The sequence below is a fragment of the Nothobranchius furzeri genome, chromosome 11, assembly GCF_043380555.1.
Source record: "Nothobranchius furzeri strain GRZ-AD chromosome 11, NfurGRZ-RIMD1, whole genome shotgun sequence".
NCBI lineage: Eukaryota > Metazoa > Chordata > Actinopteri > Cyprinodontiformes > Nothobranchiidae > Nothobranchius > Nothobranchius furzeri.
In genome coordinates this window covers 30,144,893-30,289,071 of record NC_091751.1, presented here as the reverse complement: position 1 = coordinate 30,289,071, position 144,179 = coordinate 30,144,893, and the positions used below count along the sequence as shown (strand labels likewise).

The following is a 144,179-nucleotide window of genomic DNA, read 5'->3' as shown; positions in this document are numbered from 1 at the left end:
CCAATGATGTAAGACAGGAAATAAAAGAGCTGTGCTTAATTCAGGAAATAGTGAAGTTGTGCACAAAGCTCAGAAAGCACAAGTTTGTTTAAAAATTAAAAATAGCACAGCCCCACCAAAAATATTTTTCACCAGCCGCCACTGTCACTAAACTAAGGGAACCATCACAATTAGTTTTACTTCTGACCTTTGTTGGACTCCATATGAAAGTTTTACAGGAGGAAGGTGGAACAGGAAGCAGCAGATGTAACTAAAGGAGGGTGATGGACAAACAAATGGCTAAAGAGAGGAAGAAAATAATTAAATTAGACTTTGTGGCCAGCAGAATGGGGTGAGGACTTGGTGAAGGAAAGATGGATGGAAGAGTGGTGTGATTCCGGGGGGGGGGGGGGGGGATATGACACTCATCTTTCCCACAGAGAGTGAAGGAGACGGGGACAGACAGCCCTGCTGATTGACGGGCAGCATCTTCGCCTGTCATTCACCATCTACTCATCCTCATCAGCGTTGGCTCAGTGCCCTGCAATGAAGCCAAGGGCACAATGAGATTCACCCTCATGGAGCTGTTCTTTGCCAAACTGCACCGTATAAAATATGCTTTTAAACATAAACCTCGTCTTTTTTTAAAGCAACTGTCCCTTTCTGTTATTTTGGCACGACACCCAAGATCCATGTCAAGCATTTCTGTTAGAAACAACATGAGAGTCAGCTGAGGCGTATGAAAAGAATAAAACAGTGAAGGAACACATCCACGTGCCGCCAGCTTCTGTCAGTGAGGTTAACCCCCCTCTGCTTGTTTCACAAACAAACACAAATATGTGGTTATTAATTACGGCGTGGCCTCTGCAGCTGAATCCACATGTCCTGAATACAGTGGCAGAGTGACTCACCAGAGCGGGGCTGTCCGAGTGGCTGCCAGTGAGAATACATCACAGTTTACCCACAATGCAGCCCACAAGTGGCACAGGAGCCGTTGGTGTGTTTCCACTGCCCCCTGGTGGCCGCTTAGTGGATTACAGTCCTGCTCAGACAGGTTTATACTGTCATCTGGTGGAGAACAGGCAGAATACACCTTCTTTAGTAGGTAAGAGAACCAAAGGAGGTTCCTTTGACTATGATGTCGGGCTTAGATGTTGCTCAGGTAAAGAGGTAAAGAGGAAGGAATGTTCATGAGTCAAATGAGAATATTTCTGTACACCAGCAGACATTAACACTCTTAATTCAAAGACACAAATGTAAGGGAGGCAAAGAAACTATTCTTCAAAAGTCATTGTCTAAACTAAAACATTCACTATTTTATTAAATTGTATGTTTTGAACAAAAATGTTATAATCTGCAAAAATGTGAACTCCTGCGTAACTACCCAAACGTGCACTCACTGGTGATGAGAGGCCATACACTCACACACCTACTGTGCGTTTACAACCACCTAAATCCCAAAACATGCACTTTTTTTCAGTATAGGGAAAACTAAGTGAAAATGAGTAACTTCACTCAGAAAGCTCTGACCTGGATGTCAGACTTTGCTGCAAGGCTAGAAACTGCATCACTGTGCAGCCACTCATCAAAAATTACCCCAACTACCAACAACTTTCACTCCAAGCCTCAGACTTTTGTCCTTAGCCACCGCTCACAAAGTACCAGAAGGACATTTCTAAAGAAATGGTGGTGTTTGCCGAGTTTAAGAAGGGACAGCTAAGTCTTTCTGCGTGATGAGGATTACAACAGACTATATGCTCGTCTGTAATGGTGATATGTTTGCACAAGTCTTCACCATCCAGCATGGTTAGGCCACTGGGTGAAAGGTGGGTATGAACTGGTCACCAGTCCACCACAAGACCAGATAGAGGTCACAACAATCCCAACATGCGCGTGTTTGGTCTGTAGGAGGAAACCAAAGTACCACAAAGAAAACAAGCAGACTTCACACCGAAAGGCCCCAGCTCTAAACCAGGAGCTTACTGCTGAAAGGCAGCATGCAGCCCTAACACATTACAGACGGTGTTTAAATAGCTACAAAGTACAAAAACTCTCAAACGTTTCGTAATAGGAAGAGCTCTGATGATTGTTGCTTGGCCCTGTGCTGCTTTAGGTGGCTATAGGAAATGTTTCCGATACAGATAATCACCAGAAAAATCAACCCACAAACATCCTATTGTGTCTAAAACACACAAAGAAGGAACGCCTGAGATCAGCTGTCATAGAGTATTAAATAAACATGAACGTAGCGCCTCAGGAGGCTGATGGATGGAGGTCGGAGGATGAGGCGTTCAAATCAAAACATCATTAAAACTAAAACGTCCACGTGAGAGCGTTACGATGCTGGGAATTTAATAACGTCTAAATATACAGCACAGCCGAGCTCTTAGCTGAGATTCTTTATTTTTCTAAATTGTTAATCGGAAAAGTGAAAAAGCAGAGACAAAATCATCTAAAATGTAGAAGAAAAGCCAGGAGTCACCTCTAACCTGGAACGCTGCAGCATGGCCGGCTTTAGAGTGAATTCTGCTCTCTACGTGCAAAAGATGAGCAAACTTGAACACGCTGTGGCAGTTATTTAACAAATCTGCCTCACCGCTGGCTGAACAGATCATTTTGTTGCGTGAGCACGAGCTTAGGAAACGTTAAGTCCCACTTTGAAAGTTAAATGCTTTTGTTCTGCAGCGACGGCGCTGCAGCAGCGTAGCCTGTGGGGAGTCGCGGTGCGGAAACACAGCGCTCTGCGTTTGACAGAGACAATTGATCAAAACAGACTAATTAATGTATGTGTTTTACATATATTCATTTCCGTATCAAATATTAATGGAAATAAATGTATTTGTTTTTCAAATGAGTGCAAGGCTATCAAATATTTCAGACACACCTCATTAAAGATACAAAGCCAGGAGCGAACATGCATTTTTAAAGGGACCATATTTCACTGGAGGCTGACGGCTCAGTGGAGCGGCCTGGATGGGCTCTGCAGGAACGCGATGCTGCCAGAGATCAAGGCCTTCCTGTGGAGGAATCGGAGCCTTTTGGCCTACATCTCGTCGCTCATTTAAAGTAAATATGGAAGTTGAGTTTGGGCTCTGATCTGAAGACGTTGGCTTGGTGTTTTAATGAGATGAACTTCAGACCCATCTTCAGTGACCTCTTGAGACCGATTCACTCAGCAGGATAATCACGGCGTCTTTAGACCAGCTCCTCCCCATCCAACAAGCTCAAGGCAGTGTCCCATCACCGTAACGGCTCTAAAGATAATCTTATTGGATAATCCTACCTTTTGTGGTGTGTTAAGAGTGCTCTGGTCTGCACGGAACGTCAGGAATGTCTGTTTGAAAATTGCCATCTCTCAAACCTCTGGCAAACATGGAGGGCAGTTGAAAGCAGAAGTGGGAAGTCATTTACCTGGAAAAGCCTTTCTTCTGCTTAAAATTTATCATGTTATTTATTTCTAGAATTTATTATTTTACTCTTTAAAATAACATCATTTGTCCACGACTGTATGTGTTTTTGTCGGAAATATGACATGGTTAGAAAAATTACGAGTTTCTGACAAAGGTCGATATCCTCGCTCTTTGCAATATTTTAGAAAACACGGTCTGCACCATCACTTCTACGCTGATGATGTCTGATTGACCTCGCCTTAGATCACACTGGCTCCATTATTCTGCTTCTCAACTGTCTGTGAAATTAAGGCCTGGCTTCCTTCCAATCTTCTGCGGTTTAATAAATAATAAGACTGAGACATTTTCTTTAGTCTAAATGAATAACCTGCGTGCATCTGCTACTCTTCTTCTGAACCTCCTGTGTGACCAGCTTCGGGGTCAGTGACTCTGACACTCTGAGGTCCTTTGCCAACTGCAACATTGGACCCCACCCTTAAGAGACCACATGGAGAATCTTCATGCATTTATCACCTCAAGACTTGACTATGCAAAGTCAGTCCTTATTAGTATAAATGCATCCTCTGTTAACCGCTGACAGAAAGTCCAAAATGCAGCTGCACGATTCCTTACAAATACAGACGATGCCGTTCCAATCCCACCTTGGCTGATCCACACTGGCTCCTTGTGTCCTACTGAGTGCAGATCATCACTTGCTCTGGACTCCTAAAATGAAATGCACATCCGGTGATGAGTGGGCATTCACCTTTGCCACTCCTAAGCTGGATGTGCACCTGGCTTTGACATTTGTACATTTCAAATAAAAGCTGAAGTCACGTCTCTTCAAATCGGTTTTCAGCCGTGCTACTGGGTGTGTCCTTGGCTTTGTTTATTTTAATCATCTGTTGCTTTTGCCTTACCCCTACTGCAACTGTTTGGCTCACCTGTGCTATGTACGTCATGCTGCCTTGCTCTATGCTCGGGTTTTAGGCGTTTTGTTCTGACTCATTATTGGGGGGGGGTTTAACCTTGTAGTATTCTTGCTAGTTCTGCTGCCCCTTCTTTGCCTTTGGTCAGCTGACCCTGTGGTTAAATGTGCTTTACAAGTAAATATGGTATAGCACTCAGACGTAGGTCCCTGATGGTGTGACAGGTGTTCTGCAGCACAACCACCACCAGCCTGAGGCAGAACCACAATCCCAGGAGCTCAGCGCACCGCCACGTGTCAGCATCATGATCTTGACTCACGAATGCACACTGACTCATATCCATTATAGCTTATGATGGAGATTGTGACTCACAAAGAAAGATATTAATCTTCATGAGTTGTAAGAAAAAGAGCTCAACTCTCCTGCTTCGTTGATTATCAACAATCCGTTCTGGCAACACCTAAAAATAGAGCCGTTCTATGGCTTTGACGCGTCACAGGGGAAGGTTTTTGGAGTCTGGATGAAGTCACTCCTCCCAGAAGTCTCACACACCCAGTTCCAACTCTGCTAGGCTACAACTCACTTGTTACTTTACAACAGAACTTGTTAAACAACAACTGAAACAATGAAAAACAAGTTGAATGCAAATCTGGTGTGACTTGGCAAGTGGTGTTTATTTTATTCAAAGCAGGCTCTGATCTGATAACTCATGTGAGCCCATTTGTGGCTCCGCTGCAGCGAGGACTTCCTGGCAGAGCCGGATCTGTCACAGTTCGCTCCTCGTTTCAGTCTTCCTTTAATGAACTTTTATTATCGGATTAGAAAAACTTCACTGCTTCTGTGATGATTGAACAGGAAGTTTCCTACAGCTGTGGCACGAACCGACCAGCAGGGGGTGCACCTGGGGCTGGTTCCTGTGCTGCAGGAGTCGTGATCTACAGTTGAGGGGTGTGAGTCATTTCTCAGTACCACAGAGTCCTGTGCTTTCCACGTGGTGCTGAGTCACGGGTACATGAAGGGCAGCTTGACGTGATGAGCAACTACTATCTGAGATATGTGCTGCTGGGAGGACAAGAACTACTAAAATGTTGGTGTAGTGAACAGAGAAACATCCCAAAAGTCTGAACACATGCTACTTGAGGAGGGGAACCAGCACCTCCAAATAGATGTTTAACCTTCTTATTATGTTACGGGTCAATTTGACCCGTTCCAGTTTTTGTGTTGACCATAGCGCTGATCATCTTCTATTTTTCTTAATGAAACTTTATGACTTTTTCTTATCTGGGGTCATGAACTGGTATGAGAAATATGGACACTTTGATGTGTCCTGGGAAGTCTTAGCAGTTTTTGTATACAAAAATGATGTTGCGGGTCATTTTGACCCACACACTTTAATGTGAGTAAAAAGCTGTTCAGAACAAAAATAAACATGACTCTTTGATGTGCTATGTTGTGATTGCTTCTGAATATACATTCACACCCAGAGGCCCAGGTGTGTGCGCGAGAAACTTTTTCTGCCCTGTTCTTGTAACTGATGTCATGTGATTTCAACACACCAAAAATGAGCTCTAGAAGGTTGACAGCTGAAGAAGCTTTATCTCAGCTTTTTAACTGGGATAGCAATGACGAAGAAGATGTTTCAGAGACAGAGGATTTTTCAGAGGCTGAGGACAATGTTACTGATGATCCAGACTACCAATTTTCCGATGAGGATTCTAAAGAGGAGTCTTCTGTCATCGCTTCATCAAGTGAAAACCAAGGAATGCAGCAATCATCATCTACAGAGGGGGCATGGACATCTAAAGATGGTAAAATAAAATGGTCAACATCACCACACCGAAGTCGAGGCAGACTGTCATCTGCTAATGTCATCAAAATGACACCTGGTCCTACAAGATTTGCAGTCACACGAGTTGATAATATCCATTCAGCATTTCATCTCTTCATACCCTCTCCAATAGAAAAGATTATACTGGACATGACTAACTTGGAGGGGAGGCGTGTATTTCAACAGAAATGGAAGCCCATGGATCTGACTGACTTGCATGCTTATATTGGAATCCTGGTATTAGCTGGAGTATACAGGTCAAAGGGAGAAGCAAATGCAAGTCTATGGAATGAAGAGAATGGAAGGCCGATCTTTCGTGCAACAATGTCTCTTGAGACATTTCACAAGATATCTCGTGTGATCCGATTTGACAACCGTGAAACCAGAGCCAGTCACTGTGAAAGAGACAAACTTGCTGCAATCAGAGATGTATGGGATAAATGGGTGGAGATTCTACCTTTGTTGTACAACCCTGGTCCCCATGTGACTGTAGATGAGCGCCTTGTTCCATTCAGGGGCCGCTGTCCTTTCCGACAGTATATGCCCAACAAGCCGGCCAAGTATGGCATCAAAATATGGGCAGCTTGTGATGCTAAATCTAGCTATGCATGGAATATGCAGGTGTACACCGGAAAGCTACCTGGAGAGGCATCTGAGAAGAATCAGGGGATGCGTGTGGTGCTGCAGATGAGTGAAGGGCTGCAAGGGCATAACATCACCTGTGACAACTTCTTTACATCCTACTGGCTTGGAGATGAACTTCAGAAAAGAAAGCTCACTATGTTGGGAACAATCAGGAAAAATAAACCAGAACTTCCCAGTGAAATTCTGAAGATGCAGGGAAGACCTCCACATTCCTCAAAATTTGTTTTCACCGAGAAAGCAACAGTTGTTTCATACTGCCCAAAGAAAAACAAAAATGTTCTTGTCATGAGCACAATGCACACAGATGCATCTCTGAGCACAAGAGAAGACAAAAAACCACAAATGATCCTGGACTACAACTCCACCAAAGGAGGAGTAGACAATCTTGACAAAGTCACAGCAACATACAGCTGCCAGCGCAAAACAGCTCGTTGGCCCTTGGTGATTTTCTACAACATTGTGGATGTGTCAGCTTACAGTGCCTTTGTCCTGTGGACTGAAATCAACCAACATTGGAATGTCGGCAAACTGTACCGACGTCGGCTTTTCCTGGAAGAACTGGGAAAAAGTCTTGTCACCCCCGAGATCCAGAGGCGAGCCAGACCAGCTCGATCCCCAGCAGCAGCAGCTCTCATTGAAAACGTCAGGTCTGCATCATCTGACCAATGTACAATGAATCCAGTGGATACAGGTGCAAAGAAACGAAAAAGATGCCAGGTCTGTCCCTCACGATAAGACATTAAAACAAGCACCGTTTGTGAGAAGTGCAAGAAGTGCATTTGCAGAAAGCACACAGTTACACTCTGTCCATCATGTGGACAACACTGAAAATGTTGAACATTGAAAATCTGAGAAAAATAAGTGTTTGTAAAGAAGGAAAACTTTTACTAACTAGTTCTTACAAATAGTTCTGGATATTCAAACTTTATTGTGTGTCTGTGTTTTAAATGTTTTTTCTAATGGAAAATAAAGTTCCTGTTTTATTGCAGTTTTTTTTACAGTTCTAAGTGAATTTAGACAGGGTGGGTCAAAATGACCCGCAACATAACCAATGTGATTTTTTTTCAACATAATACAAGGGTTAAATCTGAAGCACCCCCACTAGGCTGGCATTAGGCCTTTCAGCCAGCCCAGCCCAGCTGGGGGTGTCCTGAACAGCCTCTGTTCAGAGAAATGGCTAGTGTCCTTTCGGACTGATGAGCTAAAGACAACTCTGAACTCAGCCAGCATACAAGTAGCTATGCCACCTTCAGAGGTCGGACCAAGTCAAGACAGGCAAGTTGCAAGTCAAGTCCCAAGTCTGAAATTTCAAATTTCAAAATAAACAACGCTGCATGTGCATCTCCCCAGTCTTTCAGCATTTTCTTCCTCTGGCTGGCGCGACTATGGCCAATGATTCATGTCTCGCACTCGACCAGCACGTGCTGGACATCTGTGAATAAACTTTAATGCTCCACGTTCTAAACAAGTAAACAGTACCGAGTTTATTTTCAGATGTCGTATAAAAAGGCTGTTTGCTCGATTGTTGTACCGTGCCAAAAGTTCTGTCGGCTGGAAGCAATAATAATTAACTCGCTTCCTGAGCTAAACAGACAATCCTGAGCTCGTTACTCTTGGATGTGCTTGGTAAGAGGATTTAAAATATGACAAAAACCGCATAGATATAAAGCCAAACTGCCGTAAACATGTGTGTGTGTGTGTGTAACCAGTTTGCCCCACTTGCTGACAACGGAAACTGTGCTGATCCTGCTGCTGTTTGTTTGTATTCACTTCTATTAAATACATCTCTTGCTGTAAAAACTGCCTGTTGGGTTTGTTCATTTTCATCTCTCTAGTCTGTTTAGATACACAAAAATGATCACATTTATCTATCGCAGTTTTATTTTGGAAATGTTCTTTTATTTTCTGCTTTGGCTTGACTTCCTTCCAGAATTGACAGCTCACGAAAAAATTTGAGCTGATCGAAACGATCGCTGCATGGCGCGAGCCTATGAGGCGCTTCGTAGCCGATGTGACCGAGCGTAGGTTAACAAGGGTGGCGATTAGAAACGCACTCCGTTCAACGGCGCCTCGTCGTGCTTACCGCGTCTGGCGTGTTTGTGCATTAGGCTAACTTTTTCCTTCTAAATCTGAATTTTTGGGCTTTATTGCAGCTCTCACACACAAGCCTACAGAGACGTGTCGGTTATGTGATGCCTGAAAAGACTTTGAACAACTTTGAAATAATAAATGTTTAAAGCTCAATATCGGTTAGTATAAGGTCTGTTCAAGTAAACAGGTTCAAGTCCAAGCCAAGTCCCGAGTCTCTGCTGAAAAAGTCCAATTTTTCAAGCTTAAAGTCCTAAACTTAATGACTCAAGTCTGACTTGAGTCTAAGTCATGTAACTCAAGTCCCCACCGCTAGCCATTTTAAATCAGCACACGCTTCAACCATAAATGCTGTCGAGTTTTAAGATGGCAGGAAATTATGATGTTGGAAGTGCTAGGACTAGCCGTTAGCTCGTCTAATTAAGATGTAAACACCATTTCTCCAAATGGAGGCTGTTCAGAATGCTGTTTGAGGACAGGTTCAGTTGGATGAGTCATTCTTTTAGCTAGTCAGACCCCCGTTGCAGCCAATAAACACACATTTACACACATTCTCCCACCTCAACACCGACTGCACACAGCAGGGCCGTCTTAGCCGGACACAACATGCAGTGGTGAAAACTGGGATGAAACACAGAACTAAAGTTACCACCGTCCATTTACCATTAACAGATACAAGTTAAACATTCCTGCAAGACCCTGAAACCACATTTTAGTTTTTGCTATAAAAAATAACTGCATAAAAATCCATGAAACTAGTTTTCAATCAACTTTTTTAGTCTGGAGATGGAGTCATTTAAAGGTGGCAGAAATGAACTCTAGCCTTAGTTCATCAGTTAGACTAACTCTCCAAACAGAGGCTGTTCAAGAAGGCATCTACACAGAATTGGTCCCTTTTACATTTCTAAATCTACATTTTAACAAACAGAACACACACAGACAGAAAATGCTTTTTTTATTTCAATTTATTTATCTTTAAAGAACCAATACGAATTGGGGAGGTTTTCAAAATGGGAACAATGATAAAAAACTGACCAGTTTAATTCTTCTTCGCCCTGTGTGTGTGTGTGTGTGTGTGAGTGAGTGTGTGTGAGTGAGAGGTTCAGCAGGGTCTGATGAGCAGATCTGAGGTGGACTGATTATTGCACTCTGACAAGATTAAAATGGCTCTGAAACAATAAAAAAAACTATTGGATAACAAAGTGTCCTTGCCCCTGCCCAACTCCTACCTGCCACACGTTTCCTGTGAATAAATATCGACATTCACACTCAGTGAACCCCTAAACTCAAAGTGACTTTAAGCAAGCGAGGAGTATAAGGAAAACATTACTGCATTTTCAGGTGAATCTTCAGAGTTCTGTGCAAAAAATAAAATTAAAAAAAAGACACAATGTGTGTTTAAAGTTTTTAAATGTTTAAAAAAAATGGCCGATTGCTTGAGTTATTAGTGGAAATAAAAACATGCTTCTTATGTTCTTGTCACATCTGTGTAAAAATAAAAATTCACATAATGGAAGGTTTTATCCCATGATTACAACTGAAATGAAGAACAGAGAGAAGAAGAAAAAATAGAAACAGGATGGACTCAAGTGGAAAAACTCTGGCCCGTGGTTGGACAGTAGAACCGGGCCCGTCTGTGTGCTTTGACCTTCCATTCGTTGTTTCGGCTGGTGGTTCCCCAGATCTAGTTTCGCATGTTTGATCATCAGATCGCTCTCTGACCAATTAACCATGACTCAGTGTTACAAATCATCACAATAATTACTGATAGCACGCTTTTATGTTGTTTTTCATGACCTCCTGTCGGAAGTTTCCAGACTAGATGCGCATTACAAACAGATGCACTGATGGCGGCCTACTGCACACAGCAGTTGTGGCCGTTGGTATCTTTGAACCGCAGACGCATTTTGGGCCTGTATTTCTCGAGGTACAGAAGCTGTTTGGAGTTGAAGGCTCCACGTCTCTTCCTGCAAACAGACAGAAGGAGGTTTTAGTGATCCCACATGGACGAGAGCCCTTTAATCAGCTTTAGACCGGTTCCTCTCAAGTTTGATTTTTAAAGGAACAGCTCACATCTTTAAAAGTATGGGTCTGTGGAAAGATTACAGCCTCATCCACACTAGGGCAGGCTCCACTCACTGCAGTCAGCCCCAGCCTGGCCGGGTTGATCACACACATACTTGTGAATGCGGATGTGACTGAGCATAAAGGCGGCCTCCATATGGCACGAAAAATTAGCATGAAGATGGCAGTGATGTCATGAGCGCATCTCCAAGCACATGCAGGGTAAAAGACACGGAGAAGTCTGTGGTGTGTCCCTTAAATTAAACAAAGGTAGTGAGCAGTGTTGCTTTTGGAGACTGGTACTGCTCTGCTGCGTCTGTCCTGGTGCAGCTCAAGCCTAGCAGTGCTCCGTGTGTGTGTGTGTGTGTGTGTGTGTGTGTGTGTGCGTGCGTGCGTGCGTGTGTGTGTGTCTCAGAGAGACAGATATTAAGAGACAGCTACAGTCAGAGGCATTGATTATCTAGGCAGTGTGGAGCCAGTTAGCACCTTGTAGGGAAACAGACTCTCTCTGATTGATGAGCCAACTACTAGTCACAATGGGACCAGTTGCAGTTATAAATCTAAAAAACTTCATGACTGATCTTCTAGAACCCTTACACTGCCATAAAACGTTCCTCATCCTTCCAAAAAAGTAATGAAGATTGGTGCTGCTGTAGCTAGCTCTGTGGCTTATCTCCACAACATGTTCTAGCTCAAGCTTCTCAACCACAATAACTGATTTTACATTTGAGATTAATTTAAAGATGGCAGAAACACTAGCCATTAGCTCATCAGTCTAGTCAGGAGGCCATTCACAGAGCTCACTTCCAAAGATCTGAACCCTGCCGCAAAATTCAAATGTTCCTCCCATAACTCATAGGCCTTCTTCAAATTACTAAAGATCACTTTACTCTGAAAACAATTCCCAACAAGCATCTGGAACACCTCTGTTTGGTTAGCATATGTTAGAAATCATCAATTTCCCTCTGGGATTAATGAAGTATTTTTGAATTTAAATTGAATTGAAAGGAGGAACACCACAATAAATGTCACAGTGAGACGAACGTGACGAGAAAAGTGGATGACAGCTACATGACTCGTGCCTCTAACATGAAAACAGTGAGTTTCTGTAGTTTGGAGTCTGATTCTTTCAGCTGCAGCCACATTCTGGCTTCAGTGTGAAAACAAACAAGAGTAAAAACTTACAGTCTCTGTGTTTAAAGTCACATCCAGTTCAGCTCTACAGTACACATAATAGCAGATCTGTGCACCTGTGTCTTCAGTCTCATTTAGCTGGTGTCCTGTTCCCTCTTCCTCACCAGCTTCTCTTCATGCTGCTGCTGCTTCTACCAGATCTGACTGACCTCACCTTTTCTTATTCAACTATGACTTCCTTCACATTTTTTAAGCAAAAATTTTCTAAATTCCCAAATTGTCTCATTTTATTTGTTGTTCTGGTGATGCTCCTCGCTATGTAAAATCGTTTCTTCTTCAGTGAGGTGCTCCTAAAGACCTAAGGAGAGAACTTACTGCCTTATGAACTGCACGGCGTCCTCGTACTTCATTCCTCCCTCGATGAGGGCTAAGGCCACCAGAACTGGAGCTCTGAGAGGGTGAAGGATCCAACGAGCCGGTTCCAGTAGACCGAGGGAGAGAGGGAGAAATGTAGATTAGATACCAACGTTCATGAGACTCCATAGTAATACGGTGTGTTTGGGGGGAGGGGGGTGGTTAAACCTGGGAAAAAGGCCTGGGAACTCAACAGGGATCCACAAGCTCACAGGTGTCCTGCTGACACACACACACACACACACACACACACACACACACACACACACACACACACACACACACACACACACACACACACACACACACACACACACACACACACACACACGCACACACACACACACACACACACGCACACGCACACAGCTGTGGTGAGCTACAGTAAAGCTTCTCGTTTCTCACCAGAGGGACGATAGTGAGAACAAGTAAACAGAGAAGCTTCCAGAACCACGGGCTCCTTCTGAGCTCCAACGTTTTATTAAGCTGCTCTTTTAAGTCAAAAGGTAAAGTGCAGCTGCTGTTTGCTACCTTTAGTCACACAGATCAGATGGGTTCAGAGATCACCTGCTTAACCAATACCAGGAATTATCCAGCCTCTGGAATGTCGCAGCAACGCGGAAAGCTGGAAGCTGCAGAGCAGCGATGGGCTCCCTGAGCACTTGTGGTCAGGACAGACATTTTCACACTGCTTCACCCACATCACGTGCTTCTGCTTGTATTGTTTGCACATTGGTGCAATAGAACATAACTTCTCCTCACTCTGCTCTGGGAGCTCAGTTGTCACCTTTATTCTGGTGAGAGAAGTTCCAACATGGATCCACTGATAGTCAAACTGATTAGATAAAGTATTTCAAAAGAAGCAGGAAGAGAACCCAGCGTGTGATAAGCTCAGCGTGGGAGATGCCGGGTAATCACTTGTGGTGAGGCTGGCCAGACGACAGGAAGATAGGACGACACTCTGAAGCTTCCTGTGAGCCGGAGTGAACTCACTGACCACATCCAGCTGGAGTCAGCCATACGAACACACACAAACCTGACCTGCGTCTGTCCAACAGAAGCTCCGCATGAAGCAGACACACGAGGATCGACGAAAGGGGCCGAGGTGGATTCTCCTGCACGATGCTGAGATGACCAGATGTGGACTCAAACCGGTATGAAATTAAACATCTTCGCTACTAGGATCTGCCATGGACAGTTACCCTGTCCCGGGTGTACCCCGCCACCCCCCCCCCCCACGACCGACGGACAAGCGGGTTCAGATAATGGATGGATGCTACTAGGGGTGACACGATCTTGGGTCATCATTTAATCACTGCGTTTTCTAAATAACTCAAAATATTGTGTTGATCAAACTTAAAGCAGCTCTTCAATACCAAAGTGTCTGAATGTGGTTTCATGTTAGAACCAACCCACTGTTACCCCTGGAACCATTAAGGCCCGTTCCTCCTGCATGCTGTTGGGGACAGTGGGGACAGATGAGGACTACTGGATGATGTCGTCACAACGTACCGGCCCAGGCCCGCCACACAGTGCACGGCGATGCAGCAGCCGGGGTGCTCTCGAAACTTGGTGTTCAGCAGCTTCAGCCAGTCGTCCACGATCTGCGTGGGAGGGGGGGCGCCATCATCGAAAGGCCAGTCCTGGAGGAGGGAACGTTAAAAATCAGTTTGGTGCAAAGGTAGAAAGCCGTCCCCATGCACCCGAGCAGCTCTCACCAGGACTTGGATCCCCTCCTTCTCTACAGGAGCCTTGTCGTAGGTGGCTTCACAAACTCGGACCAGAGTGTTCACCTCAAACTTCTTCAGCTCCTGGCAGGAGGACCAAAGCCTCTTAGCCAACACAGCAGTAGGTGAATATGCAGGAAGACGCGCAGGTACATACCTCGGTGAACTTGTTGAGTGTGGCGTTGGTGGGGTTGTGGGTGATAAGGAACCTCATGCACTCGTGGGCAATCTCGACTGCAGCGGGGCGGTTCATGTTGGCAAGACGGCTTTAAGAAAACAATTACAATACAATACTCTTACAAAACAAACAGCAACTGTTGGCTCAGAAGACTGCTAGGAGAGGGGTAGAATAAATAAAAGGGACAACAGGATGGGTCAGAAGGACACGTCTTCACGATGGGATGATGCACACAGACAGGAGCAACAAAAACAAACTTGTCCACAGCACACTGGGATGTGGGGAAAAGAAGTAAAAAAAAAAAAATAAAAAATAAAAATAAAGATGACACTATCCAGGAGTCATCCAATGAGTTTACCCCATTCAGGAGAGCTGTGTGTGATTGGTTGTTCAAGGAGAAAGCAGAAAGCAAATATGTTTTGGTATTGGTCGGGACAGGACCGGGCTGTCGGGCCAAAGACTACGCTGTATCCTAGAGGCAAAGTCAGCCACAGTCAGGGGGGTTTCTGGGTAGCGTAGTCTCTCAGGGGGCGGCCGATTCACTTCTCCACGGAGGTGAGGTGCTGTGCCTGGCAGAATTCTCTGGTCACACCCGCCATATAGGTACGGCTGAAGTCCACACAGAAATCCTGTGGAGGAGCAGAGGGAGACTTAAAGCCAGTAATGAAGAATGAACACGGTAAAACTTCTGGTTCAGATGAAGCACAGCTGCCTGAGCTCCATGCTGACCAAACAAGAGTTTCTCATTTTCTCAGTGATACTTTGAAAGATTCCAAGAGTTTTTGCGTAAATACTCCTTCAGAGTTTAACTTGTACTGAGAAAGTGCTGAAGGAGCAGTGTGAATGGTCTCCAATGACGACCAGGTGTAAAACCGATGCAGTCACACTGAACAGAAGGTCTAGCTCAGCCTGAAAGAACCCGACAGAACCACGTTCAGAGAGAATCTGGTACAAACACGCTTACACTGGTCATCCAGGCCCATTAGATGGCAAACTTGTTTACCATAACAAAATAAAACCTCATTAGAAAAGCTCAAATGAGAACTGTCTCAAACCCTCACATGGCTTATTTAAAACAAAAATGTCTGAAATATGGATTTATGTCACTTATTAACTGAACTCTGGTCTGTATCAGCATTTGAAATCAGTAAGTGTTTACTTTTCAGCCTTCCTTAATGCGGCTGTAAAATTCCTACACCTTTGGATTACAACGCTGTAAATCACCAGCTCTCACCCAACTGGAAACTAATAATATGCACAGCAGGAAGTGTGTGAAGGCTCCGTGAGACAGTATAAACCCGGCCGCCACAAACCGGCTGGAACCGTCTCAGAGCGCCCAAAGAGGGAGGTGCGTGAGGGGCGAGGTGGAGGAAACATGGATGACGAGGGCAGGCCATCACCTCACGGGCTACATGCACACTAGTAGTGGGTGGTGAAAGGCTCGGACTTTAGCACCGTGTCACAGGCAGCAGTCACAAGGTGAGGATTAAAGGGTGGGCAATGATTCAATAAGCTCCAGCATTTCAGTCCCACGCTCCCTTTTTACCTCCCAGAGCAGACTTTCAACTCTCTGACACACACACACACACACACACACACACACACACACACACACACACACACACACGAAAAGTATCAGAGGTGGTTCCATGCTCAAGAGCACGTCGGCTTCCTGCAGAGATGGGGTCCACCCCGTTCCCATGATCCTGTAGCTGGAGGAGGGAGGCTCTACCGGGCTAAATCAGGCTACAGCCATCCTAATGATTAAAAAACCCAAAAGAGCCGTACCGCGCTTCTATGGTCTACACATCTAGACCGACTGAAGCAGCAGTAAAACGTTTTGCTCTGCAGGTCAGTCTAGCTACGCTCCACTGCAGCCTCAGCAGGTCTACCAATGGCATCGTTTCATTTAGCCCGGACCAATCACAGCGCTCTGCCTGTTTTGGTGGCAGACTGAGACATCCCAGATTGAAAGCAGAACGCTACCGCAGGTCATTCATCCTCTCTGCAGTAAGAGTGTAGAACTCCTCAGTTAAACTGGTACTGGCATTATCCTAGTACACAATAACACCAATGCAATACTCAGTATGTGTTTAATACTTGTGCAATACCTGATGTACATTAGCATGTCTGAGTCCTTTATGCTGCATTGTTGTGGAAGCACAAGTTTCCTCTAGTAGGGCTGGGCAATAAATTGAAAATTTATCGTTATCGAAATTTCTGACTCTTATGATAATTTTTCCCACGTCAATAAATCTGATAATCAAAAAATGAAAAAACGTGAGTAGGTTGGCAGCGTTCATTTCCCTTTAAGAAGCTGTACTACCTTGAATCACATAAAGGCGTGACTCAACGCGATACACGTGGCAGCCCCATCTAGTGGACAACTTTTGTTTCTGCGCATTAGGGCTGCAACAAACGATTATTTGGATAATCGATTAATCGGACGGGGTCTCGACACGATTAATCGATTAATCGGATTACATGGGGAAATTTTTAAAAACTGCTAGGGAAAAGTTATTTCTCTCATTCCTTCACTTTATTTAACACAACATTATTAGAAAACAGTTCAATAGCAGAAAAACAACATGCCATCACCTAAATTGTCTTATAAGGTGTATAGACAGAGACCCTAAGCTACATCTATCTGTGACCTAAAATGCTTGGTCCAAGTTAAACAGCTTAAGGGCAATTCTCATCTGTTTTGTTTGATCTCATCTGTTGACATTTATTTTAAATGTAATTAAACATAGGCTGTGAATTAATCAAAATTGATGACCATTTCCAAAAATGACTGAAAAAATACCAAATAAAACAAAAGTAAATGAATGCCATCCTCCTTGCAATGATGCCCTGGGCAACTGCCATAAAGTCACATCAAGAAATGCTGCTGATCATTCCAATGATCCCAAATAGACTCACATTAGGCCACATGAAAGCAACTGAACCCAAAAATATATTAACCAGTATATAACTGCACTCTCACACAACACGCCTGCAGCAACAGTTAGGACTCCTCCCTCCCTTTTAAAAGCGTTTTTGCTTCCGAGGACATTGTGGTTGTAAAACCACATGCTAGTAGTCTGGCCCCGGTGTGATCAACCAGTTTCTGCGGGAATGTGACGGCGGAACCAGGGCCAGATTAACACTTTGTTGTACCCTGGGCAACAATATTCAAGGGCTCCATCATCACGACCCAAGGATCACCATAATGTGGTCACATACAGAATATTTTACTGTAATATGCAGTAAATATACTCAATACTTGAATGCCTGACAACACGTAACCCGCCCAGAGTAACCTTTGACCCACCTCGTGTGGACTGACCAATGAGGAGAGGGTCTTAACTTGAGGCCCTCTCTTCATTGGTCAGTCTGCATGAGACTGACTCTCAACTGACGTTCAAAGTCATTGGCAGCGAAACGTCTCTGTGCAGCGCGAAAGCCCGGGTGGACAGTTTGTTTAATATAGGGTGATCATTTTTTCCATTTCCAAACAAGAGGACAGGGGATCTGTGCCTATGACGTCACACTATGGCAACGCCACACAAACCATGTTGGGACCCATTTTTTGTAAGAACTAAAATAATATCAGATTCTGCCAATAAAAGGGCTCTAAAACAATTCATATGGTAATATTTTGCATATTAATGCAAAATCTCATTTTTATGCTTTAGTGCTGCAACAAGGTTTTATTAATAAGAAACTACCTTTTGTTTTACTACAGCATCGGTAAGCTTCCTGTGCACAGATTATTAATGATGCTTGTTTCAGCTGTGAGATTAGACGATAGGATCAATGATAAAATAAGTTGTCACACACTCCATGGAAACTTTCAGAGAATCCACAAATAGTGGCTTTCAAATGGTTTTGTTACTTTTTGCAAGTTTAGAAAAGAAGCAGATGAGACAGCATGTCTGATAATTTAGTTTTTCATCTGATAATATTAGAACATGTCAGTAATGTTTGAGGGGCTTTTATAAACACCGTATAACTAACACTACTGGAGAGGGTATGAATTACACAGAGGCTTCTGGGGAGCCCAGTTATGGAGGGGGGTGGGGGGGTGGGGGGTGGGGGGGGGGCATTTTGCCTTGGCCCCCAAAATGTCTTGAAACGGCCCTGGGTGTGTGACTAAGTTTTGAAGGTGATCTGAATTGTATCAGATGTATAAATATGACGTGTATAACTTATTGTTTTTTACTGGTAAAAACGTGTAGTGGAGATAAATCTACCTACATTTTACTTTGTTTTCTTGTTTTTATTTAACTATTTTCCTGTCCTGTTTGTCTCATCTTCCTGCATCTCCTCATAATTCTCCAGAAAATCTGTTGCCTGGATTCTTACCTTTTCACCTCATCAGTTACTTTTGAGCAGATCAAAGGGATCTCCTGACCGCAAAGCGCAGAGCACGTTTTCGATGCTGCGTGAGGTGACATCACCACAGCACAGGTGATGAGCTCCGCAGTAGCGCGCTTCAGGCACAAATAAGACAGAAAATAGAGAACATGTGCAGACATGAACGATCGTGTGCTAATTATAGTTTTTTGGTTGCGCCACTTTGAGAATGGACCGTGCGCTCGAAGCAGCTGCCTGGATCGCTGTGCAACAATGCGGAACCGGTTCGCAGCAGCGCAAGTCTGCAGGCTCTCCCTCGCGCTGATCTGCCGGTACCGGCTCTCTCTCGCGCTGATCTGCCGGTACCGGCTCTCTCTCGCGCTGATCTGCGGCTCTCCCTCGCGCTGATCTGCCGGTACCGGCTCTCCCTTGCGCTGATCTGCCGGTACCGGCTCTCTCTCGCGCTGATCTGCGGCTCTCCCTCGCGCTGATCTGCCGGTACCGGCTCTCCCTTGCGCTGATCTGACTTGCTCTGGTCTGTGCTCAACGGCGGGCGGGAAGGTGGTGGTGGGGGGGGGGGGGGCGCTTTTGGAAGAGTTGTGCGACACATCGAATCGATGACGCAATTCGTTGCCAACGCTTTTAGTAATCGATTTTCATCGAATTTATCGATTCGTTGTTGCAGCCCTACTGCGCATACCTGTAGTTATCGTCCATCTATCGTTATCGAGGTGAAATTCTCAGTGTTTCATGATATTGATTTTAGGCCACATCGCTCAAGTCCTACTCTTTAGTCATCGTTTTTAGTGGTTGAAGGTCACACAATAATGGCGTATTGCCTTTGAGTGATATTTCTCATCTTCCTTTTCGCTAAGTGTTTGTGCTGCTGTGTGTGTAGTGATGAATACATCACCTTCATTGCTCTGATTGGTCCCAGCGCTGTCCAACTGTGTTGGGCTGAGACAACTGTATACTATTGATGAGCTCTGTCTATGGGTCGTGACTACATATAGGATGGGTTGGCAGGCAAAAATAAATAAATAAAAATTTACTTGTTTTCCTCATTGACCAAATTATGTTGTCTAAGAAATCCATATTATATAAATCAAATGAGAAGTTTTTAGTCTACTTTTGTATTTACTGGAAACCACTACATAAATAACTAAAACGTGCGTATCAAAGTTACACCGATTGCTCAACACTGAAGCAGACGATAGATTTGAGCTTGAATAAAGTCGACAAATAACTGAAACATAAAGAAAAGTTTACAGAGAATGGCTAAAGTCTTGAAAAGTCCTGTTTGCATTGACTAAAAATATTGGACTAATTACCAAAGTTGACGTCACTGACCAACCACTCAGGCAGCTCTACTCCCACCACTCCAGCATGCTGTCACTTATACTCAGTCACTTGCCAAGCACAGACTGTCAAAAGGATGAATCAACCCACTCCCAATGCTAAATCTTTTCCCTTCCATCTTCAGCACAAGGGCACTCAAAAACAGCCTTGATTTTTTTCCTGCCTTCTGTGACGCCTGTAATTACCACCTCTGAGCTGCAGAGAACAGAGGCTGCACGCAGACGGCTGAAGACGACGAGACGTCGGAATTGTTTTCATCAACGTCTGATCCTCCAGATGAGGGAACAAACAGTAACCATGGGTAAATTCACAAAGAGACAGTTAGTGGGTGCTTTGCACCTGTGACACATTACAGCTGACTGAACACAAAACCCACAGGAGAACCAGACACAACAACGACTCCACAATGATACCTTATGCTAAAAGATAAAACCAGAAGATTGTCTAGACTCAGTCGAATTCATCCAGTAAAAGTTACAAACTGGCTGAAACACAGTCAAACAACATCAAATCTACACTTGGTATGAATAAACCCGAGCAATGAGAAATGCGTGAACCAAGACACTGCACTTCCCATTTAGCCTACCATGTCTTTAGCATGTTAAAACAAGCACAAATAGATACGGGAACTAGACAAGCTGGCCAAGAAATACCATTAATGGAATCCAGCGGCTGTTCTGATCATCGCTTTAGCATTTTAAAGCAGAATGAAACAGTCTGTGGACTAAAGTATACGAGTTCAACACATATTGCTGTGGTCACATCACATCTTACTAGTGTCTGACATCTTATTACACAATTATCAAGGAAAACTACAAGTTCAATTATATACAAATAAAAACTAAAGGCATTCCATGCAGATGAACACTCAGAACCTATGTCTTGAACGAGGCTTCTCAAGAGAAGTGAGGAACATGTGGTGACATCAGCTGGGTCCAGATGCCTGCAGGATGCCATCACAACACTGTCAGGAAGTCATGCAAATTACACTGCAAACTGGTTCTGCAGTTATGCACTACAAAGATGTAGGGAGAACACACACACACACGTTTAACCACACAGGAAACACGCTGTGGCTAAATAATTAGCATTGAATGCTGTAAAGTGAAAACAAGCTTTGGCTGCGCTTCACTGGAATGGGAGATCCGTTCCATCTACATGATACAAAAACAGTGTTTTAATCTTTAGTTAGACCCAATGGCTCAGAGCTAAGTCAAGAGCAAACTAAAAAAGCAGTTAGTGTTACAAGGCTAAACAAAAACAATAGTGTCAACAAATGAAACCGAACATTTCATCTCCCCCCAGAAACAGGCCACACTCCAGGATCACGTTCACTAGAGATGAGCAGCTCTATTCTGTGCATGCTTGTGTTTGTACAAAAATCTATTCTAAACTGGGCAAAAGGTTGCAGCGTACACGCAAAGGCCCACACAGTGGGTTTCCTTGTGCCCTGCTCCACATCACGTGTTCTACTGATGAAGCAGCGCTGCAAACAGTGTGGGGAGGAAGAGTAGGTGAAAGAACAGAGTTCAAGGGAAGAAAAAAAGTGTTGATTTTCCTAGAAATCTACTACAGTGACTAAGGTGACAGAACAGAAGGAAAAAAGGATGGCAAGCGCAGGAGAGCAGAACTAACTGATAAGAACGACAGTATCTCGGAACAGAAAGGAACAGACAACTCTAAACATCTGATTGTACAGCAGAGTAACGGGAACAGGGTCACAAGTATTCACAACTGCTAACTCATCACTTCAGACGCATCAATGAGAAGTGAATTCCAATCAGGTGGGAAGAGGCAGAATAAAACTAAACTGTAGTGTGATGCATCAGAACACTGTGTGTAAGCTGTCAAGTCCTCAGGACTTCCAGAGCGTGCACAAAGTGAAACGACACGGTGAACATGCCTTTCACCGGGTTGACAAACTTATTACAACAAGACTCCATCATTGTAACAGCAGAGTGGAGAGTGCACTTGTTGAAACCTGATCTCTGTCAGGCGGTCCAGATTCGTGATCCACATCAACATAAACACGCTGGTTCAGGTGATGCATTAGAAACACAGGAGGGGGCTTCTAAAATTAGAAAGGACACACACACACACACACGCACACACACAAAATACTCCCTCCTTGTGAACGATGTTCTAAGCATCCGTCTGGTGGGTTGAGGTTGTGTGTCTCACTGATGTTTTGTCTGAAGCCAGTGTGGCTAGAACCAGCCTGCACTGCCTTGAAGCAGCTGGAGGCCTCGTTTTCTGTGTGAGATCCATGTCAAGTAGCAGGGGACGACAGCCTGTCATCTATGGGAGGAAGGACACTTGGCAGACATCGCACCATTTTCCCCTGCTCACTATAAACTGGCATGAATATGAATACCAATAGCATTTCTGATAGAAAACCCTTAGAATTCCAGGGCTCAAAGACAGCTGTACACGGCCTTAAAGAAATAAGACTGTAACCAATTGTCGAAATAAAAGATAACCAATACTCTTGGAAATGTCAAAGAGTACAGGGCAGGAGGAACCGCGATAAGAAGAAAGCCAAAAAGTGGCTACACTCAAGGAAACTCCTAAAAGAGGACATAACAAAATATCTGAAGACAAAAAGAAAACCTATGGAAATATCTAGACAGACTATAGCCCAACGCATGATCACAACTGCCTGGCAAGTTTGGTGAGTTCTAAAGACGAAGATGAAACATAAAACCCAAAAACCAACCACTCACCGGTAGGGATGCTCCCATCCGATCACGTGATCGGAAATCGGGCCAGATCACATGTTTTTTAAAGAGCAAGTCACCCCCTACCAGAGTATTATGCCACTCCCATTTCCTGTTTGAAAAATGCAACAAATGCCCTGCAGACCGAGAGGGCAGAGCCGCTCACACACACATACACACACACACACACACGTCATTGTGAAATCATATGGTACCGCTTAGCCAATAGCGGTGGCAGATTTAAATTCAAATGCAGTGCAGAGTTTTTACATGACAACGGCACAACACTGACAGTTTTAGGCAGAAAATTTAAATTTTAACTAAAATGCACTAAAGTGCTAAGCCATTGACTAAACGTGTCAGCAGCACAATTAGACACGCATTTATATAGTTTATCAGAAAAATACTTGATTTGGGGGTGACTTGCTCTTTAAAGGATCGGAATCGGGAGAAACAAATCGGAATTAACCTTTTAAAACAACAAAAATGACTTAAAATTAACCCTGAAATAGAGATTTTCAAATTGAATAAAATGGCTTGGTTTTAATTTCAGTAAGTTCCTCTACATCAATAATATTAGTTTCTTGTACAAAACAACACAGTGACTAGAGCTGTAGCGAGCGAAGCGTCGATGACGTCGACGGCTCGATTGTAAAAATTCGTCAACGTCAGATCCGGTAGTCAACGCACCACGCCCATTTGTTGCACCTATTTGTAAATAGGAGTAATCTGCCCGTTTTGCCCTCTAGTTTGCCCTCTTCGCCGCCTTCATTAACATCTCCGCCAAATACCAAAGACCCGGAATAAAGTCTGTCCGCTACTAGATTCCTTTCCTGTTTTTCCCGCCTTCATCTCTCGATAACAGACAACAACTTCCGGGGTCAGATGTGCTGCTTAGACTCTACCGCAGATGTAGAAAATCACCGGGAGCATTTCTCCCTTCATTAAGAAGCTTCTTTCAGACATTAGGAGAGCGGTTTTTGTGGTAGCAGTCTCTCCTTCGTGCTGGTCTGTTTGCTGGGTACTTTTGGTTTATTTAAAGGGACTTTATGGAGTTTTGAATTTTTATGCTCACGAAAGCCCCCTCAGGCCAAAAGCGTAACGGCAGCTTCAATAGTAGGCTCGTGCACGAGGCGTGCATGCTGTACGTGCACACTCCTTACCGAAAATAACAGCTGAAACAGTCCTGTGTGTGTGTGTGTTTGTGTGTGTGTGTGTGTGTGTGGGGGGGGGGGGCAGAGGACAGGAGAACGTGCAGCTAATTAATTAAATAATTTGATTCTGCACCTTTCTCTTCAGCACAGCCGACAAAGGTTTATGATGGGTCAGTCTTCCTGCATGCTCAGATCATTCCCTTCCCTTGCTTGAAAATTGTTCCAAAATAAAAGTTGAACCCACATCTTTTTTATCTGTGAATTCAATGCCGTTCGGCAAGTCTCAAATAAAAATTTGGGCATCTTACTGTACAAAAATATACCATTAATGTCAAATAGAAACTCTAAATAAACTATGATCACATCCAGAATCGAACCCGGGTCTTCAGCATGAGAGTCGGATGTCTTACCAAATGTGCTTAAGTGCCGGTGATGTATTTTGTATCCGTAATATTTATATTCTTGATGACAGCTGAAACAACATTCAAAGAACGGTTCAGAGCGAAAATGGCTATTTTGTTGCTAATTTGCAGGAAATATCTAGAAGAAAGTAGCTCAGGTGCTCAGAAATGTAGCTAGGTTCATCACTAGGCGTTAGGAAGAGCGACAAAGTCGCTGAGTTGGCACTACCTCACTCTCTGCTGCTAAAGCTACGGATTGCAAATGCTACGGGCGATGCCTGGGCGTGAACGCGCATGAAGCAGCCTGCTCGACCCGAGCAGCTCTCTTTTTCTGTGATTTTACAGAAAAACAGGCAATCACAGTAAAAACGCCAGGGCTCATTCTACAGGACCAGGACATTGCAGGAGAATGTATGAAGACATTTATTATTTCTATAAATGTTTTGGCTGTCAAACTTCAATAATGCCCCTTTAAACTAGGTAACTTGAACTTAACATTGGTAATGCTACTGATAGCGTTTTCGCTAACAGCTTTTTGCCTTTGGATTAACTGTTATGTTTTAGTTTAGAGTTCATCTTTTTTCGTGGTGTAGATCTCCCTTTTATTACATTTAGAGGATTGTGGGTTTTCGGCTTAGTTTAAAATATCACCTTGAGTTTGGTTTAACCACCCAGTTTAGAGTTTGGACCTTTGGAGATCCTTATTTTGGTCTAGAACCCAGGAATCTTTGCCCAGTGGGACATGCCTAGGTATTTCTACTTTTGTTTCAATTCCCCACAGGCAGAATTAATTTTATTATTCCCAACCTGTGGATGGAAGGATTTATGTTTTTTTGTTATTGTAAATAAACCTGATCATTATTTTAAATATTAAATCCCATGTTTTTGTCCCTGCCTTTTTGCACACAAGCCAAACTCCCCAGGAAGGGTCGTAACACCACTCGCCTCTAAACAAAGCAGCATTGAGACACTCTGTCTCCAACCACCTCTCAGGCAGCAGCCTGCACTCCCAAGTTTTACATGTCACCAGAACATAACCAACCACAACACAATAAAAGCAGTGTTATATAAAATTGAAGGCCTGTAGTGTTTATTCTCTTACAGTACCAATTTATCAGTTTTTTGAGGAATTTATTTGAGATTTTCTAGTTTTTATTAATTGTGCAATAGAAAAATAACCGTTAGATTAATCGTCTAAATAGTCATTAGAATAGTCGACAATTCGATAAAATAATAGTCAGAATAATAGTTTAAAAATAATCATTTTGCCCCAGCCCTAACAGTAACGTAAAACAGTTTATGGCAGGCAAGGACTCTGACACCAAGTGCTGCTGTCAGGAGACCCAAAATACCTGCAGCTTGATGGTATTTTAAACCGGACAGCAAAGGCAGAGCTACAGACACCTGTAATGCATGCATAATGAGCATTCAACACGCTGGACACAGCTCCAACATTTGTTAAAATTTGTTCAACTAGTATCTACAAGTACTGGTCTAACGTATGACCAGTACATGCATTTCCATGGCAACACCTTGACTTTCATACCGATAAAGAAATACTGATGTTTTAATACAACGTGATGTGAAAATTTTGCCAAACCGCCCAGCCCTGCTAGACATCAGCAGCATGCTGAAGAGATCAAATTAATCCGTTTAGAAAAGCATCTGGGGCAAACACATAAATCACCGTGCACAAAAAAGTCCCAAAGAACTCCCAAGGACACGCTCCAACCCTGAAGGTAGATGCCAATGTAGGGTGTTGATGACAGCATTCAGAAAACTATTCGCAAATCAGAAAGGAATTACTTTACACTCAACTCTCCTGTGATCAAATCATGCATGGAAGCACACTAATTCAATGATGAAAGTTAAGACCAAACTATAATAAGCATCTTTAGTTAAGCTTCTATCCCATTTTTTAGATCCACGCAAGTTTATCTAGTGGAACAAGCAAGACACCCAAATCCCCAGACACGCCCGGACAAGCCGGCTTTAAAACAGGGATGCACGTATGCAGAATTCAGCGTCTGAGATCCCACACGGCTTCTGTGACTCTCAAACTACACTCTCCTGGGAACTGGCAAAGTGCTGGCTCAGCACAAAGTGATGCAACAAGTTGGTCGATCCTGAGTGACTTCATGTTTTGTTGACTGTATTCTGCCACATTTCCAAGAACATGTAATGTGGGAAGGAGCAGCGCATGTCCTTTCAGAATGTTTCTGAGAACTGCACCTTCAGTTCTGCTTACATCGAAGGGAAAGATAAACACTGTGTAAAGTCTTGTGTGTTTGCAGATGCACCCAGTTTATAGAATTATTCACGATTTCCATGAACCTGCTTATTAATTTGTTTCCAAGTACCGTCACAAAAGCATAAAACATTTTCAGCACAAGTCTGAAAATGTCTAGTAAGATGCCAGTGGACCACACCACCCCCACAGTGGGGGCTGGTGCCCATCTCCAGCGGTCAACGGGCAATCAGGCGGGGTACACCCTGGACAGAGAGCTAGTCCATCGCAGGGCAACACAGAGACACACAGGACAAACGATCATGCACACACACACCTAAGGACAATTTAGACAGACCAATCAACCTAACAGTCATGTTTTTGGACTGTGGGAGGAAGCTGGAGTACCCGGAGAGAACCCACACATGCACAGGGAGAACATGCTAACTCCATGCAGAAAGATCCCAGGCCGGGAAGCGAACCCAGGACCTTCTTGCTGCGAGGCAACAGCTCTAAAGACTGCGCAGCCCTCAAACTTTAACCTTAGTGCCTATTCTCTGGTACAGCTGTCTGTTAACACACACACACAGTTGAGAGCTAGAGGTGTATCAAATGCCCCACAGGCACTTTTTAATTATATACTTATAATTAATGTAGAATTATTTAAACTTCATCTAACGGTGGCCCATATCGTATATTTCTTGTCCAGAGAAAAAAAAATCTATCATGTTAAACTAAATTTATGATGATGTAATTGCATCTACTGAAGGTCACATGGGTCACGCACCATAGAGTTATTAGTTATCAGGGCAAACATGGCTGGAATCTAAAAGTGTTGGCTCATATAAGCGATTATAGTGTAATGACTCAAGTCTCTGGTTGCTCTTTTATGAGTATTATTTTCGGGGTTCTGTCGCCGTAACCCATGCCTTACACTCTCCTAACTTTTTCAACAATTGCTCGTAACGGAGTATTTACTAGCATAGAAAACCACAGCGGAAAACCCAGAACAAAATTTCTCACCCATTGAGCTGGCCTTCAAAATAAAACGTTGTCGCTATAGTTTACCATTCAAACCCTTACAATATGTTTGAGGTAATTTGGCCACTCCAGCTATCCATAGATCTTTCCTGATTACACAGGGGAGGGAGGGTTTTGGCTCGTCTCTCTGCACAAGCAGGATGGAAAACAGAACTCCGTTGGCGTTGAACGTTCCCAAATAATTAAAAACCAGAACGCTAAGTGCAAAGTTAAGAGCTGCACATTTACGCAGAGTCTCTCAGATTGAACAAGATTGTGAGAATACTAGGGTTGCACGATATTAGGAAAACCTGTGATATTCGATAACAGTGCTTAATATTGCGATATCGATATTACTCACGATAAATGAACAAATACTAAAGTATGCAGTGTTGATGTCGTCTGGCGTTTGATGTCTGCTCTGGGTTCAAAGCAAACAAAACTAATGCATGAATTCCATTACAACATAACATTTTCATTGCATAAACATGCAGCTGCACCTGCTACTGTATTAGCAGCAAAACAACAAACTGCATGCATGCAGTTTCTCAGTGACTTTAAAACATCACCACCACCATAAAACTTTTTCTGATGCTCCAAATACAGAAAAACATCCCTTACCAGGGTTTTTTTGAATGAATAAAAAAAATCTGAAAATAAGTTTAAATGTTAAATAATAGTTAACATCACTTAAATGCAACAGCAAATTCTCTCATTGCTACTGAACATGTCCTATAGGTTTTCTGTATTCTTTAAGATTTTGCAGAGCAGGTTTTTCCTACAGCCAGAGATGTTGAATGAGGAAACAGATCTTTTTAACTTTGTTAATTCTTCTTAAATGTTTAAAATAATTAGCATTTTACATTGTCCTAAGGACTGTTGTGACTTTAGAGGGATGGCATGTTGTGTTCGACATGTTTTTGATTTTAAAAAAAGCAAATATCTAGCATCTTCTTTTTGCCAATGAAAACAAATCCAAACGAAATAAGTGTGATGCACTGAGATATTGGATCGAATCGTTGACCCAATAATCATAATCGAACCGTGAGACTAGTGAAGATTCACCCTTTTATCTTTCGCCTTCCTGCCAGGTTGTGGTATGCAGCGTTCTGAAATGGACTTGTTAGATCTTAAGGAGTGCTAATCCACCAAGAGCCCCATGACCTCAAACACCACATTAATCAGCTCAGTCTATAAGTTATATTAATCTGATAATAGTTTTATTTCGTTTACTTACTTTAAAGCATAATGCTTCTATAAAACAATATAACTGAGTGGCCCTTTATTGGGGATGTGAGCCATAGCCACTCATGAATGCATTTACCTGTGTTGGTGTGAAACCAGACAGACAGTGAGACAGACAGGTGGTTTGGGGCTACAAGATGAAATAGAGCTGGGTTATTCATAGGACTATTACTCTTTGAGAAATACTGCCCCCCCCTCCCCCCCCTCCCAGTCCCACAGAAAAGACAGAAAAACAAGACATACTCCCCACACAGACTAAAGCTACTACTTTATAGGGTTATAAAACTCTCTAAAAACTATCATTTTCTAAATAAAAATAATCTTCAACCATCAGCAAAGGAAACCAAAGAAGAACAAGCTGAAACAGGAAGTTCATTTTAACACTTGCATGTATCTAAACAAAAATAAACATGTATTCCTGTTAGAGTTCTTTTGTGGGTGGCTTGTGCATGACAAATACAGAAATAGACCGAGTTGCAGAATGATCCACTGTAGCTGCAACACTTCTACCAAGACACAAATATCCTAGGGGCTGCCCACAAGCTGGAATCCTCCAGCCACAGGAAAACATCTGAAATACATACATTTACCATGACGTCGCACCTGAATTCAACAGCAAAACTCCTCTAAGAGCCTTTAATGAAGCAGAAAAGGTCACAGAAAAATGGCTAAAATACTGTAAACAAAAAATACCCAAGGCTCTAGAGCACATCTAGACTTTAATACAACGGATGCTTTTGGGCCAGACAAGCCAAGCCTGGTGTGAGGTATGGTTGTGAGACCCTCTAGCACTCACATAGTTAAGAGTAAGGGCTAGGGTAGAGCCAGTGTTGGGAGCGTTTAAAAAGTAATTTATTACTAATTTCTGTCAAAAACAGCAAATGAGTTACAAGATTATGAAAGTAACCAATTACCAGGAAAAGTAACTAGTTACTTTTTTCATACAAAATATGCAAGAGAAATGGGATCCCCTCTTAACAGAACTAACTTCATTTACTATAAATTACTACAATCCTAAAATATAAATGAATAAACAGACTGGAGTCTAATGTTTTATTATAAACTGAATAACAGGAACAAATGGGCACCTAACAGGAGGAACTACTAACAGGAAACATGACACTAATCTAAACTGTTCAAATTTCACTGTGGTATGAAAGAAAGACTCCAGTCTAATAAACTGTAAATAGAAAACATCTGCAAATAGTTCCTGAGCCTTTAAATAGTCTCTCAGTCTAATTACTGAAATAAACAGACTTTTGCACCATATTCAGATTCTTCTCAGTTCTACTTGAATGTATGTAGGGTGTTTTATTAGCATTTCTATTACTCATAATCTAGTAAAATAAATACAAATCCTTCAAAAAATGACACTAGAACAGATAGAATCTGATGAAGGACTTACATTTTATAACTTTGGTCAGACCCAGATGCGGAAGTGCTGATACAATCAGTGTTACAGCGGGACCAAAGAAATGATCAGGAACACAAACTGGTTCCAGCTGAATGACTGGTGGATGAACTAGCAAGACCAGAGATCTGGACGAGGAATGAATGAACTGACGTCTGAACGGTGAACAGGTGAGTGGACCTTCATTACGTGGAAAGTCCCACTGTCACGTCAAGAAGGGGATGGCTGCAGCTCTGCGGAGCAGATTCACACCTGCAGCAGCGAATCTGCGGGTCTCTAGGCCTGCAGCCTGATCTAGTCTTCCTTGATGCTCACTGGCCCTGATGGACTTGGATGTAAACATCTGTCCCTTTAGCTCCACATCAGCTGATGACAGCTTAAACACACCTCATTGCTGAACTATAGTAATGGCCCAACTTCCTGCCTCTACTCTGCATCTGTGCTAAAGTGTGAGAGATTAATAGTGTCCGCCAAAATAAAACACTTCATCTAACCTATGACCGTGCAAGTCTGTGCAAATACACAGATATAAACCTCATGAGCCATTAATGATAAAAACATAAAAATGATTGTCAGCACTGTTTAGCTGCACAGTGGTGTTGTTGACATGATGAATGAGCATCTTTCCTCTGTCCCCTGTTCAACACAACAGGTGCCTGGCTGTTGTCCCTGAGGACAGGTGCTAATCTTCCCGCAGGGTGCTTGTTGTTCTGGCTCTGGGTGTAAAGTGGCAACAGGAGGTGAGGGAACACGCAACCTCCTGCTTTTTTATGTACAGACCCACACCCGCTACACATGCACCAGGACATGGTTAAACCCACTTACATAGCTTTGCAGCCTCTGAGTGAACATTGATAAACAACTGGGTGATAGGCCTTAAAGGGACAGCAACAGTAAAGGTGTGAGGACAAAGGGCTGGGAACCTTACTAATGGGAATGAATAAGGGTAAACACCTGATCTGTACCTGATAGGCTAGCTTAGCAGCATTTTCATTCACAAAACCAATTACCAACACCTGAACAACAAGAGGATCATTTCTCAGAAGGAGAAAAGATCAGACATAAAGGGTCCAATCCGTCGACGAGACAGCCAAGATGCAACAACCAACCAGGACCAAACTTGGCCCAACATGACTGATAACAGCATGTAGAACTGTATATGTACCTACCGATGGTTAGTCATTAACGTAAATCTGCATTAAAACTGTTATTTATTCTCCAATAACACTGAAACTCCTGTGGCCTGACGGGACACAAACAGTGTCTGCTCCGATCTGAAATATGGGTCAGGCACCTATATTTGTCCGCCTGAGCTTCTTCAATAAATCATAATCTCATGTCACAATCCTAAATCCGCTCTTAGACAGCATGAATGCAGGCCACACCGCTAACGGTAAGGGCAGAATATAACAGGAGCACGAGTAATTATTACATTACAGTTCTAATATTAATCACCATATCAACATTTCTCCAACAATTCTACAGATTTCCCTCTGTCCCTGGCATGTTTTAATCTAATCTGTATTTTTCCCTTACACGCTTGTTTTGACATGCAGAAAGACCCGAGGCAGTTTAAAAGCCTGTTCCCGTTTCCGAGCAGGCTTTTGTTTCTGATGCTGCAACAGGTTGGTCATGTTGCTACTTTTAGTTTCAGCGGAGTGGTAGACTTGACGGTCGTGTGTTTCACTTGTGACCTTGCAAACGGAGCATTCTGCGTGGCAACAAAACGCAGGATGACCAAATGACTATTCCAAGCTATGAAGTCGCCATTTGAGGTGACAGCCATCACTCCAGCTGGGCTCCTGATGGGTGAGGACACACTAATCTGAATTTACAGAATGTGGACCACACCCCCCACTGGCTTTTGGGGTCGTAAAGCTGCAATCGGGAGTTTTCCACTTTTCACAAATAGTCTTACCCTGTACTGTGACATAATGTAGGCAATGCATCCTTTTTACCATGAGAAACTTTCCATGAGCAGATAGAAAGGTTTTACAGGGTCAAGTAGTCCACTCACATTTTACACCTAGTTAGTTTACTTTACATTTGTAGCTTTTTCCTGTAGGGATGGGTACCGAATTCGGTACTTTTTAAGGTACCGACCGATTCACTTCATTTGAAACGGTGCCTCGTTTCGGTACCCGTCCTTCACAACGAGAACTTGCCTAGACAGCTGCGCATGCGCAAGAGCGTTAAGTCATGGTCGCTGCGAGCGAGTTGTAAACAGAGCAGCTCCGGTAGGAAAATAAAATGTTTAAGATAACGTTAGCTTGATATGTTAGCTTCCATTTCACTAATGGTGCGTTCGCGTTCTCCTCGGAACTCCGAAATTCCGACTAGAAGAACATGAACGCGCTCTAAAGTTTGGCTTCACTTTACTAAATGCGACAGGTGATTGGGTGAAGATGAAACCAGCGACAACAATTTAAGTGTGAGGCATCATTGTTTAAATCTGCTCCAGCAGTTAAATAAACCATTTAAGATAACGTTAGCTTGATATGTTAGCTTCCATTGCCACCGTTGTTATCAGCTAATGGTGCGTTCGCTTTCTCCTCGGAAATTCTAACTTCCCAGTAGGAAAAATCAAATGAAAAAGGACGGCAAAAGGAATGAAGATGCACAGTAAATTTAGTTCACAGTAAAGATGTTTGCTTCAGTTTAATTATCAGCTTATAAAACTACAAGGACGATGTTAAAATACAAACAGTTGTATGTTATTTATTGTGATATTTATCAAATATGGTTATATATTGAGAAAAATATATATTTAATTATAAAAGAGAATTAAAAATATTAAACACTCAAAAGTATCGGAAATTGGTACCGTTAAGTACCGGTATCGATTCGTAGGTACCGGGAATTAGTACCGGATCGATTCAAATGTCAAAGGTACCCATCCCTGTGGTTTGCTTCATTTCCACAGAGGAAAAGCAAGTGAACCTAAACGTGTCACAACAGAGCATGTGAGATCATCTGATTGTTGTTTGGATGGGTCTGGATAACCAGAAATAAATACAGGAGGAAGCCGTGTTCCGAGCCTGAGCTAGCCCACGTGGTTGACCCCGGTTTTAACAGGAGCTGATGTTTCTAATCATCTGCCCAAACATCAATTAAGCTACATACCCAGATGCTCATTCACTTTGTCAGAAGGAAAATGATCAATAAATTAAGTGATAGAATAAATGTCTTTGAAATAGTTGTTAAAAGCTGTCCCAGTCCCAAAGTCCTTCTCATCCTTCTTGAAGAGGATGGAGTGTGAGTGTGAAATGAGCAGATGTTACAGACAGACTAGTGCCAGATTTGTAGAATGAACAGATTGGTGTGTTCATCTACAATCAGCGCTTAAAGGCCAAATTGTTGCATACAAGCATGTGTGCAACCATTAACTGGGTTTAACTGGTTTGCTGTTCAAAGAGAAACGGTTTCTGTGTAAATAATTCATTTGTCTCTAATATTACCGATACGAAGCAAGCAGAACCCAGACACGCCCGATATAAAACCAATGTGAATAAATGTGCCAGTCTAAACATATTTCACCGCAGAGAGACTGAGACAAGAAAAGGTCCGTCTGCGTATTTGCTAGGAGGATCGTTCCTACTGCAGCACCAATTCTTCTGACATTTAGAACAAACTTTGCCTTCTGACAGCAGCATCAGGAGGTGTCTGTTGCTATGTCAACAACCATCTCTGTGGTAGCAACAAGTACTTCTGTAGGGAATTTCCATGTCTCTTGTGAAGAAATCAGAGCAAACACTCCTCAAACTTTGAAAATGAGGATGCTGAACTGGATACTAAACATTACAGATCAAAGTTTTCATTCAGTGGCTGCACAAACATTTTAACCTCAAAACGCGGAGGACTCAGACCAGATCATCTTCATGCTGCAGAGACATTTTCCATGATTATGACAAAGCTTTTTACTTATGTGAAGTGTTACAAGCTGCTTAAGTAGAATACGTGTGCGAGAACGCAAATTAGTGCCAAGTTATTAAGAACTCCAGAAAGATTGATGCATGACACAGACTTCTAGATTACAACTGTGAAATACTGTCTGAATCAGGAGCCAGACACTCAGTTAATGAGTACATAAAAGGAGGAAACGCTTTACTACTTATAAGTGTTTACCATAATAACAACAACAACTACTCTAGCAGCGGCAGTGAGACATAAAGGGTGTAAACACAAAGCATGGTGCTAATCTTACCTGTTGCTATAGTTTCAGCCGTGCATCTGCTAGAGGTGCTAGTCTGTCAGACACTGCTGGTGCCGCTGAGCCTGTGCCTTCCCTTTATCCCAACGCTGTGGCAACAACTGTAAACGAATCCAGTGCCGACCAGGGCATGATTCATTAACCAACACACTGCCCAAAGAAACACAAAAGGCATGCACAAAGAGGACCCATGGCTACTATTGAATCAAAACAAAGTTTTTTACTTAATGGATTTAAGAGCAGACAAAACAATGAGCATTTATTCATAGTTTCACCCTGACCTGGTTTAAGAGCAAGCTAAACCATAATCAAACCTGAACTTGTGACCACAGCCAGGTACCCAGGGGAACCAGTCAGATCGGTTAGAACCTGGAACAGACCTCTGCTGCTCGAGCTTTCAGCACCGACAGGAACCCTGTGGCTAGACGGGCGCAACGCCAGCACACAACAACATAGGTGTTCTTCATTCCAGTAACACCCCCCCGATAAGTGTGTATCGTCTTGCTGTATGAAGATCTCCTTTCACAGTTACAGTAACCAAGGCTGAGAACTTCCCTCCTGTCAGTGTTTCAATCATTCTACTATCCAACAAATATCACTTTAACAAACAATTAGAAGAGCACTTCAAATTTGCATCCAACTAATGAAATCAGCAAAGAACAAGAATCATGCCCTCTGTGTGAGGTTGCTGTACAAGGAGGCAGGGGGTTGAAACTGTGAGGACATGGATCCAAAGCATAAATGGGATGGCTGCTCGACTAGTTGAACTACCCAATACTTGCATGCTGGTTTCAAACATGACTTTAATAAATGGGATCAAAGCCAATCAAAGCAAAAAAAAAAAAAAAAACAACCTTACTCATGACGTCCCTGTGATTAGCAATGTGGTACGAATCTTGTGAACGACTGCCTTTGGCCACAAGTTGTGTAAAGGCTGAGAGATCTGATAGATGCTATTTCTAGACTGGCCCGTTTTAGTTAGGCAGGGCCTTATGATCTTATGGTGACGACGGTGGCAGACAAGTTACGTGTCCGTCTCATAACCAGAAGGTTGGGGGAATCACGTCGCACTGAACCTGTCAGTTCTTTTGTCCTTGAGCAAGACACTTCACCCACCTTGTCTGCGGGTGGTGGACCGGTGGCGCCTGTGCTCAACAGCCTCAGCACTGTCAGTGAGATCCAGGGAAGCTGTGGCTACACTGTAGCTTATCACCACCAGTGTGTCAAAATATGTGTGCACTGGTAGGCAAATGACTGCTGTGAAGCACCTTGAGGGGTTGTATAACCCTAGAAGGTGGTGTACAAGTGCTGGTCATAAAATTTGATTATTGTGACAAAGTTTATTTATTTCAATAATTCCATTAAAAAGTGAGACTTGTATATTAGATTTGTTCTTTAAACACAGACTGCTATATTTCAAATGTTCATTTCTTTAATGTTGATCATTATAACTGACATCTAATGAAAATCCCAAATTCAGTATCTCAGAATTTTAGAATATTGTGAAAAGGTTCAATATTGAAGACCCCTGGTGCCACACTTTAATCAGCCAATTAACTCAAAACACTGCAAACGCCTTTAAATGGTCTCCCAGTCTAGTTCTGTAGGTTACACAATCATGGGGAAGACTGCTGACTTGACAGTTGTCCCAAAGACGACCACTGATGCCTTGCACAAGGAGGGCATGACAAAAAATGTCACTGCTAAAGAAGCTGGCTGTTCACAGAGCTCTGTGTCCAAAACCACAAATAAAAAAGGCGAAGAAAAGGACAAGATATGGTAGAAAAGTCTACAACAATAGGTATAACCGTACCCTGGAGAGGATTGTGAAACAAAACCCATTAAAAAATGTGGTGGAGATTCACAAAGAGTGGACTGCAGCTAGAGTCAGTGCTTCAAGAACCACTATGCACAATGGTACAAGACATGGTTTCAGCTGTCACATTCCTTGTATCAAGCCACTCAGCATCAGAAGTATCACCTGGGGTAAATACAATAAGGACTGGACTGCTGCTGAATGGTCTAAAGTTATGTCCTCTGATGAAAGTAAAATTTGCATTTCCTTTTGAAATTAAGGTCCCAAAGTCTGGAGGAAGAGAGGAGAGGCAAAGAATCCACGTTGCTTGAGGTCCAGTTTAAAGTTTCCACAGTCAGTGATGGTTTGGGGTGCCATGTCATCTGCTGGTGTTGGTCCATTGTGTTTTCTGAGGTCTAAGGTCAACACAGCCGTCTACCAGCAAGTTTTGAAGCACTATATGCTTTGTGCTGCTGACCAACTTTATGGAGATGAAGATTTAATTTTCCAACATGACTTGGCACCTGCACACAGTGCCAAAGCTACCAGTACCTGGTTTAAGGACCATGGTATCCCTGTTCTTGATTGGCCAGCAAACTCACCTGACCTTAACCCCATAGAACATCTATGGGGTATTGTGAAGAGGAAGATGCAACACGCCAGACCCAACAATTCTGAAGAGCTCAAGACCACTATCAGAGCAACTATTTCTTTTTTTGCATTAGTCTTAATCGATTTTCTAATATTCTGAGAAACTGAATTTGGGATTTTCATTAGTTGTTATAATTAGAGCTGCTATGATTAGTCGACTCACAAACAAAATAGCCGACCATTAATTTAATGGGCGATTGCTTCCTGCCTTTCCGCTCAATGCACATGCGCAGTAGTCGCCATCCGGATCAGTTACCACACTAAGCTTTGGCGCGCATGCGCAGCAGTGGCCATTCAGATCAATCTGTGTTTGGAGAAAAAAAAGACATGGTGAGTCAGCAGCATAGCTTAAAAGATTGGGAGCAATATAAACAGACAAAAGAAAGGCATGTAGAATGCAGCAAACTGCTAAGTGAAACTCTGCTTTCACAGGATCACAATGGCGATGCACGAGCACCTTAGAAGGAAGCACGTCACGGCAGAGAACAAAGAGTTGCCTCTGTAAATTTCAGGGCTGCCATGAATAGTCGACGCGCCGTTTATTTTTTTTAATCACCTGCTGCGGCACATTCTGCAGTTGCTTCCCGCCTTTCTGCTCAACCGCCACTTTAACTCCAAGGTGCATGCACAGTGGTGGACATCCAGATCAGCCTTCGTCACCGGACAAAGAAATAATGGCAAGTTGGCAAAGTAGCTCAAAGGTTTGGGAGCATTATACAAAGACAAAAGAAAGGCCCAAAGAGTGCAAACTTTACAAAGTGAAACTCTTTCACTGGAGCACATCGGCAATGCACGAGCACCTGTTGTTAGCCTATTGTTAGCTGATAACATAGGTGTAGCAACACCAGTAGCGGTGGCGATTTTATTACCTTTAGAACACGTTTATCACGTATTTTCGCTCTAAATACAAACGCTACTGATTTATTTCATCCTGCTACCTTATAGAGTTAATAAAAGTGCTCTTCTTCAATGGACGAGTTTGTTACGTGCACACCTCAGCAAGCTAAAGTCCTGACCGAGGCCACTGTGAGCAAGTTGGTCACGAGACTCCTGTCCATACTGAGCAACCAAGGTTTCAGAGATGATGAATCAGTTCAACCTGGATACCACGACAACTACCTACCAGGCGGATCCCATTTCACCACCATGATGGAAAAGAAATATGAAACAACCTTAAAGGTGTGAGAGAGAGAGAGAGAGAGAGAGAGAGAGAGAGAGAGAGAGAGAGAGAGAGAGAGAGAGAGAGAGAGAGAGAGAGAGAGAGAGAGAGAGAGAGAGAGAGAGAGAGAGAGAGAGAGAGAGAGAGAGAGAGAGAGAGAGAGAGAGAGAGAGAGAGAGAGAGAGAGAGAGAGAGAGAGAGAGAGAGAGAGAGAGAGAGAGAGAGAGAGAGAGAGAGAGAGAGAGAGAGAGAGAGAGAGAGAGAGAGAGAGAGAGAGAGAGAGAGAGAGAGAGAGAGAGAGAGAGAGAGAGAGAGAGAGAGAGAGAGAGAGAGAGAGAGAGAGACTTTGTTTCTGTTTCTCTCTGGACACGAATAACTTTATAAAACATTAGAATAAAATGCATTTTATGATAAAACTGAGGCCCTGTCCACACGTAGCCGGGGATCTGCCAAAACGTAGATATTTTTCTACGTTTTGGCCTGTCATCCACACGAAAACTGAGTTTTTTCACACGAAAACGGATCTTTTTAAAAACTCCGGCCAAAGTGAAGATCTGCGTTTTCTCCGTTTTGGGTGTCTGCGTGTGGACGGACAAAACCGGAGTTTTAAGGTCCGCAACGTCACTTTCCGCGACAAAGCAATGCTGACATCACGTGTGCGACCTGTGTTTACACTAGCCGGCATCATGGAAGCCTTCAGAGCTAAGCTCTGTCACTACCCGATCCATCAATTGTCCAAGCGCTTTCTGCTTGTTTGTTTTTGCAAGCGGAATTACTGCTCCTTGCGGAAGACCACAGACGAAGGACGAAGTTAAGAACGGGGGAAGTACTGCCGCCTACAGGTCTGGCATGTCCTTAACAACGTATTTATCCGGGTACGTGTGGACAGAGTTTGTTTTTAAAACGCGGTGGTGTGGATGCAAGTTTTTGGAGGGGCGGGTATTCGTTTTCAAAAAAAACCGGCTACGTGTGGACTAGGCCTAAAAGGTTGCTGACTGAGCAATTAAGAAACTAATATTTTTAAAGCACAATACATTTTCTTAACCCACTTTATTGGATAACAGAATTATTAATTTGGTAAATAAACTAACTTTAATAAATTTTACCTTTACAATAAAGCAGACCCTCAGAACTGTTGATGATCCCTGACTGCTGATGTGAGGACCAGCTGTGGTACAGAGGCGTACCTTGGTAGGTCCTGCTATTTCCTGAGTTAAGATAGGAGGATGAAGCGCTTCAACTTTGCCACCATGCCTCTTGTGAACACAATTAATTTTTGGTTTTAGGTGCCTACCTCCATCTGACTGTAGCATTTGTATTAACAGGTTACAAAGTTAATCAAATGTTGTTTGATAATAGGGCTGCAACGATTCGTCAATGTTGTCGACAAATATTGACAATAGAAATAGTCGACAATGAATTTCATTGTCAACGTTGTCGCCAGATGTGTTTTTTCCGACCGAGTGAGGCATCTCACTTCATTACAATCTCTGCCGAGAGTCACACATAGGCAATAGCTTCTCAGCTGAGCGCCAACTAACAGAAGTGGCAGCGTACACCACAGCAGCTACGCGAACCAAAACATCTAAAGACTGTGAGCATTCTAGCCTGGATTCTGCGAATAAAGTTTACCTAAATTATTTCCAAAGCAGTCCTTGCATATTACGGCAGCACCTCGAAGATGCATGAACACTTGATGAGAAAGCACGTCGGACAGTTGAATGAAACAGAGTCTGACTCACCTCAGTAAGATTTTAATAACACGAAAGCCAATACGTTTTGTTTTGGATGTACATTGTACATTTTTTAAACGTATTTTCACTTTAAAAAGAGAGATTTAAGGTTATGCCTGACTGTGCCTGACAAAAGTATTTTAATTTTATTTATACATTTATGTCTATACTGACAGGGCACTGTGCCTAATTGGTGTTAGACAGGGTATTTTTATTTTAGTATGAATTGGCCTAGCAGCAGCAAAGTTCAATAAAATATGCATTTTCCATTGAAGTACTCATCTTTTTTGTGTTTATTATCATTTTTCACATAGCTAAAGCAATCTCATGCTAAATTTAAGAAAATTGAATAATTATCCGGTTAGTCGACTAATCGTTTCAACAGTCGGTGACTAGTCGACTATTAAAATAGTCGTTAGTTGCAGCTCTATTTGATAAGCCATCATCTTGTCTTTATTATTAGATGGCACAGACTAGACTAGAAGCTAATGATGGGTATATTAGAGCATCCTGGCACAATAAGCTAAATGTTTATGAATGACATGAATACTCGACTAATCGTCAACAAAACTGGTGACTAGTCGACTATTAAAATAGTCGTTTGTGGCAGATAAAGAAAGAAACTAGGGATGTGAATCTTAGAGCAACTCATGATTTGATTTGATTCCGATTCTTGGGGTGCCGATTCGATTCAGAATCGATTCTCAATTTAAATCGATTCACAATCAGTCTTAACAAAGAGTGTCAGCTCCAGGATTAACTACTTCGTTGTACAAGTTAGTTAAAGCTATGGGACATTTTTATTTTACTTTAAACTGGTCATGGACCAAAAATGCAAATTTACAATGTAAAATAAAGTGATTCTAAAACTGTAATCAGAAGCAATCTTTAGACCAAAAGGCAACATTTATTGTTGCTTACCTTGTAAAATATAACTAATCTGTAGTTACCTAACAGTAGCTTTGAAAGTAATGCGGTCAAATACTTTTCAAGTATGTGTAGAAATACGTTACATGAGTAATCCTGAGTACTCATTTATCAACTTAGAAAATAAATATGAGAATATCTCAAATTTCAGAGTATGGAAAAAATTACATTCAAGTGCCCTCTTATCAGCAGATTCAAACATAAATCATCTCAATTTATGGGACCGGAGTACTGACTCTCCTAACAAAGATCAAAAAAGTGCATCTCAAACCTGTAACATGCCACATATTTGAGTTCTTGGAATCGATTCTGAACCTTTGTGAATCGAAGCTGAATCTTTATAAATAAGAATCCTGATTCAGACTTGAATTGATTTTTTTCATTTGTGAATCGAAGCTGAATCTTTATAAATAAGAATCCTGATTCAGACTTGAATTGATTTTTTTCAGTACCTCTAAAATAAACATTTGTATATATTCTAATTTTATACCGGGTCATTTATATTTCTATGCCGTGTGGAAGAGGACAATTGCAAAACTGGATACTAAAACACAGAAAGTCATGTTTTTTTTTTAAATGTGGATGTGATCTAACAAACTACTTTAACACTTTATAATGACTATGACAATAAATGAGACTTTGGCCCCTGCAGCCTCTGTCTGCTTGTGTGATGCGATTGGGTAAGGGTGGGGGAACTAGAGTGAGCTGAGGTGAAGAGGTTTGTTGTAGGAAAATGACACACTTGACACCAAGTTCACAGGAAAACATATCCAAACAATAGTTATGATTTGGGTGGAGAATTATTTTGCTGAAGCACGGTTGACCATACCCCTGAGAAAACATGCAACAACCTAAACAAACAATAAGTCTGATCAGAACAGAGGGGAGATGCATTAGCTTAACTTTCAGTCTTTCACACAAAAACACACCAACAGATAAAGAGATCATTAAAGACTTTGCAGCTGTGGAATGAACTAGCCCAGGCTTGTTTAGGCAAAGTGCTGCCTCTCACGATTATCATCCTTTTAGTCAAACTCAAGTCAGCTGACTCCTGGTTAAGCATCCCGAACATCATCATCAGTGACAGTCAAATAATCCTTATGTGAAAGTGAAACACTATATTTCATGTGACTAATACCACATTTAGTGTGGATTTTTAACTTTATAAGTGAAGTGAATTCATTTCACAATTATTTCTCATTTTGTATGAAGAAGTTTTCAAAATAATGACAATACTAGAATGACTTTGGCTTCATTAATTAAGCACAATTTGCTGTAGTTTAATTAATAAAGTCAATTTGATCTGTTTATTTTATTAATCCACTTTAAGAACGCATTATTACGTAAAATAACGTTTAATCATAAAACCCAACATATAATTCAATATGGAAAAATAGAACGTATTCACCTTCATATACATCAAATGTAAATCACCTATAAACCACAAGAAGTCAGGTTATGCAAGTCTGGTTATCCCAGGGCAACAGTTCTCATCACGCTCTACACTCATGAAAAGTAAGGTGGTACCTTGCAGGTGAGAGCTTACCTGTTCCATCAGTTACTTACTGGCTCATCCGCCCAGGTTGGCAGGCCTGGCTAAAACAACCCTTACATTATATACTACCAGCACGGAGACCGCGGTCTTTAGATTCTCAGCTGCTCAAGTCAACTTCCTCCCCGGGAGCGTTTCCTCGTTCCTCCCCAGCCCACATGGCTACATGGTGGGGTGCTTTCCGTTAAGGAAACGACAACAAAAAGGGATTCATTACAGACACGCCTAACCTCAAAGTTGGCAACGTTTTTACACGCACAAGCTACTTGTAAGTGAAATCTGACAGTCGATCGTAAGAAAAGTGGTACACCGGTACTAAAAATAACCACTCAAAACCAAACGAATCACCACCGGCTCGGTCCTTTCTGGCTGAAAGGTTAGCCTGAGCCTGGCCATGCCGCGGGTTAAGATCGGTCACACGCCGGGGCGGAAGGGCGCTACTAAACCAGCTCAGTCGCCATCTGGTTACTCCAAATCTGTCTCCCTCCTAACTAGCCCCGTTTAAAAACACCAAACCGAATCTCAATCCGAACCGATAAGAACTAGTTCTGTGTTCTACAACATGGTGCCGCTGCGCTGAGTGTTGCTAAAGAGAGAAGAACGTTATCCCACGCATTAGTTAACGTTAAAGCTAACCTTACCTGTGCTAGAACAGCTCCATCAAGGAGTGATTCTAAACGTCGATTACAACCCGCGTTAGTTGGGGATTTTTCCTCTTCTGTTAGGAAATAGTAATAACAGCCACGGTAGCTGAGGGGTTAGCGCCGCTGCTAAGCGGCTTTACTAGCAACTACTAGCCAGACCTGCCCGGATACGTCAACTCTCGATAGGTTAACAGCTAACAACCGTCACATTGGATAACATCGACTGAAGAAATAAGCGAAAGATTAAAAGTCAATACTTTTATCACAAATTCCTGACAGTTTTACCGCCCAAAGCTTTTTTTCCCTGCAAGCTAGGCTATTCGCCTTCTCAGACAAACCCCTATGGAACTTGGGCTGCCTGTACTTCAGATTACCAAGATATGTTCTGAAACTTTTACACACAAAGCAACAACCATCTCACAAAAACACAATACCGGGATTGTGTTCGTTAGTGGTCTCGTTACTTACGAAGAGCAGACTGAACATTGAAATCCCGTGACTATTTCGGAGAAAAGTGGAGGGAGTGCAAACACCGCTGTCAGGTCGCCTTTTTGTTCCCCTTCAATGTGGCATCTTGAATTCTCGTTGGAGGTCGGTGTGCATTGTTAGTGAGGAATGTATGCCAGACCGTTATGTCATAAAATCAAAAAGCCTATACTTTTAGTCTTTACAAGTCAATAACACTTCTTATTATTATCCAAGCAGCTTTTCAGTTTGCCTAACGCATTGGCCATGACAGAGGCTGCTTTTATGCAGCCAACAACCGTCACTTTTTTCCTATTCACTTAAAATGACATGATAAATACTTGGAATTGATTTGATAACGAATTTCAAAGATTAAAATGAATAATTAAGGTTCTCGATAAAGGAATATTATTATGTAAAATTAAAGTGTCTCCTAATGAAAATTCTAATTCAGATACTCACGTTTATCGTTTAAATATTATGTGATAAAACGGCTTGCTAACCTGGTGCCGCCTTCATTTTTGAGACGTTCGTGGAGTGTGGGAAATATCTCGAATAAGCTAATCATCAGTTTCCTGCAATTTCACATGGAGCATAAGCTTGAAGCTGCGTTGTTTTAACAAAACAAATTACATGTAGTTGTTTTTTGTATTTGGCTCAATTTTTAATTGGGGTAAAGCATAAATTGAGTAGCCTTCAGAAGATGCTGATTATTACATGTTCTTCTTTATTATGAAACAATTCAATCAAATCAAATTAAGTTAAACTTTATTTATATAGCACTTAATCATACAATGCATGTAACTCAAAGTGCTTAACGAATTCAAAAGGGCCCGCATACCCATATTCCCTCCCATCCCCAGAGTTTAAAAACAGTCTGAGAATAAAAAACCCTTCACAACACTCATCCTCTGGCACAAACACACACACACACACACACACACGCACGCACGCACGCACGCACACACACACACACACACACCATGGAAAAAACACAATGGACTGAGTTTAGATGAAGCAGACCAGCTAAGGAAACGCCAACACGGGAGCCATCCGCACCGACTGCAGCAGATCCACAGCAGCAGCCGAGGCACCGACACAGGGCGCCCAGGGCAGGGAGGGCGAGGACCGCCGCCTCCACCCAGGCACACCTGGAAAGCACCCAGGCCGCCACAGCTGACCCGGGGCAGAGGGCTCCCACAGAGGAAACACTGGGAAAAGGTTCAGTTAAGGTTAAAATATAAAATAATAAATAAATAAATAACCTAATTAATTTAGTTATTTATTTAAAAAGTGATAGTTCTAGCTTTTCTACAATAATATCACGTCCCTTTTGTGTATTAAATGCAACACGTGTGACAGAAACACTTGTGAAATGTAAAATATATATATATATACCACACAATCTAAACTGGTGTCCCAGTTTACCGGGAGTTCCTGAACGCAACATATAGTCTTGCGTCAGTTCGACGTAAGAAGAATCCGGGTGAATGATGACAGCTCACTTGGTGACGACGGTTCCAGAAAGTTAGAACAACATTTCATCCCTTTGGTCGTGAGTGGCTTCATACGTGGATCATGTTCTCAACCAATCAGCTTCCGAGCAGCGTAAGGTGCGCTTATGTAAGATTAGGACGGGGCTATGGCTCTAGCTCAGAGCTGATCCACTTGTCAAAGAAAATCGTTTGAAAAGTATCTAAAACATAAAAGCTTTTTATATGTATATGTTTTATATCACGTGTGTCCAAATAATTTACGTTTTGTACGCCAAAAAACGAATTTCTCATTCCACATACTTAAATTTAAACAACATTAGAAAGTTTAGTGGATCAGACGGACCTTCCAAAGCCATCAGAGGGAGGAAAACACTTTTTAATAAAACTCCACGTCTCCATCTACTGACCATTTTTTTATCTGCAATGGGATAAAACATGCTGCACAAAACTACCTCTAGTGGCTGCCCCTGAGAAGTGTTGGAATTGTTTTAAGTGGAAATAATCAGCACCGTCCTTGAGAAATCTATTTAAATAACAATGTCATTCATTCCACCCAACTCATGTACATTTGAAACATGTCTATGTAGATCTCGTGCTGACATTATTGGTGGTGATTTTTTATGTGAAATTTAAAGTTGCTTGTAGTTCATGGCAAAAAAAAGTTATTAAAAAACTGGAATAATATTTTAAAAGATTTAAAGATCTTATTTCAGCACATTTGCCAACTTTTTATGAAGAAATTAACTCACATGCTGAAACAAGCAACAGTTTTTTCTTTTTTACTTGATTTTTCTATTCAGGGTTAAATGTGTTTATACAGCATATCCCCCACATTGACCTGCTTTGCTTATTGATATTAGGTTTCTTAGCTCAAATATTAATGTCATCCTTCAGTATTTGATACTACTGTTAGTATGTGTTCTTAAATATTAGGTGATATCCACTCAGTTGTTTTTATTTATTTTTTTTGTTCTGTTTTTAAAAGTGAAGGCTACATTCTTGGACTTGTCTGATGAAACCTAGTGTCCTCATCGTGTTTGGATGTTAATCATGTTAATACATTGCAGGCATCGTTTGACTCAACCCCACTTACCTTCAGCTTAAAATTGGAAGTGGGCACCAGCACTCACGGGTGAGGCTGGAAGATCCCACCGCCAGGTGTCGTTGGGTGTGCTCACTGCCAAGGCCCTAAGTGTGCATTTGCGTGGAATATTGTTGGTGGACGTGTTTAATGTGCAAATTAAAATTGGGGTGCAAGCCGCCATGGGACTGTGGAAATGGGAACCATACACGCACCCCCTGACTTACTCACACCCCAAGGTCCTATGTGCATGTTTGTGTGGTGATGTGAATGAGCAGGAGACGGAAAATGTCTGAAGATGGGGAGGGATGGCTGGGGGTCCTAGACACTCCAGGGAGCCAGTTCACTCCAGGGAGCCAGTTCCCCCACTGGCCCCAATAGGCAACCCCATTCCCAAAATCCACTTGGGGCATAGAGACCCCAGCCTATCTAGCCAGGGTCCTAAGCAACAGCATCACAGAACCCCATGGAGTCCAACTCAGCTCCACCCCAGCAGAATATCTACTCCCATCCCAGCATTTGATCAACTTCCAGACTACGTAAGACATAGAGACCACACACCTGGTTTGAATTGCACCTCACAGGATGATCATTCAGTGTATCTTGGCTTGGACAATCCTCTACCGTGCACCATATTGCCACAGGAGTCCCCCAGGGCTCTGTACTAGGACCTCTTCTCTTTGCCATATACACCACCTCACTGGGTGAGATCATGCGATCACATGGCTTCTCCTACCACTGCTATGCAGACAACACCCAGCTCTATCTGTCATTTCCACCAGACAACCACACAGTCTCAGCACGAATATCAAACTGTCTCTCTGACAAATCAAAATGGATGAAATCCCACCATCTCCAACCAACCTCTCTAAAACTGAACTACTTGTCATCCCAGCAAAAACATCCATACAGCACAATATCTCAATCCAAAATGACTTCCTTTCTCTGGCTCCTTCAAAGGCAGTTCATAATCTGGGTGTTGTGATTGATGAACACCTGACCTTTAGAGATCATGTTGCCTCTGTTGCTCATTCATGCCACTTTGCGCTGTATAACATACGAAAGATCAGACCATACCTAACACAACATGCCACCCAGCTCCTGGTGCAATCTACTGTCATCTCCCTCCTCCATTACCGCAATGCCCTTCTAACTGGTCTTCCAGGCTGTACTGTGAGACCTCTTCAAATGGTCCAGAACGCAGCAGTGCGTCTGGTCTTCAATCAGCCAAAAAGAGCACACGTCACCCCTCTGTTCATTGAGCTCCACTGGCTACCGCTAGCAGCACGCATCAAATTCAAATTGCTAACACTAGCATACAAAGTCCGAGATGGTACGGCTCCCATCTACCTGAATCCTCTTGCAAAGGCTTACGTCTCGACCTGGCCGCTCCGGTCATCACAGGATCGTCGGCTAGCAGTGCCTACACCACGCTCAGGACAATCCAGACTCTTCTCATGCATTGTTCCACAAATGTGGAATGACCTTCCAAGCACTACCAGAACAGGGGCTTCCTTTTCAATTTTCAAGAAACTCCTGAAGACCCTGCTCTTCAGAGAGCATTTTCTAAACTAGCACCCTCCCTGCACCCATCCCCCCTCTCTACCATCCACTCCTTTGTTCCCTCCTCTCCATGATTGATGTCAAGTTGTTGTTATTGTTGTTGATAGCCTCAAGGTCAACATGCCGATTATCACTTGTAAGTCACTTTGGACAAAAGTGTCTGCTAAATACTTAACCATAAACATAGACTTCAAGGTAAAGTTGGGTCTTCCCCCTCCCGGACATCCCCCTTCTGACTGAACAGAAGTGTTCTTGCCAGTAAAACAGGAACCAAGGTCCACCCTAGGCCCTCGAGCCAGGGCTAGGCACCGCCGCATGCTCCCACCCTCTTCCCGGCAACATTCAAAGCAGGAATCAATCCCCAGCCCAGCTTAAATCCACATCCGAGGATGGCCGCCCCCACACCCTTAGCCACCATGCCCTCACCCAGACCCTCCCAGGGGTGATACAGCTATCATGCAGCAACCTGTGGCCATCGTCAAGACCTCCCAAGGTCCCACACACAGTACCATAAGTCCACCCACAAGGCCACTTGAGACATTTATTTGAAGTGGAGGCAGAGGCTGTCTCAAGTGTAATATGACCCAGCAAAACATTTCTAGACTGGTTAATGCAAAGATGATCTTTATTTTTTCAGTTTATGAGGATAGTTTTCTTTGTGATGCATAAGGCAGTCAGAACCACGTTAACCAAATTGGTTTCTATCTGGACATCATCCAGGTTTCCTAGCCAACAAAATCAGGGGGAGGTTGGGATATCACATTGACAGGTCTTCATATACTCTACACCAGAATCCCTCAACAGGTGGACAGGACCACAGTGTGTGGATATAATTGTTAGGAATGTTGTCTGTGCAATGTGTGCAGGTGTCAGACGACACACACCCCATCCTGGATATCTGATGACCTGTATGTGCAGAACTTTGTATTGAATTAATTTTAAATTGGGGTTCCTGGTCATTTTTAAGTTGTTAAACAAGTTTGAGACCAGAAATTCTGGTCAAAGCTGACTGATAGATCCACCTCCCATTTGTCTATAGAAATTGCTATTGAATCGTCTTTTTTGGACAGTGTCTTATAACTTTAGATAGTAGTTTTGGGCAACTGAGATTAAAGAAGTCTAATACCCTTGATGGTGTTTGTGACTCTACTTTATTAAGCTTAAATTGTTGTTTAACTACAGATTTAATTTGGTGATATTCTATATTCTTATCTATCCCATATTGGGAGACTATTCTGCTAAATTTCATGAAATCCAATCCTTCAAATATATGTTCCAGGTATAGGATTCCTTTACACTTCCAGTCAAGAAGGTTCATCGTTTTATTGTTTTGCAAAATGTCAGGGTTATTCCAGATGGGTGTGCGTCTGCATGGTATTAGAGAAAACTCCATCATTTTTAGATCTTCCCACCATGCTGTCAGAGAGGTGCTGACATTAAAATTTTTAAAGCTTGTCTTCTTATGCTTCAGCTAATGAATGGTAAGTCCAAAAGCTCTATGTCATTGCAAAGTGTCTGTTATATAACCAGGACTCATCTAGTGGGTTATGTTGCAACCATTTTACCCCTTCTTTCCACCGGAGCCGTCAGCAGCACGTTACTGCAGCAGCACGTCTTGCTCGCGTAAGCTGCTGCTTGGCCCTTCCCACGAGACGTGAAGCAGCAGGGGAGCAGCTGTCACCGACAGAGCACGAAGTCACACGAGTGACTTCGTCAGTAAACACAACAACAAGCAGGAGAAAACTACAACATGGTTTGTGTTTTATGTTCTGTCCGTTTTATAATCGCCAATACGGACCTGAAAAACAAAGGATACCGCTAGCTAGGTGATAACTTCTCACGGGGACGCACAGTTAGTAACTTTTTTAAAAAGTAAAGCAGTACGTTTCTTTATTCTGAAAATCTCGGAAGCTTCGCTCCGTTTCCGCGTCCGATTTCCTGTCTTTCCTTCCCCAAAAATGTCGAACTTGACCCGTTTCAGAGGCGTCGCGTGTAGAAAATAGAACCAGCCGCGACATGCTGCTCCTGAGACGTGGCCGACTCGCGCTGCTGACGGCTCCGGTGGAAAAGGTTCTGTTGACCACAGTGGTTCCTATCAGCAGCTATGACGTGCTGCTGCAGTAACGTGCTGCTGACGGCTCCCGTGGAAAGAAGGGGTTGGTATATATTGCAGCCTGTTGGCTAAGAAATAATGATAAAAGTTGGGTAGATCCAGCCCTCCTCTATCCTTGGTATTCAGAAGCGTTTTTTAAGCTAATTCGTGAAGGTTTATCCCGCCAAAGAAATTTTTTGATGGAGGAGTCCAGAGATCTAAATCAGTCAGGAGGTGGCTTGCTTGGGATCATTGAAAATAAGTACCGGGCAATTGATTCTTGGTAAAACCATCATTTTAATTGTGGCAACCCTCCCCATGAGTGACATTGGTAGGGACTTCTATCTGGCAAGATCATCTTCCACTTTCTTTAAAAGTGGGATGTAGTTAAGTTTTGTCAAAGCTGCCAGCCTGGAAGAGACACGAATGCCCAAGTATGTAATATTCCTCAACTCCAGTTGTGCATTATTAGGGGAATTGAGTGTTGATTGATTACATAAGCTGATTGGGATAAAGGTGGATTTTAACCAGGTGCATACACTATGGAGTTGCTCTACCGAGTTTTTCTTGGTAAAAACGCCCAGAATAAATATTAGTTGTGGGTTAGCATGTCGCTAATGCCCCGCTGACCTCCCAACATAGAACATGAGCTGAAGTAAAAGGCCACAGCGCCCAGCTATGATCGCAGCAGTCTGAGTCTCTGCTCATAACTTAACAGTCCCAGTCCGTATTAGATCTCCCATGGGCGTAGCAAGCTTTTGTGAAGTGTGGGTGTTGAAATTTCTCATATAAAAATGTATATTTATATATATATATGAATGTATGTAAGTATGTATACAGCTCTTATTCCACCACAAGGTGTGAACCAGCACCAAAGGGCAGATATGAAAAAGATGAGTATTAAACTACTCTGGAAGTCCATTGCATGCCCCCACCCCCTCCTCGCTAGAAATTTTTGGACATTTTATATTTAAAAGCATCAGACTCGGGTGCATTTTGAGAAAAAAAAAAGTTACAGGCTGGTGAGAATATATGTATTATATTTGATTGACTGTATATCCTGTCCTGTCTTTAATCCATTATGAACACCAACTACAGCGAAATCCTCTGATGCATCCATGCTGCTCAGTACCAGAACTGCACAGATGTCACTTGTTACTAAAAGAACCAATCAGCTGGCAGAACTCGATGTTGAACGTGTGAGCGTGCAGAACTTACAAAACTATGTGACTCAATTTAAGGAACAAGGTGGAATCCAGCTGCTGATATTTATTTGTTGTTGTTGTTTATAGAAACTAAATCCATCTGCAGAGTTTTAGACCTCAGACCAAACCACATCCAGACTTGTTATTAATAATATTGTGTATTATTTACACCAATCAGAATATTCTGTAATATTAACAGACATCCAAAACTTAGAAATGAAATAAAATCAACATTAAAATTAAAAATCATTGACATTGTATCTTCATCAAAAGATCAGTTATCTGTGCACACCTTTATACTTGATATTGTCCAGTTGAAGCAGACATCTGCTTATTTCTAACAGAGCTGAGCTGTGGGAGAAAATATTCAGGCTTTTTTTTATCTTTTCCATCACCTGTGTGTTCAGTGCATACACTTAATATTAATTATAAAATTATAAATAACAGGTCGCTACAGTCTGGGCACAGGACGTGTTTCTAGGAGCTAAAGCTTGTTGGGTTAGGGTTGGCAGCAGCTCACCTGTTCCTAACAGGAGAAAGCCTCTCATCAGCAGCAGGTGATCAACAGAGTAACATCGGCCTGAAAAAAAAAAAACCAAAACAAAAACAAAAAACACCGAACTCAAATAGGGCCACCGGGAATTTCCCCGGCTGGGTCCTGGTAGGGCTACTCAATTAATTGAATTTTAATCCCAATTACGATCTGAGTTTTGAACGATTATAAAAACAAAACAAGCCGATTGTTTTGCTCCTCCCACTTGCGCTGCCCTGAGTTGCAAATGAAGCGCTCCTCCCTGGTGTTGCCAGCTTAGCGACTTTGACGCTATTTCTAACAGCTTTTCAGACCCCCTTCTGACTTTTTAAATTCTAGCTGTGGTTGGGACAATTATTACATTAACTTATGGACTTGTAAATAAATAGTTTATAAATAAGGTAGAAATAGATAGAAATAAGTTCTGATAACTACTCCCTCTGAGGACACGGTGCTAGTGCACGCTCCTACAGCACCTTGATAATGTTATGCAAAATTTTGTGAACATCAATTTATTTGCATTTATTTGTTTTAAATGCCACTGTATAATTCTTGCTGTCATTATTTGCAAGATATTGGTATTTGGGTCTGTACTGGTTAGACTTAAATGAGTTAAACCAAGGTCTATAGCCCTTGGGTCATAGACTATGAGCTAAAAGTATATCGGTCTTTTTATACTGGGAATCAGGGGTTATTTTAGGTATCATATTGTTTCTTATTTATTTTTGTCCTGATTGTGCCCTGAGCAATTTTATGACAGAATAAAAACAAATAAAATCAACATTATTTGAAAAATCTTCTTAAATAATCGAGATCTCAATTTCAGTCACAATAATCGTGATTATTATTTTTGCCATAATCGAGCAGCCCTAGGTCCTGGTTTCGCCCGCCGTCCCCGTGAAGCTGTTCATCACGTTAACTCTCACTGTGACGCCAAATCTTGGCTCCGTTGGAGCTCATTAGAGCAACACTTTTAATAAAAAAAAAAAACACAACTTAGATCTGTGACTCGTATTAAACCAAAACCAGATCGCACCGTGGGAGCAAGCTTGCATTGAGCGCGCACGTTTGTATTATGTGGGCGGTGCGGAAAGGTGGAGAAATGCATTTCAACCAAGCCCCCACAATGCGGGTGAAAATTTGAAGCAAACGCGGAAATGAAATAAATTGCAGTTCCACCCTCATCCGCTGGGGGCTGGTGTCAGAAGCGAGCAAATCCTCATTGACTCCCATGTTAAAAATACCAATTTCACAGCAGAAATAAACATGTTTACAGCCTGGTACCACAACATGTTTTTTGTTTAAATGATCTAGTTTACACCCATTTCAACTCTGAGGGGGGTGAATTTTTTCTCACTCTTCTGTTTAAGTGTAGTAAAAGCCTAAAATTCTGTATAATTAATGAGCATCAGACCCACGTGACCACAGAGCTAGATCCATGGAAAGGCCTCCGTAGAGCCTCCGTCTGGCCTGGAAACTGTTCCGGGATTTTGAGTCTCTGTGTTTGTGTATCCTGTTTTGGATATTATTTGTGCAATTGTTGGACAAAATGACTTGCTGTGGCATTAATTGCACTAATAGAGCGTCCAAGGAGTCTCCACTTCATTTTTTTCGGTAAGTAAAATTATATTTATGTATTTTAGGTAACTGCCGAGCTGAGCTTATATTTTAACATGTACTGTTTAACCATGAATTGTAAATGTAATAGGGTAAAACCCAGTGCATTTAACATGATTCTGCACTTTAGAAAATGGGTTGAAATATAACATGTTGGTGGAGCTGGGTTCTGACTATCGGCTTGTGGAGCTCTCGGGAGACCGATGTTTTCCACCCGTTTCTCCCCTGGCTTCGCGGCTTCTGTTTGCTGCGCAGAATGCCGGCTGTTTCTCCCTGCAGCTCGGCTCATTTCTGTCTGATCGCAGCTTCTGTTTGATGCGCCGGGCTGCCGGCTGGGTCTCCCTGCAGCTCGGCGCATCTCTGTCTGATCGCGGCTTCTGTTTGATGCGCCGGGCTGCCGGCTTGTGGAGATCTGGGATGGAAACCTTTCCACCCGGTTCTCCCCAGCGGCAGCCCTGCACATCTCAGATCGCAGCAACGCTTGTCTGCTGTGCGGCTGCCAGCTTGTGGAGCTCTCGGGAGACCTCTGTGTTCCACCCGGTTTTACCCAGCAGTCAGCTCGGCGTATCTCTGACTCAGAAGCTCTGGTGTTGTGCACAGTTAACTCCGGTTGTAGCTAGGTTGCTACCTCCGTTAGCTTAGCTCCCACCTCCACGTTAGCTTTGGGTTAGCTTCAGGTTAGCTTGTAGTTAGTTTGACCGGGTGTCTTACAGCCCCACCCTCAGCTCCACCTCTTTCCCCTTTTGCGGAATTGTCTGGGCTTGACGGAACCTGTGACACGGTCAAAATGGCGGTGGTGGCCACCTCCCATTTTTCTTCAAAAACGTGTTATTGTAGTCTATGGAAACCCATTGTCCAATATTTATATGTCGATGGTTTCAACAGCGGAACCGACTGAAATACTGACGTAACAACCGGCGCGCAATGGTGTGGGTTTCAATTAGCAACAGCAGAGGGAGGGGGAGAGGGAGAGGGAAAACACTGTGAGAGAAACAGAGGGACCGGGCTGATATTAACGCTTGTGAGCTAAACTGTGGGAAAGGTGTGGGTGTTGAAACACCCACGTCCCCCACAGGAGCGATGCCCATGTCCACAGGCGACCAGCATGACCACAGCCTTGCAAGGAAGTCAGCCAGCTGTGTGGGTGGGTTTCCAACAGTGCGCCCCAGGACAGCTGTGGCTGCAGTGTAGCTCGTCACCACCAGCGTGTGAATGTGTGTGCACTGGGTGGTTGACTGGATGTTTTGTGAAGTGCCTTGGGGGGTAGTAGGGCCATAGAAGGTGCTACATAGATACAGGCCAATTACCATTTTTCTCCTCTTCCTGTGGTGTCCCACAGGGATGTTGTTGCTTTATGCTGCATTTGCTTCATTTGGGTCTGCTTTACTTTGGGTTTATCACTTTTTGTTTAAATTAGTGTTTGTACAGCGAGATCGGTGTTCTTTACACGTTACTCTGATGGTTGCTTGTCTTTAGTTCTGTGATGACTATCTTCAAGTTCTTTATAATGAAGAAGGTTGAATTGGATCACATGAATGGTAATTGCAGCTATTCAAAATTGTTGTTTTTCATAGCATTTGCTCTTTTGTGAATAATGGTTGCCTTCAATATGAAGCCAAACAAACAGAAAATGAGGCCTGGGACCAATTTACGAGAAAGTTTTATTGATGTGTTATCAATACAATCAAGTACTGCAGATTTTGTTTAAGCAGACAAACATTTTCAATCAAGGGAAGTGCATTTATACCAAATTTCTATTGCAGAGAGTGCAAGCAATAGTATGACAAAAATACATTATAATATAGTACTGAACATGACACAAATCGGTTCACAAACAATCCCTCACAAACAAATCTAGAATGCTAAGTGTTAAATGCTAATAACTCGTCAATGCTATTAAATACCATTTATATATTCTAGGCTTCGGTGGTCAGTTTTGGCATCCTATTAAATTATCAATAATGTATAAATACATCTTTCATTATTTCATGTGCAAATGGGAATGACCGTTTGTGTTTACTGAAGTTATAACAAACAAATATCCCTTAAGAACCGAAGCAAGACAGTTGGGATTTATTTTTCTTTTTTGTACTTTTCTATTTTAATAGAGAAAAAAATAACAGGTTGAATAAATGTTCTGTGACTGAGACGGATTTTACTGACACTCGTTGAATGATTTGTACACAAATCAGCAAGCAAGCATTGTCTATGAAAAATAAGAACAGATAGTAATAATGACACGTGTTCCATTAGAAAAATAAAATCGACCAACAAAAGTCAAGAAAAACCTACAGTACATAACAAGTCTTGGTCTGGATTACAGAATCACATAATGGTACATTGGTGTGGTGTGTTTGTGGTATGACAAGTGAATGGTAGGAATAAGTGCATTACATAGATTAAAAAATACAGATTAGGCACAACGCTTGCCGTGTTTATCTAGATCAACTTTGAAAATAATGGGCCTGTTGGCACAAGACTGGGGATGGTTAACAGAAACGGTCAGAAGAATCAGCACCAAACATTGTACATTCTTGCAAAAATCAACATTTGGCACTATCCTGCAGCATGCTGACATGCCTGCATCTTAGCATAAGGTGGGTGTATTTCAGTGTATTGAGTGTTTGGGTTTATAACAGAGAAAATCTGTTGGAGTTGAGACAAGTACAAATACAGAAAGTCACAGAAACAGGAATTTCTTCCTATTAAATATCAACAGTTTTGTCTTCTAACTTTCACTACCGCTCATTAGTTTGGGATCCCTTGGAAATTCTTTCTAACTAAAGAATGAGCAACATTTCAAATGAAACTGAATGAAGTCCTTTAATTAACAACTGCCTGTCCTCTGGATTGGAGGAAGACTTCATCAGACCAACCCTTGTAGCAGAAAATGCTCCAGGATGATCTGATGAGGTGACATCTCATCAGATTAATTAAAGTTTGAAGGAAACATTCGGCATTTCACCTAAAATCTCGATTTAGCACTCTGGTGATGTCTGCATGAGCAGTTCGTTTGCTAATCAGACTAATTTCATGATAGTTTCCATGGTTTCCAATGTAATCCCAGACTTTTGTGTGGTAGTGTGATGGATAACATCATCCTATTTATTCCATCATTACAAAAAAACATCAGTGTTGACCAGAAAAGCATTGTTTAAATTATGATCAGATTTTTGTTTCCTATGTCACAATCATCACGTTTCAGTAGATATTTCTCTTGTGTTTTAAGCTTTTTAAAAATCATTTAATTGTTACTCGTGTGAGATTTGCCTTGAGACCCGAAGGGGGCCGAGATATTTAAACGTCCAGGTCCTCGGGTTTTTGTAAAGAACATTGACAGGATCATACGCCTTTCAAAGCAGTTCCATTCAAGTTTATGATGATCTTTGCTGGTATATTCATGACCTGACTTGTGAGGGGACAACATGACCGTAAAAGCAAAACAAACACTCGTACATTTATTGACAGGGAAACAGTTAGACGGGTACTAGAACATACACACGAGTCTTTAATGCTTCATCCAACAGATACGAGTAAACACCAGCCTCCTCCGTTTGACCTTCTACCTGTTCCGGATGGTCCGACAGTTTGTTAAATGTTACACAACCAGTATGTCACAACCAGCGAGTCCCTTCGCTTACTCGTAAACTGATTCTCATTTACGGTTGTGTGTGCTCAGATATTATACGGTCCTGAAACACCTGTTTCTCCTAGGCTAAAGACATTATTCAGCTTTTTTTTCACAGATGAGTTTGGACATAATCTAAGTTGTTTCCACTTTCCCAGCGACCCTCTAAAGAACGAGAAATCAAATGAAAGAAATAGATGAAATTGGGTTGATCCATTTATATTAAATTGTCTTCACAGATTTGGTTCTTTATGATTACTAAGAGCAGTTTTTATTCTGGTTGTTTGGATTGGACCATAATCCAGATGTATTAATGGGTAGATTACATTAACTATGTCCATGGTTGGGGCAGGTGGAGAGGAGGCATGGGGGATGTGACGTGCTGTACACATGGAAAAAGTAAGGTCAGTAGGAAACAGGAAATTGGCTGTTGATCCAACAGAAAACAGACCTCACTTTTCCACTTACTTCTGCTTTCAAAATTTATTCTATGGTCTGTAAACACAGACACTATTTCTGCATTACTCTTTTATATTAGAGTCATGTTTCATTTGGGGTTATATTTAATGGACTATGATAGAGCACAGTGAATTTTCCTTGTTTTTAATGGATGGGTTGAAAATTAAATGAAAAGATAAACACTCAATGGTGCAAATCTCATTTTGTGCAAAAATGTAAATCTTTCTGTGAGATTGCCCAATCAAAACCCCAAATTTACCAAACGGTGGTGCTTTAAGTGAATCAAAATAAAGGATGAGATGAAATAAATGATATTAATAGTATTACATGACCAAAGAGCCTTGTTGTTATCAAATCATTTGTATGAAGTGTTGGTCTTCATGCAAGTATCACTGTTAAAGGTTTAAATAACACATAGAGATGTGACTGCAGCCAGGGAACCAACACTCTTTGAGGTTTGGTGTTGTCAACCTCCCTGTCTGAGCATGTGGACAGGCTTTGCAGTCACACGGGAAGCTCTTTACAAAGTAAAGCACTTAAAAGTCAGAATCAGCAAAAACAACAGCAATGACATGGATCAAAAAATAACAACAACATGTGACAATAAAATATTCTAATATTATAAGCTAAAAAACAACAAAAACATTACCCCGAAACACATTTGAAGGACATTAAAATAAGAAACACAGCATAACAAACCATACCCTGCCTTTTAAACCTTCCATCTCTTATTGACCAAGTACTAGCATTGTTGAGTTTGAGACAGATATGATGTTGGCAGTGATAACAACATATTATCAGTTTTGTGTTGCTGTTATTGCTGTAGCTATCTTACGTTTAGGGCTGTTTTGAGGCACTATTACAGGAATATTTTAAAGAAAAGGACAAGGTTATGTGGGACAGAGGAGGAAACCTGAAAATGAGGAGTGGATGTATTCGGTAGAATAAAGGCCATTTGCTTGATCTGAGGGCATCTGGACAAATACCTCATCACCTTCCTTGAGCTCAAGCACAGCACTACCAGATGCTTGGTCCATATAACCTTTCTTGTATTCATCGTAGGTATAAGTGGCTGGAACATTGTTCCTATACAGAGCCACCCACAAGCTTGTTCCCTTTACATGCATGTGGTACGAGAAGTAGTAGACACCAGACAGAGGAGCTGTAAAGATGCCTGTAGATGTACTGTAGGCATTTTGTCCATTATACAGGGTCCTGTCAAATTTGACTGGCATGCCGGAGGGGGGGAATGGTGTTGTAAGAATGGCTGTAAAGGCTGGTGCTAGAGATGCAGACAATGCAACTTGTGTGAATGCCGGTTTTATACCTGGGATTTCCTCTCCACCCAACCCTGTATCGGTTGGCCCAGCAACAACAGTCTGACCATTTCCTGGAGGGCCAGGAGGTCCTGGAGGACCAGGTAGGCCAGGATGACCATTAAGCCCAGCAGGACCTGGTTTACCCGGTGGACCCTGGGGACCCATTCCACCCTTGTCACCCAACTTGCCTTGTCCTGGAGGCCCCGGGAGTCCGGGTTCACCCCTTTGTCCAGGGACACCCTGTGGGCCCATGGGACCCATAGGCCCCTGGAGACCAGGAATGCCTGACTGACCCCTAGGACCTGGTGTCCCCATAAAGCCTGCCTCTCCTTTAGGACCTGGAGCCCCCATCAGTCCTGGATTCCCAGTCTGGCCAATTTGTCCTGACTCACCTTTGGGTCCAGGTTTTCCAATGGGGCCAATTGGTCCTGGCATGCCTTTTTCACCTGAGATCCCAGGATTTCCAGGGATACCACCAAGGCCTTGATCACCTTTAAGTCCAGGTATTCCTGGGGGGCCCTGGGGTCCTAGTTCTCCCTTCTGGCCAGGCATTCCATGGTTACCTGGAAGCCCCTTTGGACCTTGAATGCCTGGTGGTCCTGGAAGTCCGTCAAGACCTTGCTGCCCACTTGGGCCAGTGATTCCAATCTCCCCTTTGTCCCCAGGGAGACCAGGAAATCCATTTTGACCTTTTTCACCTTTCGGCCCACTCAGACCAGGTTTTCCATAGCCGGCTGGCCCAGGGTTTCCAGGATTTCCCCGGGATCCTGGTTCACCTTTTGGACCTACTGGACCTTGTTCCCCTGGAAGTCCATCCAGACCAGGTTTCCCTAATCCAACAGCCCCTGGCAAACCTTGAAGACCTGTTGGACCAGGAGCTCCTGGTTCTCCATGATCCCCTGGAAGTCCTTGATCACCTTTAGTTCCAGGTAGCCCAGGCAAACCTTTAGGTCCTGGTTTGCCAATCCCTGGTAAACCAGCTGGCCCTGTACTACCTTTCAGACCTGGAGGGCCCCTTATACCTGGAGGTCCTGGTTTTCCATTTCCACTCTCACCCTTAATTCCACGTTCTCCTGGATTTCCAGGAATACCTGTTATTCCTGGTTCCCCGCGAGACCCAGCAGGACCTCTGATACCTGGGAGTCCAGGCTTTCCATTCAGAGACAAACCAGCTGGTCCAGGAACCCCAGGCTGCCCAGGAGGTCCACGTGGACCTGGTTCACCACGTGGCCCACCCTCACCATTAAGTCCTGGATTCCCTTTTGGTCCAATCTTTCCTGGGAGACCTGGAAGTCCAGGCTTGCCAATGCCTGTTAGACCAGGAGGACCCTGAGGGCCGGGCTGTCCATTAAGACCCGGCTTGCCCATTCCAGGTTTCCCCGGAAGTCCTGACGGTCCTGGGGGACCTCTTGGTCCAGGTTTGCCTTGAGGGCCTGGTTCCCCCTTCATCATGGGCGGCATATCTGGAAAAAGGACCAAGAACAAAAAAAAGAAGAAAATGTAAATATTTTACTTTCAATGATTGATGGTTGAAAATAAAACGTACATTTATAAATATCCTGCAGTAACTCCACAACATTTTCTCTGAATTGCTGTCATACATGTGTAAGGAAATTTGAAATTAGCTTTTGTCTCCAAAAACAGTACTCTCAACACTTTTGTTTATTTGGGGCAACGGTGGCATAGGAGTTAAGGTTCGAGCCCCGCTCAATCTGTTGCTGTTGTTGTGACCTTGAGCAAGACACTTAACCCACCTTGCCTGCTGGTGGTGTTTGGAGGGACTGGTGGCGCCTGAGTACGGCAGACTCGCCTATGCCAGCGTGCCCCAAGGCAGCTGTAGCTACAAAGTAGCTCACCAGGGTGTAAATTTGCGTGTGAATGGGTAAATGACTGATTGCGTTGTTGAGCACCTTGGGGGGTTCCAGGAAACTAGAAGGCAATATATCAAATACAGGCCATTTACCTTTTTTCTGTTCATTTTGACTTGTAGTCACTTAAGAGGACATTTGAAACACAACATACAATCAAAATGTAAAACGCTGTAAAAGTCCTGAACATATGACAACACAGAAGGGCCTTGCCATTTGAAATCTAAAAGTGACAACAACAGCAAAGGCATATATAAAGTGTCAAAACATTTCCTTAGTAAATTTGTAGACACCTCTATCTGCAGAATCTCTGCCGGAAAAATGTGTGTCTCTAGGACACACTATTTTGGAACAAGATGCCTGGAAAATACCATAGGTTGCATTGTAGAGGCTGAAAAGAATAAATATACCAATGTGAGAAGAAATACCTTAAGATTTGTGAAAAATAAAGCTTAAAGGTGGGGTTCACTTGTGTAATTAATACATTTGCAGCGGCCTCTAGTAGGAATGAATTTCTTGTAAGTCATACTCTCGGTACATAAAACCCTGATGCACCTGTTTCAGGATCTAAAAGATTGCCCGATGAAAGGAGAGCTTCAGACGACAGCATTTGGACTCTTACTTCCTGATATTTGAAGCATCTCTCCTCTGATTGGCTAACAGCAGCACGACTACCACTGACTCTGTTTGCTTTGCAACATTGATGTTTTATCTCCACAAGTAACACAAACCTGAGGAGTTCTGCTGTGTGGTGGAGTTGCTAATGCTAACAGTTAGCTTCTATTAGCTGAGACATTTTCTGCTGTTTCCTGGATGCTAAACCAACAACATCCTTCCCCGTCGTGAGTCATGATGGGTGAGTCCATGAACGTTAAGTGCAGGAGATTGGTGTAGGAGACTGTTTTCATGTTCAGCCTGCATAAAAACTCAGAGTGACCCATTAGAATCTGAATAAATTTTTTAAAATGTTTTTGGTGAACTACACCTTTAAAGGGACTTTACGGAGTTTTGAATTTTTATGTTCGCGATTGCCCCCTCAGGCCAAAAGCGTAACGGCAGCTTCAATAGTAGGCTCGTGCACAAGGCACGCATGCTGTACGTGCACACTCCTTAATGAAAATAACAGCTGAGACAGTCCCGTGTGTGTGTGTGTGTGTGTGTGTGTGTGTGTGTGTGTGTGTGTGTGTGTGTGTGTGTGTGTGTGTGTGTGTGTGTGTGTGTGTGTGTGGCCCGGAGGACAGAGGACAGGAGAATGCGCAGCCAGTGCAGCAGTTGAACCCACATCTTTTTTATCTGTGAATTCAATGCCGTTCGGCGAGACTCAAATAAAAATTTGGGCATCTTACTGTAAAAAAATATACCATTAATGTAATAAAGAAACTCTAAATAAACTGTGATCACATCCAGAATCGAACTCAGGTCTCCTGCACAAGAGTCCAATATCTAACAAGGTGAGCTAAAGCCCAGTGACACCTTTGATATCTGTAATATTTATATTCTTGATTACAGCTAAAACAACATTCAAAGAATGGTTCGGAGTGAAAATGGCTATTTTGTTTCTAATTTGCAGGAAATATCTAGAAGAAAGTAGCTAAGGGTCCTCAGAAATGTAGCTAGGTTCATCACTAGGCGTTAGGAACAGCGACAAAGTCGCTGAGTTGGCACTACCTCACTCTCTGCTGCTAAAGCTACTGATAGCAAATGCTACAGGCTAAGCCTGAGCGTGAACGCACATGAAGCAGCCTGCTCGACCCGAGCAGCTCTCTTTTTCTGTGATTTTACAGAAAAACAGGCAATCACAGTAAAAATGCCAGGGCTCATTCTACAGGACCAGGGCATTGCAGGAGAATGTATGAAGAAGACATTTATTATTTCTATACATGTTTTGGCTGTCAAACTTCCATAATGCCCCTTTAAATACTTCAGTCACTATTTGACATCATAAGATTTGGTTTAAATTGGAAGGGAAATCCAAGCTGGTTTGTAAATTTAGTTTTGTAATAATTTCACCTAAATCCAAAACACAAACAAATGATTTGATGCTCGACATTCAAATTGAGTGATCTGTCAATCTCTTTGACTACAATTCCTGCAAAGGCTCTCGTTTAGCCATAGCCCATTACTGCCATCTAGTGGTCCCTCATGAAAATGTAGTTTTCTGAGGTCTATTGATTACCATTAAACATTTAGCACACAACTGTCAGTGTTATGGAAAAGCGTGTGGTGCGACAAGGATGTTTGCTTCCTGCTTTAGTTTTTTTTTTGTCTCTGATCCGTTTACACCTAACCTTAGTGTACAAGAAGATGCTTTTCAGATGTTTTATTCATCTAATTATTTTTCAGAATGAGCTAATTGTTGCAAACATTATTTTTTATGTTTATGAAGTTTTCTTTAGATTCTCAATTTATAAGTGAAATAAAAAATGTATTCGTATTGCATGTGTTATTTATCATTATGTGACATCGTTCAGAAGAGAAATTGACTTCAACAATAGGAGTTTCATTGTGAGTATCACAGCTTTTCAGATGTTTATATATTAAGACCTATTTATTTTCCAATGGGTGGGTTATTTTGTAATGTGGAGCTGTCACCACCGGGTGGCAGTAAAATCCTTGTATCCAATGAGCTGCTTCAGTTATCTGAACAACTTCAGCCTCCTTTGAGTGTCCATAAAGTAAAAATGAAAAATTCTCCAGACATTATATTTCTACAGCAGAATAAGTATCAGAATTACCTTCACTGAGCTTTTGTGTGTAAAACATTTGTCACCTGATCATGAGCTTATTTTGACAGTGATGACCGTCATCACACACATTTTGTTAAAACAATGCCCCTCTGCTTCTACCTGTTTGCCTGAATCTTTATTTTTTTTTAAATAAATGTAATTTTTTATTCCAAACACTCTCTCTTGGAAAATAAGTGATAAAACAGTGAGGTAACAGCATCCAGATGGTGTGAGGAGCATCTAGCCTTCAGCTGCCCTATCAGGCTTCTTTCAGCCCCGGCTGTGGATGTCAGATGTTGGATTTCAAGAGACATGGGTTCAAAATGTAGGTGTTTAGGTGTAAGAAGACAATGTTTTCACAAAGGAGTCTGTGAATCTATTAACTTAAAGAATGGCTAATTTATGAATTTTCCCTTTTCACTCACCAACATAATGTCCCTTGCCCTCTCTGAAGGGTGGTCCAACAGGTCCTTTCATCATTGGCTGCATGTACTTCATGTGGGTTATGGGAGGATAGCCTCCCCCAAGAGCTCGCCCTCCAAGCATCAGCAGCACACAGACAGGAGCCAACAGCATGGTCACCAGCATCCCAGACTTCTCACACAAAGAACTGCAAGTGAGAGAAGAGGAAGTTGTGATATAATTATTATTTAGTTTTTATTATGGAGGAAGGCTTCAGCCATGTATCATTATGAACAATCACTATTTTACTATTTCACAGCTTTCTGAATGACCTTCGTTTGGAAAACAGAGTTTTTGTTAACCTGATTGATAAGTTAATGATAATAGTTGCCATCATAAAGTAGCTCCGTTGCACAGTGGTTAATGCAAAAGTATGAACCTTTACCTCGCTATCACCTTCACTTTACATGCTCAATTTGACAGATGCTTTACTAAATGGCTCCCTGACTTGACCTCTGGATGCACCGGAAGTGAGTCAGCACTGGTTTAAGCTGAGATCGTTCTGAATGAACTCTGACTTACTCAACAGAAGCTGCTGTTTACATTGCATGGATATTAGCTGCAGAGCTTGCTACTACTAGCTGCAATTCCATAACCATTTTGCGAGAAAAACAATGAAATGTGAAATTTGCAGCTATGTAACTAAAAAAAAACTACAATGACTTTTTGCTTGTTAAATGGTTTTATGTGACTTTGTAATCAGCCTCATTATAATGACCAGTTTGTTGCTGGCCAGTTGATAAAATCCCATTAGTCATCACACACTGGGGAAATGACATCTCCACATGTGACCCATCCTCGTGAGGAGACCCCACCCCCAGTGCCAGGGTGGACACTCTACCACTAGGCCACTGAGGTGATATTTTTGTTCAGCAGAACCCAACTTATCAGAATATAAACTATAACTTTGTGTTGCAGCGGATAATGAGAAGAAATAGAAACCATTTTAAATTGGTCAAAACCATTCAATCATGGTAAATGGCCTGTATTGATATAGCGCCTTCTAGAGTCCTGGAACCCCTCAAGGAGCTTTACAACACAATCAGTCATTCACCCATTCACACACTGGTGAGGATGAGTTACAATGTAGCCACAGCTGCCCTGGGGCGCACTGACAGAGGCGAGGCTGCCGAGCACTGGCACCACCGGTCCCTCTGACCACCACCAGCAGGCAACGTGGGTTAAGTGTCTTGCCCAAGGACACAACGACAGTGACAGACTGAGTGGGGCTGGAACCTGCAACCTTCCGATTATGGGGCGAGCACTTAACTCCTGTGCCACCGTCGCCCCATGGAACGACTGTCCTCTAAAATGCCTTTAATGAAACATTATTGAGAACCTACTGAGTTTTTATAATAATGGTGTTCAGTTTCTTCCTGTGACCAGTCCCATCTTCACTACAAAATTACATTTACCCCGGGTTTCCACGGGAGCCGTCAGCAGCACGCTACTGCAGCAGCACGTCTAGCTGCTGCTTGGCCCTTCCCACGAGACGCGACGCAGCAGAGGAGCAGCTGTCACCGACAGGGCACGAAGTCACACGAGTGACTTCGTCAGTAAACACAACAACAAGCAGGAGAAAACTACAACATGGCTCCAAAATGTTTGTGTTTTTATATTCTGTCCGTTTTATAATCGCCAATACGGACCTGAAAAACAAAGGAGACCGCTAGCTAGGTGATAACTTCTCACGGGGCCGCACAGTTAGTAACCTTTTTTAAAGTAAAGCAACCGAAAGGCAGTACGTTCTTTATTCTGAAAATCTCGGGAGCTTCTCTCCATTTCCGCGTCCGATTTCCTGTCTTTCCTTCCCCAAAAATGTCGAACTTGACCCGTTTCAGAGGCGTCGCGCGTAGAAAATAGAACCGGCGCGTAAAGGCCGCGACATGCTGCTCCTGAGACGCGGCCGACTCGCGCTGCTGACGGCTGCTGACGGCTCCTGTGGAAAAGGTTCTGTTGACCACAGCCGTTCCTATCAGCAGCTATGACGTGCTGCTGCAGTAACGTGCTGCTGACGGCTGCTGTGGAAAGCCGGGGTGAGATGACTCAAAATGTTTTTTTTTTGGTATTTTCACAAATGCAAAAGAAAAAAAACCATCTGTATATATTGTTTTCTAACAGTCTGCGTGGAATCAAAGTAAGTTACCAATGTGTACATGTTGCATACAAACATACTCTCAGTGGAGCCCACCTCTGACTGGCCATCTTAGGAATTCTCTGCTCCCATCGCATCTTTTGACAAACTGTCAAAACCTGTTGCACGCTACAGCTGATACCGCAAACGGTTCCTTCAGAACAAAGCTGACACAGCTCCGACTCCCTAAGAGTCCTTCCATAGATGCAAAACAAGTCCACCTGTTTGTCGTGACCTGGAGACGACTCTGGACTGACCTGGTCATACTGCGGTTTCTCTACGGACTTCGGTACCGTGGGGTCCACGGACTCCCCGAAATCTCGGATCCAAAAGAGAGTCTCCAATAAGGGTACATAGACTCGACAGATTGCGTCTGATGTGGTTTTATAAACCTTCAACTATAGTTTATATCAGACCAAATTCACTCCCACTCAGAACTCAGTTTCTCCAGATACGAAGGTTCTGATAACATCACACTCACACATCATCACACCTCACATTCCATCCACTTTTTCATTCATCACAAAGTGTTTCCTAGTTGTCATGTTTTTAATTGTTTAGAAAATAAATTTCTTACTTTTTATAAACTTGACTCTGTCTGAATTAATACGAAGTGTGTTACGATCCCTGAATAAACAAATAATTCTAAATCTTCTGGTTAAACATTCAAAGACCAATCAGACTGGATTTCCATGTTTATGTTGAAATTCACATCCTATTGTTCATAAGTGTAGTGTAGTATATCCATCCATCCATTTTCTGAACCCGCTTGTCCAAACAATTATGCACACACACACACACACGCACCTAGGGACAATTTAGACAGACCAATTAACCTAACAGTCAGGTTTGGATAATAGATTACCAGGCTTCTGAAGGACTTGAGGACCTAATGAAGTGGTGATTCAAGTATTGAATCCTATGTGCTGGAGCAGGGAAATAGCTAGAGCATTTAGTGCAGATTTAACGGAAACTCAAATCGTTCATTAAGGGCAGAAAACCAACATAACTGAAGATGGTGACACCATAAATAACAGATGTTATCGATGCAAGAGTTGGGTTCCATTTTACGATCGAGCCTTCTGTTCCCTCTGCTAAATATACACTGCTGAGTAATGCTGTGTGAGTTCAAAAACATAAGAAACCACAACTCAAATATTATGCAGTGAGCTGACACCCCAAGTGGAGCTCAGCCTGATGGAGGGATTACCTCATTTGAATGGCAGTCAAGTTAAATAAAAGACCCCAATCCTCATTTTCCTTAAATGAATAACCAGTGTGAGACTGAATAAGTGCTGTGTTGTTCAAACTGTCTTCTGTCAATAGTTCAGTGTTGTGACTAAAGGAAACACATGAAACACTAACCCTAACCCATGGAAAAAGGAGATTTAAGCATACACACACAGTATGGAGGGACAACTTTATATATTATTTGTTTTCCAGATGCAGAACAAATGCTTTAAAAGCTTATTAAAACAGTTTGTTTATAAAAGTCAAAATTTACTTTTTATGCCTAAAAATAGTTAAAACAATAACAAACTGGATTGAGGCAATCATATTAATGCATGGACTTGTATTAATAGTTTTTTTTTCTTCTTTGCCTCTGTCAGTGCACCCCAGGGCAGCTGTGGCTACATCGTAGCTCACCACCATCAGTGTGTGAATGTGTGTGTGAATAGATGAATGATACACCTAGTGTTAAGCGCTTTGCAGTCCTTACTGTGAGAGGCGCTATACAAGTGCGGGTCATTTATCATTTACAAAAGAAAACAGCGGAATAAAGTTATTCATGGTGATGAGTCCACGTTTCATTTAGGCCCAGATTAAAGGTGTGGTCCACTCTGTAAATCAGTACACCTGCAGTGGTCTCTAGAAGGAATGAATGCCTTGTATGTCATTCTCTGGGAAAAAAAAGCTCCGGTGCACCTGTTTCAGGAACTAGAAGATTGCCAGATATGAGGAGAGCTTCAGATGATAGGATTTGAAGTTGTACTTCCTGATATATGAACATCTCTCCTCTGATTGGCTAACAGCAACACAACTCTACCACTGACTCTGTTCTGCAACATTGATGTTTTACCTCCACAAATACCACAAGCCTGGAGGAGTTCTGCTGTGTGGTGGAGTTGCTAATGCTAATGGTTAGCTTCTACTAGCCAAGAAGTTCTCTGCTGTTTCCTGGATGTTAAACCAGCAACGGCCTTCCTCGTTGTGAGTCATGGGTGAGTCCTGGGTGAGTCCATGACTGTTAGTGACAGTGTGATGTAGATCTGTCAGGATGTTCAAATCTTAGAGTTTCACCATCTATTTTCTATCAGAAGCTATGGCAGGAGGTAGGTGTAGGAGACTATCTTCATGTTCAGCCTGCATAATAAAATCAGAGTGACCTGTGATAATCAGAAATTAGATTTTTCAGTGAACTACACCTTTTTCTCAAACACGGTCAAATGGTTTTGGAGAAAATGTCCAGAAAAGAAAACATGTCATCAACTTTAGGTCCAGACTAAATACTTAGTTTGCTTGAAGGCTCTTGAAACTCTTACTTTGGTTAATTCACACCAAGAGAGTTTGATGAAACTTTGCTTGCCATCTGTAGGGCTTGATGGTTGGGTGTTGGGAACCATTATGGTCGAATCTGTGGCTGAGGTTTGTCCAAACTGGATGAATCAGCAAAAATGTCTGGTCAGCTTTAATTCTGTGCAAGGTCTGTGGTTTGAACCAAAACTATTTCAACTTCATGGACTTCAACCCTCCTTTAAGAGTTTGGTGCTTTTGTCAAGGTTAGACGTTGAGGTGATGATTCCCCTTCTCCAGCCCTGGCTTGTGTTTTCACCACAAAAACAAACACCTCCTCTTCCCGCCCTGACACCAAATCCTCACACACACAGTGAACCAGGAATCTGTCTGTGGCACACGGTTTAGGAAACGTCTGACAGTCTGGGTCCACAAAGATTAGCGGAAACGTATGCAGAGCTCAATCAGTCTCACCTCCCCAGTGCTGTTAATTCCATCAGCGGGCAGACAGAGCAGTGTGTGTGTGTGTGTGTGTGTGTGTGTGTGTGTGTGTGTGTGTGTGTGTGAACATGGCTGTCTATTCTGCTGCTGAATTAGATGCTCCTGCTTCTGTAGCTCCATGTCAGACTCTGTCTTTAAGCGGTGCTTAACTCGTGTTCACATGGGTTGATGACAAGGCGTTTCACATTAGTGACAGGTGCTTTACAGATGTAGATGAGTGAAGTTTATTGCGTTACAGAAATAGGATTGTGTGCTTGCCAAAAGGTAAATCAACACACCATTGCTTTCCCAGAAAACAGCAAAAAGGCCAGCGTTCTTAAGGAAACTCCATCTCATCCTTGCTTGTGGTCGTCTAGAATTTGTATCAAGCTTTAAATCTCCAAAACAGGTGTGTTTAGGAGATGTGGTCCACTTGCAAAATGTTACCCACTTTCATTAAGTCATGTTCACGGGGAAACTGTGTAATACTTGTTCTTTTAGAAATGGTCACCCTAAGCAGCACATGCATGCTGAAAGTGAGAATCTTTTCCAGCCCCCATCTCCTGCTTTAGTTACAGAAAGGAAAAGTTGGGAAAACGAGAAGTCAGAAAAGGACAGTTTTTTCTACATCACAGGGACAATCTGTCCTCGCCATCGCCACCTTAGCATGAGCCTGCAGAAGGCGGTTAATTCAGCAGCTAGGACTAAGCAGAGTGCGTCTGAGCTGGTAGAAGCTAACCGCTAGCATTAGCAACTCAAGAACATGGCAGAACTCCTTCAAACTCGTGGTGATCAAACATCAATGCTGCATATTTTACCCAAGAAAGAAGAGTGAATTGAGGTGGCGTTGCTGTTAACAAATCAGAGGCGAGACATTTGCACATCATGATTTTTAATAAGACTCATAATCCTAGCCCCCCCCCCACACACACACACACACGAGCACAAGGGCTTTTTCTACCACTGAAAATAAGTCACGAGGCAATTATGAACTAGATCATTAATGTCTAACTGAACCAGCTTAGGCGTACTTTTACCCTCCACCCCCCCCACCCCCGCCCCCGCCCCCCCAGTGTCCATTACAAGTCACTGTCACTACTCAGCCTTTACCAATTTCTACGAGAGATTCCACTCCCTGCTGTGATAGGTCATTTTAGCAGCTACTGGCTCAAGAAAATGATTTTAAAACATGGAAAAAGTTACTTAGTGCACCTACAACTTGCAATGCAGAGACACACAGGACAAACCACACACACACACACACACACACACACACACACACACACACACACACACACACACACACACACACACACACACACACACACACAGTTTAGAGAGATTAATTAGCCTGACAGTCATGTTTTTGAACTGTGGGAGGAAGCCATGGTACCTGGAGAGAACCCATGCGTGTTTAGAGAAAGACCCCAGACTGGGATTCAAACTAGGGACCTTCTTGTTGCACGGCAACAGTGCTAACCACTGCTCCACTTTGCAGTCAGTTACAGCAGCATCTATCTGTTTATCATAATGTTTTATGTAACGTTGGCTTCTGCTGAGCTTTAAAGCCTAATAAAGCTTTGATTTGGCGTTTTTCCTTTCCTCTTTCAGACCCTCCTTGTGTTTTACTGCTGTGTTTACAACGGGCTAATTTTAGGAGAAAATAGCTGTGATTTTAAGATGTTCTTTATAACTCCAGGCTGGGGTCTCATGCATACCCAGACTGTGTGTGTTAGTGTTTTCAGTAGCAGCTGATGGGGGCCATGGAGAAGGCTTTTAAAAAAGGTTTTCAAGGGTTTCTGTGGAGGCTTTGATGAGCAGATCCCTCCTCATTGGCCAGGTTTCTGGTCAGGAAACGTGTTTGTATCCTTCTTCAGGTTTAATGCTTGCAGAGTGGTACGCAGTCCAGACCCGCCTGTTAAATTACTGTTCATCTGCACCAAAACCACAGACCCCTTTGTACCAGACAAGCTTCCCTGCCAGCCAGCCAGCAAGTCGGCCAACAACCAAACACTGTCCGACTGATGCTGCTCTCTCTTTCTCCTGTTTATTTTTCTTCACATCTCCATCTTTGCCTTCCTCATCTTTCTTTGAAGTGGAATCAGACAAAAAGATCTTTGGTTCTTCATCACCAAAACTCCAACAACCAACATGTCAGACATATGATGAATCCTCCTTAAACCTTCATCTTTAGGTTCTCAGATAATCACAGACATGACCTGAGCGGTGAAACTCCTCTCAGAACATGTGGTGCCAATGAACACACCTTCCTTTCTGCTTGTGATTTAAAGTCTGCTGTGGATTCCCAAATTACTTCCAAATCCTGGTGCCAATTAACTGTATTGTGTAATAAGATGTAATTTTCAAATTAGAAAATGTCAACTCACGTTCGTGTAACTGCTGCGCGCGCGCACACACACACACACACACACACACACACACACACACACACACACACACACACACACACACACACACACACACACATGATAATTACATGGAGAGGGAAAGTTCATGACTGTGATTAGGAACAGACACCATGCTACTACTAAGACTCCTCTAGGGTACGGGGTGCAGATTGTAAAATTACAGCTTTATTTTAACCACATTCAGCTTCAAATACTTATAAATGTTTTTGAAAGCTGAAACCAGGTGTGTTTAAACTACTGGTACTTTTAATGTAAAGGGTTCAATTAACACTTCAGATCTAACCGAATTATATAAAGTTCAAAACAAAGTGTAGCGAGGGGAGGTCACGTGACCCGGACCAAGATGGACGCCTAGTCTTTAGCTCCGCTCCAGACCACTACTTTTTTTACCGACCCGCTGCATTTATTGTTCGAATTTTTCCTCAAACTCGCTTGCCAGAGATGCCGAGAACACAGCGTGACAAGGAATTCCCTATTTTTTCGCCTGCAACCAAGAAGAAACTTGCTCAACAAGCCGCTCATGCGTCTGCTGAAGCCAAGCCCGCTGGTTCGTCGGAGCTAACGCATGCTAGCCAGGACACCGTGGACCAGATCCTCGCTGAACTAAGGTCTGTGGCCTCCAAAGTGAACGGCATGGACAAATCTATCGGTGCTCACTTAACAGTTACGGATGGCACCTTAACTGAGATAAGGGCTTCCATTACCTCGGTGGAGGAGTCTGTGTCGTCTTTGTCCAGCCGGGTGTCCCTCACGGAGACTCGCCTGGGGGAAGTGGAGGGGAGGATTTCCGCCGCCGAAGATGACCTGGAGTCCCACAGACCTTGCCTGCTTGAACTGGAAAAATGTGTTCACCGCCTTCAGCTTAAACTGGATGACCTGGAAAATCGCAGCCGCCGCAACAACCTGAAGATCGTGGGGCTGCCTGAGGGAGCGGAGGGCGACACCTCGCTGACGGACTTCCTCCGCTCCGCCTTGACGGCCCTGGTGGGTCTTCCTTCCGACTTCCCTGCGCTGGAGATCGAGCGCGCTCACCGAGCCCCGGCTCCCATACTGGAGAGGGGCAAACCACCAAGGAGCGTCCTGGTGCGCTTCCTGAAATTCCCTCAGAGGGAGGCTGTTCTCAGGGCTGCTTTGAAGAGGCGTGACCTTCGTCAGGGCGATTCAACGCTGCGTATCTACCCGGATCTGTCTGCAGGAACCCTTCGCAGGCGGCGAGAGTTTGATGCTGTGGGGAAGGCACTGGCTCGATTTGGAAAATATCGTGGTTTTGCCCATCCGGCTCGGCTCCGGTGTCTCCACGAGGGCCGGGTCCCTTTCTTTGACTCCCCCGGGTTGGCTGCTGCCTTCTTGGACTCACTTAAATGAGGTAACGAGGAATTAGACATCGATCATGAGTATTGACTTTAATTGGGTCGGTTCTGTTACTCTCCAGACCCCCGTTGCTAAGTGCTTATATTATGTTTGTTTTGCGGGAGGGGGGGGGGGTGCTCTACAATCCCTGTTCTGGACTGCAGTTGGGAAGCTGGGTGCTCCTTTTGTCGCTAGGATCAGTGTTTAGATATAATTCAGAAATGCTACTCACCACGCTTGGTGGCTGTTTGGGAAAGTGGTTTATCCTGCTGTTTGGGAGTGGGGTGGGGGTGGGGGGTGGGGCTTTTGTTGTTGTTGTCGTTGTTTATTGTTTCTCTTTGCATTCAAGCCTCTATTGGCCCTTTCCTAGTTCACAGTGGTGTTTATTCTGACTCATTATGACCCGCCTACTTAAATTTGTTACCTGGAACGTCCAAGGCTTAGGTCATGTGATTAAAAAGAAAAAGGTCTGAACTTTTCTGAAGAGACAAAAGATTGATAGCGCTTCTCCAGGAAACCAGGCTATCTGACTTGGAGCACTCAAAGCTCAAATGAGACTGGGTAGGTCAAGCTTATTTTTCATCCCATTTGCAGAGTAAAAGGGGCACAGCTATTCTTATAAAGAGGAATATTCTCTTCACCCTCCTGCATGATGTAAGGGACCCTGAGGGGAGATTTATTTTGATTAACGGTTTGATTTTTGGATGCCCGATTACCATACTCAATGTTTATGCCCCCAACACAGACTCACCAAACTTTATATCTCAAATAGTGCTACTTTTTAATCAACAATGTGATGGTTTGGGCTTTATGGGTGGCGATTTCAACTGCATACTAAATGCCAGGTTGGATAAATCCTCATCGGCGCCGTTATCTAACCCAAGGGCTTCGTCAACTCTCAAAGGTTTATGTATGGATTCTGGGCTAATCGATATCTGGCGCATGCTGAACTCTAATACGAAGGATTACTCTTTCTTTTCACATCCCCATAATTCATACTCTAGACTCAATTCCATGCTTTCGTTCTTTTTTAAACACAGAAACAGTTTTGTTTACCTGTTTGTAGACTCGATTATTTTTTTATCCCTAAAAACTTTCTCAATTCTGTTCAATCTTGTTTAATTGGCCCAATCACCATCTCAGATCATGCCCCTGTTTATCTACAGTGCAATTTAATTTCTGACATTACTAGGACCCCTATCTGGAGATATAATACATCACTACTAAATGACGACTCCTCCTGCACCTTTGTAAGAAAAAGTTTCTCTCAATATTGGGCAGAAAATAGCCTTTCACCAGTTTCACCCACTATAGTATGGGACGCAGCGAAGGCTACCGTGCGCGGTCAGTTCATCTCCTATTGCTTTTTCAGAAAGAAAACAATGGAGAAAAACAGAAGGTTTCTTGAATCTGAAGTGATTAGGCTGGAACAGACCCATAAGCAATCTCCCACCCCGGAAAATTTCAAGGCATTAATTGCTGTCAGAACTAAGCTTGATAAAGAATACACTAATCACGCTCGAAAACTACTTCTCTATACTAAGCAGAACTATTATGAATTTGGCAACAGATTGAGCCGCCTCCTCGCACACCAATTAAAAAAACAGATTAGTGAGTGATCCATTACTGCAATAAAAATGGATAAAGGGGAAGTCACTTATGATCCGTCAACTATTAATAAGACTTTGAGAGATTTCTATAAATCCCTTTATTCGGCAGGACAGTGTGATCCAGATGGAGTTGCTTATTTAAATAATATCTCTTTGCCTTCTATCTCGGAAGAGGACCTATCTTCTCTTGATGCAGCCTTTAGTCCGATTGAGGTATGGGCAGCTATCCAGTCAATGCCAAACGGAAAATCCCCTGGCCCAGATGGGTTCCCGGTGAAATTTTAAAAAAAGTTCTGGCCGGAGATTCAACCTATTTTCTTGCCGGCTCTAAATCATATCAAAGGAGATGGGATCCCCCATCGTGGAGATCCGCTTCTATTAGTCTGCTTCTAAAAAAAGACAAAAATCCCCTCAACTGCACATCTTATAGACCCATTAGCCTTCTTAATTTGGACTATAAAATCACGGTGAAGGTTCTAGCACGCAGATTGGAAAAGATTCTTCCAAAATTAATTCACCCGGACCAAGCAGGCTCCGTCAAATCAAGGTATGGAACCGACAACGTACGCCGAGCCCTTAATATTATTCAGTATCTCAACCAACATAAAGACCCTGCTGTGATAATCTCCCTTGATGCCGAAAGAGCTTTCGACCGGGTAGAATGGCCATTTCTGTTCTCGGTATTAGAAAGATTCAGCCTGGAGCCTAATTTTATCAATCTAATTAAATCTTTTTATTCTAATCCCACAGCTACTTTTAACACAAACGGTTTATTGTCAAACAGTTTTCCTATAAGAAGGGGCTGCAGACAGGGTTGCCCCCAGTCCCCTCTATTGCTTACTCTCTTAATTGAACCTCTAGCTGTCATTATTAGAACCAATCCAGATATTTTAGGCGTTAGGGCAGCTGATACCAACCACGTGATTTCCCTTTTTGCGGACGATGTCCTCCCATATTTGACTAATCCATCTGTCCCGATTCCGGCGGTCTGCAGGTCCATAGCTAAATTTGGCACCCTCTCTGGCTACAAAATCAATATGGATAAATTGATTGCTTGCCCTTTAAATATTTCTCAGGCCGAGGTCCCCCATTCCACTTTCCAAATCTCTATGAAGGGATTCAGGTATTTAGGAATCTTTATTACACCTATCCTGGCTGATCTTTTCTCAACCAATTACGCTCCTCTCATCCAAAAAAATTAAATCTGATTTAACCAGATGGTCCATTCTACCCATGTCCTTGCTGGGCAGGGTCAATACAATAAAAATGAACATCCTCCCGTGTCTTAATTATTTTTTTCGGAACCTCCCCTGTTATTTACCCCCCTTGATCTTTAAATCCCTCAACTCAGATATTTCACGCCTTATTTGGAACAATAAACATCAACGAATAAAATTTTCTACGCTTACTAAATCGAAGCAACTAGGAGCCCTCTCCCTAACTAACATACAATTTCATTATTGGTGCTCGCAACTCAAAATTATATCAGACTGGTTCTCGAACAGAGAGTTATTCCTGTGGGTTGAGTTGGAAACTCCGGCCTGTCTCCCTAGAAGACTAACCTTCCTTCCTTACATTGTTAAGTTCGATCAGATAGACTCTCTCAAAGATAATACATTGGTTTACAATACATTATTGGCCTGGAGGGATGTGAAAAAGTATTTGAGAATTCCACCTTTTATTTCAATCAGGATATTTAGACAACCAGCTGACCTCATTCTTGGAGCGCATCCTGTTGTTGAACCTAGACCTGACCATCTGCAGCAAGCCCAGTTCATAGCATTGCCCCCACAGGCTTGTACTTGTACTTCAACTGTCTCTCTTCTTACCCTGATGCACCATCATTCTGGAACAGGGTCCATCTGGACTCAACAGACCAGTTTTAATAATGCGTTGGACATTTTCTAATCATCCAGGGCTTATTAATGCTGTGTCAGCGTTGTTCTTTTCTTCTAAACATGCATGCAAATTACCGGTAATAACGTGTCAGTACTGTTTTTATTTTATAATCATCCAGAAATATGAATGCTATCAGTGCTGTTTTATTTTCTAAACTTGCTGGCACGTTCACCCGTGTTTAAAATTCGTTTTGTTGAATTAAAACAACAACCGAAAACCTCCGTGTAGCGTCTTTCTGTCTAATTATCTTATGTTATGGCCATACATGCGCTGTGCGCCGGAGACCTGCATGTGGCCGCTGTGCAGCGGCTTGTATTTGAGTGCAGCGTGTGTGTAGAAAACCTTTTTTTTGTTGGTGCGGCTTATTTTGAGGTGCGCTCTATAGTCTGGAAATTACGGTAGACAGACAGACAGACAGACAGACAGACAGACAGACAGACAGACAGACAGACAGACAGACAGACAGACAGACAGACAGACAGACAGACAGACAGACAGACAGACAGACAGACAGACAGACAGACAGACAGACAGACAGATAGATAGATAGATAGATAGATAGATAGATAGATAGATAGATAGATAGATAGATAGATAGATAGATGATAGATTTTACCCTGAAGTTCCAACAATGGAAACATGACTTTTGTAACCCTAGAGATACAATTGAGTACTTGTTTCTGAGAGTGGATGTTCACACACCTATCCCCTTCTGCTCAAATTCAGAACTAAATCAGGATGCAGCTAAAATGTAAAATATCCCACCACAGTAACAAATGGCACTTAGGCAACAATCAAGCCACGCTGATGTTTGAAGGGTCAATGTCATCAATTTGAAGTCCCTGCTGCCACATTCCACCCAGAACCCTGGTATGCTGCCACAAAAATCTTGAAGCAGTATGTAAGAATTACATCCTGTGGTCAAATTTGGGTACTGCAGTCAGTTTTCTAAACAGCTGTTATTGTTCTGAACAACTTGTTAAAGGTTGAATATGGAACACGGACACTCTGGTGAACTCTGGTGTTCAGAGGTGGTATTGCAACAACAGAACTGCATTTCTAGCCATTGGAATGTTGGTTGACTGCTGACACGTTCCAGGATAAGGACTCATTTCTACTAATACCTTGGTGATTTTAATATTCATGTGTGTTGCCCTGATAAGCCATTCGCCAAAGACTTTTTACATCTGTCGGGCTCCCTTAATCTGTCACAGTGGGTCCTGGGTCCTACTCATGCGCAGGGACACACCTTGGATTTAGTGATGTCTATTGGTCTGGGAGGTTCAAGATGGCGCCGGTGTACGTGGCAAGCCGTCTGTCTCCTGTCGGATATTTTATCTTTTTATTATTTTTAAGTGTTTTCGTGTGTAATGTGACTTTGTTGCTGACTTATGACCGAGAGGCTCTTCTAGAACTTCGATCAGCTGCTGGCCTGGTGAAACCGGGTGCTTGGACGGGCTGGAGGAGTTCCGGTTTTTCGTCCTCCTGCCAGTGCCGCTCGGCACCACCACTTGTGCCTCGACGGCTCCTGGATCGGGCTAACTGGAGGAAGCGTCGTAGGGGTCGTGGAAGGCGTGGTGGACGGCGGGTGAGACTACGGTCCAAGCTGTCACGGTCCCGTAGGGAGCTTGCTGAGCTGACGGGTATCAGCTGTCATCTTGTGGCGCCATCACGCCTGTTGGAGCCGGCTCCGTCCTGCCTCGTGCCGTTGGTGGGGTTTGAGGAGGAGACTGCGCACCCGCGCTTTCGTCCAGTGTCTCGGTACCGATGGAGGGGAGTCAACCCAGCGAATCTCCACCCGGTGACCTGTACGGGGGTAGCATCCACGTCCCTGGGCTTAAAAAGCGCTGGGCCGACGACTCCACATCTCACACGGCTAGGTCTGGTCAACGCCAGGTCGGTAATGAATAAAACTTTCATTTTGAAAGACTTCTTTGTTGCACAGGGGTTGGAACTCCTGTGCATATGTGAGAGCTGGCTTCCTATGGGAGATTCGAGTGCTTTACTGGAACTACTACCAGTGGGTTGTAGCTGTTTTAATGTCCCGAGGTCTTCTGGCAGAGGCGGTGGACTGGTTGTCGTGTATAAATCTCACTTCAACTGTAAACAGCTTATTCCATCAAATCCTCCTTCCAGCTTTGAAATGTGCCTGTTTGAACTTGGCCCACCTCCTCTGTTGCTCGTGGCGTTGATATATCGTCCTCCTAAATTTGATGTGGACTTTTTAAAGGACTTCTCTGACCTCCTGTCTGTAAACATGCTAAAGTATGATCATGTTTTGATTCTTGGTGATTTTAATATTCATGTGTGTTGCCCTGATAAGCCATTCGCCAAAGACTTTTTACATCTGTTGGGCTCCCTTAATCTGTCACAGTGGGTCCTGGGTCCTACTCATGCGCAGGGACACACCTTGGATTTAGTGATGTCTATTGGTCTCTCTGTTGCTGGTGTAGAGATACTGAGCCCGGTTTTTTCTGATCACTCGTCCATTTTATGTGATTTTAACTTGCCCTGCATGCCTGCTGTGGCTTCCTCTCATGTGAGATTCCGTCGTGTTTTAAATGCAGCAAAGGTTATTGAGCTTGGTGAGCTCCTATGTGCAGAAGGACGTGAGCTACACACAATGTCACTTAATGCAGAGGAGCTTACACTCCAATTTGACAGTATTTGTAAAAACATTTTGGATAAAATTGCACCTCTTAGGATTAGAAAGAAGAGGCCTAGGCCAGAACCATGGCTCTCTGATGATGTTCGGGCCTGCAGGCAATCCTGTAGGAGGGCAGAAAGGAAATGGAAGAAAGACAGACTCCAAGTCTCTCGTGAGATTTTCAGAGAATCTTTGTTTAGCTACCAGCAAACTCTTAAGGAAGCAAGGGTGAAGTTCTTTGCTGATATCGTGGAAAAAAATTATCATGATCCACGCACTCTTTTCTCCGTAGTAAATTCGCTACTTGAGTTCTCTGATTCTAGCGCTTTGCCTCCCACAGTTGAAACTTGTAATGACTTTCTTCACTTTTTTGTTGATAAGGTTACATCTATTCGAGCTGCCATTACAAACTCACCATCTGACTCTCTACTCCCAGAGCCGTTCCAGGCTACACTGGAAACATTTGAGACTGTTACATTATCAGACTTGGAAAAACTGGTCGCTCAGCTCAAACCTTCTGGCTCTCCTTGTGATGTGCTGCCCCCTAGAATTTATAAAGAACTCTTTCCAGTGATAGGCCCTTTGCTGTTGGCAATCATAAATGGCAGTCTTACTTCTGGTATGGTTCCGTCCTCGTTTAAGAAGGCTGTTATTCATCCCATGTTAAAAAAAACGGGGCTGGATGTGACAACCTTATCTAATTACAGGCCCATCTCAAAACTCCCTTTTCTTTCCAAACTGCTGGAGAAGGTCGTGTATTCACAATTGGTTGCCTTTTTGGACACAAATGATTTATGGGAAACCTTTCAGTCAGGGTTCAGGAAAGGTCACAGCACTGAATCTGCTCTTTTAATGGTTTTTAATGACACGTTTTTAGCCTGTGACATGGACAATGATGTTGTTCTGCTATTGCTTGACTTATCTGCAGCTTTTGATACAGTTGACCACGAAGTCCTTCTGGACCGACTACAGCATTGGGTGGGGATAACTGGGCAGGCCCTCCAATGGCTTCGCTCTTATCTTCAAGACAGGATATTTAGTGTTCAGATGGGTGAGGTAACGTCACCCAGTGTGAAACTTCGTTGGGGTGTGCCACAGGGCTCTGTCCTTGGTCCTCTCCTATTTGCAGTTTATTTGCTTCCTCTTGGAGTCCTCCTTCGCCAGCATAATATGAAATTTCATTTCTTTGCTGATGACTGCCAGATCTATCTCCCTCTTCAACGTGGGGAGGATAGATCTGTTTCTCTTTTACTGGATTGCTTGAAGGACATAAAATGCTGGATGGCTTCTAATTTTTTACACCTAAATGAGAGCAAAACGGAAGTTATAATACTTAGTCCTGGCAGAAGAAATGGCTCTGGTGCTGTTATTGACCTTGGCCCATTGACACCCTATGAAAAGAAAATGGTCAGTAATTTGGGGATTAAAATCGACTCAGCACTTAATCTTGGCACTCATGTAAATACAGTGGTGAGGTCCTGTTTCTTTAACCTGAAAAGACTATCCAGGATCAGGCCTCTGCTGTCCAGAGCTCATCTAGAGTCTGTGTTGCATGCCTTCGTCCTGTCCCGGCTGGACTACTGCAACGCTCTGTATGCTGGTCTGGCCCAGTGCACGGTTGCACGGCTCCAGTTTGTGCAGAACTCTGTGGCTAGGTTCCTGACAGGCACTAGATGTCGAGAGCACATTACCCCAGTGCTGGTGCTCTGCACTGGCTCCCGGTAAAATATCGAGCTCAGTTTAAAATCTTAACTCTCGTTTATAAGGCCCTCCAGGGCAGTGCCCCCTCGTATATTATTGCGCTTTTGAACAGGTATGCTCCATCTCGGGCTCTTCGCTCAGCCGAGCAGGAACTTCTGGTGGTCCCCCGGTCGAAGTTTCGATCGAGGGGTAGTCGTGCTTTTTCTATTTTGGCTCCAACTCTGTGGAACAAATTGCCACTGAGCATTAGACAGGCTCCATCCCTTCAAGTTTTTAAGTCTCGTTTAAAGACTCATTTTTATCTGATTGCGTTTCAGCGCTAGGGTCACTTGAATTGCCCTAACATTATGGTTTTAACTATTCTTCTTTTTATACCGGATGCTTGATTTTATTTTGTCTGACATTTGTTTTTTTTAATTGATTGGTCTTATTCCAATATCTCTTATCTGTAATGCTGTTTGCTTGCTATTTTATGATTTTATGTTTTTATCGTGCTTTTATGCACATGTATTGAGAATGTTTTTCTTTTAATGATGTTGTTCAGCACCCTGGGCTTCGGATAATGTTGTAGAAGGTGCTATACAAATAAAATTTGATTGACTGATTGATTAATACGTTTATTTTACAACATTATTTACTGTTAGAACATCTTCTGGGCTCAGAATCAGCTGCTTGACTTGTCAAGTCCTTCATTTTACACAGTCCCAGCCTCGCCTTGCCGAGCAAACTTTTTATCACAAAAGTGCCCTCTAGTGGCTGGTAGATGTAAACATAAACCCAGTGTCGTGCCCGACAAAATAAAAGTTTTATTATTAATTTTTGTAATATAGCTTTTAAATGAGAAACTGTACTTTTATTCCGCACACCTTTAAATGCCCCATGGAGGGTTTTTTAAAATATAGCATTTTATTAAGATGTTCCGCATTCTAACTTTAAATAAAGTAAAACGCCACCATTGACTCATTCTTCACTTCACACACACACATGTCCCTGTAATATCCAATTGTTGGTCATTGAAAAAGCTGACTATTTGTTTCTAATGCACAGTTAGCATTGTTAGCTTAACGTTAGCCTTTGCTCAGCTTCATTTGATAATAGAGTAAAACAAAAATAAGCCTTGGCATCTTAGAGGTTCAAGAAACAACTTCTGTGTCGCTCCTGTTTACTGGCTTTGTTTCCATAAATAAGTCTGGATCTTTTTTGCTTGCCGGGGTTGAATTACAAATGCCGGTACAGCAGAGTTAGCTCAGAGCAAACTTGAAAAGCCCCAGGCTCACAGATTGTAAAAGACTGCATCCCTGCTTGACCATTTTGTTAGGAGACAAACTGACAACCCCCGAGTCAGCTGAGAATTAAATCAGTTTCAATATAACCTTCCACCATGACTGAGACATCAGACTGTTTTGTAATTGTTTCACTGTGAAATTCTAATATTTCTCCTTCAATATGAGAAATGCTAACATGCTCTAAATCACCCACCACCTCTGTCAAGCATACAGGGCGATCCCACCTGCTTCTAAATATGACGCTCAGCTCCCTGGTACCGGCTCAGCCTTGCAAAAAACTTGTGGCGTTGTTTTCCAAGAGGCTTTAGATCCTCTCTTAGAGAGAACATCCACATTCTGGCTGAATGTTTGCCTTCATCCAGTCCAAAAGGGACCTGTGGCTTGATTTCACATTTTCTGTCTCACGAACAGCCTCTTGGAGATGAGCTGAAACTTAATTGACAAGGTGAATGGGCTGCCTTTGTATTTTGTTTTCTAAGTCAGAGGACTCTAAAGTGCTTTACATGATAATCATTCACATTCTGGTGGTGATCCACTGCTGCTTTGCCCACCAGTCCCTCCGACCACCACCCACAGGAAAGGAGGGTGAAGTGTCTTGCCCAAGGACACAGCACCTGATACAGACAGAGCCTGGGTTTGATCCAGCAACCCATCATTACTGTGCAAACTCCTAACCCCTGAGCCACCGTCGCCAGTTCAGGGTCAGTTGTACTCATGCTTTTATTACACCCGCAGTGGTAGGAATGAATGCCCTGTAAGTCGCACTATGGTGAACAAAAGCTCCGGTGCACCTGTTTCAGCATGTAGACCTCAGCTGGAGTACAGGATGAGACAGCAGGATTTGGACTCTTATTTCCTGATATTTGGACATCTCTCCTCTGATTGGCCAACAGAAACACGACTCTACCAAAAGGAAAACAAGTCAAGAGACGTTCATAGATGGGTTGTGGCGATAGTCTGATTAAAGAGGCCACCAGTAGGAGAGTAATAGAACTAAAGCTTCAGAATTTTGGTAATGAGAGGCAGGAAAAGACAGCCAGGAGGTCAGAAGGAGTGTTTTCCTTTTTATGATGACTTCATCAGAGGAAATGTGTTTAATACTCACGAGAGCGTAGCTGAGTGCAGAAGCAGACAAGTTGATCGCTGATGTACTGTGCAGATGAAAGCGATTGTGTGTGAAGCAGTCAAAGAGAGGCTAATTGGTGACACGAGGCCCGCACACACATTACATGTTCCACATGTGCGTTTCACCCTGATGAAATGGTCTCACGCCTGCAAAGCCCCTAGACAGCCAGGCTGCTGTTCTGTCATTCCTGTTCTATCATCTCATCTTTTTGAGACACTGAGAATGTTTGCACAACATTCCAAATTACCTCCTGACCTGCATGGAAGTGGGTTACAGTATGGACAGATGAAAGGGCGGAGAAGTGAGAAGTGTCTGCAAACACCCTGCCCCCTTTAAGCCCTAGGGTCCCCCTGGTGGGGGACCCTGTGATGTTAGTTCCTTAACAAGGCCAAAAAAACCTCACATTACAGAAGAAATAGTAATAATTCCCATCAAATTAATCAGCAAACCTAGCACCACAAGGCTATCTAAACTATTTTCACCATTAAATACCATTTTCGAGGAATAGGCTTCAAAATAGGCCTAGGGCTTAAGGGGGGCTGGTCTGCTTCCTACTCTCCACGGCAATGAAGTGTATCTGCCCTATAGTGTGGCAGGACTAGCTTCAACATGGTCTGAAAGTCACTTTACCACCTTTGTCGTCTTTTCCAAGTTGTGAAAAACAAGAAACAAATACAAGGAATGAGATTTATGGATGTTGGAGAGCACGACCATAAAGGGAGCTGTGTGTTAGAGGGCACTGTGGAGATGACCTCACCTCGGAGGGAGAAGTTCGAGGACACCCAGTAACGTGATCACCTGTAAATCAGAGCGATCGCAGCCCTGCGGGTCTCCACTGGCAAGTTCTTTCCCCCCACACCAGCCCATTTCTGTCCCCTAAGCCTTCTGCTCTGGGCGCTGCTCATTGCCAGAGTGAATAGTTTTATTGTTTGCTGCCAAAGCACGACCTTTTTCCTGCTGCTGATTTCTACTTAGCAGTTATGATGGACATCTGGTCAGGATGCCTCCTGGACGCCTCCCCGGGGAGGTGTTTCGGGCATGTCCTGCCGGCAGAAGGCCCCCGGGTCGACCCAGGACACGTTGGAGAGGTTACATCTCCAATCTGGTCCGGGAACGCCTTGGGGTCCTGCCGGAGGAGCTGGTGGACAAGGCCGGGGAGAGGACGGCCTGGAGCTCCCTAATTGGGATGCTGCCCCCGCGACCTGGACCCGGATAAGCGGAGGAAGACGAAGACGAAGAAGAAGAAGTTATGATGGAGGGGAAAGTTCTCAAAAAGAGCTGAAGGGAGAAAGATGTGGAGAATGTTCACCGTTCTCCTGTTAGGTCACTTCTCCAGCTCCTAATGTTCAAACAGCTCTGGGTTGTGCAGAACCTGCAATGTTCTACAATGACAGGGGAGTCAACTGCCACCCCATAACTGGAGGGTTGCAGGATTTAATCTAGCTCAGTCTTCTGCAGCCATTGTGCCCTTGGGCAAGACACTTCTCCCTCCTTGCCTGTTGGTGTTGGTAAGAGGAGCTGGTGGTGCCTGCGTACGGCAGCCTCACTTCTGTCAGTGTGCCCCAGATCAGCTGTGGCAACAATGTAGCTCATCAACATCAGTGTGTGAATAGAGGAATGACTGGTTGTGTTGTAAAGTGCTTTGGGGGGCTGTAGAAGCCTAAAGGGTGCTATATAAAAACAAGCCACTACTCGCTGTTTTTGATGCTCTGAATTCTCAGCTCCAGAAGTTGATTTTCTCCATTTGCGAAAAACTTTCTTCTCTCATGTTTTTACGCTAAAATCACAGAAACAGCACCACTTAGTGGTTTAAGAAGGTCTCTGTATGTCCCAAGCAGACTGAGGCCCACCTTTAAAAGTGTTTTTAAAAATCCTGACACCACCGGTTTTTATCCACAAGGCTGGATTTAGGATTGTTCTTGCTCAGGAATCTTTTCTTTATTTTTACTTATTCCTAATTCCAAAGGTCATTTCAGCTGATTTCTCTGATTTCAAAACTTGTGAGAACAAAAAAGTTTTGCAAAGGCCAAGTGGGTCAGCATGAAATTAAATGAGGGGTTTGGAAATTTAAACCAGAAACGTGAACACACTCTCAAACCTGTAATTGGTTGTTGTGCCTCCTGCTTAAGTCCTGTAACCCCTTCTTTCCACAGGAGCCGTCAGCAGCACGTTACTGCAGCAGCACGTCTTGCTCGCGTAAGCTGCTGCTTGGCTCTTCCCACGAGAGGCGAAGCAGCAGGGGAGCAGCTGTCACCGACAGAGCACGGAGTCACACGAGTGACTTCGTCAGTAAACGCAACAACAAGCAGGAGAAAACTACAACATGGCTCCAAAAGGTTTGTGTTTTATGCTCTGTCCATTTTATAATCGCCAATACGGACCTGAAAAACAAAGGAGACCACTAGCTAGGTGATAACTTCTCACGGGGCCGCACAGTTAGTAACTTTTTTTAAAGTAAAGCAACCGGAAGGCAGTACATTTCTTTATTCTGGAAATCTCGGGAGCTTCGCTCCGTTTCCATGTCACATTTCCTGTCTTTACTTCCCCAAAAATGTCGAACTTGACCCGTTTCAGAGGCGTAGCGCGTAGAAAATAGAACCGGCGCCTAAGGGCCGCGACATGCTGCTCCTGAGATGCGGCCGACTCGCGCTGCCGACGGCTCCAGTGGAAAAGGTTCTGTTGACCACAGCGGTTCCTATCAGCAGCTATGACGTGCTGCTGCAGTAAGGTGCTGCTGACGGCTCCGGTGGAAAGAAGGGGTAAAGCTCAAAGGCTGTTCCTGAGAAAGGCTGAGCTTTATCAGTGCAGCACCTTTAGAACGGGTCAAAAAACGCAGAACCAGCAACACAGAGTCAAACATAACAGAGATCTAAACGAGCCAGCACATGAACAGTTGCCAATCTTTTCCCAGACTTAAGTTTTGCAGTCCATTTCATCTTGGTAATTCCCCCAATTTGTGGTGAAATAATCACGGTGGCAGCAAATCCAAAGTTAAAGCCAGCTGCGGCAAAAAGTCAAAGCCACGAGGAGAGGAAGCACATGGGTCTGATTGCTGAAGGTGAGAAATGGTCTGGGGCTCAGAAATAAAAAGGCAAACCAGGAACAATCACACATAATCAGTTGTTCCATTCTTTTTATCCTTATTTTTTAGAAGACCAGTAAAAAAAATCCCTAAATGCGCATATAGTTAGGGCCAACGTCCAGGAAGGAAACCCTGTAAAATCCACCAGTCCTTTTGAAGGTTTTGCAATTTTACACTCACTGAAAAACCTGACCTATTACGGATCACACTGTCAACCACTCGCTTGCTTTTGATAGAAAAGAGGTCAAGGTAAAGCCCCTGGTGCTGTTTTAAATAAGTTAAAGCAGCAAAAGAAGAAGAAATAAGCACGAGACAGACATGAAGTCATCAGAAAGGCTAAAGGAGAATCAGGGAGATGAAGAGAGGAAAGGGAAAGCTTTGGGTCCTGAGCACCCTGTTGACCTACTTGAGACTCATGCTCAGCCAAACATCTCACACACTCCTTCCGCTTTCTGCTGAAGTAGCTTCACATGCGCACACACCAGCAAACACACCAGCTGGCAGTGCAATGAAAAGGGAGGCCAATTTTCAGTTAAAAAATTGAAGGAAGGCTAGCATAAAGGAGAAGAAGAAGAGAGATTATGATTTAATAAGGAGCAGGAAATCCAGGTTGAATCCCCTGGAAAGCCTCTGTGCTACAGGGGCTACCGACCACACTACAGCCTGAATGCTCCAATCTGGGCTTCTCTGGCAGCAAGACAACTCCACTTAAAAACATTACACTATATTGTAGAGGGAGTCATATCAGGGAGTCGCTAATTAACCCTTTGGGTAAGTCTTGAAAGTGCTGTAAGAAAACACAGATCTAGTCGCCGCTATAAAACAACAAGAAGACCTAAGGACCTTTTCCACTTCGGCAACTTCTGGCTAATTTTACTGACCTTCACGGTGTGTGAATGTCCCCATTTCAGCGGGCCGGGACAAAGGACCACTTTCCGGACCATTTCAGGGATCAACTGAGTACTAGCATTACGGTATGTTTTCAGGAATGACCCGGTAAAGAGGCTGAGTGTGAATTTGTGGTTAACTCCAGCTGATTGGTCAGCGGGAAATCAACTTTCATCTTCCGGCTCTTGTAGAGGTCAGATGCTTTTTCTCCTCTCCGTCCCTCCTCCTCCCAAGGCTCTCTTCCTGTCTGCCTGTGCACTGCGCTTTCTGCATTTTTTTCTGGAAACCGGAAATTATTAAACATGGATCTGATCAGTTGGTCTCTCAACGCGATTGACAAAATTTTTTCAACGATGAGAATGGGAGAAGGGGCTCCCGGATGCTCCTCTGGGACAGAGCCAGCTGGGTATATCATGGACTTCTGGAAACAGTGAAACCTGATCTGCCTCTCTCGACAACACATTCTCACTCCCAGCACTTCAAAAACAAACGCTTGGTCAGCCACCCTCCACGTCAGACCCAGACGCCAAAAGTGCCCTTTTTCGTTACTTGTGTGCGAAAAGGGATTTTTTCCCTTTTGTAACTGCAGATCCCAATGCAGCGTGAAACTGACGTGATTAGATATCCGCTGATGCGGCACCGAACCAGCTCATTTAACCGCACCTAAACCTTAAATGCGGCACAGAACCAGATCATTTAACCGCGCCTAAACCTTAACGTTTCACTATTTATAACCTTCCCCTCTCCCTCATCCTAACCTTAACCCTCTTGCTACCTAAAACGTTACTCTCACTGTGATCAAGCATTTTTTTCCCATGCATTCTGACTCTTAACAGTCAGAGTCTTACTGTGAATTTTCGTATTTGCCGCCCAAGGGGAACGTTAGAACATACCATCTGGCGAGGGGGAGGTTACACATACCCTCTACTTTTAACCTCCACCGTGGTAGTTGAAACCTCCCCCTCACGCTGGCTCGGTCCAAACTTGACCAATCACGAGGCGCCTCCCGCCGTTCACTTCATAGAGCCGGCTTTTAGAGCGATCGACACATCACTAATGTGTTCGCTAGCAAGATGGTTAAGGTTAGGATGGGAAGGTTAAATAAGAGGATAAGGTTAAGGTGAGGTACAATGAGCTTGTTTGGTGCCCTGGCTGCGGACATCCCATCGCGTTAGTGTAACGCTGCATTGGGATGCAACGGTAGCGGACATCTCATCACGTCAGTTTTACGCTGCATTGGGATCTGCAGTCAGAAAAGGGAAAAACCCCTTTTCGCACATAAGTAACAAAAAAGGGCAATTTTGGCATCAGGGGTCTGAGGCGGAGGGTGGCTGACCAAGCGTTTGTTTTTGACGCGCTGGGAGTGAGAATGTGTTGCTCTCAACTGTCTGTAGAAGATTCTAAAGATGTCTGGATATTCATCGTTTTGGTGTTGGGATTCCTGGTGGTTGGCCTGAGCAGTTACCTGGCATGCACCTGGAAAACTAACAAGCTTTCGAGGAATATTGGATTCATCCCGGAGCTCAGGGATGGAATGCATCGCGCTGTGAACTCACAAACTCATAATTGTTGAGATGAGTTGTAAGCTTGGAACTTTGGCTGAGATTCAGGCTCTGGCACAGAAGGTGGATTAGATCAAGGAGTGAGTTGGATGGATCAGCACAGATTGGAATAGATTGATTACGCCATTATTGGACCTGGGGGGTTGAAGACCAACAGAACTCTAAGGCAGAGAGGAAATGATCTCTGTCTGTCCCCAAAACAATTCTTATCTGAATCTGGTGCCCTTGAGCCTGTGAGGCTGAAGTGAAAACTCCCCCCTCAGAAGAAATGTGGAATGCTGCCGTTGCTATGGAAACCCTTTCTCCCTATCCCAGCCTGGGCGGGACTGTGGCCGGTGAAGGCCGTGGAACCGTATCTAGGAGTCAATGTGCTCTCTAACCCATTATCTCCCTCCTTTGTCCAAACAGAGGTGATGAGGCTGCTCCATGCGGCTGCACGCCCTGAAGTGAGGAGAGTCCCAACTCTACCTCCCCACCTAGTGGACACTTAATGTAGTGAATCGTCTGAAGTCTGTGTGCATATCTGTCTGAGGTGTTTTTTTTTTTTTTGCATAGCAAAGCTACCCTCTCTGTCGGGGGTAACTCTGAAGTGCCTTTTTTCCCCTCCCCCTGACTCTATCCTCATATAAACCCTCTTGATCTATAATGGTAGCACGACTCCTGTTGCGAATGACCACAGTCACCAATTCTTGTCATGTGTCTATGTATTGATGTCTGGTCTCAGAATTGTGTGTACTGAAACAATTGAATGTCCCTCTGGGATTAACACCAAACAGCCAGCATTTGTAAAGCTGGAAGAACTGCTGCTGAAGTGGACTGGAGGAAAAAAAGCTTTTTCTTTCATCACTGTCATCATTCAGTTTAACAGCATCAAACAGAGATTTGGCTGCTTATTGTTGTTGATCTCTCATTAATCTCATCATTTTTTTATAGTATTTGGTATTCTTTTCCATACCCTAAGTACGTATCATGGCAAAGACTTAAAGTTGGTGTTTTCTTGCTTCGCCCATTGCATCGAAGACACAATAACTAACAGAGCCTTGGTTCGAACGGGCAACCCACTCAGCACAGAGTCCTAACACCTGAGCCACTATCACACCATAACTGCCCAACAAAAAAGAAGTGACCAACATATGGTTTACTACTGCTTACTAAAAACAGGTGGTTTGTGACCGCTATACAGTGAAATGTAGAGTTAGCTAATATTAATTAACAACATGGTTTACTTCATGGTCCATTGGTTGTAGACCATTTAGAGGCAGAGTGAGAATCAGCACAAAGTGATCACGTATAAATGTTTAAAACTTGGTTTTTACAGCATAATAATACAAGTTTTTATGATCTGGATGCTCAGAAGAGAAATCAACAGCCTGGACATGAAACTATTGAACCAGGAGAAGAAAAAGGTGAGCTTAAGAGTTTTAAATGATCCCTTAGGAAGCTCTTTAGTGCTGCAGAGTCCACGTTTCTATTGTTGTGGGCCTGTTGCATGAAACAATGAATCCTAACAATGGTGCTGGTGACTGTGCTGCTTTGGTGCTTTTCCTCTAACGGCAACATTCAACTCTGTGGGTCATCTTGTCTTCCTTCACCTTAGGGGCACTGGGTGGGTATTGGGGATGTGAACTTGCCCTGGTTCATTCAGGTTGGAGTGTTTACCTTGGTGACCAAGTGCCCCCTTTAGGTCCATCTTTCTGTGGTGATCCACAGGGATTGGTTACGGGTCCCCTCCTGTTTTAACTTTGTTTGCTCCATCTGGGTTACATCCACTCTAATGCTGATGACAACCAGATCTATTTAGCTCATGAGAGAGATAATTGAAACTCTGTCCTACCACTGCTTGACTTGATGGCATGAAGGACTGGATGGCTCTGAACTACTCATGGTTTAAAGAAGGACAGAGAGGTGGTGTTCTTTAGCTGCTCTGTGGACCTTGGTTCTTTGGCCCAGTATAAAAAAAGCTTAAAGTGGAGGCAGGCCTTAAGTTTGAAACCCAGATTAAGTCAGTGGGTAAGTCCAGTTTCTTCCTGTTATGGCAAGGGTCAAAGGTCAAATCTATCCTGCGAATGCAGCAGTTTGAAATTGCTTTCAAGACAACAGGTTTCAACTACAGCAATGCACTGTATGTAGGGGTCAGTGCCTTTCGTCTTGCTCACCTCCATCTGACCACATCACCCCTTTTTAGCTCTTTTCCACGGGCTGCCATTGGTTGGAATTCATTTTAAGTTCCTTCCATTTTAAGGCCATCCACGGCCTTGCTCTGTCATATCCCTCCGATCTGCTGAAGCTGCCTCCCTTCACTCTGACCAGTTGATCAGCTCCTCCTGAGTGTTACGAGAACTAAGCATAAGCTAAAGGGAGATCACAATTTTTGTGGTAGCAGCTTCTAAAATGTGGAAGGACCTGTCTTTAGACCTTAGATGGTCCAACTCATTAACAGCTTTTCTTTGCCCTGGCTCTTAACACCCCATGAGATGCTGCTACAAGCTCAGTATTTTAGTTATTTAGGCAGGTAAATGTGTTCACATCTACGTGATTATTGTTTTAGGTTATATGATTGTAGGTGTTTTTAGCTCTCTGTTGCTGCTATGCATACATATTATTTTTACGCAGATGTAAAACACTTTGTACATCATAAATGAAGTTAGATTGGACTGGATAAAGTTTTACAAATTGAATAATGCCTACATGTGTGTTGAGGGTTTATGGTGTGTAAAAACAAATTAATCCTTTCATTTTTTCCCTATTCTGGAGAGTGAAGGAACCCTTGCTGGTTTCCTCGGTTCTTCAATCACTCATTCACTCTTCCAATAACATTTTAAACCTACGTTTGGATGATTTGAATCCAGGCTGAGGACCATTAACAGTTCACTGGTCCCTGCTTGATTGATCACCCACTTAAAGCTCCAGTTGGTAGTTTTTTCCTTTTACATTCATTCTAAGCCAGCTGAAAATAACACACAAAGCACCTCAGTCTTGCACGCATGCATGCATTTTGCTCAGACCACCAGCCTGCAGCACACAGCTCACTCTGACTGTGGTCCGCACTGAAGCCCACCCCACCCATTAGGATCAATGCGAGTCTTTATTAGCAGCTGGCGAGGGCTGCTGGCTGTGTAAGAAGACCCTGCCTCACACCTCCAGAAATCTACTCTTGGATTGCTCAAACACAACTCCGAGCACACGCGCAGTAGACGTGCACATGTTCTGTGCACGTAGGGTTGTAAAAGTGGTGCTAAACTAGAACTTGTCTTTATTGGTGTTTCATGTCATCATATTTATGACTGTCCAACTTGCAGAACTGCTGAAACAAGTGTTCAGTGTCAGAAGAGCAAGCACGTGATAAGTGAACTTTTTACTGCACCTTTGTTGTCACAACCAGTCTGCTTTTAAAGCATGAGATCCATTTAAAAGGCATTTGGCTGCTGAACTAAACTCACCAGGCCATGTAAAACTTGCGAGAAAACCAGCCGATTGGCCCCATGGGCACTGTACGGTTTGTGCACGCTTGGTTCCATGAAGGCTATAGGAGCCGCTGGAGAGCCCTGAGGGTCAGACCAGATGCTATTAGGAGCTCTGGGATGTGTCAGATACTCATGACATGTAAGTGGAGAGCTTTGCCAAGTCTCGTTTCACATAAACGTGTGTCCCTTGATGTCTGGTTTAACTTGTGATTTTGAACTAAGCGCCTCCGTGACTGGGCTAGTGTGGCTGTAAGTGGTGCAGTCATACTCATACCTAACTGTAAAGCTGGGTGGACACGGTTGGACTTTTTCACTCGTAGCCTTCAGCTTCAGCTCAAACTGTACGACTTCCTCCCAGAGCAAATCTCACGAGTCATGTGCTCACACGGTACGACCCAGATGCAACCTGACTGCTCACACTGTATGCCTGGTAGCAACACGTTGGACCTAAAAATATGCTAAAAATAGCAGTTTTTACACAACACATCAGACTTTTGTTGTTGTTTTTGGACTCTGTTGTCCTGCAGGAGTGCTGTAGGGGGGCACTGGGATTTAAGGGGGTTGGAGGAGGAAAACGAAAGAAAGAAAGTAAATCAATGTTTTGTGATCAGTTTAATTTGACATGAACACGACAAACACACTCTCTTGACAATCCTCGTCACTGTGTGTGTAAAAAAAGTGTAGAAATAAAAACGAACGGTGTGTGCTAATAGGGAAATAGCTGGCGAGCGTTGCTGATGCATGTTTGCGCATGCGCCGTCAGCGGTTCTGGTATTATTTGGGTCTCAGCCAATCACAGTGCAGCTTCAACAATCCGATGCCCTCACGAGGGGCGAGCAAAATATTAAACACACCAGAAATCCGTGTGAGCTCATGATTGCTGATTGGTCGCAGGTCACGTGGTGCTAATGGCCTCTCGTTACCCCCGTTGTACTACACGACACTCAGCGCTAAGCTTGCACCAATCTTGTAGATTCTCGCACGAGAGGAAAATCGGCTAAAAAAAATTGAAAAGATCACACAGTGTGCGCCTGGCTTAAGACAAACGCATTTCCCATTTTAGGGGTTCACATAGTTGTTAACAAATTCTCCTTACGAAGAATCAATAGTGTTGGACAGCTGATAAACATAACCCTCAAGTTAGGAAACAAACAGCTGATCACTATGCTGACCTGTATGGGAATGTTTACTATGTGAAGTGCCTTGAGACGACTCTTGTTGTGATTTGGCGCTTTATGAATAAACTTGACTTGAATTGAATTGAAATTAATGGATGAATGGATTGATGAATAAATGGATGGATGGATGGACGGATGGATTGATGCATAGATGGATAGATTTATGGATGGATGGATAAATAGATGAATATATTTATGGATGAAAGAATGGATGGATGGATGGAAGGATGGATGGGTGGATGGATGGATGGATGGATGGATGAATAAATTTATGGATGAAATAATGGATGGATGGATGGAAGGATGGATGGGTGGATGGATAAATAGATGGATAGATTCATGGATGAATGGATGGATGGATTGATGCATAGATGGACGGATGGATGGATAAATAGATGGATATATTTATGGATGAAAGAATGGATGGATGGATGGATGGATGGATGGATGGATAAATAGATGAATATATTTATGGATGAAAGAATGGATGGATGGATGGATGGATGGATAAATAGATGAATATATTTATGGATGAAAGAATGGATGGATGGATGGATGGATGGATGGATGGATGGATGGATGGAAGGATGGATGGGTGGATGGATAAATAGATGGATAGATTCATGGATGAATGGATGATGGATGAATAAAATAATAGATGGATGGATAAATATGGTAAAATGTTCATCAATAAATGCAATAATTTTAAACTGCTTTGGTATCTAGAACACTCTGGTCATGCTGTTTAAAAATATTCAGATTTATTAGCATAAATATAAAAAATGGGAGGATGGAGCAGCTGGGGCTAAGGAGGAAGGAGGTCTGAGGAGGTCTAAGGAGGACACAGGCCATTTTTCTTTTGGAGGGGTGGCAGCACAATTCCAACATCCTTAAGCAAGACACTGAACCCCAAGCTCCTGATTTGTGAATTGGGTTATGAAGATGTGTGTCGATGGGTAAATATGGAGTTATAGAAAAAAGGATCTTTTTGTCCTTTGGGTATAAAACAGCTACACGTGCACAGTTCATTTACTGGTTAGAGGTTACAAAACTTATGGGAATCTACCGACCAATGAGAAAGCAGGAAAGATAAACTGGTTTTCGTGTGACCAGACAGCAGCATGAAGTCTAACTTGGACTGCTTGCTAAAGCGGAGCATATGACAGGCCCAGGAGAAAGGTGGTTCAGTAGGAGAGCAGAAAGAGGAGAGGAGAGATAAATCAGCTGAAGCCCAGAGGAGGACAAGAGGAGCGAGCCTCTTAGACTCAAAGGTTAAGGCATCAGTTCCTCCTTCCTATAATCAGGGTCAGCTTCCTCTGTATGCCCCTGCTGCTGTCACCTTTGACCTTCCCACCTATGAGCACACCCATCCACCGTCCTAACACTAATCACAACCAGAATGGCCTCATTATATCGGCTTCTTCTCTTATATTAGAACCAGATCTCCCCATTCCTCCTCTCCTAGCTCCCTGGCCTTGTTATCAGAAGGTGATCAAAGACACACACAAAGGAATGTTCCAGCTGCAATTAGACAAGATCATGAAGATGAAAGCGAGCGACATTATCAGTCTGGGAGAGTTCAAGGAGAGGGGAGGCCTGCTGACAAACTGTTCCAACATGGCTTATACAGCCTTTTACTCAGCAGTTGACAGAAAAATCCAGAACGTTTAGAAATAACGGCTGGAATAGCTAGAGCAGAGTTCAGAAGGACAAAAACAATAATAATCACGATGATAACCATTCATGATATTGTCTACTGTTGAATGAAATTAATTTCCTCATTCAGCTGCCTTACTGAATTCCTGCAGTGCTGCCAAGACCCAATAACCCCATACATCGAGCCTTTGTGAGGACAGATAACAGCCCAAGACTTGGGTCCCATGTGTTTGAATCTTCAGTCAGTCTAAGAGCCCGTCTAGTGTGGTCCTGATACTAGACAGCAATCATCCAATGCTTCATTAGAAGGGGATTCTAATAATCAGATGTGTTTATCTGAGAGCTGGCAGCCAGACGACGGGGACGCTCTTTAGAGTCCGGAGTTCGTTCAGATTCAAGGGCCCATAATCAGCATACCAACGGAGGGCTGAAGCAGCTTCTTTGTCTCCACTTGACAAAAGAGAGGGACGGAAGGGTCAGTGGGAGGAATTCAGCATTGGACAGGACTAAAACTAATACCGCAGTCACGGGTATGAGACGCATCTTCTGAGCTTATCAGCCATTGGATCACGAGTCCTTTAACGGGGTTTATCCTGAGGAACTAAATCAGGCCAGATGCAGACGGGTGCTGCCGTCTTCACAGGCAGCACAAGGTGCACGTGTGGTTCAAAAATAGTGCAGGGCCTCTGGAACATCTGGATGATAGGCATGCTGCCTCGTCTGGACTTTAAAGGATTTTCCTCAACACAAAATCAGCCACGGCTTTTCAATGGCTTTTCAATGCAAAACCCATTACACATAAATGGCTGTCACCATTCCTGTCCACTGGACGCGTGGTTGCCTCAAAATGGCTGCTAAACGTTGTGGGGATGGGGTTTCGGACGTGTCCCAGAAGCACGAGGATGTGTTGCTTATGTTTCGAGTCTATTTTTAAGTGCTACTGTTCGAGAATGTGTCAAACTCCACAGTTCAGCTTGGGCCAGACAGGAAATCAACGTAAAACTTTCTAAATAAAAGTCACGCGTTGTTAAACGTGCATCGTTTCCTGTTCACCTCCATAGCTGAGATAAACAACAACAGAAAATAAACCACAGAGCTTGATGGATACACGCTGCCCTCTTTCTCTTTGCTTTTTATTGTCTGAACATTCAAAATCACACGTGGTGTCGCAATTCTCCCGTGAATTTGTGACCTAGCGGGACTAGCAGATTGGAACACATTAGCTCCCGATTCGCATCTGAAACATTCCCGGTTGAAATGGAGCTCATGGGTAAAACGCCTCTATTACGTTACACGCCACTCATGCATAGTGGACGGGAGAGGTAAGTCGCCACACGTTACAGGTATTGGTAAAAAATGGTGTATGGGTAACTGAGAGAGCTTCTGATCTTGTGCTTTTGTTGCAGCTTTTGTTTTTTTTCAGTTCCTTTGCCAAAGGAATGCTTTAAAATGGCACTGAGGAATCAACCTGGTGTCATTTCAACCAAACATCTGAACATCACAGGGATTCTTTCACGATGGTCTGTTTTTAAATCTGCAGCTGAAGACTGCAGTGTGCAGGCCCAGCTGATGAGTGCTGAAGACTTCAGTGTTTCTCTCCAGAATTTTAACAATAAAAACAAAATCAAAGGACAAAAAGAGGTCTCAGTTGAAAAGATCTACGTCGTTTAGAAGGGACAACTGGAAATAAAGGAAGAAAATGCAGGAAATTTAAAAAAAATGCAAAAGGAATTTAAAGCAAAGAGGCAGTTGTTGCTTCAGCAACCTTCCAATATTTATCATTTAAAATGCATATGCACACTTATAATACAATAATAAAGATATCTGGAGCTGTGCGTAAAACTAGTTTCATTTAAAGAATCCAATAAGAAGTTTTCCACATTCAAACTCGGCTAAACAGCTTTTCTAAATGTGCCGATTGGCTGTGTGGGGCGAAGCTTCACAACGTGACAGACAAGATGAGTGCAGGGTGACCCGTCAGAAGGATAGAGCTCTATTTAACTCCCGACAAAACTAAGTAACAACTATAGAGAGAGAGGCAGTCAGATGCAGATCAATACCTCCAGACTCCATGTGCTGGTCTGGATGAGATCACATAGGAGAAAATGTGTTATTTCCTGTGGGATACACCCTAGCTAATGATCCGTCAGGATTTACTAACAGCAGACTCTGCTGTTAAACACTCCACCATCCATCCTGCAGAGGTTATTCCCTCTTTCTCTGAAATGAAAGGTAACAATGAGGGACAGGTTAATGTCAGGGCAATCCATGTCATCCACGTGCTAATAAGGGATTTGAATCACTTCCACCCAAACTGTGCAAAAACCAAAAACGACTTCCAACGACTGACAAAGCAGCTTAGGGAAGGGGAGATCCGATAAAAGCAGGGAAGGAGTCAGCAAACGTGACGGTCTGCCATGCTAGATGACAGAATGCAGGCTGCTGCAGGAAACCTCAGCTTTTTCATTCACTGTGGTCTGTGAACATAAAGAGCTCCACTTCCTTTCATCTGCAGACCTGAAAACGTCTCTAAGCTTCACGAAAAAATGCAGCTTTGGAAACCATATTCCCCAATTATTTCCTCATCACTCTCCTTTTTATTTATAACTCTTTCCCTTTCCATTCCTCCCACATTAGCAATTCTGCCTTCGATATCAAAGAGGAATACAGATTAAGTCGGGCGGACCGGCACTCAGCCATGTTTTCACTGGTAGCTTTAACGGGGGTGCTTTTGTTTCATTCTTTTCAACATGAATGAAGGTTAACCAACAGTTTGTCATCGAAATGAATTAATTAGGTCTTTATAAAACCTACCTGGGTGAAGAATGTGACCCTGTAAATAAACCGCACCACTTTAGCTTCTCTTTAAACTTTCAGTCTGGCTTTAACCGTCTCTCCTTTTTATTCCACCGGCCATCAACAGCCACCAGACCATCACATCTGCATGTGCACCGTGACACACTGCGACCCAGGAAATGTACCCAGTTACAAAGGTCTTGAACGGTTCAGAAGGTCAGTTCATGTCAGACATCTTCAGAGACTGTGTAAGCCATGTCATTGAAATGGGTAAAAATGTGCCTAATCCCGTAAGAGAGCGGGATTAGATCTGTTACCCTCCTTGGAAAGTTTTAAATCACTCGGCAGTAAAGTCTGACCTTTCAGATTGTTGCTCTGACAACATCAACAATAAAGTAAGTCTGTTCTAGTGGCGCTTTCGTCTTGTACAAAGGAGGCATTGCCCTCGAGACAGAAAGGATCTGGAAAATGTATGCACAAACAAACATTCCCAATATTTCTGCCAAAATCAATGTGTGTGTGTGACAATCAATATTTGTGTAAATGTTTTCCTCACACTACAGGAAAAAGGAGATTTCAGCTTGTTGATAAAATTCAAAGCAACCCACATCCAAATCCTGATGCAGTTTTCAAACAACTGCAGCTTTTACACAGAAATGTGCCTCAAAGTGGCTGAAATATCCCTCTGAAAAGTAATTATGCCTGAAACGTTGCATCTCTCAGATCTGGAAACGCCAGATCTGGCCAAAAGCTGATTTCTGAAATAACATTTCAATAGTGATGCTTTTAACAAAATCCTTCTAAAAATGAATTATTTTATCAATGAATATTAATACTTTAGCAACAGATGTGGGTGGAACTAAGTCACGTGGAGAAAGTAGCTTCACGCGACAGGTTTTTGTTTATTTTTTCCTGATATTTGGACATCCCTCCTCTGATTGGCTAACAGCAACACGACTCCACTACTGACTCAGTTTGCTCTGCAACGTTGATGTTTAATCTCCACAAATAACACAAGCCTGGAGGAGTTCTGCAATGTGGTGGAGTTGCTAATGCTAACAGTTAGCTTCTGCTAGTTGAGACATTCTCTGCCGTTTCCTGGATGCTAAACCAACAACAGCCTTCCCCGTCCTGAGACAAGATGGGTGAGTCCATTGCCCTTTTTAAAAGACACACTATGCCGGCAAATCAGCGAACTGCCACCGCGGGGGGTCTTATGAATGTGCCGTGGCGGCTTGACAATGTGGGAGATCATATGGGGACTTACTGCCGAGCTCCAGCCAGCAACTATATTAAAACTGAAAGTAAACACGGGCAGTAAGTTTCACTTTTGTTAACAGACTCAGCTGAGACTATAAACTGGAGCGATCAGAGCTCCAGGAGCTCCGTATGAGCACCTTGGCGGCTGCTCTTGTGGTCTGCATGTATCTGTTTTTGTTCTTCATGTTTGTGTGTTTAACCTTGTTCAGGATGTGCTGCAGAGACAAACTTCTATGCTTCAGGACGCTGGGGAAATGACAATGAAGTTGATTCTGATTCTGGAGCTCAGATCATCTGACAGGTGATGAGGACTGTGTAGGACAGACACCTTAAGAAGCAGACACCATGCAGTTATGCAGTACGGCAGGATGCTCTCTATGGTTGCTTTGTTAAAAATTTTCAGCAACCTCTTGTCCAGGTCATGTCTCCTGAGAACCCTCAGGAAGTGGAGTCTTTGTTCACAACCACAGCAGTATTTGCTATCCAGGTGAGGTTGCTGGAGAGTCGCGTAGAGGGAACTCTGTCCACGCAGTCCCCGTTGATGTAGAGAGGGGACAGGGGGCTGCTCAGTCCTTCCTGAAGGCCAAGATGATTTCCTTGGTTTTTGAGATGTTTAGTTGGAGGTTGTTTGCTGAACACCATGCTGACAGTCTTCCCACCTCATCCCTGTAGTCTGACTCATCCTCCTCTGAGATCAGGCCAACCTTGATGGTGTTGTCCACAAACTTAGAAGGTGAAAATGAGGGTGGCTCAACACTCAGCCCTGTGGTAATCCAGTGCTGAGTGTTAAAGTGTGTGAAAGGCGAGGTCCCAGTCTGATGGATTGTTGCCATTTTGTTAGAAGATCTTTAATCTGCTGGCAGTTAGAGGAGGAGAGGCCCAGATGCAGAAGTTTCTACACCAGGATCTCTGGGGTGATGTGGCTGAAGGCTGAGCTGAAATCTAGGAAGAGGAGCCTCACATAGCTTTCCTGGTGCTCTAAGTGTCTGTTTGTGGGGTGATCGTAATCACATCCTCCGTTTATCTATTTTCTCTAAAGGCAAACTGATGCGGGTCCAGAGTGTGTGTATGTGTCATGCTGGCTCTGAATTTCAAAGCATTTCATGCAGAGTGCAACAGGCCTGTAGTCACTGAGACTGTCCACCCCTAACGTCTTGGGAACAGGTATGCTGCTCCAGGTTTTAAGGCAGGTGGGTACGCTGCACTGTGCCAGTGACTGATTGAAGATGGTAGTGAAGATACCAGACAGTTGTTCTGCGCATGATCTGAGTACTTTCTAGGTACCCCATCAGGGCCAGTTGCCTTCCTGGGGTCGGCAGACTTTAGCACTCGATTAACCTCATGTTCTAGGAGAGTCAGTGTCACTGGGGAGAGGAGGTGGTAGATGACTGACTGTTAGAGGTCTTTTTGGCTCAAACCGGACAAAATTAGCAGTTTAGATCATCAAGTTGACCATTAATAGGCCACTCCCATCTGTACCGGGTCGGCCCGGGCCGGGTAGCCCCAGTCGGCCCCAGCCTGGCCCGGTTGATTCCACACATCCTTGCCTTAAGCCCATGTGGGCTGATTCTACCCACCAATCAGAGGCTTGCTCTAATGGAAGGTGTGAATTTGCTGTCAGCAGTGGGTGTGTTGGCCCTGGTCGGCCTGAAGCAGACCCCCTCGAGAAGAGGGCTGAGAATGAGCCTTGGTTGGCCCGGAAAAATACCAGGCCACCCAGATATGTAAACAACCTACGCTACCCGGCCCGGGCCGACCCGGTACAGATGGGAATGGCCCATATGCTATCCGGCCCGGGCCGACCCGGTACAGATGGGAGTGGCCCATAAGTCTACAGAGTTAATCAATGAGTCTACTGGTCAAAGGTTCACTCCCAACAAAAATCCCTTTTATGTATTGTTTGTAAAAACTAACCCCATAATTCCACTATCTCCGCCCCTGCCCTCCGCTGCCGCTCGCTTCCAAACTCAAATTATACTGGTACCTGCTCTACAACGGCTCCGATCTGGTGCGGAGACCTGAGGTGCGCAATCAGGCATGCGCGGGATTTTCGAGATCTTGCGATACAGTCCGAGCAATAAACGCGGAAGTTAGATCCAAACACCCGTTGTGTGGGAGAAGCATCGAAATGAACTGTTTAATCTGCTCATCATTTGTGTTGAGAGATCAGCAGTGTTTGGATCAACAAAGTGTGACTACTTTGATAGTGGAAACTGTATTTATGGCTTATTTTTGTGCATTTAAAGTTCAGCCGCCATTGATAGTTGTTAAAAGTTGTTAAACCTGTGCATGTGAAACAAAAAATGCATTTTGTTTATCGATTTATTGTGAAATAACGGAAGCTGTGCTTGCTCCCTTTCCTGTTGGGCGGTTGGGATTTCTGTCCATTGACTGCGGAGGTGCTCCGGCGTCCGGCAAAAATAGAATTGATCCTATTTTTGACAGATGGCGGAACAGCCGCAGTAGTGGAACAGCTCTGATTGACTACAACGGGACCGATTTTGCTGCAGAGTTCGTGCCGGAGCGGAGCGGAGATAGTGGAATTTTGGGGTAAGACATTCCATAACCAACAGTGGGTTCCTAAAACCACCTCTGGAAGTCACTGAAAGTAAAAGAATAGATTTTTCAGTGATAAAAGTCAGGAGCCTTCTGGAATAATGCGATTCTGCCAATGGTTTATCTTATTATTTTTTGTTGGACCATGTGGATAAACCAGTTGCCAAAGTGGCTGCCCTTCCTACAGCCATGCCTTTGATTTGGCCCTGAAAGAAAGGCTACATAACATGAATGGCATATGTTAGATATTGGAACACATTTGCCTATTTGGCAGAAGTTAGAAAATGTCATAAAAATATACAATTCACATTGTAAAAGACCCACTCGCAGGCTTAACCACTACATCTTGCTCCACACTCGCAAAAGGCCTCGAGAAAACCATTCCTGACTTCAAAGAAATGAGGAGTGAGAAACAGAGGAGGGTTTGCATCAGTGGGAAGCCTCAACCAATCCCCTAATGCTACCAGGCCCATTTCCACACCACATTCTGGCTTCGTGTCCTCGCTGCCCTCATAAAACCTTTGGCATAACGCTGATGTCGGGTGAGAACAAAAGGAAGAAAACATCTTTTAGCAAGAAAGCTTTACATTTCTGAAAAGCTTCGACAGGCTTTAGGGACACGTTTGTCAATCCACTAATGAGCTATAAACTCCACATTCAGTTTAAAACAAGCAAATGACACAAAATAAATGATGGAACATTGTCTTTTGTTTTTTTCATTAATTCGAAAGGCATGAAGGCATTTTACAGGGGTATTCAGTTCCGGTCCTGGAGAGCCGGTATCCAGCTTGTTTTAATGGTTTCTCTGCCCCAACACACTTGATTCAGTGGTTGAAACCTGTGCAGCAGCACAACAGGCTCTTCAGCCTGTTAATCACCTGTTGATTGAAATCAGGTGCGTTGAAGCAGAGTTGAAACTAAAACATGGTGGATACCGGTCCTCCAGGCCCGGAGTTGCATACCCCTGGCACAGTCCTGATCCATAAACAGGTCACAGAATCAGGCCCCGAACTGAAGAATAGATACAGCTCTCTCTCTCTCTCTCTCTCTCTCTCTCTCTCTCTCTCTCTCTCTCTCTCTCTCTCTCTCTCTCTCTCTCTCTCTCTCTCTCTCTCTCTCTCTCTCTCTCTCTCTCTCTCTCTCTCTCTCTCTCTCTCTCTCTCTCTCTCTCTCTCTCTCTCTCTCTCTCTCTCTCTCTCTCTCTCTCTCTCTCTCTCACACACACACACACACACATAGCAGACATTATAGAATGTATGCAGCTGCATAAACAAACCTTGTTTGTACGAGGTTACTTAACCCTAACTAAGAACAACAATTAGCTACGTGTGTGTGACATCATGTATGACATTTAAATGTCCATCACAGCTGGTAATCACTATTTCAGTCCGACTACATTAGGAACCCTAAAGGGGATTTGTCCTGAGAGCTTCACTAGAACATCGGTCCAAGTTCCTCAGTGAGAAACAGGGAAGGGAAGCAGTTCTGGAGTCCTCTGCTGAAGATATTATCTTGTTCTCCAAAGCTGCCGTCTGCTGGAAACCCTACAGTTGAGCCAAACAACACGACAGTCTTCAGGTATGAACCTCTGAAATCATCCACACCCCCTTTTCCCACTCTCACATTCCACCAAATATTTTCACTCGAAATTAGTTCCACAGGTGTGGAGAAGAAAACTTCATTCAAAAAGTGAAAACACAAGACAAGCCATCACTGTTCCTGCCATGGGAGACTCCTTTTCACTGCTCATATCTGACAATGCTTCCTCTCGTCTTTACCGGTGGTCAGTTTACCAAATATTCAACAGATATGCTCTTGGATTTCTCTTAATACGAGACTATGTGTCTGTGAGTGTGTTAGCCTGAGTCTGTTTATTGCTACAGTAGCTGGAAATATGCGACCGGTCTTCTCGAGTGTGAGCCGTTGTTGTTGTAGGCCCCTTGGAGGTCTCTATATCACTCCTACTCAAACTGGCACAGGATCCAAACTGCAACCAGATGGACGACTCCTGCCTTTGTTTTTCAGCTGAGCTCCAGAGGCCTACTAGCAGGCCAGGCAGTGAGGAAGGAGGCTACCGTGTGAATCATTGAGCAAACCTTAAATCTCTGATCCAAGAGAATGTCATTTTTTCTCAGCTGCTTGCCTATTGGCTGGTTCATCTCTCCTCGTTGTTTCTCTCCTAAAGCAAGTTTTTTTCTATTTCCTAATCTGAGCAGTGCCATTGTAATTCTAAAGTAGGGAAAGACCACGAGAGAGTGTTGGTTGTCAACCTGAGAAATAAGGAACAAGAGCAGCAAGCTCGGAGTCCACTATTGAACCTAAACGTACAAAAAACTCCCACATACGTACAATACTTGCCCACAAATTCTCCCTTTCCTTTCAAATATTTCATCTGCTGCTGAGAAAGCACAACCCCAGGCCTCGTCTGATGCACCTCCTGAGTGTGACTGGATATGATCTGGAAGCCAGCGTGTTTACTTGGGTTTACAGCTGAAGGGGTGAAAAGCCTGATACTTTTCTGTTGGTGAGTGCGTGTGTGTGTGTTTCTATGCAAATGTTCTGGCATCGTTTCAGGCTTCAGAAATAAGGTTTAAGAGAATTTAACTTGTGTTGAATGTGTAGGCGATGCATGTCCAAAGTGAGGTCATTGGTGTGGTTGTAGAAAAGGAGAACAAGCTAATACGTGTTCAGTGTACCGATGGTAATGCCTTTAAATGGTCCGTAACAATGTTCTGAGGTCTAGAACTTATTCACCAGTGAATGACTACGTGTGTGCATGCATGCTATGCGTAGTGATTCTAATGCGGTAAGCAAAATAAAACACTTTCAGCGGAACGGGAAGACTTTCCACAGCTTCTAAAGCCAGTGTCTCACTGAGTTGGACCGCCGATGGCAAGTGTCATTCACAAGAGATTCTCAAAACTTCTTTCCTCCACAAATTGTGGATCTTGCTTTTGTGTTTCTGGATTTTTAAATGAATCTACAACATTTGTGACACAATGCTCCCCTCAAAACAGTCAGAGGTGCCTGGAGAACACATCAGACCACTTCAGGATGGGCAGGCAACCAATGAAATATAAGATGTCAACCCCACTGTCTGAAATGTAGTGCATGTTTCTGTGATGTGCTTCTTTTATAACGACTGTCCTGCTGCTCTGACTGATCCTGCTTTTGCGTGGCCTGCCAGGAACGGTGGATGTAAATGAGTTTCTGTGCTATAATCCAGCATATTTACACATATCCACACTTAAATGGATGCTTGTCATTGTGCACTGTCCTTATGAATGAATGAATGAATGAATGGATGAATGAATGAATGCCTCTGGAACAGTTGATTATATCCACAAGAGGAGTATGATTTTGCCTTCTGTGGGCGATGGTGGCAGAGGAGATGAGTGTCTGTCCCATAATCAGAAAGGTTGCAGGACTGAGCCCCGCTCAGTCTGTCACTGTTGTGGCTAAACTAGCTCACCACAGTGTGTGTGTGTGAGACTAGACGGTCCTGTATCAAATACGGATCATTTTCGTTGTAAGAATTCAAATCAAAAGAGTAAAACTGGTGTTCTGTTGCTACTGAGCAACACAAACCAATGTCCATCAGCAACAAGTTATAAGCTAGAGGCTAAAAACAACAGACCGGAATGTAAAGAGCTGAACAGGAATGTTAGGGCGGACGAGGCGTAAGGAGAACAAATGTCTTGGACAGCATTCGTGAGCTCATTCCACCATAGTTGAACCACAAATGGGAACAGGCTGGAGTGAAATGGCCTTTTTAGGAATGAGATGTGTTGTGGGAGTCACTTCTAAGTTAGGAGTACGCACACAATTCAGTAGCTCTACTGCGTCATGTTCTAACAGTCCAAAACCCAGCACATTCCTGGTTTAATGAGTTTAACTATGAAACGGTTCTAGCCCTCTTGTGTGGATTTACCATACTGAAGAACCAGAGCAGTGAAAGCTAAGATGGTGTTAGCAGTGGCTCAGGGTTTCGGAGCTTGCGCCGTAACTGCCGGGTTGCAGGTTTGAATCCAGGCTCCTGCAGTCTGGTCCAATGTTGTGTCTTTGGGCAAGACTCGCCACCTTCTTTGCCAGCTGGTGGTGGTCAGAGGGACCAGTGGCGCCTGTGCTCAGCAGCCTCGCCTTTACCAGTGTGCCTCAGGGCAGCTGTGGCTACACTGTAGCTCATCACCACCAGTGTGTGAACGCATGAATGATTCACTGTAGTGTAGATTGTTGGGAGAAATGGCCAAAAGTTTTAGTAAACATTCTATCTAAGGATAACGCGAAGCAAAAACTCCTTTTGGAGAACATTGACGTCTAACCGGCTCGCCTCACATCTATGAACGTCTATCTATGGCTATTCTGCTTTTGTCTTTCCATAAATGTCAGAGTTTGGAAAACTGGTTGAACTTCCTTGTTGGTTTAAGCAGATAAAAAGTAAAACATCAGTTCTTAGTGCTACACTCACATCTTGCCCGTTTGTGTCATTTATGCTGACAATGCCAAAAAGTACTACCTATTATACACGGGTGTGTGTTACCGAACTCTTAATTTTTACCACTTTTTAATTCATGAGGAGTCGTGTGGTTGTGTTCAGGCACATCTAGAAAACTTGGATGTGCCTGAACACAACCACATGACTAATACCAATGTTATGTGGTTCAAAGAAGAAATGTTCACCCAGAGTAAATAAGCCGTCAGCTCCTTAGAAAAATATACTTACATGAGCGCATACCTGAGACTCAAATATATATATTTTTTAATTGTTGGAAAAATAAGAGATTTATTTTTGAAAAGTGCGATTTTAGAAAAAGAACGGTATTTATCCTGCCCTACACCCTGTTTGTACTCACTTAGCTTTGCTAATGTTGGCTCAGATTCTACGGTATGAAGAAGCTGTGTTTGGATGGTTTTTAACAGCTCCTCAGATGAGAGCAGTGCAAACACGCAGAACGCCAAAATAACAGCCAACGGAATGCATCGATGCATATTTGGTTGTTGGGCTTGGGTGGAGATGTGAGGTCCAGAGACAGAAAAATAATCTCCCCTTTCTTTTCTGTTACATGTCGGTCTGGATTATAACTTTTTTGAGGGGGCGTTGCTGTCAGACAGTCGTTCGGGGTCTCTGAGAGGAAGGACTCATACCGCAGAAGGCTATGGCTGAAGTAAGACCTGACACAGTTTATAAATAGTTACTAACGCAAGTAAAAAGTGTTAAAGTGCAACAAGGTCAAGGAGCAGGATTCCAACATAGTCTGTTGTTGGAAATGGAGGGAAAAGCTCCACCAGTGACCTAAGGATTGTGGGATCTATCATGTGATTACCTGAACAAAGGTACAAACCAATTACTAACTGTGGTTCACACCTTTCGGTTAGCCATTAATCATTTCTCCTGACAGCAGAACTCACTTCCTGAAGAGAACCAGAAATAAAAACACGTGAAAACTAGAAAAAAGCAGACCAACACTGTCTGATTTACCATTCCTGCTGTGTCTCTCTCTTACCCCCGATACTCATAGCCTGTCCATATTTTAACCTGCTACCCCTCTCCTCCCTGGACAGCAGATAATGACTGCTGTGGTTTTTACTGGAATCCCTTAAATGGCCACTGAAATATCACTTACGTGTTGGGTTCTGGTGTCTTTTCCCCTTTTTTACATTTGTGCTCATGTGTGAGCGAACACAGATTCCAGACCTCGTTTCCATCCTTGATGCCAACCCCCCCCCCCCCCCCCCCCCCCCCCATCATCAACACATCTCCCACAACGGCTCATGTTTGCTTTTGTCTCTACATTACCTTTGGCTACAATTAGCTTACTATGCATTATTATATATTATAAATAATATTCATTTACAAATCTGTCCATGCACAGATGTGTAAATAAATGGAGTCTAGGCTGATAATGGAGACAAAACCTTACCATCTGGCTTTGAGAAGTGGTTTCCCAAACAATCAGCAGGACAAAGATGTTTTTGTGCTAATACGCTTGTCAGAAAACATTCCAGTGTCGATCAGATCGGCTAACAGACACCATCTATTACTTTGCCTGCCTGTCTGTCTCCCATGGACATGGAAGATGTCCAGAAAATACACTCTTTGTTTTACTGTCTGGACTCCCGTCTTGTTGCAGTAGGAAAACACAATCAAAGTGATTACAGAGACATTCCAGACGCCCTCTGCAGACTAAGTGATGCACCAGTGGAAAAACGCAGATGCAGGGAGTACATAGGAAGAAGTGCACCAGATGCTGCAGATGAACAGTGAGAACTTTCTATTCTCCCTTCAGTCCAGAATTTGTCTGAGAGTAGACAGCCAAGACATGAAAAACCCAAAAATGAACACTGCAAGTTCAGCATGAACTAAATAAACACACAGGCAGAGACACTGTTGTGTGTGTTGTGTCTGGCTGGCCTGAGAACTATTTGGACAATTCTGGACCTTGGCGGCATTACAATGATCGTATTTTCAGCTGTTTAATGGGTAGGGACGAGGACGTGCGGGAAGATTGTCACACGGAGCAGATCAGCAGATTAATTGATGCCATGGCGGACATTCCTAATCATTGTTCTCTAAATTTGTTTGATATCACTACTGATCAGGCCAGACAGCAGCAGAGAGAAAACCAATTTGTTCCCTTACACATTGGAAGCTCTGGGAACTGCAAGCCTGCCTCCAGAGTCCACAATCTACAAGTGGGATGATGAGCTATACATTCCTATGGTGATGACAAGTACATTACTGACATATACTTACGTTTTAAACAGCTGTTGTCTTCTTTGAAAAGGAGCTAATTATTAAAGCTGTCCAGCCAATTGGCTTCAATGTTTTCTCCATTCTAGAGAAAACATGAGAGCATCTCAGACCCGAGCTTCACTGGTCACACCAAGGTTATAACTACATCAGTGTTTTATCATCTTAATCAATTAGCAAGACTCAGAAGTCTCATGTCCAGACAAGACCTAGAGAAAAGTATTCATGTGTTCATTTCCAGCAGGCTGGATTATTGCAATGGTCTTTTAACTGGTCTTCCCAAAAAAGCTGTGAAGCAACTGCAGCTTATTGAGAATGCTGCTGCTAGAGTCTTAACAAGAACCAACAGACGTTCGTGCTTATATGTTGGGTGTTTTTTTTGCATAGTAGAGCTACACCCTGCCGGGGTAGCTCTGTTAATGCCTTTTTCTCCCTCCCCGAACTCTCCTCATGTAATCCCCTCTTCATCTATTGAAATGAGCGCCGTCATGGCTGCTCTCGTGGTCTGCCTGTATCTTTCCTGTCTATATGTGTGTGTGTGTGTGTAATCTTGGTCAGGCTGTACTGTGGAGTCAAGTTCCTATGCTCTGGATCGCTGGAGCGCTGGCAATAAAATTCTTTCTGATTCTGATTCTGATTCTGAGAACCGAACACATCACTCCTGTTCTTAACCCTCTCAGGCTCAAAATAAGTTTTGATAAAAGGACGAAGAACTAAGTCCTTCAGGGGTACTTCTGAGTTAAAAATGCTCATGAGATACATATGTGTAGTAACCAGGTAGGTAGGTTTTAACGTTGCAAATCTGCAATGCCTGCCTCCAGAGGGTTAAATCTCTACACTGGTTACCAGTAAACTACAGAAACGATTTCAAAATGCTTCTACTAGCTTATAAATGACTCAGTGGCATGGCGCTAGAATACATGGTGGATCTCCTTCCTGCACATGCACCCAGCAGGGCTCTGAGATCCTCAGGAACCAGCTAGCTGGTAGAACCGGGTCAGAACCAAACAGGGTGAAGCTGCTTTTAGTTATTATGCTGCTCACAGATGGAATCAGCTTCCTCATGACCTTACATTTTCCCCAACTCTAGTAACTTTTAAATCCAATTTGAAAACCTTCATGTATTCATCAGCCTTTGAACTAATGTTTCTTATGCTACACATTCTGCACAGTAACTGCCCACACTTGAACCTGGTCTTTGTCCTCATTCCTAAATCTAAAATTAATTTGTCTGTTTTATTTTTATATTTGATATAAGTAAAGCTGCCTTGCCTTTAATCAGTTATATGACCTTACATGACCCCGGGTGTTACGTGGATCTACAAACCCTATCTCAGGGGTTGGCAACCTTTTCCCATCAACGAGCCATTATTACCCATCTCCCATAGTAAAGGAAACACTGGGAGCCACAGCAGCTGTGGCATTGTGGGTGGGCCTACCAGGCCTGGGCCCACCCACTTGCACTTGGGCCCACCCTAAGACAGCCAAGAGCTGCTTTAACCAATCACAACAGGTGACAGCAAGAAATACAGATCGCTAATGCACATTAAAGTTGTCCTTCAACAGAAGATAATTAATAAAACAATTTGTATAAAACTGATCCAAAAGTTGTGACCCGTCTGTGCTTACAATATGGGTGACGCTTTTTGACGCGTCGCACGTCTCCTTTTAAAACATGTTTCAACTATTCAGAATACAAATCCAGGCTGTCTCATTGGATTGTTGTAATTAAACTTTGTACAGAACAAAACTTTATATTAAACAATGTTGAAAAGGTAAGAAAAGATCTGATCCGTTCTTTTTTTTCCCTCATTTACAGTGATGGAGATAACGACTCAGAGCGCATGGCTCTGATGTTAATCAAGCTTAATAGTGTTTCTTTGCAACAATCTTCACAAGAGGGCTAAACAGTTAAATGGCAGGGTTCACATTGACCGGATATTTCCTGTTTTTAACCGTTTATTTTGATGGAGAAAGAATAGAAAGAATTACCCCAACGCATGGAGATAGAGGTAGCTAAATCAATCAAGGAAAGATTCCCATCAGAACATCTGAGCTGGACACTGAGCTCAGTGCAGCTCGCTGTAAGCGCCCACGTGAGGTGGACAGGGAGCTGAAGATGTGAAGAGGGGCTTGGAGTGCGTCGGTCACAGGCAGCAGCAGAACCAGAGCGCATGCAGGAAGATTCCTCTCGCTGAAGCGAGTGTTTTCCAAACCCTGTGTCTCAGAGGGACTTGTCACTCAGAAAACGTTCCCTGAATATGAAACTTTGGCTGAATTCCTGTCTTCAATGTGGCGACCCATTCATGAGCCTGTCTGAGGAAAAGTCCAGAATTTCATGTCTTCAGCTCAGAAAGCTCCTATAGAGACATCTGATTACACACAAGCAGGAGACCTGTCAGTTCAGGTCTTTATCGTTTTTGTTTAGATTTTAAAATATGAAAATCTTTACATGTAGAATTGACAAATAGATAAAAAAATAAGTGCAGTAAAATAAAATTCATTTTAATTAAATATTCATTCATTATTTTAGATGCACAGAGAGCCGCATCAGATGGATGAAAGAGCCGCATGCGGCCCCAGAGCCGCAGCTTGATGACCCCTGCCTGTGTAATTGTCTAAGCTGACCAGTACAGTCTGTGATTTGTCATTCACTCTTATGTTAAAGAAACTGATTTCTATGTGAGCACACAAATCTACTTATCTGAAAACTACCCACTTAAAAATGGAGTTCCACTAGGTTCTGTTTTTGGTCCAGTGTCTTTCTTTCTCTTTCTCTTTCTCCATCTTTATTTCAAACAAAGAAAACATGCATAATTTTTAAAATACAGAAAACATAAAATCATCATCCTTTTTTTTTCTTCTTATCTGTCTGAAAAGGAGTAGGCTGAAGTCAAAACCTATATGTCCCTTCCCCTTTTATACATATTATTCTTTACTTATACTTAGTATTATTATACCAAATGTAACACAAAACCACATTAAAACAACAGATAGTACAAATCACCCAAACAACCAAACTATATGGGAAAAAACAAACAAACAAACAAAAAACAAAACACATCTTTTTACAATTCATTCTCAAACTTATCTTTCTTTAGAATAAAGAACAAACAGAAAAATCATCTATTTTCCCCTCTATAGTTAGAATGTGTTTTTCATAATTCATTTTAAACAGGTTTATATTTGTACTTACTTTCATTTCTTCTTTTAAAATGTTCCATAATTTAACCCCTATTATTGTGATACACATACTTTTTAATGTTGTTCTAATATTATGTATCTTTAAATTTAGTATCCCTCTCAAGTTGTATTCTCCTTCTCTCTCTGTAAACAGTTTCTGTATTTTATCAGGCATTAATTTATTTCTTACTTTATATACTATTTGTGCTGCTTTGTATTTAACCAAGTCCTGGAACTTCATTTCCGTGTTTTAATAAAAAGTTCATTTGTGTGATCCCAATATCCTGCATTTGTTATTAATCTGATAGCCTTTTTCTGCATTGTTGTTAATGTTTGTAAATTACTTTTGTGAGTATTTCCCCAGACCTCTACACAATAGCACAAATATGGCAATAGCATCGTGTTGTATAATATAAAAAGTGCTTTCTGATTAAAAATATACTTAGTCTTCCCCGTTATGGCAACGCCACGTGCAAGCTTCCCCCTACCATATTTGATGTGTGGCGTCCAACAGATTCTGCTGTCTATGACCACTCCAAGAAATTTTATTTCATATACTCTTTCGATATTTACATTGTTAATTGCTATGTCTAATTCATTGTATCTGCTTTCATTTCCATACAACATAAATTTTGTTTCATCTAAATTTAGTGCCAGTTTATTTACATCAAACCATTTTTTAAATGTATTTATTTCCCGTGTGACCACATCCAGGACCTGTTGCAATTCCACACCTGAGCAAAAAATATTTGTGTCATCTGCAAACAACACAAACTTTAATACTTGTGAAACCCTACAAATGTTATTTATGTACATTATGAAAAGTTTAGGCCCTAATACTGATCCTTGAGGTACCCCACATTGTATCTCTCTTAGTCCTGATTTGTGTTGATTTTTTTGTACAAATTGTTGTCTATTTGATAAAAAAAACTTTCTATCCAGTCCAACACTATACCCTTGAAGCCACATTTTTCCATTTTTCTTATCAATATGTCATGGTTTACTGTATCGAATTCTTTCTTCAGATCTAAAAACAGCCCTACTTCATACTTCTTTTTATCAATGCATTCTGTTATTTCCTCAGTAAGATCAATCAGTGCCTGGACTGTTGACCAATTATTCATGAAGCCATACTGGCTTTCCGTCAACAACTCCTATTGATCAACGAATTATCAAATCTTTTAACAAATAGTTTTTCTGATATTGCGGAAAATTGTGAAAGTATTGACACTGGTCTGTTATTTGTAAAGTGATGCTAATTTCCTGTTTTGTAAATAGGGATTACCCTTGCTACTTTCATCTTATTCAGAAAAACCCCCTTTGAAAAGAAAGATTACAAATGTGTGTTAATGGTTTTACAATGCCCTCAATAACACTTCTCAGTGTTGTCATGTCAATATCATTCCAGTCTGTACTGGTTTTATGCTTCAGATTTCTAACATTATCATAATCTCCTTCTCATCAACTGCTCTTAAAAAACTGAATTTTAATTTCTTTCAACATAATCAGTAGCATCCGTTTGTATCTCATCAACTTTTATTTTTTCCTCCAATTTAAATCCTATATTTACAAAATATTTGTTGAATTCATCCACTGCTTCATTCATGTTTGTAATATAATTTTTTTCTCGTTATAAAATGATGTGGATAGTTATTACTCCTTAGTGGCTATGGCTTTTTGTTCTAGATCCTTCATGAAGAACTCGCAAAGGGTGGCTGATAGCGCATCAACGAAGCCATGGAAATACGGAGACGAGGACACACATCCATAAACAGAAATGATGGGGTCTACACGTGGGATCACACATGAGACTGTGTAATCAGCGAGTGGAGCGCGGGCAGCAGAAGGAGACACCGTCCTCTGCAGCCCGCGGATAAACGGAGAAGGAAGTGACACAGCCATTAGCGGCTAGCTCTGAAAAGGACCGCAGGAGTGGTCGAAACGATCAACAAAAAATGTAAAACAACCTTTCCCGTGTTTAAAAAAGAGCCAAACAATGCTATCTGAAGAAACACAGAATGAGTACACAAACAGGCTTGCTGTTAGAGTCTGGTGGGGTTTTGAGCATCCTCGTCCTCCTTCATTGCCTTAAAAAAAAGTTACTGGTTGCATATAGAAAATAAATGCAGGGTACCTTTAAATTTAGATCTTATTACTTCTCTAGGAGATGAACGGCATTGAAAGTTTGGCTGTTTGCAGGACTTCTGAAGCATCGCAGAGCTCCAGTGTTGACAGGGTTAACAAATATAAAGAGACACACTGGGCCTGCGTAATTCATCCATCTGGTTGCAAACAGACGACCAACACAACTTTTATCAACACTGGTCGAGTTCCCTGTCTAGATCAAAGACACCACATGGTTCTAAATGGAGTGCTCTTCCAGCCGAGCTTTACATTTACATTTTTGTCTGTATTTTCACTCATTTCCTTTCCTCTGTTTCATATCCAGTTTTCATCATCTCCTTCAGATGTTCCAGATAGATGCACAGGTGTCCGTCTTCTCTTACCCTGGTTTCTGTTCCTTATAGATGTTCACCACATGGCAGGAAGACTGGGGTTTGTGTGGTTTTTGCCCAGCTTTGGGAGCCACCCAGCTCAGGGTCCACTGGGCTGGATGTTGGTTCTTCACGGTGAGTGGGCTCGACCTCAGTGTTGGGAAATAATTGATCTGGTTTAAATTAGCAACGAGAGAATGTGCGTGGCCATCTGCACACCACATCAAAGTGAGTGGTAATTGATTCAAAGCCCTCAGTAATTAAGGATTATGTTGGTTGGCCAAAGCACATCCTCCAGGGGTGGTTGTATTGCTGCAGTCTTCAGTTTCCAAACAGTCACAGCCTTGCATGGTTAATGTCTCGTTAGGAGAATGTTTCATTTCCATTTAGCTTATTGTGCCATCGATCATCTACAGAACGTAAAACTAGCTCAGGTCATCCAAATCTTGTCCAAACCTTGTGGAAGTTTTTGTGCTTATTTAACTAACTGACTGACTGACTGACTCTAGCTTGAGTTTCCCAGCTCAGTGATCGTTAATCCAACTGTTTGCAGGGTTGGAGGTCAGGTAATCACATATTCAAGTGAAATCAGGTGAAACTAAATCTAGAACTTTATTTTTTTAAGACTCGGTCCTGAAACGTTTAAGTGTTATTTATTCAGCCTGATGAAATACTGGCCGTAGTCTTCTTTGTTAGAAATTTTTAGATCTTTACGTTTTCTAAATTTGTGGGCAGAAAGACGTTCTGCATCATGACCATTCTCCGACTTCTTTAAACTGTTTAGATGACAACCAAACAGTATCAAATGTGCTATCTTACCCCAGAAAGTGTGGGACGTAATCAACAGATAAATAAATCTAGAGTGCAATCACTGAAGCAGTGCTCACTAAGCATTTACCTCAAATGGGCTGAAATGAATCCAAACATTCTTCTCCATGCTGTTGTTTCAACACTGATTACTGGAAATAATTAAGACTGAAGCCCTGCTGGACCATTCGTGTTGTTTAAAGCCTTTGAGCATTGTGTTATGAAACACAAGTTACTCAATGAGGTTGTAGCCTGAACAGAAAGGATTAAGAGTCTGAATCAAGACCATGTAATCCCCACAGGCAGTCTGTCTCCCAGCTGCAGTGGCTTCTGATTGGTTGGTTCTCCATTTGGTCCAGAATCAGTCTTCAGAGAATGCCACGTTTCCATTGGTCCTCCTGATCGTGCTGACATCTCCACCCCCAGAGAACCTGTTGGAGCTGACACCCCTCTCATGGATGTGCCCCTGTCTCTGCCAAGTCCCAGCTACTGAATAAACAACTTTCCAGCAACTTTTCTGGATCCATTCCTAATCTATGACAAGTCTGGATGAGAAGCACTCATCTCCACTGTCGCTGCATGCTTGCTTAGTATGAGGATCGCTGTAAAGACTCTGACACTAGTCAGTGACTCGATGCAACCTGCTGGGTTCCTTATATATGAAACTTTTTATTGATTGGCTTAAAGAACTGTATTGGAATTTTTACTATGTGAAGTCCTCTTGTCGTGATTCGGCGCTATATAAATAAACTGAACTGAAGTGGAATTGTAAATGACTGTATGCACACATTTAAAATAAACATCAGATTAGAGTCTTTGAAACATGTTTAATTAAACCTCTGAGACTTTAGTTTCAGCTCCTGAGATGCCTAACACTCTACCGTATGGAGGAAACATTCAAATGCTTGTGGTGGTCCACCGTAGGGAGCCAGTCATCACTTCGAAGCCCAACATGAGCCAAGGTAAATGCCAGCTGTTTATGTGGGCAGGAGCAACCACATGCCAGTCTGGGCGAGGGTGTAAAAATGTGAACAAGCCAAATGTTTTACACCAAGTGGAAGGGGTCCGAGGCTGCTGTGGGAAACATGGTTAATCTCATCTGTTTATATTTCACCAACAGATGTCAGAGTGTCATCAGCAAACACGCACACTGGAACAAAACAGTGAGTAAAAAACAACTTGTGAGCAGGTAAATACATAAAAACAAGTCGGTTTTAAAAGGATAAATAATCAGAATGAGAAAGAATTTTATTGCCAGCGCTCCAACGATCCAGAGCATAGGAACTTGACTCCACAGAACAGCCTGACCAAGATTACACACACACATATAGACAGGACAGATACAGGCAGACCGCGAGAGCAGCCATAACGGCGCTCACTAATGTATGAAGATAGTAAATAGAAATAAGTACTTATGAAGAAATGAGTAAACACAGATAGTAACCATAAATAAATAAATGAGTCATAAATAAGGTATATTACTAAACAAGCATAATTAGTATATGAAAGCATGTGTACAAATGGATAAAAGTGACTGAAAACATAAAACAAGCAAGTGAATCATTAAGTAATAAAAGTAAAATTTTCATTGGAGACTAAAAACAAGAACAAGAAGATAAATCTGACTGTAGTTTGAATAAAGGAGTTCCTTGTTTGATTGATTTGAAGATGAGATTCCTCAAGTTGAACGTTTCTTAAGTGTTTTGAATATTTTCACCTTTGCTTTTTTAATGTCATCAATCTGGCCCTCATCCTGAACGGTTTGGTAACCCCTAATCTAGAGAGGGTGGAAGACAGGTGAGAATGAAGCTGAAAGCAAGAACATTTGAGGACAGTAAAGGCCTGAGAGCAGCTTTACCAACACAGGATATCATTATCACACAGCGTAGATGTCAGTGACCTGCTTCAGCTCTGCAATGAACTGGCAACCTGGCCAGGGTGGACCCTGCCTGTTTGCATGGATGCTGCTGGAGATTTGACCCCTGCGACCCTGCATGGATAAAAGGTGTAGAAAATGGATGGGTGGATAAATGTTTTGCTCCTTTTTGACCGGATTGGTCCCGGTGTAAGGAAGTGAAAAGTCACAGATCTAATGTAACTGCAGGAGCAGGACTTGCACTTGTTACCTGCTACTGGAGACTGTTCTGGAGCTTGACAAGTGCATGTCATTTAGAAACCATCCATGTCCTACTCCAGAAAGTCCGCCTCGTAAAATAAAATGCTTTTTATTATCCTGCTCCAAGGGGATTGTAGCACCACAATAACCCCAGTCTCACTCTTTTTATTTTATTTAATTTTTTTTGCGAACACCTACACCCACGTCTAAATCAAACTCAGACTGAACAATAACAAAGTCTGGAGCTCTTCTAATCGTCTCAGAGGACTTGTTTCCAACCTCTTACTCACTATTGACCCATCAGGGAGAGATATATCCATCATTCATCTGAAATGAAATAATAAAAATAAACACTTGGCTTTGGAAGGCTGTCTATATCCTGGTGAGCAGAGGGAGAATGCAGGTTTTGTACGGAGGAGTTGGCCCTACATCTTGCTTTTTGAAAACCAAAAATAAAACTCCAGCCAGACAATGAACTGAGGTGCAGTAAGGTAGCAGATTCAGAAGTCAAAGGCAAACTCACACCGTCTCTGTAGGAATACCCTTTTTTTTGACTGGTTACCTGATCGCACAGGCACACATACTTCCTCTTATGGACGTTTCCTATCTTTCTCCAAATCGGAACAAATGCAGTAAAACCTAAAACAGATAGGAATAATTACTGCCTAATCCATTGTAATGTGTGGGACTTACTCCAGTCTCCTACATTTAAATGCAGATTAAATAATTATTGTCAGTGTGCAGCCTGGTGGAGACATGAGGAAGCTGAGAACTGCTTACAGGTCAGAGGTCATGATCCAGAGAAAAAAACAGTTCCTCAGCCTTTTCTGAGATGTGAGGTTTTTCGATTTCTTGCTTAGAGCTCTAATCTGTAGCTTTATCCAACAGCCCCATCTAGAGGCTGACAAATGCATCACACCTTATGTCCGTCTCCCTACATCCATATTTACGGTCAAAAGCAACGCCTCTCAAGCATGAATGTGTACCTGTAACTGGCCAACAGAGACACGCAGTTTTACAATGATCAGTCTCATGTTTTTCTGTTTGCAATGTATATATATATATATATATATATATATATATATATATATATATATATATATATATATGTATATATATATATATATATGTATATATGTATATATATATATATATATATATATATATATATATATATATATATACACACACACACACATATATGTATATAGCTGTTGTGTTGATGTGGTAATACCAAGTGATGGTAGCATCAGAAAAAAGGAACACAAGAAACTTGAGAAGTACCAGGGCCTCAAAGAAGAACTTGAGAAAACCTGGAAAGTGAAGGCATCAATGGTGCCCGTGATCCTCTGGGTACTTGGGGCAGTAACCCTCCAACTGGAGGAGTGGCTACAGCAGATTCTGGAAAATAAACATCATACATCTCAGTCCAGAAAAGGGCAGTACTAGGAACAGCTAAGGTACTGTAGAACCCTCAAGCTCCCAGGCCTCTGGTAGAGGACCAGAGCTTGGAAGGATGAGACCACCCATGGAGGGTGAGATGAGAATTTTTTTAGAAGACTTTTCGTCCATTAGGAAGGTTGCCAGCTCTACATCATTCTAGATATGTCTTCAAATGCTTCTGCATGCTCTGTGATTGCCATCTGCTAATGCAGAGGTACTCTCGATTCAAATGTGACCGTGGTCATCCCATTGAATGTTTTTGTGATGTCACTTCCAGTAAATAACAGATTTCCTCTTTTTTTTGTTCTGCCATGACAATCCATGAGATTTAGCATCTGGACCACAATCAGCGTGGCCTTGTGTGGGACAAAATTCAATGCACAAAACTTGAAATGTAGTATCCCATGATTCATATCAGGCTTTGCAATATTGCTGAGTTTAAAAGACTATCAATTTGTAATTTATTGTGGAACCCTACAGGTAAACCACCTTCACCCAAAGTCTCTCTCTTCCTACCCCGCGATAAGTCCTCACTGAGAGATGTTGTTGTCGAGCCATTGTGCACTTGCAGGCTCTTTCTGTGAGTGCCGAAAGTCAATGGGAGGCGGAGGAAAAATAACAAGGGGCGTCTGCCAAGCCTCTCTATTCCTTGCTCGCCCTTCCTTACTTTCTCTCTCTCTTTCTCCATCTCCCTGTAGCTGCCAACCCAGTGGAAAAACTTCCTCTGGTCCAGACAGTTACGAGAGAATGAAACCGCAAGTGGGATGTTGATAACTGAAGATATAAAGTTGCAGGGAAATAAATCAGACAACAATAAGTAAGTGAAACTGCCACAACTGTAATCCACATGAAAGAAAATTTGAATCACAGAAAACCCTCTACTCTGTTTTCCCTTTCTTCGTGTTTTTGTGCCCTGGCTTGTCCAGAGTCACAACAAACCTTTGAATATTAGGACCAGACTAGCAACAGGCTGCCCCGTCCACGCTGAAGGGCCAAACGTTTGTACGGATCCACTATCTTGGCTTTTTGCCGACTGACTTCCCCACATGTCATCTGGCTGTCCAGGCTGAGATGGCAACTGGTGGTGTGCAAACAAACAAGCCCAGAGTGTATAAACATGTGGGGGGAAAGGAAGCTAAAGTGCAAATCCTTAGGCATCTGCACACACACACACACACACACACACACACACACACACACACACACACACACACACACACACACACACACACACGTTTGTGTATTGTACTGTACTGTCTGTCTGTTCCTTGTCCCCTTTTTAGCCGAAAAGCAAATCCAGCCTATTAGTCTTGAATGATTTGGTCCAAGCCTTGATTAAGACCAGAACCCGTATTCGGTTACCACCACCCTTCACTGCAGCTCCTCACTCAGTATATCAACAACACCAGTTAGCGTTCCTTCTGATAGGCTTTGAAAGCTGTGTGTGTGTGTGTGTGTGTGTGTGTGTGTGTGTGTGTGTGTGTGTGTGTGTGTGTGTGTGTGTGTGTGTGTGTGTGTGTTCGTCTGTGTGCACATTTGTTCTCTGAAGGTGTTTTGGACTCCAGTACAGTTTGGAGCCAGGTGGGCGTTGACTTTTGCTGGAGAATGACTGGCATTCTCCTTCATTTCCTGCTAGCACTGAAAGTAGCAGAGGCACATGTGCTGGCCCAGTCTCAATCCCAGACACACACATGCAGAAGCATGTACCTCACAAACGTGAGTGAGTGGGAGTACAAAGCAGATCCACACTCAGCAGAAAGCAAATCAAGGATTCTTCCACTATTTTGTAAAGCTGGAGGCAGTCGCACACTTGGCAAGTGGAGTGATGTCTTAATAATTACTTATCATAGAAGAGCTGAACTCAGTGTAAAATACTTGAATATGCAAGAATAACTGAAATATCTACATGCAGTGAAATATGTTTACTCCTGTGTAATAATTGATTAGTTACCAGCTAGTCTGCCTCCCTGTGGCTACAAAATGCATCTAGTTCATTTCGACTCAGTAGGAACACGTGAGAAGTCCTCCAGTCCTACCATTAGACAGGAACGGACAAAGTTTGAGGCTCAACCAGTTCTGACTGATAAAATAAAATTTCTCCAACAGTATTGTGTGTGTGTGTGTGTGTGTGTGTGTGTGTGTGTGTCTGTGTGTGTGTGTGTGTGTGTGTGTGTGTGTGTGCGCGTGTGCGTGTGTGCATGAGCAGCTTGGAACTGTTAGCCAACCAACAACTAATCACCTGCCACAGAGTTGAGGATGCAAATTACTGAAAGTCAGGGGCACAACCTGGTTGCCGTGGCTACAGAAATGGTCACTCTCATCCGTGTGCATGGCTCGAGAATACGCAAATAAACAAAATCTCTAAAAGGTATTTTTAAAAGCTGTTAAATTTAACCCTCTCGGGCTCAAAATAAGTTTTGATACAAGGACGAACAACTAAGTCCTTCAGGCGTACTTCTGAGTTAAAAAATGCTCATGAAATACGTACGTGGAGTAACCAGGAAGGTGGGTTTTAACGCTGCAAATCTGCAACGACTGCCTCCAAGGGGTTAAGCAAAGAGAGCCTGTAGCACCACTTAACTCATGTTTCCTTTAGACATCGACAGGCTGCTGCACCAGCTGATCCTCAGTCAGGTACATGAGGGCTCAAACGAGGATCAATAAACTTCATACTAATAGTGAATCAGAGGGATGCTGCCAAAGGTTTTCCCCTTCAGTCAGTGAAGAGATGCCCTGGTCCTTTGGTATCATCGTTACATTTTGACAAAGTTGTCTTTATCCCGTTTTGTTTTCTGCTCTTTTCTTCTCTCTCTCTGTTAGTGTGTCACCTGGGACACCTGCAGACAGAGTCGCAACGATCTGCCCTCTCTAGATGGAGGGATGTTGTTACAGAAGGAATGCAGCATCGCTTGCCAGAGGCGTCACAGTGAAAGGACGGAGCTGAGCTACAGGGAGGCAAGGTGAAGAAAAGGGCAAGAGGAAAAAATAAGGCTTTCTCTAAAGATGTGATTAGCTACGAGGTTCACCCTCATGGAGAACACCCCTGTAGCGCTGGAGATAGCCCAAACCTGCAAATCTTGCTGATCATGATACATGCCATGCCTACCTGAGCATCCTCGCCAAGCTCTGAAATGCACCAACACAAAGTCCAGAGCTGGAAAGAATCCCCACCAAAACCAACTCTAAACCCTCATTGGTCCCAGTTCCTCCCAGAACATCCAGGCGATTACAGACAAAACAAACACTTTCAAAGTACAGTGCACGTGGAGGGATTTGGTGAACCGACCTAACTCACTCACTTTAATCTGCTAGTTTTCACTCTGTGCACTAGCTTAGGAGTGAGGAGAATTACGCTGGTCTCATGACTGACAATCTCTTTTTCTAAATACATTCTTTCCCCTTTCCTGTTCACTCCTTCTGTTTCTTTTGGCCAAAGTCGTCTCAAGCACATGTGATAAAATGAAGAAATGACAGAACCTGAGGATGCACTCGGAGCCAGAGGATTAACGAGGGCACGTAGCTCTTACCTGTCTTTTCCCAGGGGGGCTGCAGGGCTGGGAGGTCGCACCAGGTAAGGGGAGCCGTAGGTGTGCACTTCAGCTGGGTCTCTCGTCTACCTCCCACCTCGCTTCAGCCACGTGAGTCTCCCATGAGATGAGACCGCATCAGATATTCAGCAAACATGCAGCCAAAGAGGAGGAGAGGTGACCTCCTGGGTAACCAGCTGAACCAACCCAGTCCTGCTCACAAGTGCAGGAAAATTCACTAAAATTCCCACAAATCACAGTTTGATTTTCTCAGCTGCAGGTGAAGTACACCCTCTGTTGAAATGTACTGCCTCCAGCAAAACGTTAAAGTCCGTCCACGTGGTTTGTTTAGAGGGAATGATCAGACAAAAAGGGAGAGGATGAAAGTGAGAGAAGAGAGAAAAAAAATCCTCCCCAAGCTGTCTTCAAGCTGTCCAGGCTCAGGTCTGAGGAGCACCTTCCAAATGTGTGCACTTTCACTCTCCAGGCTGGAAAGTAGGAGGGAAGGAGCAGGACAGAGAGGGAGTGGAGACAAGCTCTCTCAGTCAAGTCAGTCAGGTTAGCCAGGCAGCTGAAGGCTGTGAGTTCAACTCCCAAGGCTTATAACCAGAGGCTGTGCACCGCTCTGCTTCCAGTCCCTCCGGCTCACACAGCAATTCCTGTCCCTCTGGCTTATTTAGGGAAATACAGGCAGGATTGTTCACTGAGTTAAACCCCTTCATACAAAAAGCAAGTGTCTGTGGCTGCAGCAGCGAGGGAGGGGTCTTAGCGTGATGGGGTGGGTGGGGTTGCAGCCGATCAGAGCTGGATGGAGATGGATGAGGAGAAGGGAACGTAAAGAAGACTTGAGAAACAAACACTGTTTGTAAAGTAACTCCTGGTCACACTCTCCTTCACTTCAACTCTTGAGAAATCTTCACAATACCTTTTGAAGAATGCCAGAAAACAATTTCATAAAAACGTGATCCCTGCCTTTCAGCTTGGGTTAGGGTTAGTTGTATGGCCGTTACTCTTCAGGAAATCTGGCACATCCATCCATCCACCCACTGTCTGAACCCGCTTGTCCACGTAGGGTCACGGGGGGACCGGTGCCTATCTCCAGCGGTCAATGGGCAATCAGGCAGGGTACATCCTGGACAGAGTACCAGTCCTTCGCAGGGCAACACAGAGACACACAGGACAAACAATCACACGCACACACACACACACACACACACACACACACACACACACACACACACACACACACACACACACACACACACACACACACACACACACACACACACACACACACACACACAAGGACAATTTAGACAGACCAATTAACCTATCAGTCATGTTTTTGGACTGTGGGAGGAAGCCGGAGGACCCGGAGAGAACCCACGCATGCACAGGGAGAACATGCAGAAAGATCCCAGGCCGGGAAGCGAACCCAGGACCTTCTTGCTGCAAGGCAACAGCTCTAACCACTGCACCACTGCGCAGCCGAAAGCTGGCACATTTTCACCAAAATCCACAATTGGGAATTAAGTCTCAGGTTTTCTTATCAGATCACATCGAGCATCACAAGAGTCAGTAGGGTCCGAAACCTACGCACGTCTGGCGGTGTGATGCTCGGAGCCTCTGATCCGGCACTCTAGATGATGGACAAAATCAGTAGTTCACACAGATTCATCCAAACTCAAAACAGAACAGTGATGACATAAATAAAGGCTTCCTTCCTTTTGTAAATGCTTACTGTCACTGCAGTTTTTACCTAAAACACTATTTTGAAAAATTAAAATGACTTTTTTTTGGATCAAACTAAATTCTACAAATGAGCGATATGCGTGAGCTAATGCTAAATTACTAAATCAGGTGTTGTCTGTTGGTGTTGTGAAGGTCTCTCAGGAACTAGCACGTCAGATGTTTGATCAGTTCCTGGAAGATTTACGGAGTTATTGCTACTTTTGAGTTGGCTAATCAGTAGATCCACCTAATCAAAGCCATTTGGTGGTTTGTGATCATCAACAGTCAGTGCCAAAGTTTTTAACTAAAGTGGTGCTGAGAGTCGGGGATGGCCTTCAGATGACACGCCAGACCTAAACATCAAACTGACTGAGTTATTCAGTTGTGTGTTTGTTGATAGTAGCCATGGTGGCCATCTTACTTTGGTTGATTACAAACGGTAAGCAGTTTTAGATGTACCTTAAATAATTATAATCATTAAAAAGGTGTTTTAAAATTCATTAAATATTCTGCCTCTGTCTGAAGGGGTCCATTCCATTTTTCTTCTGCCTAAGCAGAGGCCCAGACTTCCCTCTCCCCAGCTACTTGGGCCAGCTCTTCCAGGGGAATCCTAAGGTGTTTCCTGGCCAGCCAAGAGACATAGTCCTTCCAGCGTGTCCTGGGTCTTCCTTTGGGTCTCCACCGTGTTGGATGTGAGGCATCCTGACCAGATGCCCGAACCACCTCAACTGGCTTCTCTTGATGTGGAGGAGCAGTGGGTCTCCTCCAAGCCCCTCCTAGATGATCGAGCTTGGAGAGACCCTGCGGAGAAAATGAATTTTGGCTGCTTGTATCCGCAATCTCATTTTTTTGGTCACTACCCAAAGCTCGTGACCAAAGATAAGGGTAGGAGCGTAGACCGGTAAATCAAAAACTTCGCCTTTCAGCTCAGCTTTAATGGTCTCTTCATTGGCAACATTTTACACGTATATTTCACGTATACTCCAAGTATATTTTGTAAACACCTCTCAGCTGGCACCAAACGTAAGCTCAAAATGTGTGGAACCATGTTTGACATCAACCACGTAGACTAGCTGTGGCAGCCATCTTGAATTGGTCAGTTGCAGAAGCAGTTCCAACAAAGTTTTCCAGATGTTTATTTATATTTTTATTAAAACCCATTGAGAGGTTCATGGAGTTGCTGACACTCCAGACAAACAAAAACACAAAAACACCATTGCCCAACTTTTCCATTTGACCAGACAAATGTTAGATTTATCCATTTATTTCCATAATCATCACCCTGGTGTCAGTTGGTCCTGCTATATAAAAGACTTGCTCATGGAAGCAACAATCACTGATTCATTCCTTCAGTCACCAGATAAGGTCCACCCAACCAGTTATGAAAAGCTGGCAGCCCTGCTCCTCGCCTTTCAGCCAGGTTCAGTTCAGAAAGGGTGATAAACCTCTCCAGACTGTAATCTATGAACCATTAGAACCAGAGCAGCACTGATCACAGACAACATCTCTACAAGTGTATGTTCAGCCATTACATTTAATGGGCCCGCTGTTTGAACAGTGTCATTACAGCAACATTTACAGTGTATTTGTGGTGTTTCAATTGCATATTAGCCAAGTTTTACAATCTTAGAGCTGTTTGGCTAGTTAAACATCTCTCTCGTCTCGTCTCTCGTCTCGTCTTCCTCCGCTTATCCGGGTCCGGGTCGCGGGGGCAGCATCCCAACTAGGGAGCTCCAGGCCGTCCTCTCCCCGGCCTTGTCCACCAGCTCCTCCGGCAGGACCCCAAGGCGTTCCCGGACCAGATTGGAGATGTAACCTCTCCAACGTGTCCTGGGTCGACCCGGGGGCCTTCTGCCGGCAGGACATGCCCGAAACACCTCCCCGGGGAGGCGTCCAGGAGGCATCCTGACCAGATGCCCAAACCACCTCAACTGGCTCCTTTCGATCCGGAGGAGCAGCGGTTCTACTCCGAGTCCCTCCCGAATGTCCGAGCTCCTCACCCTATCTCTAAGGCTGAGCCCGGCCACCCTACGGAGGAAACTCATTTCGGCCGCTTGTATCCGCGATCTCGTTCTTTCGGTCATTACCCAAAGCTCATGACCATAGGTGAGGATTGGGACGTAGATCGACCGGTAAATCGAGAGCCTGGCTTTCTGGCTCAGCTCCCTCTTCCCCACGACAGATCGGCTCAGCGTCCGCATCACTGCAGACGCCGAACCAATCCGCCTGTCGATCTCCCGATCCCTCCTACCCTCACTCGTGAACAAGACCCCGAGATACTTAAACTCCTCCACTTGAGGTAGGACCTCTCCCCCGACCCGGAGGTGGCAAGCCACCCTTTTCCGGTCGAGAACCATGGTCTCAGATTTGGAGGTGCTGATCCTCATCCCAGCCGCTTCACATTCGGCCGCGAACCTACCCAGCAAGAGCTGAAGGTCAGAGCTGGATGAAGCTAGGAGGACCACATCATCCGCAAAAAGCAGAGACGAGATTCTCCTGCCACCAAACTCGACACACTCCACACCACGGCTGCGTCTAGAAATTCTGTCCATAAAAGTGATGAACAGAACCGGTGACAAAGGGCAGCCCTGGCGGAGTCCAACCCTCACTGGGAACAGGTCCGACTTACTACCGGCTATGCGGACCAAACTCACGCTCCTCTGGTAAAGGGACTGAATGGCCCTTAACAGAAAGCCACCCACCCCATACTCCTGGAGCGTCCCCCACAGGGTGCCCCTGGGGACACGGTCATAAGCCTTCTCCAAATCCACAAAACACATGTGGATTGGTTGGGCAAACTCCCATGCCCCCTCCATCACCCTTGCAAGGGTATAGAGCTGGTCCACAGTTCCACGGCCAGGACGAAAACCACATTGCTCCTCCTCTATCTGAGATTCAACTATCGATCGGACCCTCCTCTCCAGTACCTTGGCGTAGACCTTTCCAGGGAGGCTGAGGAGTGTGATCCCCCTATAGTTGGAACACACCCTCAGGTCACCCTTCTTAAAGATGGGGACCACCACCCCGGTCTGCCACTCCCTAGGAACTGCCCCCGATGACCACGCAATGTTGTAGAGACGTGTCAACCATGACAGCCCTACAACATCCATAGCCTTGAGATACCCAGGACGAACCTCATCCGCCCCCGGGGCTCCGCCGCTGTGTAGTTGTTTGACTACCTCAGCAACTTCTGCCCCCGAGATCGGACAGTCCATCCCCAGGCCTCCCAGCTCTGGTTCCTCCTCGGAATGCGCATTGGTGGGATTGAGGAGCTCCTCAAAGTATTCCTTCCACCGTCCGACTATAGCCTCAGTTGACGTCAGCAGCTCCCCATCCCCACTGTAAACAGTGTGAGCGAGTTGCTGCCTTCCTCTCCTGAGGCGCCGGACAGTTTGCCAGAACCTCTTTGGAGCCGATCGATAGTCTTTCTCCATGGCCTCACCAAACTCCTCCCACGCCCGAGATTTTGCCTCGGCAACTGCCACTGCTGCACCCCGCTTGGCTATCCGGTACCTGTCTGCTGCCTCCGGAGACCCACAGACCAGCCACGCCCTGTAGGCCTCCTTCTTCAGCCTGACGGCTCCCCGAACCTCTGGTGTCCACCAGCGGGTACGGGGGTTGCCACCACGACTGGCACCGGCCACCTTACGGCCACAGCTAGCAACAGCCGCCTCGACAATCGCAGAGTGGAACAAGGCCCACTCGGACTCAATGTCCCCCACTGCTCTCGGGACGTGGTCAAAGCTCTGCCGGAGGTGGGAGTTGAAGACCGTCTTGACAGGTTCTTCTGCCAGGCGTTCCCAGCAGACCCTCACTATGCGTTTGGGTCTGCCAGGTCTACGCGGCATGTTCCCTTGCCATCTGATCCAACTCACCACCAGGTGGTGATCAGTTGACAGCTCCGCCCCTCTCTTCACTCGGGTGTCCAAAACATACGGCCGCAGGTCAGATGATACGACTACAAAATCTATCATCGACCTGTGACCTAGGCTGCCCTGGTACCAAGTGTACCGGTGGGCATCCTTATGTTCGAACATGGTGTTCGTTATGGCCAAACTGCGGCTTGCACAGAAGTCCAATAACAAAACACCGCTCGAGTTCAGATTAGGTGGGCCGTTCCTCCCAATCACACCCCTCCAGGTCAAGCTGTCATTGCCCACGTGAGCATTGAAGTCCCCCAGCAGGACAATGGAGTCCCCTGATGGAGCACTATCTAGCACTCGTCCCAGGGACTCCAAAAAGGGTGGGTACTCTGAACTGATATTTGGCCCATAAGCACAAACAACAGTCAGGACCCGTTCCCCGACCCGAAGGCGCAAGGAAGCTACCCTCTTGTCCCCCGGGGTAAACCCCAACACACAGGCAGAGAGTCTCGGAGCTAACAAAAAGCCAACCCCAGCCCTCCGCCTCTCACCCGGAGCAACTCCAGCAAAGTAGAGTGTCCAACCCCTCTCCAGGTCTCGGGTTCCAGAGCCAATGCAATGTGTCGAGGTGAGTCCGACTATATCTAGCCGGTACCGCTCAACCTCTGCCACAAGCTCCGGCTCCTTCCCCGCCAGCGAGGTGACGTTCCATGTCCCAAAAACTAGTTTTCTTGTCCGGGGATTGGACCGCCAAGGCTCCCGCCTTGGTCTGCCACCCGATTCGCATTGCACCGGACCCTTCATGTTCCTCCTGCGGGTGGTGGGTCCACAGTTGGACGAGCCCATGTATCCGGTTCGGGCTGGGCCCGGCCGGGCCCCATGGGCGAAAGCCCGGCCACCAGGCGCTCGCTCACGGGCCCCAACCCCAGGCCTGGCTCCAGGGTGGGACCCCGGTAACCCTCCGGGCCGGGTACTCCGACTCTTCATTTTAACCGCCATGAAAGATCCTTCGAACCGTTCTTTGTCTCACCCTTCACCTAAGACCTAGTTAAACCCTTCACCTAAGACCTAGTTAAACATAAGATTCTGAAATGAAGTATGGCACTAATTTACATCCATACATCTGTCCTGTACTGATGGAAGGTCATAAACATCATCATTGTTCAGGGAGACGACAGGGTCTGACGGACGTCTTGTGAAAACGCGTTATGGAAACCAACTAAATTGGATAATCTGAAAAAATAAGCATCAGGCATCACGTCTGTGAAAGAGCCATAGTGCTGCAGAGGTGGAATGAATGGTTCTGTGAACATGAAATGGGTGGAGTGACCAGATCCTTGTTGGTGATGTCATCAATAGGAGCCCTGTGTGGCAGTTTGACCTGCCATTCATTCGTCCACCAGGTGTGTGCTTCTGTGTTTCTGATCACACCCAACAACAGAAGCAGTGGCTGTTTGCAGTTTAGTGAGGCAAGAAGTAGGTTTTTGCAGTCACACACACACACACACACACACACACACACACACACACACACACACACACACACACACACACACACACACACACACACACACACACACACAGTTGCATTGAAAAATTCAGCCTCTCTCAGCTCTGACGCACACACAAAACACATTTATGCTCTCTCATACCCTCTGGTCAGCACACACCCCTTGAAAATTCCCCAAACCATTCACTCGGGTTTGGTTTAAAGAAACAGAAGAAAGAAAACTCCCTCCCACTCATGTGCTTTTTTACAAGGTGAAACATTCCTGAAAAAGGGGAAAAAACACCTGGTTATAAGTTTTTTGGTAAACTGCACTTTTCTTCTTCCCTCTTTTCCATTAGTAAGAGCAAAAACAAACAGAGGCAGTTTGGTGACTGGAAAACCTTTGAGGAGATGTGATGTTCATTAGAACCCCCCCCCCCCCCCCCCCCCCAAAATAAGCGGTGAAAGGCAGGCTGGCGTCACAGATACACTCCACCCTGCACCACACCCTGTGTCACCAGACACAGAGCCACTATGTGCTAACGTACAGGGGTCTGTTTGGCTCTGAGGTGATGTGTTTAGGATGGAGTAGGTTTGTTTGAGGGCGTATGTGAGTTCTCTTACAGGGTTCTGTGAATGGTGGGAGTGTGTTCTAGGGTGTGGTTGTTTGTGGGCTTGATTAGAATTAAGATTTCAGCTGTTAGTTGACCTTTTTTATTCCAGTACGTTTCACCCTGAGTTAAGCAATCAATGATAGTACTTGCATTGATCACACAAGTCTGATTTTCAATGGTGTTTCATCGGTTTATTATTTTTCATTAATTATTGCTCTCAGTTTGTAGACAGACAGACAGACAGACAGACAGACCGGACGGACGGACGGATGGACGGATAGATGGATAGATGGATAGATAGATAGATAGATAGATAGATAGATAGATAGATAGATAGATAGATAGATAGATAGATAGATAGATAGATAGATAGATAGATAGATAGATAGATAGATAGATAGATAGATGGATAGATAGATGGATAGATGGATAGATAGATGGATAGGTGGATAAGTAACAGCACATAAGTAACGAAAAAGGGCACTTTTGGCATCAGGGGTCTGACGTGGAGGTGGCTGACCAAGCGTTTGTTTTTGACGCGCTGGGAGTGAGAATGTGTTGAAAATATGCATTTTCTTGGCATCAAAATATGTCTTTAAATTCACAGACATCATTTGTGAAATCCACGGCCCATGTCAGACGGGGTCACAAAACGGTTTTCCATTGACTCCTATTCATTCCTTTTGACAGGAGCGTAACATTATCTGACCTTATCGACCCGTTTTTGGCACCTTTTCAGCCATAGTTCCAAACTTAGCTTACCCACATAACCACATAGCAACAATACAAGCTAATGTAGCTAGCAGGCTCTGACTTCCCTTCTTGTTCAGCTGCTTGTTCAGATAATGCACCATTCATACACACAAAGCAGAGGGGGAGGGTAGTTCGATGGATGGATCAGGATCCCATCATTAAGAACGGGATGTGTACAATGATTGGATGAGGTTTTTTCAGGATTTTGAATTTCAGAAGCAATTAAAATAGTTTCCTTTTTTGACAAAACATTTCATTTATCGGTTGGCATTGGTATGTGAAGAGCCTTACAAGCAATTTGGCATAAAACCACACAAAACACAATATTCCCCACCTTTAAAAAGGTGTTTAAAATGAAATTCCTTCATTAGTAATCCAGTTTGTCAGTGTAATACAAGGTTCTGCATGTGCATGGACACACCAGGATACTTGTTGCTCTAAGGAGAAGATAGGCATGAATATTCTACTGCTTCTGGATTTGTGGCAGGTAATTTTTGACCCTGGGTGGTCTCTGTTAAAATATTTCAAGGGTCATCAATCATTTGTTCCAACTCAAACTTCAGGTGTGTGTGTGTGTGTGTGGGGGAAGTAAGCAGGAACATAGGAAAGCACAAGAGAGCTTACTGTGCTGTATTGTATAACAAAACAGTAAAAATCCAAGTATGTGTGCATATTTGAGGTTAGCCTGCGTACCAGTGGATATCCTAATCAGCTGAGGTGGTGGTGAGATGAAAGAATGTGAAGATTATTGCCTGGTAATTGTTTCCAGAGTGCATTAGTACTGACCTATCTCTGTCCAAAAAATGGCTTTGCATTGTGTGTGCCCCTACAAGTCTGCATTGCCGTGGCAAAGGCGTGGCCATGGGACAAGAATGCCAAACAGAGTGATGCTCTGGTTTAAAACAAACCAATAAGAGACTGAGTCAAAGAAACAGGGTCTGGTATTCTACTTGTTCATTTACTGATGTTCAGTTTGTGTGCAAGGACACAATTTTACAGCCCAACTCTCATCCTGCCAGCCTTCCATCTACCGACAAGCTAACATGCGAGCAGTGAAAACAACACACCCTGTACTCTGTACTCCACTGATAAGCTCATCACTTCACCAGCCATTTAACAGTTCATACACTAACTCCTTCCAGCCTCTCGATGAAAGACCAGTCCGATAGCCAGCCCTGACCGAGCAGCAGAAACGCCAACCTGAAGCTCCGAGGTTTGTTTTGCTATAATTGTAAAAACCATTTTCCGTTTCTGAATCAGCAGGCAAGGGAGCAATTTCCTTAACTCCATAAGCAACAGAATCCCCAAACCCAAACAATGAGGTTAGAATAAATAAAGCAAATGCTGGAGTTTAGAGATGTCAGCGGCACGTCCGACGTTTCCACCCCTGTTAGATATGAGAGGTAGGCATCGTGGCTCAGGGATGAGCAAAGTTCATTCATGTGTGTCAAGAATGTTTCTAAAGAGGATAAATGTGAGCTCTAAGAAGGCAGCTTCATTATTTAGGATTAAATACTATTTCAGCCTGAAGTAAAGCTCTCATATTTTAGATCCCGTGTTTGCTATCCAAAATATTCCTCCATAAAAAGTTTCACATCAACACAGTTTAATCATCAACGTGGGTTCACCACAGCCCAGGAATTTGTGCTTCCCTGCTAGAAAATCCCAATTTACATTATGGAGTTTACAAGGTGTTGAAACAAATGTCATCACCACCAGGACACCTTAGTGAAACGTGTTGCTCCAAAGCAAGACAAAAGCTAAGGCTGCCCAAACGTCACACTGATGTGAGACCTCTAGCCTTAACTGGAAATCCAATAAATGCTTTATTGATCCCAGAATCTGGGTTAAATGCCTTTTTGGGCTAAGATGGTAGAAATGCTTGTTCAGAAGAAAAATCAAACCCGTAAACTAAGACATGCATAATATAATGGCAGAAGGAAACATTGATTGTTCTGTCAGCCCAACGCCTCTTTTGAGCAGTTACCTGTTTTTCATCAACACTTTTTAAGGGATGGTAAATGGTCTGTGTTTGTATAGCGCCTTCTTATGGTTCTACAACCCCCCAAAGCACTTCACAACACAATCATTCATTCATCCATTAACAGGCTGGTGGGGATGAGCTACGATGTAGCCACAGCTGCCCTGGGGCACCATGACAGAGACGAGGCACTGGTGCCACCGGTCCCTCTGACCACCATCAGCAGGCAAGACGGGTAAAGTGTCTTGCCCAAGGACACAACATCAGCATTCTGTGGCGGTAGCCGGGATTAAACTGCAACCTTCCGATTACTGGACAACCCGTTCTACCTCCTGAGCTACTCCATTTCCAAAACATGAGACCAACTGTGGCATCAAAAGCAGCTGGCAAAACAGTTTTAGTCCAACAAACTCACCAATTTCACACGTGAATGTTTCATGGTTAGATGGGAAATTTCATATGATCAAATGTGACTTTGGAGAAAACAAACATGGTGGAGGAGGAGCGTGCAGCATGATTCAGTCACCTCACTTTCTGATTGGCTAGATGTCACATTCAATCAACAGACAGCAAGCTCATTTGTCCTCGAGTCTCATGATACAATTCAATATATTGAATATCGCTGATTTATTATCGGAGCTGTCCTGACATCCCTCCGAGCTGTCCAGGGCACTCGTTGCACACAACAGGAATATCTGATAATATCTTATATCTGCTATCGTTAGCACCATCCCAGGAATTGGGATGTCCTTAAGATTGTCAGAAGAGTAGGATTAAAAGTCTGAATAAGACCTCAGACGAGCTGTGAGGATTTCTGCAAAATGTCTTCAGTCCTACCCTGACTCAGGAGAATGTTTCAGTGCTGTGGAATTTCAATCCCCTAAAAGAAAGATAATTCATTAGTCCTCAAAATCAAGGAAGTCTTGATGACACCTGTAAGCAGCCTGACCAGCCCCTTTGAGGTGTACCAGTTTGGTCGTGGCCGTAGAAATGGCTCTGAAGATGTGTCATTTACCTGCTTGAACAGGCCAGTACTCAGGAACCATGTGGAACCATGTTCTTTGATGTCTCCAGTGCACTTAACACGGTTCAGCCTCCACGACTGTAAGAGAAGCTCCTAAAGCTGCAACTGGAGATCTTCACTCTCACCTGGACTTTGACTGCCTGACAAACCCTTGTTTGTACAACTAAAAGGTTGTGTTTCTAACAGGGTGGTCAGCTGGCACGGGAGCAATTACAGGAGACTGTACTCACACTGTTTCTCTTTATTCTGCACTCCTCAGAGACCTGACGTTGACAGAAACCCTCAGGTGACTCAGTTGTGGGGTGTGTCAGAGACTACAGAAAACCTTAGAAGTACAGTGTGGGGGAAAAGTGTGAATGAAGCCTTGTGGTTCATCAGGAATAAAATTAGACAAGTTCTTGTTAAATTGTGAGAAATGTAGAGGTGGAGCACTACAGATATGTGGGGCGACGTGAAGGCACTTTGGATTCTTACAGCAAGTAAGACACTTAACAAATGTGTTCGAAGAAAAATACGAAGACATGACAGTTTTGATTTCTATTTCAAGTTACTGATGCACTAAATGAATCCATTTTCAAGGTGCAGTGTCAGAACCCAAGTCCCCAAACCAGCCTCTCCCAGCTAGCCGACCTCCACCATGGACCACATCTCCCAGCATGCCCCTCGCGGGGATTCCCTCCACGTCGCACCTACGTCACTAACCTTGACTATACACGGAAGTCGCCTCCCCGGCTCACCACTCAGTCATCGTTTCTTCGGATCTATGATCAGAGTTTCCAAACAACCGATCCATCTTACGAACTCTCAGCTCACAGTAAGTGTTCTTACTTACTTCTGGAAAACCAAGCATTTCCGTGTCACTTCACTGACGCTCGAACGCTCGGGGATTCCTAGATTAAACCGTGAGCTGGCGTTTCACTGACGCTATCACTTCCGCATCTGTGAGACCACGCTCTCTACAAGCTCAACTCCCGCATCCAACCGACCAGTCTGACATCCAGAAGGAGCAGGAAAGGGATGCTGGATGTTTAGTCTAAGGTTGTGTCAGAAAATTAGTCCAGACTAGATTTCTGTCATAAGCTCATGTAAATCAGGAATGGCTGAATACCTCAGTTAGGGCAGAGTTCTGACACTGATGACAATAAAGGTGTTAAAACAGCATTACTAACAACCCTTTTTAATTCTATAAGGATTTTCATTTATAGACATGTTACTAGATTACGTCACAATTATGTCGACAAACAAAACAGTCTACTATAAATGTATTAGTCAATGTCGTTTATTCTATGAGTATTTTTTAAATCTCGCCTGCAGCAGCACCTTTGGCGGCTGCTTTCGGGTCGAGGCACATGCACAGTAGTGGCTACCTGATGTGTAGCCAGTCAGGAAGGGAAGTGATGGAAGCACGCTGCTCACTCTTCCTTCACCATGCTTGTTTACTCCAAAATAATGGATTCTTCCCAGATTTCTGATCTGCCCAGGAAAATCTTGTTAGTAAACTCAGTTTGTGTGCACGGTGTAGCGTTGGCCTGATTGCTGCACACGACACACTGCCAGTGTAACCCCCAAATTCCACAACCTCCGCTCTGCTCCGGCACAAACTCCGGAGCAAAATCGGTCCCGTCGTAGTCAATCAGAGCAATTCCACTATTGCGGCCGTGCGGCGCAGTGCGCCGCCCTCTGTTCTGCCATCCGACAAAGATAGGATCGATTCGATTTTCGCCGGACGCCGGAGCACCTCCGCAGTCAAAGGACAGGAATCACAACCGCCCAACAGGAAAAGGAGCAAGCACAACTTCCGTTTTTCACAATAAATCGATAAACAAAAAGCGTTTTTTGTTTCATATGCACAGGTTTAACAACTTTTAACAACTATCAATGGTGGCTGAACTTTAAATGCACAAAAATAAGCCATAAATACAGTTTCTACTATCAAAGTAGTCACACTTTGTTGATCCAAACACTGCTGATCTCTCAACACAAATGATGGGCAGATTAAACAGTTCATTTCGATGCTTCTCCCACACAACGGGTGTTTGGATCTAACGTCCGCGTTTATTGCTCGGACTGTATCGCAAGATCTCGAAAATCCTGCGCATGCTTGTCTGCCCACCTCAGGTCTCCGCACCGGAGCGGAGCCGTTGTAGAGCGGGTACCAAGAAAAATTGAGTTCGGAAGCGAGCGGCTGCGGAAGGCGGGGGCGGACCGGACCGGAGCGGAGCGGAGGTAGTGGAATTTGGGGGTAATGCGGGCAGAGGGTCAAGAGTGCTGGAGAATCTACTGGCAAATGCTTTCAATAATCTGGCACTGGCTTGGTGTTGGTCCTGGTGTTTTATAGGGAGCGTTGCAGGTGGAGCTGATGAAGAGTTAAAGTGAGGCAGGTGGTTTGGATGAGGTTGATGGTGAGCTGGTTGTGGTTGCTGGGGAAACGGGGCTTGGCTGGAGCAGGGGCATGCCAGTCAGACCAAAACTGGTACATCTGTGATTTTTTATCACCAAGCTTGTGGTCTCTTATGCTTTGAAAACCACCTGACATTTTAAAAGTCTTGCCATACATGCAGGGCTTTAATGTAGAAACAAGACTTAAAGTGCTAAAATATGTCAGACATCTTTAATCATCGCAACACTCACACATTCAGTATCACCAACTGGACATTGACGACTGAGCAAACATTAGCAAAATGAAATCAGGAAGACACCCTGAAGACTTCTACAACTGCACGTGTTCCATTGATCTGAAGTTTGTCCTGTGGGGAGACTCTTACACGAGACAAATGTGTCTTTCCTCTCAGTGAAAATGTTGATCCTTCACCTGGGCTTCAACACATGTTGTAGCAAAAGTACTGTAAGTAGTTCACCTAAAGCTAACAGCATGTTCTTGCTAACAAGGTCCCTCAGTTTAAAACCTGTCATCAGCCAGAACAGGTCTGCTTTGTAAAAATAGCCAGTTTGAAATGTTTAACTCTAATAATTAACAGTGCTTTTCCAGATCCAGAACACATGTGCTAATGAAGCCGTGTCAGTCACCATTAATCACTGGGGAAACCATCTTGGATGTTTCTGTTCTGATGCAGGTGCAGGCTGTGTTGAACCGGAACAATCAGAAAAAGAACTGAGCTCTTCGTGGACCTTTTCACCACAGATCCACCATAATTTCCATTCCCAGACAGAATTTTATCATGATGACATGCAGTGCAGGTTCAGCCTGTGTTTCATTACCTCTTGACTTTACTATGTCAGTCATACAGCAAAAAGAACAAGCTGAACCATTTTTAGGATACTGAGCAGCACAGGATTGTAGGCAGATAAAAAAAATATCATAAAATGAGTTAATTATTGTTTGCTTGTTTAAATGAGAGGCTGCACTAAGAGGCTATGGACAGTAAACGTCATACCTGCAGTCACTGGCACTGCCTCATTAAAAATATTATATCACATATTATGAATTTGTTTTTTAAATGAACTGAATGAAAATTGAAATTAAAACCTTTTTGGGGCCCCCTGTCACTCATGGGCCCTTATCATCCTCATTTTCCCTCCCATTACGGCTCCCCTGCCTGCAGTAGAAATATGAAGTAGAACCTTTTGAAATGCAAATTTCTATTATTTTAGTGAGTAAGTAAATTTTATTTATATAGCACCCATCACATAAAATCACTCAGTGCTTCACATAGATAAAAAACAGAACAATTCACAGTTATAAAATCATAATGATCTTAAACAAAACAGAAATAAATTAAATCAGAAAAACAGACATAAAATTAAAAGATATCGTAAAACAAATGAAAGATGATTACAAATCTGAGTGAAAAAAATAAGAAACTATTTACCTAGATTTATGTAAAAGCAGCTTTAAATAAAAGGGTCTTTAGCTGTTTTTAAAGGTGTCCAGACTGTCGATGCTGCGTACGGATAAAAGAAGATCATTCCAGAGTCGGGGTGCAACAGTCTGGAAGGAGCGATCACCTCGACTTTTATATCTGGTCTTTAGAACTTCTAGAAGGTTCTGGTGTCTGAACCTGAGGCCTCGGGTTGGAGAATAAGGCTTCAAAAGTTCAGTACTATAGGGGAGGATGTTTGAAAACCAAGCCAGATTGTAGAGATAGATTAATAAAATCCAAAATACATGGGCCAATTTGGTTACAAATCTTAACTCATTCAATGCCAATGACAACTAAACTCATCATTTGCATTTTTTTACTGGGCGGGTGTCGCAACGAGACCCCGCACTGTGAAAACAAACATCCCGGCTCTAAAGCTGATCTTCATCCGCGTTTGTCACATGTCATGTGATCAGGAAGCAGAAAATCCATGTATTAGGCGATCATTTTGTGCCGCTGCTGTAAGAAAAAGTGAGGTGCGAACCAGAAAAGCTTCTGCCGATCACAATTCGTCAACGGATTATAAAAGATCGGATAGCACTTGAAACATGCAGATTATTCCTGATGTAAGAAGTGAGTCTAGTCTTTGTTTTTGTAGTTTTGGCGTTGACATCATCCTAGAGTGCAACGATCAGTCACTCTTCAAAAAACAGTAAATAAAAAACATGAGAAAACGCTGGCAGTGAATGAGTTAATGTTTGGTAATTCATAAAATGAATCTATACCTTATGACTGAATAATGATTTCCTAAGCTTTACACCTAGCACAGAGAGAGAGAGAGAGAGAGAGAGAGAGAGAGAGAGAGAGAGAGAGAGAGAGAGAGAAGAGCGCACACACACAAAGGTGACATACTCTCCCTTAAAGGATTATCAGGAACACCATACTATACAGTGTTTGACCCCCTTTCTCCTACAGAACTGCCTTAATTCTACGTGGCATTGATTCAACAAGGTGCTGAAAGCATTCTTTAGAAATGTTGATCCATGTTGATAGGACAGCATCTTGCAGTTGATGGAGATTTGCGAGATGCACATCCAGGGCACGAAGTTCTCGTTCCACCACATCCCAAAGATGCTCTATCGGGTTGAGATCTGGTGACTGTGGGGGCCATTCTAGTACAGTGAACTCATCGTCATGTTCAAGAAACCAGTTTGAAATGATTGGGGCTTTATGACATGGTGCATTATCATGCTGGAAGTAGCATCAGAGGATGGGTACATGGTGGTCATGAAGGGATGGACATGGTCAGAAACAATGCTCAGGTAGTAGCATTTAAACCATGCCCAGTTGGCACTAAGGGGCCTAAAGTGAGCCAAGAAAACATTTCCCACACCATGACCCCACCACCACCAGCCTGCACAGTGGTAACAAGGCATGATGGATCCATGTTCTCATTCTGTTTACACCAAATTCTGACTCCACCATTTGAACGTCTCAACAGAAATCGAGACTCTTCAGACCAGGCAACATTTTTCCAGTGTTCAACTGTCCAAGTTTGGTGAACTTGTGCAAATTGTAGCCTCTTTTTCCTATTTTAGTGGAGATGAGTGGTACCCGGTGAGGTCTTCTGCTGTTGTAGCCCATCTCCCTCAAGGTTGTGCGTGTTGTGGCTTCACAAATGCTTTGCTGCATTTCTCAGTTGTAACGAGTGGTTATTTCAGTCAAAGTTGTTATTCTATCAGTTTGAATCAGTTGGCCCATTCTCCTCTGACCTCTAGCATCAACAAGGCATTTTGGCCCACAGGACTGCTGCATACTGGATGTTTTTCCCTTTTCACACCATTCTTTGTAAACCCCAGAAATGGGTGTGGGTGAAAATCCCAGTAACTGAGCAGATTGTGAAATACTCAGACCGGCCCGTCTGGCACCAATAACCATGCCATGCTCAAAATAGCTCAAATAACCTTTCTTTCCCATTCTGACCTTCAGTTTGGGGTTCAGGAGATTGTCTTGACCAGGAACACACCCCTAAATGCATTGAAGCAACTGGTTTATTAGATAACTGCAATAAGGAGAAGTTTAACAGGTGTTTCTAATTCTGTAGGTGACTGTATGACCGTAAAATGTTTTTGCTGAAAAGCACACAGCAATAACTCATAGTGCATTCAAACCATGGCCTTAGGCTATGTGTTAAAAATGCCCGAGTCCATAATTGTGAAAGCACCATGTGAGCACCTGTGTGTGTACACGCACTTGTGTATGTAAGGATTCTCTACAGGAGTGTTTAACAGTGAGTGTGAGGGGCCACAGACCTGCCCCCAAAGACACACGGGAGATACAGGAGTTTCAAGCCACAGAGATCAAGAGTTCTCCCGCGAAGCGTAGCGACCCCAGGGACACCGCCGGCAGAGCAGCCCCAACACCCCTCCCGAGAGGCGCAGAGGATCAATGCAGGGGTGCAAAACGTCAGCCATGCTAGAGGGCCAGGGGATAATAATGGCAAGCCCCCAGGCCCACCTGCAGCCACCTACTCCAGGGCAGGCCGAGCTCGAAACTCAGTGGCTTAGGACCGGAGTGGCCAACCCCGGTAGAGACCCAACAGAGCCCAGGAATCCGGACCCCACCAGCCACGGGGAGTGAGCATGCAGGTACCAAAAACTTCCAGCACCAGACACAGGATCTGCGAACACGCAGGCGGACCAAGGCACCACCCACCGGCAGGAAATGTGGCAGGAGGAAGGCAGGGCTAAGATGTTGCAGTACCACAAGACAGTACTACACAGCTATACAGCACGGGCATCGTCTGCCAGCACACAACCCCAAATCCCCCCTCCCAGAAATCTCAGTGAGCAGCTTAAAATTGGAAGTGGGAGGTTATTTATTATTTTTTTTACATATAACCATTCCAATAAGCAGCTGCTACTTAGGCTTTTGTTAACTGTGAGAACTATTTTAAATCTAAGTACGGTGAGTTATTGAAAAACAATTTTCATTTCAGCAAGTGTTTTTGTGTTTTATCGTTGTTATGCAGTGAGAATGTGTGTTTGTACGTATGTATTTCACTAAAAATATTGAGAATTAATGATGTGGTGATCAGAACCCAAAAAGATTAGCTAATGCGGATCTAATAAATAAACTTCATTGCAATGTGTGACAAAACACAGATTGTTTGTAAAAGTTTCAAATGTATTAGTTCACAATTCTGCACCTTTACATATTTTACAGTAAATCAATTCTGTGATTCAATCTGTTTCGCTCCTCGCCGAAATCAAAGGGCCTTATGGACACATCCAGGTACATTATGACTGATGGATGTCACGTAATGATCTTGATACCCTATTTGATTCATGTCCTGGTTGAGTCCTTGCCTCATGCATGGTTCTTAGAGTTTCTCCTGTTGTGTTTGTACAGTTTGGATGTCCTTGTTCTCCTGGCAGGCATACCCACGCTAACCAAAAGCTGGAGGCCGGCTGCCTGTTTTCTTTTACATATCTCCACATCTGCAGGCTCTTGAGGAGAAAATGAGCAAAAAGCAGGAAAACACTCAGAGGGTGGAGAAGTTGAAAGGCAGAAACACACACAGAGTCTCTGCCTTCAAAGCCAAGTTGCCACTTTCTGCAGAAGGTGCATGTGAGAGTTAGTGTTAACTGCACTCCCCTGATGTAAGTTGTGGTTTGTTTGGACAAGCTTGTCATATGTGTTGACAGCCTCAGTATTTATACTTCTCTATGACGGCTTGTTTTGTACAATATTCATTCACATACCTCCATCCCTGTTCCTCCCTGCCTTCCTGGTTTCACACGAAGAAGTTGGCATAATGGATTTTGTATGAAACACACACTTTCTCTCCAAAGGGATGCATTATGGCTCACACTCAGTTACTCAGTTACCAGCACTTTGAACTGTACCACATCGGTCAAAATGTATGCACCCAGTCTGATCAAATGAAAAAACAGTCGTTTAATGTTACTAAACGTTTTGCTGGAAACCAATCACTGCATTTGTTGTATTACCCTACCAGAGTCTAAAATTCATGAAGTGATGTTCACAAATTATGTGTGACCTAACCTCTGAGACAGGGGTTCAGTTAGTCTGTTTCCTTCTGAATGAAGGACGGTGAAACACATGGAAACAGCTGTTCAGGGAGGGGTTTCCTGTGAACACCTAGGTCAGGACCCATTCATGCAGCTAGACAGGAAACCAGGTGAGAGAGGTCACTGGTGAACAGCAAAGAGGGTTTAGCATGAGCATCCACAAGAATTACAGACGGTGATACAAGTTAACCCTTCTGGTAAAGAAAGATAACCCCCAAAAGGCTTAACTGAATAATTTAAAATATGTTGGATATGGCTTGAAAAAAAAAGATGTTCAAGATGGTTTAGTTAAGAGCTTACAGATGTCCGAGTCTGAATCTTTCAGTGTTTGGCTCTGATCCATTATTTTGATCTTTTTCATTCCATGCCATTTACTTATTTATAAAGCACTTTCACACATACCAAAGTGCTGAACACTAATACACAAAACAAAGATATATACATGGCTTAAACAAAAAAATGTTAAAAATAAAAGTGTCAAATTAATTGCATACTAAAGGGTAGTGAAAGAAAATGCAACATCAAAGATTTAAAACCTCTGCGAGCAGGTAGACTGCCTGACAAACAAAGGCAGCTCATTCTAAAGTCTTGGGGCCAAAACATAGAAGCCTCTATGTTACATCTTGACCTCAACACCACGACCGACAGAGCAGCGGGACCATGCTGGAACATATTTCTGTAACATATCAGAAAGATATATTGGGGGTGTACCTGCGGGAGACATCCTAAAAGAGATCTGATGTTGTACAGGAAGCCAACGTACCAAAGCCAGAGCCAAGGAGATGTGTTTATTTTTCCTAGTACCACTGAAACACATGGCTGCAGAGTTCAGTGCGAACTGCAGTCTTGAAATCATGGTATGAGGCTTTATTCAAGTGTCTAGCTTCATCACAAAATCAAGATCTTCTACGAAATCACACCTTACCTGACCACAGCCTTCTCAAAAAGGACCAATTACATGAGGTCCAAACCATGTTGTATACATGCATTTGATGTAAAAACGCTTACCTTGGATTTCTTTTGATTTAAACCATTTTGGAGTTGGATACCAGTTGGACAATATCGCCCTCGGCTGCCCTCTCCGCTGATCACAGTGTCCCGTGAATGATCCAGCGTGTAGACACCTTCGTCCCTGTTCATGGTCCTGGGTCCACTCCTCCTTATTTCAACTGCTTCTTTGATCCATCTTTTAAACTTTTGTTGCTCTGTGTTTATGATCCGCGTGTTATCCCTGTCCATTATATGATTTTCTCTTGTACAGTGGTCTGTTATGGCTGGTTTTTTTTTGTTGTGTGCTTTGTGCTTCCTGTTTTGCTGCTCTTGCGTGTCTACGACTTTTTCGTCCTCTGCTGCCCGCGGAGAAAAGGAAGTTATGCCACCACCATCTGGTGGTTACCCAGACAAAGACAACAATGACGTCGAAACCAGTGTTAATTTTGACAGGATATTTTAATTTTATTTTAGTCTTAGTCTTTTGGATAAAAATTAATTTTAGTCTTAGTCCAATTTTAGTCATTAGATTTATTTTAGTTTTAGTCCCATTTTAGTCGATGAAAATAAGCAATTTTAGTCATTAGATTTATTTTAGTTTTAGTCCCATTTTAGTCGATGAAAATAACAAGTAATTTTAGTCGATAAAAATAAGCAATTTTAGTCAACAAAATGCATATGTTTTTTCTAATGAAGTAATTTCCTACTTTTGTATAGAGCACTGAAAAACTGGTGTAATTTATTACACAGGGTCCAAACTCTTAACCACCACTGATCAGATATAGCACACACAGCTAAGAACATAGAATATTTGAATAAAAAACACCACATGTTTCATAAAAAACAAAAAGCACACTGGAAATTACAAAGGTGCTCTTTTTGGCAATTGCACAAGAATGTACAAGAACAGCAAATTTATACATGTTAACCCTGAGTCTGTAGATATTCACTTGTTACAACACAGGCTCAACCAAACTGTGTGAATATTTATTTGCTGCGATTCATTTTGAGAAAAGCACTTCGTGCTAGTGTGACCTTTGCTCGGTTGCGTTTCCCGTGAGGTCACCTGTGATACTGAACACTCTTTCTGCAAAAGATTGAGAAGCTGGCATTGCCAATATGTCTAATGCTAATGGTTTCAGGCTGTGATAAAATGTGTCACATTTTCCAAGCCAAAACTCCATTCCCGTTTCACAAGTGATGACTGTGAGAGCTCTTCCTTATACTGGCTTATCTGCTGTCTAACACTACACTTGGAAGACTTTGGTTTAGGCTTTGCTCCGAATTTGGAGAGAAACCTAAAGACTGGTTGTCTGGAGGAGGAGGAGGAGGAGCCAGATGATGAAGAGGAGGCGGCGGCGGGTGGTGCCGGTTCAGGTCCATTCAGTTCCTCCAGATCAGAGTGGTTCTCCTGTGCACCGGGTTATAAAACGTACCGGTAAAACATCTGTGCGGGCTCAGGACTCGGATCATATCAGTGCAAACCAGACATTGTGAAAATTATAAACAGCCAACAGCATGCTTCACTTTACTGGTCTAGTCCTGGTTTAGAGTGCATGTGCAGCGAGCGGCTGCGACCCAAAAAGTACCAGAACCGCTCACGGTGCATGCGCAATCATGCATCAACACTGCTCGCCCGCTATTTCCCTAATAACACACGTTATAGTTGTGAAAAGACGGTACTTCCAAATTTTTATCCCAACATGACAGAGTCTATACAGTTTTATTTGCCTGTATATTACTTTTCGTGTCGTCACGTGTACATTTAAGTGGATTTACCTCGGAGAAAATGGCGAACTGGCCGTTCTGTAGATGCCTCTTCAGATTCGTTGTGTTCTTTCCTCGGAACGACAGTCCACACTCTCGGCATGTAGTTTTGGTAGCAATGTTATCATAAGAAAAATGACTCCACACATCTTCTCTTCTTTTTCGCCCAGCAGTTAACATTTTCCTCTACTCCTTCTTCTTATGCCGTCGATATATTCAGGGAGCTATGTTTAGCATACAGCGCATACCTGCCCCTTTATACAATTTGGGGTCTGTCTTCTCTCACTTCCCGCACGTTCACGGCACGCCACACCCCTTTTCTTCTACTACGTTCGCGTCTCACAACAACACAATAGGCGCACCGCACCATAGGGCGCCATGTAGAGCGTCATCGTGGATTTTCGTCTCGTCTTTCATTCGTTGACTAAAAGTTTCAATCAATTTAATTATCGTTTTTGTCTTTTTCCAAGCTTTTATTTTGAAATTTTGTTTCATTTTCGTCTGTAAATATATTTTCGTGATGAAAAAAAAGATGAAAATATTTTGTCAACAAAATTAACACTGGTCGAAACATGTCAACAAAGGTAAAAACAAACCCTCATCACACTGTGTACAACAAAGAACTAAAGAAAACAAAATCTAAAATTCCATGTTCAGTAAGCCACCAGCTGCTGACAAACC

At 43.5% G+C, this 144,179-nt stretch overlaps 2 protein-coding genes and 1 pseudogene across 2 annotated transcripts; 1 reads left to right on the top strand and 2 right to left on the bottom strand.

The window, feature by feature from the left end:
• The first annotated feature begins 5,606 nt into the window (after positions 1 to 5,606).
• LOC139061650 (piggyBac transposable element-derived protein 4-like) lies at positions 5,607 to 7,786 on the top strand (annotated as a pseudogene).
• A 2,019-nt stretch (positions 7,787 to 9,805) lies between these two features.
• On the bottom strand, positions 9,806 to 43,615 carry ptp4a2b (protein tyrosine phosphatase 4A2b). The gene is made up of 7 exons (XM_015955959.3): positions 43,387 to 43,615; positions 14,734 to 15,004; positions 14,355 to 14,463; positions 14,189 to 14,281; positions 13,983 to 14,113; positions 12,432 to 12,506; positions 9,806 to 10,825 (listed from the first exon to the last, which is right to left on the bottom strand). Exons 2-7 carry the CDS (start codon positions 14,736 to 14,738, stop codon positions 10,714 to 10,716), a joined length of 525 nt encoding a protein of 174 aa, XP_015811445.1. The 5' UTR covers positions 14,739 to 15,004; positions 43,387 to 43,615; the 3' UTR covers positions 9,806 to 10,713.
• A 14,102-nt stretch (positions 43,616 to 57,717) lies between these two features.
• Positions 57,718 to 121,579, bottom strand: col8a2 (collagen, type VIII, alpha 2). Its single transcript, XM_015955958.3, has 3 exons — positions 121,372 to 121,579; positions 63,395 to 63,579; positions 57,718 to 59,838 (listed from the first exon to the last, which is right to left on the bottom strand). The coding sequence occupies exons 2-3, from the start codon at positions 63,555 to 63,557 to the stop codon at positions 57,947 to 57,949; spliced, it is 2,055 nt and encodes a 684-aa protein (XP_015811444.1). The 5' UTR covers positions 63,558 to 63,579; positions 121,372 to 121,579; the 3' UTR covers positions 57,718 to 57,946.
• Between the last annotated feature and the right edge of the window lie 22,600 nt (positions 121,580 to 144,179).

What these genes read in the sequence shown, in the direction of transcription:
- ptp4a2b (XM_015955959.3), bottom strand. An exon ending in CACTCAACAAGTTCACCGAG is followed by an intron (nt 14,282 to 14,354) that starts GTATGTACCTGC and finishes TCCTCCTGCCAG; the next exon opens with GAGCTGAAGAAGTTTGAGGT. An exon ending in AGGAGGGGATCCAAGTCCTG is followed by an intron (nt 14,114 to 14,188) that starts GTGAGAGCTGCT and finishes TCCCTCCTCCAG; the next exon opens with GACTGGCCTTTCGATGATGG.
- col8a2 (XM_015955958.3), bottom strand. Translation starts at nt 63,557, where the DNA reads ATGCTGGTGACCATGCTGTTGGCTCCTGTCTGTGTGCTGCTGATGCTT. An exon ending in GGGCAAGGGACATTATGTTG is followed by an intron (nt 59,839 to 63,394) that starts GTGAGTGAAAAG and finishes TCCTTTTTCCAG; the next exon opens with ATATGCCGCCCATGATGAAG.